This window comes from Perissodus microlepis, chromosome 3, assembly GCF_051167445.1.
Source record: "Perissodus microlepis isolate ML-2025 ecotype Zambia chromosome 3, ASM5116744v1, whole genome shotgun sequence".
NCBI lineage: Eukaryota > Metazoa > Chordata > Actinopteri > Cichliformes > Cichlidae > Perissodus > Perissodus microlepis.
Genome location: NC_140463.1, coordinates 6,544,219 through 6,686,251, shown reverse-complemented (window position 1 = coordinate 6,686,251; position 142,033 = coordinate 6,544,219). Strand labels below are relative to the sequence as shown.

The 142,033-nt window shown below is 41.3% G+C and overlaps 5 protein-coding genes and 2 pseudogenes across 5 annotated transcripts; 4 read left to right on the top strand and 3 right to left on the bottom strand.

The window, feature by feature from the left end:
* Positions 1 to 8,562: 8,562 nt before the first annotated feature.
* LOC146389627 (nuclear factor 7, brain-like) lies at positions 8,563 to 16,959 on the top strand. Its single transcript, XM_084922972.1, has 3 exons — positions 8,563 to 8,797; positions 8,899 to 8,943; positions 14,869 to 16,959. Exons 2-3 carry the CDS (start codon positions 8,908 to 8,910, stop codon positions 16,033 to 16,035), a joined length of 1,203 nt encoding a protein of 400 aa, XP_084779098.1. The 5' UTR covers positions 8,563 to 8,797; positions 8,899 to 8,907; the 3' UTR covers positions 16,036 to 16,959.
* A 4,232-nt stretch (positions 16,960 to 21,191) lies between these two features.
* Positions 21,192 to 23,117, bottom strand: LOC146389626 (uncharacterized; annotated as a pseudogene).
* Positions 23,118 to 35,390: 12,273 nt separating this feature from the next.
* Positions 35,391 to 36,718, top strand: LOC146389625 (macrophage mannose receptor 1-like). The gene is made up of 4 exons (XM_084917754.1): positions 35,391 to 35,724; positions 35,815 to 36,159; positions 36,245 to 36,333; positions 36,417 to 36,718. The coding sequence occupies exons 1-4, from the start codon at positions 35,391 to 35,393 to the stop codon at positions 36,540 to 36,542; spliced, it is 894 nt and encodes a 297-aa protein (XP_084773880.1). The 3' UTR covers positions 36,543 to 36,718.
* A 15,951-nt stretch (positions 36,719 to 52,669) lies between these two features.
* LOC146389624 (NACHT, LRR and PYD domains-containing protein 3-like) lies at positions 52,670 to 71,523 on the bottom strand. The gene is made up of 15 exons (XM_084922971.1): positions 68,575 to 71,523; positions 68,281 to 68,362; positions 67,238 to 67,371; positions 67,052 to 67,153; positions 66,786 to 66,926; positions 66,527 to 66,670; positions 64,730 to 64,808; positions 61,033 to 61,243; positions 59,086 to 60,859; positions 57,885 to 58,052; positions 57,557 to 57,730; positions 57,200 to 57,373; positions 55,881 to 56,054; positions 54,720 to 54,766; positions 52,670 to 54,544 (listed from the first exon to the last, which is right to left on the bottom strand). The coding sequence occupies exons 3-15, from the start codon at positions 67,324 to 67,326 to the stop codon at positions 54,015 to 54,017; spliced, it is 3,807 nt and encodes a 1,268-aa protein (XP_084779097.1). The 5' UTR covers positions 67,327 to 67,371; positions 68,281 to 68,362; positions 68,575 to 71,523; the 3' UTR covers positions 52,670 to 54,014.
* Positions 71,524 to 80,105: 8,582 nt separating this feature from the next.
* On the top strand, positions 80,106 to 81,304 carry LOC146389623 (uncharacterized; annotated as a pseudogene).
* A 10,495-nt stretch (positions 81,305 to 91,799) lies between these two features.
* LOC146389622 (macrophage mannose receptor 1-like) lies at positions 91,800 to 93,780 on the top strand. Its single transcript, XM_084922970.1, has 4 exons — positions 91,800 to 92,033; positions 92,127 to 92,471; positions 92,557 to 92,645; positions 92,729 to 93,780. Exons 1-4 carry the CDS (start codon positions 91,868 to 91,870, stop codon positions 92,852 to 92,854), a joined length of 726 nt encoding a protein of 241 aa, XP_084779096.1. The 5' UTR covers positions 91,800 to 91,867; the 3' UTR covers positions 92,855 to 93,780.
* A 21,397-nt stretch (positions 93,781 to 115,177) lies between these two features.
* On the bottom strand, positions 115,178 to 117,556 carry LOC146389621 (E3 SUMO-protein ligase ZBED1-like). Its single transcript, XM_084922969.1, has 2 exons — positions 116,353 to 117,556; positions 115,178 to 116,145 (listed from the first exon to the last, which is right to left on the bottom strand). The coding sequence occupies exons 1-2, from the start codon at positions 117,423 to 117,425 to the stop codon at positions 115,494 to 115,496; spliced, it is 1,725 nt and encodes a 574-aa protein (XP_084779095.1). The 5' UTR covers positions 117,426 to 117,556; the 3' UTR covers positions 115,178 to 115,493.
* Between the last annotated feature and the right edge of the window lie 24,477 nt (positions 117,557 to 142,033).

Genomic DNA, 142,033 nt, shown 5'->3' with positions numbered 1-142,033 from the left:
AATGCAGTAATATTTTTATTTTATTTTCTGTGATAAGTTTTGTAGCCATTTTATTTTTCAATCAATATTTGTTTTTTTTATTTATTTTAAGTATACTGAGAGTTCCACTATACGACATTAGCTTATCCGTTAGTAGCAATGAAGCTTTTGCTGTGTTTGGGCGGAATCCTGTTGCTGGAAACCCATGGTTATTCATGTCCCATGTTATTGCAGAAACCCACAAAAGGGGAATAAACCACACCTGAGCTCTACCCATCTCAAGTCCAGAGAGTTTTACTCATACAGCACCGGACATAGAGACTGAGGGGGGTTACAGGAGCCATAGCCCCGTCCCCCAGGGCATACACAGTTCTTACAAGTTCATAGAAATTTCTGTTCAATTAGAACCAAGTATTTGAGTTGATGATTGTAATTTTTATACACTGTTGTAATTTGTGTTTCAACAATTTTTTGATTAATGTTTTGTTCCGTTACAATATTATACTTTAATGTATAATATTTTAAAGGAAACAAAATAGGAAACAAAACATCAATCAAAAAATTGCTCTCTTTTTTATTCGGGCTACTTAAATTTATTTTGGGCTACCACAAACTGAAGAGCCCCTGCCCGAAGGGCTACCAGGGATTTTGAAATTTTGCGAGCCCTGTAGCATATAATTTTATTGTTATATTTCAAGATCACAATAGTCTTAGAATTTAGAACTACAAGTTTAGCTCCGGAGCCGCAGGTAGCCAGCCCCTGATATAGGAGGTGAACAAAGGTCATCTTGGAGGTGGTTGACGTGTTTTTGAAGAAGCCCCCCGAGCAAAAATATGGCACCCTGCCTTTTTTTCAAAACTAAAAACTATTGTTAGTTTGTACATGCACCTGGCTGCAGACAAAGATAAGCAAGCATCTTGGCTGATTTAATTAGAGAGCAGAGAAGGACAAACAACTGGAGTAAAGAGAAGGAGATAAAATATTTTAGTGCAAAAGAAACTTTAGAGATGGTCATGTGGCCTGTGTCTCAGCAAGCTGCAGGACTCATTTGAAGAAGGTGCGAGCGTTGATGAAGAGTCTGACATGAATCCTCAGTGCAGCCTTCCACATCTGTGAGTGTCTGTAAAACTCTGAAACTTTTTTGCAGAGTAACATAATGTACGCTGTTAAGTGCCAGGATGATTGCCAGGATTTATACATTGGGGAAACTTCTGGCGAAGAGGATGGCACAACACAGAATAGCTAACTCGTTGTGCCAGGGCTCTGCAGTCTATTTACACCTACAGGCCAGTGGACACTCCTTTAATGATGAGCATGTAAACATCCTGGACAGGGAGAAAAGCAAAGACAAAGAGCCTCCTCCTCTCTTCATTATCTTCAGAATCTGATTCAGATGAGGAAGCTTTGTGTAACAGCGCCCTGAGTTTGTACAGAGCAGAATCCACCATCAGCGAGACAGATTGCCCGCTGCAGTGGTGGTCCAGTCAAGCAGGGATCCACCCACAGCTGTCTGTCCTGGCCTGCAAGTATTTGTTTAGTCTTGCCACTTCTGTCCCGTGTGAGAGACTGTTCTCACTTGGAGGTCACATAGCAGCAAAAAAGAGATTTGCCTTGAGCTCTGAAAATGTGAACAGGCTAGTTTGTCTAAGTAACTTGCTGAAAGCAATGGGCAGTAAATAACCACGGGGGAATTGTGAGTCCACTGGGTTTGTTATTTTTTACACTAAAATGTCCGATGATCACACTGTTTTAGCCACGAGTAATGTAAGTGACCCCATGACAAGAATTGGCACTTGGGCCCGCAGTGGTTTGTATTACCATTGTGGCCAACACACACTTTTAGTTTGCATTCCCATAGGGAGTGTAGGAGTGGTGCGCCTAGGAGCTCCACTCATGCTGGTTAGTAACAAAGGAAAAGCAATGACACAGCATGACAGGCACACTGACAGCAAGACGAAGGAGACATGTTCTGGTAAAAAGGGGGACACAGGGGACACGCTTACGATCCCAGAACTGACTCACCCACATATATAGACGCAATAGGGGTTCCAAGAGGAGTGCCAAATGAATTTGAATTAGCTGACCCAATTTTAGCAGGGTTTGAAAGTCTAGCCATATTTGTGACACCAAATAGAAACGTAAATAGAATTAACTGTGCCCATTATAATGTGCTGAGACTATCCAATCTCACCAGGGATGCCATGAAGGACTCGCAGAACAAATGGGCCCAACCTCATTGATGTCTGTGCAAAACCAAATGGCCCTAGACATATCGTTGGCCGAGAAAGTGGGTGTTTGTGCTGTGTTTGGAGATGATGATCAATAAAATAATCAAAAAAAATACGATAATGAGATTGAAAAGCCAGTTTTCTCATGAAAGGGCTGTGTAACGCAGGTAGGAAAGGATCCAAAATGCAGACTCACGGAGAAGAGGTTTAAACAAACAAAAACAAAACACAGCTTTATGTGCTGGGAGAAAAAGATTTACAAATCTAAACTGAGAAAGCTAAACAATTCATTTTAAGTCAATTTTATCTATACAGAAAAAATAGCAAATTTACTAGGTAACACATCACTTTGCATGAACTGCAATGAATCACTAAAAGTTTCCAACAACCTATGAAACTACAAGTCACTATCAGTAACACTAAGGGAAATGCTAAGAAATGTACTATGAGAAAATCACAATAACCTACCAAACAATACTATGAGCTACTAACAGCAGTACTACCGAAAATGCTGAGAACATTTCTATGAGTCACTATGACACAAAGAGAACAAAGAATCACCACACGAACTAAAGCTTGGGCTCAAAATTTTCAGTTCAGTTTTCAATTTTATTTGTCATATTCAAGTTAGCACAGGGTCAACATCGCAATGAAATGTATTTGACGAGCAGAAGACAGTCACTCAGCAGAATGGTACCGTAGAAGGAAAAAAAAAATATAAATAGAAAAGCAGATGGGATATTGCACAGTGGCAGGAATGAGCAGTTGTTAGGCAGTATGGCCTGCATTTGTATAGCGCTTTTCTAGTCCCTAAGGACCCCAAAGCGCTTCACACTACATTCAGTCATTCACCCACACATTCACGATGGCAAGCTACATTGTAGCCACAGCTGCCCTGGGGCGCACTGACAGAGGCGAGGCTGCCAGACACTGGCGCCACCGGGCCCTCTGACCACCACCAGTAGGCAAACATGGGGTTAGCATGCAGCCAGGAGGCAGCCTGGGATCGAACCACCAACCTTCTGATTAGTGGCTGACCTGCTCTGCCACCTGAGCTACAGCCACCCCTACAGCAGTATTGCACTTTTTAAAAATATAAATATCAATGAAGTGGAATGACCAGTGCAGATTAAACAGAGTACTTGTGAAGCTGCAGGGTAGCTTCTGAGTGCGTCCTGTGGACTGTGTTGTGTGTTTTTTATTCTATTGTATTTTATTCTATTGTATATAGCATCTTATTCTTATTATTGTTATCCTATTCCACTGTTGTTGTTGTTGGTGTTTTTTTTGTTTGTTTGTTTTTTACATTTTGCTACTGTAACTTTGCACTGTCAGCTTTCTGCTGTGACACAACAAATTTCCCACGTGTGTGACTAATAAAGGTGATCTTATCTTTTTTTTTTTTTTATCTCTCTTAACCACAGGATGTTTCTCAATAAGTGTACTTGTGTTTACTTCTCTCAAAGATTTATTTATTGCTTTTCCAACAACATTTTAACCAAGAGGAAGAGAGAGTTAAAAAAAATAGAGGAGGAAATTAAAAAAAAATTGAGTGTATAATAGTAATGTATGTACATCGTGTATGAACAGTGTTGGGGAAACACATAGATATACAGGGAGTGCAGAATTATTAGGCAAATGAGTATTTTGTCCACATCATCCTCTATATGCATGTTGTCTTACTCCAAGCTGTATAGGCTCGAAAGCCTACTACCAATTAAGCATATTAGGTGATGTGCATCTCTGTAATGAGAAGGGGTGTGGTCTAATGACATCAACACCCTATATCAGGTGTGCATAATTATTAGGCAACTTCCTTTCCTTTGGCAAAATGGGTCAAAAGAAGGACTTGACAGGCTCAGAAAAATAAAAAATAGTGAAATATCTTGCAGAGGGATGCAGCAGTCTCAAAATTGCAAAGCTTCTGAAGCGTGATCATCGAACAATCAAGCATTTCATTCAAAATAGTCAACAGGGTCGCAAGAAGCGTGTGGAAAAACCAAGGCGCAAAATAACTGCCCATGAACTGAGAAAAGTCAAGCGTGCAGCTGCCAAGATGCCACTTGCCACCAGTTTGGCCATATTTCAGAGCTGCAACATCACTGGAGTGCCCAAAAGCACAAGGTGTGCAATACTCAGAGACATGGCCAAGGTAAGAAAGGCTGAAAGACGACCACCACTGAACAAGACACACAAGCTGAAACGTCAAGACTGGGCCAAGAAATATCTCAAGACTGATTTTTCTAAGGTTTTATGGACTGATGAAATGAGAGTGAGTCTTGATGGGCCAGATGGATGGGCCCGTGGCTGGATTGGTAAAGGGCAGAGAGCTCCAGTCCGACTCAGACGCCAGCAAGGTGGAGGTGGAGTACTGGTTTGGGCTGGTGTCATCAAAGATGAGCTTGTGGGGCCTTTTCGGGTTGAGGATGGAGTCAAGCTCAACTCCCAGTCCTACTGCCAGTTTCTGGAAGACACCTTCTTCAAGCAGTGGTACAGGAAGAAGTCTGCATCCTTCAAGAAAAACATGATTTTCATGCAGGACAATGCTCCATCACACGCGTCCAAGTACTCCACAGCGTGGCTGGCAAGAAAGGGTATAAAAGAAGAAAAACTAATGACATGGCCACCTTGTTTACCTGATCTGGACCCCATTGAGAACCTGTGGTCCATCATCAAATGTGAGATTTACGAGGAGGGAAAACAGTACACCTCGCTGAACAGTGTCTGGGAGGCTGTGGTTGCTGCTGCACGCAATGTTGATGGTGAACAGATCAAAACACTGACAGAATCCATGGATGGCAGGCTTTTGAGTGTCCTTGCAAAGAAAGGTGGCTATATTGGTCGCTGATTTGTTTTTGTTTTGTTTTTGAATGTCAGAAATGTATATTTGTGAATGTGGAGATGTAATATTGGTTTCACTGGTAAAAATAAATCATTGAAATGGGTATATATTTGTTTTTTGTTAAGTTGCCTAATAATTATGCACAGTAATAGTCACCTGCACACACAGATATCCCCCTAAAATAGCTAAAACTAAAAACAAACTAAAAACTACTTCCAAAAACATTCAGCTTTGATATTAATGAGTTTTTTGGGTTCATTGAGAACATGGTTGTTGTTCAATAATAAAATGATTCCTCAAAAATACAACTTGCCTAATAATTCTGCACTCCCTGTAGTTATACATACTCTCCCATGTAGATCATTCAGATATTATTACAGAAAAAAAAAATTATATATAGATAAGTAAAATAAAATAAAGCAAAGCAAAGCAAAACAACCCCCCCCCCCAAAAAAAAACAAAAACAAAAAAACAAAACAAAAACAAAAACAGAAAACAGAAAAAAAACAAGGGGAACAGACAGTGCTCCAAAAAAAAACAGGTATAACACAGTGAGTCAATAGGTTGAAGTGCATTATTCCAGGCCTTCGGGCTGAAGTTTAGTCCAAGGGTGTCAAGTTAGAGAGGCATCCGACCTAACGGCTGCAACGATAAGCTGTGTCCTCTTCAGTTCCAGTCCATTTAATTTCCCATCTCATCTCCTGTCCTTCGATTGAACAGTCCAGCACTCGCAGGCCCCCCAGGTTCTCTTTGACAGCTACAACACTACTTCTCCCATACAGGTTAAATGGATATAGTCATTTCTGTTCACTATCGATCATCTCACTTTCCAAAAATAACAAAAAATTTCCCCACATTTTTTTAAAGGAAGCATGTTTACCCTATATCATAGACGTAAGTTTCTCCAAAGCGAGGGATTTTTACAGTGTCGACAACCAAGTTCTCAAGTGTGGTCTACTAATGGTTCTCCATGATTTGGCTATGCTATATTTCACCTGTAACAGGCAGAAGATTGTGGTTTTTTGGAGAACTTTGCTAAGCTGGATTTCAGCAGGGAAAATTCCTAGGATGCATAGTTTAGGACATAGATTCAGCTTGACACTTGTAATATGCGCAATTACATCTAAAACTTCTTTCCAAAACTTTTGATTTCTGAGCATTCCCACAGGCAATGCATCAGTGTGCCTTTTTCCACACATTTAACACATATGTCCAGAGTTTTGGGGTCAAATTTGTTTAATAATGTTGGGGTTATATGTGTTCTCATTAGCCATTTATACTGGATTAGTTTAAATTGGGTGTTTATAGATTGTGTTTGGGCTTTCAAGCTGTTTTTTTTGCCATTCCTCTGTAGTTATTCTACACTCTAAGTCTTGACACCATGCGAGTCTTTCTTTTTCTGAGGATGTTTGAGAGCCATCTCTGAGGTTGCTGTAAAAACGGGATATTAAACCCTTCTTCAGCTGATGGTTTATTGCTATGTCCTCTAATGAGTTTAGAGTGGGCAATGTTAGGGATTTTTGAGTTTTTGAAATGAAGCTTCTGATTTGAAGAAATTTGAAGAAATGTTTAGTTGGAATGCCAAATTTCTGTGTCAAGCCATTAAAACATAGTAGGTTGTCCTTGTCAAATAGGTCTGCAACTTTGCACAGGCCTCTGACGGCCCACATTTTAAAACCCAAATCTTTCAAACCGGGTTTAAAGGCCCTGTTGCCCCAGATAGGTGAGAATTGGGATAGTGCTGGCGTTTCATTTTTAAACTTGAGTGCATCGAACCAGACACGGATGGTATTTTTAACAAAGAGGTTCGATGTATCTTTCATCAGATCTTTATACTTTGCGGAGTACAGGTAAGTGCTGAGCGGTAAGGGGGTAGTGCTTGTCCTTTCTAAATTTACCCAGGGTAAGGTTGTCGTTGAAAACCAGCAAGAGGCCGCAGAAAGCTGGGCAGCCCAGTAGTACCATATGAGGTTTGGAACACACAGACCTCCCCTGTCATACGGGAGATATAGTAGTGAAAGGCGCAGTCTGGCTCGTCTATTATTCCAAATGAATTTAATGAATATTGTTTTTGCCTTTGTGAAGAAGTCATCTGGAGGCCTGAGAGGAATGACTTGGAAGAGATATAGAAATTTTGGGAGAACGTTCATCTTGAGAATATTTATGCGTCCAATCAGAGAGATTGGCAGCATAGACCATCTATTGATTAAGTCAACAACAGAGTTGATTGTAGGAGAATAATTTGCATGTACCAAATCGATAATTTTTGGAGTGATTTTTATACCTAGATAGGTAAGACTGTCTCTGGCAACTTGAAACATTGTTTGAATAGGTGGTTTAATTCTTTCAGAATGTTTAAAGAAGAGGATGGCCGACTTGGATTCATTAATTTTTTAACCGGAGATTTTGCCAAAGGAGTTAATTGTCTTGAGTAGCTGGGGAATTGAGCTCTTTAATTTGGACAGCATTAAGATAATGTCGTCCGCGAATAATCCAATTTTGGACTCAATAGTATTTGTTCTAATGCCAGAGATATTTTGATTGCTCCTTATCGCAATAGCCAATGGTACAATTGCTAGGACAAAGAGAAGAGGCGAAAGGGGGCAGCCTTGGCGTGTACCTCTACCTAGATAGAATGGTCTAGATATGATGTTGTTAGTTCTAACTGAGGCTATAGGTTTATTATATAATATTTTGACCCTTGTGTTTACTTCTGAAACGTCAGTCACTTCTACTGTTACAATTGAAAGTATGCATTGTATATTAAAGTATGCCCAGAATGCCTACATGTTTTGTTCTTCCCATTCAATCAAGCAAGGATTGGTCATGACTTGTGTGTATGCTGAAAACAGACAACATAGTATTTGTATTCTGCTGTAAGTAGTATTTTATTCACTTCTACTGTTGCAACTGAAACTATGTATTGTATATCAAAGCATGCTCAGAATGCCTACATGTGTTTTTGTTCAACCCATTCAATCAAGCAAGCATTGACCATCATGACTTCTGGGTGTGCTTGGTTCAGCAAACCACATCAGTTTCAATCAAAACTAATTTTTCTATATGTCTGAGCCTGACATTAGAAACCCCCTCTAGGCTTTGTCACTCAGTGGAAGTGAAACATCAGATATATTTCACCTAGATGATATCAAACTTAGTTTTTTTTTTGTATGTTTTATTTGTTCCTAACCTCAAGGTACTTTATATTTTAAGGTAGACCCTACAGTAATACATCAAGAGATATATGTATAGATATATAAATATAGATGTATGTATGTATGTATAAATAATGCATACAGTACAATACTACTACACCCTTGAAAACGGTGAATAACAGCTTGAGATAGAAAAAGAGTCCACCTTTGTGTGTTAATGTGCGACAATCCCACTAGAGCAAACTCCACATTGTAGCTGTTGCAGAATAAACACTACACCACACAATGGCATGCTATTTTTGAGCTTTCTACAAGTTTGCATGTTCTAACTTGTCTTACAGCAGATGTTAGTTAAACGTCTAAGCTCTGGAATTAAGCACACCCACATTGTGGGTGAAGCAACAGCACCTGTGAGAGACAGTCGAGTGAAAATCCACCCTGTTGTTGTTCCACAGTAAAGAGAGATGCACAGACGATCAGACTGAGTTCAGACCAAACTAGCAGCTTCCTATGAGTGAGTCCAGCTACAGGAGAGAAAAGTGGAAAACTCCAACACTACTGCTTCAAGCTGCTGACGCTCCAAACACTGAATGTGAGTTTGAGCAAAAACACGACTCAAAGGAAGTTTCAGTGAAGGTCGTAGAGTAGGGAGGGGAGCCAGGACTGACTGTACTGCCTCTCTCCTGTTTTCAGCTTCACTCAATGGCTTCCAGATCAGAGGAGGATCTCTGCTGTCAGGTATGTCAGGAGGTCTTCAGTATTCCCATTGTTGTTTCATGTAATGAAAGATGTTCAGAGAAATGACTACTGTTAATAAATAAGTGATTCAGAAGAGAATATTCTCTCTGGACCAGGGGTAGGCATATTTTAGTATGAATTTGTAAAAAAGGAAGCAAGACATTCAAAAAACTGTTTTACTGAGTATGAAGTAGACTAAATTGGATTTATATGGATATCGGCAGATATCCAAATGTATAATATTGTATCGTATTGGACATCAAAAAAGGTTAAAGGGATGTTTGGCTCAGACTTTTTGTCAGCCTGGCTACAGTGCTGAAGAAAAACCTAGGGTTGTTCTTATTTTCTTCAATCAGTGATGAGTAATAAGATGTTCTAGCTTTACAGAGGGCTTTCTTATAAAGTAGCAATCTATTTCTCCAGATGTCTAATGTGATGAAGTCTACTCCCCACTGCTGTGTAATCAGTTATTATAAATTTAACTGTTATCAGGAAATGATCAGATAGGAGAGGGTTTTCAAGAAACACTGTTAAATATTCAGTTTCTATGCCATATGTGAAAACAAGATCTAGGGTGTGATTAAAGTGGTGGGTGGGTTCTTTTATATTTTGAGAGAAGCCAATTGAGTCTAATAACAGATTAAATGCCATGTTGAGGCTGCATGGATGTTAAAGTCCATTCTTCCATCCATTTTCTTCCGCTTTATCCAGGGCTGGGTCGCGGGGGCAGCAGCCTAAGCAGAGAGGCCCAGACCTCCCTCTCCCCAGCCACCTCCTCTAGCTTGTCCGGGGGAACACAAAGGCGTTCCCAGGCCAGCAGAGAGATATAATCTCTCCAGCATGTTTTGGGTCTGCCCCGGGGTATTCTCCCGGTGGGACATGCCCGGAACACCTCATCCAGGAGGCATCCTTGTCAGATGCCCGAACCACCTTAGCTGGCTCCTTTCGATGTGGAGGAGCAGGGGCTCTGCTCTGAGCCCTTCCATGGCTGAACTTCTCACCCTGTCTCTAAGGGAGAGGCCAGCCACCCTTTGGAGGAAGCTCATTTTCACTGCTTGTATCCGCAATCTCGTTCTTTTGGTCACTACCCACAGCTTGTGACCATTGGTGAGGGTAGGGACGTAGATCGACCGGTAAATTCACCACGACGGTCCGGTACAGCATGCGCACACTGCGGCCACTGCACCAATCCGTCTGTCGATCTCCGGCTCCCGTCTCCCATCACTCGTAAACAAGACCCCGAGATACTTGAACTCCTCCACTTGGGGCAGGAAGTTTTCCCTGACCCGAAATGGGCATTCCACCCTTTTCCGGCTGAGAACCATGGCCTCAGATTTGGGGTTGCTGATCCTCATTCCCACTGCTTCACACTCGGCTGCAAACCGTTCCAAAGCGAGCTGGAGGCCATCACCCGATGGAGCCAACAGAACCACATCATCCGTGAAAAGCAGAGATGAGATCCTTAGGCCACCTAAGTGAAAGCCCTCCAGCACTTGGCTGCGCCTAGAAATCCTGTCCATAAAAATTATGAACAGAATCGGTGGCAAAGGGCAGCCATAGCAGAGCCCATCACCCACCGGGGGGTGGGAATAAGTCAAGTTCTTGCAATGGTTGTATAGAGATCAAATAGCCCGTAGCAATGGGGCAGACACCCGACAGGCACCAACCACCTTGCGGCTGCAGCTCAATGCAGCAGCAATGGAGATGCTGAACATGGTCCATTGGGACTCAATGTCCCCAGTCTCCCTCTGTTGAAGCTCTACCGGAGATGTGCATTGAAGATCTCACGGACTGGGGCGAGATTAATAACAGATATTAGAGCAGGGCGATATTACCAAAAATATTTATCACGATATACATTTGAAAATTTGCGATAATGATATAGCACCGAAATGTGCACTGCTTTTCGGTCTGGTTACTACCGTTTATGTCAGAACTGGTGCGATACCGGTACCCATCCCTAGTCATAGCCCAAAGTCATATTTTCATTTTCTTTCACAAACATAAAGTCTTTATTCTCAGTCCTTTGTTCTTTTAACTCAGAAGCAGAAAAACAAATTCAGATTGGCTGTCTCACACTCACCAGAATTACCTTGATGACTCTTGGGCACATAGGCAGTATCGACCCCATAACATTTCCCAGAGTTAGTAACAGTCTCTGCATCATCTTTTGCAAAAGTTTTACTGTTCCTAGAAAGTGAATTAACTGTTAAGGAAAAACTCTGAGTACAGTTCATTCCCTCTGTCACAGGAAGACAAAGAGATGTTTTTTTTTTTCAGTTTCCACCTGTGACAGTGTCACAGTCACCAAAGGGGCCAGTTTGGCCCTTTGAGCTGCATTTATAATAGAATTGTTCATAGAAACATGATTTATCTGTTCATGGCTAGGTTCCTGGACATCCATTAATTTGGCACAACTGGTTAAAGAAGACTTATTCACGTTCATTTTGCAGTCATGTGGTGGACATGTAACCTGATCAGAGTCTGTGCTTACACATACAGCAGTTACACTTACTTCTGATGGGAAGGCTGGCACTAGGTTAACGCCAAGAGTCTGAATAAACTCTTCTGTGGTTGGTTTGACAGAGCCCTTAGCTTTAGCAGTAACCATGTTAGTCACAAACAAATCAAGAGTGACATTGTCAGAGGGGATTGAAGCCTCATTATGCTCTGACTGACAGGAGTCATGGGGCTCAGCCTGATATTTGGCAGACATGAGTTCTTGATCAACATTTCCATCATTTATCAAGAGAATGGGTGGTGTTGAGGAGCTCTGGGTCGCTGTTGCTTCTCCAGCACATTTAGAATTTGTCTTTATCTCTGGAGAATCTACAGATCTTTCATGACAGTCACATTCCTGCAACTTAGGAAGATTTTGAGGCGAAAGACTGTCACTGACCTCTATTATTAACGGAGTCTGAGAGGAAACAAGAGTTCCACCAACCTCCAGCTGCTGTGTGGTGCTGCAGCGACATGGACACCGCGTCTTCTTTAAAGAAACCACTGAGGCTGAAGCATTGGCTCTTAGGGAAGTGAGAGGTGGCAGACCCTGGCAGCTACGAGGGCCTCCGAGCGCCAGGCATGTTCCCTGAAAAGTGTGCTGACAATCGGGGGTGAGCCACAGCTTTCCCCGGAGCTCCTCCTCTAGGTGGGTGCAAGCTGCTTGCTGCCCCTCACAGAGGTTGAAATCCATGATTTCCATAGTAGGTCTTTCTAAACAACTAAACACTGTACTTTCAGTCTCAGAACATGATTCAGTTATAGTTTCCAGCCCCGGCGAAACAATGCACATCTCGCTCTTCTCCATAGATGGATCGCGAGGCACCAAAACACAGTCACTCACCCCTGGGGTTAGCGCTGTGCGATGGTTCTTTCTGGAAGTGGGTGCGATGGATGCTGATGCCACAGAAGCAGAGGATGACGTGGCAGGAATCTCCTTGTCTTCTGCCCACATCCTCACTAAACACGAGGCAGGTGAAGTAAAGTCTGAGCAGGGTGGAAACGGCGAGTTGCTGGTTCGAGGTGAGGCAACAGGCGAGAGCTCCTCCTCGGAAATGAGCCAGGGCTTCCAACGGAGCTTTTCCTCCTGATAAGCCCGTAACACCTGCTGCCGCTCTTCCTCACCGAAGTCTATGGCGTCTGTCATCTCCATGTGCCGCGCTGTGTGGCTAGACTGTGGCGAAGACCCGGAAGTTGATGAAGCGTGAGCCGATGGCGTGTCGGTGGTGAGCTTCACCGTTCCGACTCTGACTGCCTCTTAGTGATGGGATTTCCGGCTCTTTTTAGAGATCCGGCTCTTTCGGTTCGGCTCACTAAAAAGAGCCGGCTCTTTCGGCTCCGAACCGGCTCTTCAGGTTGTTTTGTTGCTTTAATTAATTTATTATTAACAATAATATAAAATTATGCACAAAAGGAATTACTAACGTTAAAAAAAAGTGGTTTTATTTATATTTGTTTATATATAAATATATGCTGTGGCCCCTAGAGACAAAACACGTACAAACTCCAAAACACATTTCTAGCATGAACTGAACTTCCAAAGCAGAGCTACTAGATCACTTAAATTACACAATTGAAAGCATGTGTGTATTGTTTGTGTATTTATACACAGGCACTCATATATATTCAAATAATTTAAAAAAAAAGTTCATTTACCTGTTACTACCACACACCAAATCCGGTCGTTGGTACTTGCTGGCTTGTGTAGCCACAAGATAACAAAAGCTCAACACTGCCCCTAGCATCCTGGAGCACTTCTGTTGTCTTTTGTACATGCTTTGAGTTTTTATGTGCTTCTGAGTTTTTACGTGCTTCGGAGTTTGTACATGTTTTTACGTGTTTTGGAGTTTGTACGTGTTTTTACGTGTTTTGGAGTTTGTACATGTTTTGGAGTTTGTACATGCTTCAGAGTTCGTACGTGATTTGAAGTTTGTATGTGCTTTGTCTCTAGGGGCCACCGTAAATATACTTTTATTTATTCACACCACATAAAATGTAATAAATAAATCATATAATACAAAAATCAACTATTCACATTTCAACTTTTAACTATTTAAATTTTCAGCTTTTTCCTTTTACAAATTTAAAGTGAAACAACACAAAACACTGCAAACCACAACACAATTAAATATAAATTATAATATGAAAACAAAAAGAACATGCATATTCTCTGTCATATGGGCCCGCATGAATAAACTTTCTGAATCCTTTATCATCTGCAACCGAAAATAGTTGTGGATGATTACTATACCTTTCTAATGTGACGTTGTTGTCCCTGGCTCTCTTTCTCTCTCTCTCCCTCTGGCTCTGTTCCTGTGCTACTGAGTGTAACTACCGCCCCTCCCCCCTCTGCCCAGCGTAAAGCACAAGGCTCACGTGCAGAGTGAAGCGGAAAAAAAGTGCGAGAAAGAGAGAGAGGGTGAGAGAAAGGAGAAAAAAAACCCCACGTGACGGCTCGCGATAAGGAGCCGGCTCGCGTCGTTCACGTCAAAGAGCCGGCTCTAAGAGCCATTTCGTTCGCGAACGACCCATCACTACTGCCTCTGGCTCGCGAGGCAGCGGGGAGACAGTACAATAGCAGGGCAGCAAAACTAAATACAATGAACAAAGAACACCAGACTCTTTCAAAATAAAACAGGAAACATGGAGAAATAGACATGACACGAACTTGACAACAAGTACAACACAGACATGAAACATGACAGGTAGACAGTACAGGGGGAGATGACAGAAACAACTAAGAAACAAAGGACTACACTGCAACCTAGAAATTAACTAGATGAGCTGAACTAGAACACAAATGAATACAAAAGACAAATAAAAACTCAAACACTGGGTCACATGACCCAGTATCATGACAATTGTGCTGCAATAGGTGTAGGCTGCTGGGGCATTCTCATGATGTTGTGAGTCTCTCATCTTTGAGGTGTATAAACACCTCACACTGTGTAAATACACCTTTCTTCCTTTATATATTTCTCTGCACTGAATTATGATTATTCATCTCTGGCTCTCTTCCACAGCATGTCTTTTGTCCTGTTTATGAGGGTTCATATAATTGTTTTTATCTGTATTATATGGTTTAAATTACAATATAAAGTGCCCTGTGACAACTTCTGTTGTGATTTGGTGCTATATGAATAAAATTGAATTGGACCCTTCCCTGAGCCTGGTTTTGCTGATGGTTTTTTTTCTATTAAAAGGGAGTTTTCCCATCCCAATGTTGCACATGAGCACTTGCACATAAGGGGTCATATGACTGTTGGATTTTTCTCTGTTGTTTTATTGCAGGGTCTACCTTGTAATATATGGTAGACACTGCAATGTGTTTGAATATAACAATTCAATAAACAATTAAAAGAAATTCTACAAAAAATGTGCACAAAGTTAAGAACTTACATTACTATATGTTCCTCATTCTTCCAGGACAGAGATCAGAGAGCTTCAGAGGCTCACTGCAGTCTGCACTCTGAAAAACTCAAACTCTTCTGTCTGGACCATCAGCAGCCAGTGTGTGTCGTCTGCAGAGACTCAGAAAAACACACCAATCACAGATTCAGACCCATCGATGAACCTGCACGACAATACAAGAAGGAACTTCAGGAAACTCTGGAGCCCTTAAAGGAGAAGTTAAAGGTTTATGAAGAAGCTAAAATGAAGTTTGATCAAACAGCAGAACACATTAAGGTCCAGGCCCGACACACAGAGAGGCAGATTAAGGAGCAGTTTAAGAAGCTTCACCAGTTTCTTGCAGAGGAAGAGGAGGACAGGCTGGCTGCACTGAGGGAGGAAGAGGAGCAGAAGAGTGGGATGATGAAGGAGAAGATGGAGGCTCTGAGCAGAGAGATAGCAGCTCTTTCAGACACAGTCAGAGCCACAGAGGAGGAGCTGAGAGCTGAAGACGTCTCATTCCTGCACAACTACAAGGCTGCAGTGGAAAGAGTCCAGCGCTGCCCCCTGCTGGATGATCCACAGCTGCCCTCAGGAGCTCTGATAGACCAGGCCAAACATCTGGGCAACCTGACCTTCAACATCTGGAAGAACATGAAGTACATGGTCTCCTACACTCCTCTCATCCTGGACCCAAACACTGTTCATCCAAACCTCATCCTGTCTGAAGATCTGACCAGTGTGAGAGGAGGAGAGAGGCAGCAGCTTCCTGATAATCCAGAGAGGATTAATTTGTTCTACTCTGTCCTGGGCTCTGAGGGCTTTAACTCAGGGACTCACAGCTGGGATGTCGAAGTTGGAGACAGTACAGGGTGGGAACTGGGTGTGTTGGCAAAGTCTGTGGAGAAGAAGAAAGAGTTATGTGCTGGATTATGGAAGATAAAATTATGTGAAGATAAATACTACGCACACTCACCATCAGCTCCTCTCACTGCTTTCGTAGTACAAAAGAAGCTCCAGAGGATCAGAGTGAATCTGAACTGGAACAGCGGAAAATTGTCGTTCTCTGGTCCTGATACTAACAAACACATTCACACCTTCAGACACACTTTTACTGAGAAGATGTTTCCATATATTCGCACTCGTGAAGAAGTGAAGGTGTTGCCATTGACTGTGTCAGTGTCTGTGGAGCAGGTGAAATGAGGATGATTATATTTCTAATGTTGTTTCCTCTTATTAAGTTGTATTTGTACTCTCACTGACAAATTGTAATAATATAATCGTGATGAATTGTAAGACTGCACAGCTTTGGAGCGGGATTGCTTTTAAGATCCAATTAAAATCTGTGCACTCAAAAAGATTCTCTGGAAAAGATTAGAATTCTTGAAACAGAGTTTATTCACTGCATCATATGAATAGCAAGAACATACATACAGCACACAGCAGAAAGCGAACAAAGCAAAACCACCTGGGGTGTACAGCCTTTAGCACAAGCAGCAAAGGAACACAGAGACAGACAGAAACCCTTTGCTTTGGCTTATCATAATAGGTCAAGACACGGTCAAACATCGCACATAAATACTAACTATTAAATCTTACAACAGGCAGTCAGCATAATCTTCTATTATACATATATTATGGTGATCCTCATATATAAAATATCCCAGTGTGGGTTTATAGTGTTTTTGTGTATGATTGTATAGCATTAAAATTATCCTTAAGGGGATTTTATTGTGATGTGTTCAGTATCTCTGTTATAATGTTACTGTTTTGGTTGTGGTGCATGAAAGAGACTGAGTGAGTATTAAGGGATGGAGAGCGAGTTATTCAGGAGAACTTTCAGTGGCATTAACGGCCCTGTTACTGTACCACCTAAATAAACAATGGTGAAGAAGAGTCTATGAGTAAGTTACAGTATATTTGTTCAATGCAGATAAATATGTAGTGTATATAGTTATATAGGTATACATATTATCCAATAATCCTCCATGCCTGAACAGAAAACCAGTAAGAATAATTCATTTTTGTTAATTATTCAGATTAATTTGTTTTACCATCTGAAAAAGGGACATTTTGGTTTTGTAAATGTAAATATTCAGTTGGCTTCTGTTGCGCTTTTTAAAAACATGTAAGGATTACGATATATAGATAAAAAGTGTTTTTTCTTTTAATTGTTGTATATATTTCATTTTACAAATTTTTAAATAAAAAAATACTTATATATTATGAACAGAAAGACTTTCTTTTGTTGTTGGTCCGGTGTGGTTCTGTAACCATTACAATTGCTGTCTGAAGGCACCCACTGGATTTGCTTTACCAAGTAGATTATTACGGCCTTGCCATATTGACACACAGCATCAGGATCAGCTGTTGAGAGAGAAAAAAAATAAGAGAAAGCAAGAAAAAAGAGAACAACATAATAAACAACATAATTACAATAGTCTAGCTAAGTGTAAATAACAGTAAATACTAAATATTAAATGTTATTGTACATCACACAAGATCGACAGCACACAATATGCCTTGAGGTAGCATCCAGGAAAGGTGTAGTTTGTGTCTGTGAACACCCGTTTGTACACCTGTGTGCACACCTGTGTAAATGAGCGTGCTTGTGTTTAAAATGTTTTTCGATTTAATGATCTGCTAAAGGGTCTGAAGAGCCATGGCCTGGTCCCACAGGCCATGATGCTGGCGTGGATGAGATCTAGGCTCCAGACAGCCAGAGTCCCCCAGAGTGTGAGAGCCCAAGGTGGACCAATAGAGTGGTAACTGTGCCACCCTCCTGGGAAGAGCTGAGGAGAGCCACAGATGAGGGGTCACCCAGCAGTCACGGAGCAGAAGCCAGAGGGGGCTGCAGTGATGAGCCCACAGGGCTCTGCCGGCAGCCAGCTCTGCCAGAGTGGAGCGAGCCCCAGGCCCGGATGCCAGAGGGCCCCACCCCCCTGGAATGCACCCGACTGAATCAACAGTGCCAGGCCCTGCAGCAGCCACCAGGAGGGAGCCGGTGGCTGCTGCTATATTTGAACACTCACCACCAAGAACCACCAACACACCGATGTCTAACGGCATCACCGGGAGTGTGGTGTGGGGAGATAGGCATCCATACTTTGGAGGGCCTGAGATGTTCCCACAGAGGTGGAGTCTAAGACCCGACCTGACATATAGACACAGACAAAGAGACACACACAGACACAAATGTGCATTCCCACCCTCATGCACACATATGCAAATACTGAAATGAACACTATACACCCAATCAAACTCAGAATCAGAATCATTCCTCAAACATTATCTATACCCCAGGTTCAGGCACCCCTGCCCCCAAAGGGGGAAACAGCACCAAGACCCAGGAGATGTTACTCTTGTTCCTTGGGAAGGAGACAAGGAGACTGTCCCTGGCTCTGCAGTACCAGGGAGGCCCTGTGTCCCAGACCCCAACCAGACAGCCAACACCTCCTCCCAGCCCGTCCACCCCGATGACTAACAGAGAATCGGAGTGTGTGAAGACCCCATACCCTCCCTCAACTGCATGCAGTTCTAAAGGGCATTTAAACACGGGAGGGCACGGTGCTTTCTACCAGAGAGCAGCAGGTGTAGGCACAGCCTTTCTTGAGAACCCTCAATGGCTACATGCATTTAAAATTGAGAGGTGGGCACCGGTGCCAGAGGTGGGGTTGAATACAAAGACCGTCATCTATAATGTGCCCACCCCCAAGGCCCTATATGCATGTGTTATGAGAGTATAATAATGTGGATGGTTAGGTTGTGGAATAAAACTGAGGCACAGGGGGACAGAGGGGGCTCCCCTGCACTCTGGTGACACACCTGCATCCCAAGGTGTATGTGTGGGTAGGTGTGGTGGAGTGTATTGATGTGCGAATCATGAACAAATCGTTCAGTACTCGAGAATCACTTTACTGACTCATGAATCATGATTCACATGCCCAACTGACTCACTGACTCATCCCTGTTGCTATTAGCAAACTAATTTCATTAGTAGCAGGAGAGTTGCAGCTGTTGTATGTACTGTTACAGCAACCGTGTGATTACTGTAAGGATGGACAGCACGCGGCTCGGGGTGAGCCGGAGGTTGGTGCACCAGCGAGACCTGCCAAGCTGGAGACAGAGGTCGAGGTGTGTGGGGGTCCTGCCACACCTGAGGGCGGCGTGCTGTCGGCCTCCTCCAACAGAGGCTGGCACGCTGCATGGTCCTGCGTGCCGGCCGTCTGCCTGTGAGCCCCGGCTCACTTCCACTTCACGCCGCTGGTTGCCACATGAGTTCAGCTCCGGGGCTTCAGCTGGGGGCACGGGTAACCGCCTGAGTGGACACTTCCCCATCACTGGGCATGGGGCGCTGATGGTCCGGGCAAATTCTCTCGCCTGCTCGCGGAGTGGAGAGAAGGTTTGGCTCCGCAGCCTGAAGCGGGCGATGAGGATATATAATAATAACCACTGCAGCCAAGAAGAGTGCCTGACGAGCCCAGTTGTAAGTAAGCTATTAAGACTCAACTGTACACCGTGTTCGTGTTTTCCTCCAAAACAATAAGCTCTGTTGGAGCAGCCTTTCAACGCCTCTCTCTGTCTCTCGCTAGCAAAGTTGACCCAGACAACAAAGTAAAGCTATTTTTCGGCTATGAGCCCGACACAGAACCCACCATATTAGCCAGAGGTCCCTTTACTACGGTTCGGAGCTGCGAACCTTCAGTAACAGTAATAAATCACACAGCAATAGTACATTCACGTAGTTGTAAACAGCATGATAATATATTAAGTAATCCAAAGTATTCAGAATACGTTACTCTCATTGAGTAACGTAACGGAATACGTTACAGAATACATTTTGGGGCATGTATTCTGTAATCTGTAATGGAATACATTTTAAAAGTAACCTTCCCAACACTGCAGATGATAAAGGATTCTGAAAGTTTATTCATGCAGGTCCATATGACAGAGAATGTGCATCTTCTTTTGTTTTCATATTTTAATTTATATTTAATTGTGTTGTGGTTTGCAGTGTTTTGTGTTGTTTCACTTTAAATTTGTTTAAAAGGAAAAAGTTGAAAATTTAAATAGTTAAAAGTTGAAATTTAAATAGTTGTTTTTTGTATTAAATGATTTATTACATTTTATGCGGAGTGAATAAATAAAAGTATATTTATGGTGGCCCCTAGAGACAAAACACGTACAAACTCCAAAACACAACAGAAGTGCTCCAGGATGCTAGGGGCAGTGTTGAGCTTTTGTTACCTTGTGGACACAAGCCAAGAAGTACCAATGACCAGATTTAGTGTGTGGTAGTAACAGGTAAATGAACTTTTTTTTTAAAAAATTATTTCAATATATATGAGTACCTGTGTATTAATACACAAACAATACACATATGCTTTCAGTTGTGTAATTTAACTGATCTAGGTAGCTCTGTTTTGGAAGTTCAGTTAACGCTAGAAATGTGCTTTGGAGTTTGTATGTGCTTTGTCTCTGTGGGCCACCGCATACATTTATATGTAATCATATAAATAAATTAGTAATTTATTTTGTGCATAATTTTATATAGTTGTTAATAACAAAAAATAATTAAAGCAACAAAACAACATGAAGAGTCTCTTTTTTGAGACCCGGCTCTTTCGGCTCGGCTCACTAAAAAAGAGTCAGAATTCCCATCACTACAGAAAACAGATTTTTAGCTGGGAAATTGTTCTTTAAGAACCGACAGAGAGAAAGAGACAGCAAGCTCTGCATGAAGTGTGATTTTATCGTGGTGGAAGAAAACTGTAAGTAAGAGCGTATTCATGACGATGTCTATGTGAAATTAAATGTGAAGCGTAGTTTGGATCGTCTTTTGCTGCTGGTTCAGTCAATATTGTTTGGAGAGAGATAAAACCTGCAGCTTCAGAATCTAGTGCAAAAAGGGGCGTAAACACAAAGCATCAAATCAGTAATCATCAGAATCAGCGAGCTGTCGGCTTTCAGCCCCGACCGTGTCCGTGCCGTCGGGTGAGAAAGGCCACATCTCACTGATTCTGATCCGTCGGCGGGTCCACGCTTTGTGTTTACATCTTTGTGCAGAATCCGTGTACCTGCTCTCATTTACTATTTTAGCTGTTTGGTGGCTGTTGAAATTTTGTGAGGTTTAACCTGAGTTTCTGGCATTTCGGGCAAAGTAAATTTAGTTTTAAGAATCGACTGAGGATTTTAATGAATTGATATTACGTAATCCAAGCTAGAATAGATTTCAATCGATAAATTGATAATCAAAACCCACCTCTACTTTTAATAGCCAGTGGTGCTAGTACCACTTACCACTTCTACCTACAATCCTTTGCGGTTTTATCCCGGAAATGACATCACGTTTTCAATCTCTATGGGTAGTGAAAGTCTGGTTTGTTGGATAAATTTTCATTGTAAAATTCATCCAACCTTCCACATAGTGGGTTGATGTTCCTGAAAGAATTTGATGCCGAAACCATGATGTGGTGATAAAAATGGTCAAACTCCTTGAGAATTTCTTCACAGCATTTTTCTTCGACACAGCCAGCTTCCACAAGGAGTCGTAGAATAGTGGTAAGTTTTCAGACACTTAACTCTTTGCTTTTGAGGAACACCCTTGGATCCAAAACCGACAGCCTTCTCACAGGATATTTAAGTGGTGCCCTTTCAAAGATTTTGGTGACCATCTTCAACAAAAATACATTACAGTTCTGCCTGAACTCAAGTCTCAGCTTCGCAGCTCCTAAGTTGTTCTTTATGTGTTCTTCTAGCGCTCACTCTGTGACAAATCAAACTCTCACTTTGGTGACATCAATCTGGTTGACTGGATCAGCATAGTCAACTTGAAGAAGCTTTACAGGGGTAGCTGTATTCTTCATAACAATGGGCTTGATAAACTTATCAGTTAAACTCCTCAGGATATTTATGAGATCACGGCGCAAAAAAGGCAGCAATGGTTTGTCAGTCTGACAAGCTAGTGATTTCCCTAGCTAACATTACAAAGAAGTTGAGCTTTGCTGGGAAATGTTCATCTTTCAGAATCATCTGAACCATTTTGAAAGACTTTGTTGTTTGCTCTGTTACAGTGTTTTTTTGGCAGCACCGATATACATTTTCAGAAAGGGCAAAATCTGAAGAGCGTGCTCAGCCACCTCCACATTTTCCAGCCATCAATGATTATAGAACTGAAGAAGAAAGGATGTGGAACCAGTGACTTCTGTGTCATCTTCCCTACGTGCTGGAACATCCTTGATTAGCCATTTAAGGCTTGACAGAGCATTTCCCAGCTCCTAGTCTGTGGCAGCACACTCTGCTCTGAAGGCATTATGTAGTTTATGCAAACCACAACTTCCAACATTTAACATGTTTTTGCCTTTGTTACGTTCCCCTTAAAGGGTCAAGGTGATGAGTGAAAGTAACAAAAAGTGTCCAGGTCCAAAAAAGGAAATAAGGAGGCAAAAGAGTTAAATTAAAGAGTTTTATTAAAGTTTCAATCAAGTACTAACTAAAAGAGACGAATAAGTCGCTATCACCATTTAAAGAAACAAAACAAAACTCAAGCGTTGGTCAGTAAACTGAAAAGTCAAAAAGAGATTAGTGACCAAATACACTCCTCTCCACAGAGCAGGAGCAAGAAATTATAAAATACAGCTCACTAGCTGCAACCATTCACATGGCACTCTGGCACCAGAGCTCACCTGTCTCTTCCCTTAAATACCTTTTCTTGCTGATGTGAGGCAGCTGTATAAAAGAGAAAGGTGGCAGAAGAAATTGTAGGAAACGGCCACACAAGCACCTTCAGGAGGAGTCCCTGCTAGGGCCGTAACAGTCTGTTTGTTCTTCAATGTTATGCTGGGCCAGTGAGAAGGTCTTCCAGTTCACATTTGGACCATCCATTGACAAATGAATCAGATTCTGGAAGCCTATATCAGAACACCTTTTTTCAATCTTCTCATACATTTGCACTGCAGTGTCATGACCAATGAAAAATAATGTCAGGTACAGTAATGTCAGCGATTTTACTTGGTTATCATGCCATAATCTCATGTGCATGTCAAGCTGACATTCCTTCATTTCCCTGTCCAGACTTTCATCAAAGAGACGTCTTTCTTGCCTTTAGCTTTCATTAGTGATGAGAAATGAGGAGCAATCCTAAATGCAGTGAGGTATGCCACTTTTCTCTCTTCACCAGTAAACTGTTTTTCTATGTCACTGTCAGGAAACATGCTTCTGAAAATATCCCCTACATTCTCACATGATTTGTAGGAATAGTGGCTCATTACAACTTTTGTCGTCCAGCATATTTATCTCTATGGAGCTGAAGCTCCATTTAACCCCCAGTGTTGCAAGGCACCAAGATAATACTTAAAACGTTGCAGATTGCAAAACACATAAAACTGTAAATAGTATTCTTCTAATGAGGTGGTAACAACTTTGCTGCTTTATAGCCTTTATTCAGACTTCTAACTGCACTTTTTCACATTGTGCTTTTTTCCACAGTGCTGATACAGCAGTATTCTTCATATTTACACAATACTTGTACCATATCTAATACCATGCAATGTGTCCCTTGGCTTTAAAAATTATATTTCTTTACCATGGAACAAAATGTAGTTGGTAAAAAGGAACTGTCCCCCAATAAACTGTTCAGTTCCCTGAATTATGAAGACATATGACAAGGACAGAATCCATCATGCTTCCCCACTTCTTGCTACTAACACCCCTGTTGTCTGTTCCTAGAACCACACCTGAGCTTATTTGCTTCTTTTTTAAAACCTATTTTAACAACTTGATTTTCCTAATAATTTACATGTTGGTGAAGTAGAATCACCTTTGTTTAACCTTGATTATGTTTCTCTAAGCATTGAGGCACGTCACTTGCAGAAAATTTGGTTTTAAAGAAACATAGGTATGGTCCCATGACAAAAAATACCATTATATTTAGTGGCACTACTTCCAGAACAACATGTTGTTTTTTTGTCAATAAAAATCTTTGAAACATGATCATCATAAAACGCTTGTTCGTCAGTGACATAATCGGCCTTAAAATGCTTTAATCCTTTAAGGCTGCAGACCCTGAATTGGGATACAGCCACAGAGAGCTGCGCTGCAAAACTTTGATCCCTGAGAGACTGAAGTTTTTGAGTTGGAAAAAGTATTAGATATAAGTTACAACCAACTGTGCTGCACATAAGTTCGCTGGTTATCAGCTACCTTTCATGTTAAAAGTAGCCACAGTGAGTAAACAGGCGAATGCTGCAATTGGCGACTTTAGAAAGTACTGCGTGGAGCTAAACTGTTAGCCTTCATTATCTCTAGTTGTTATCAACTGCCTGAAAGTTCATCTCAGTCTGCTTCCAGAAGTAAGGTAACACTAGAAGCGCAACTTATGTTTATTTTCCTTCACGTTGTATTACTGTCATTAAAGAGAAAAAAAACATGTCCCGTCAGGTTATTTAGAGCCCCGCATTTTCCGACCGAGAGACACCATACCATTGTCTTTGGCCGTGATGCACTGAGATCGGTTAGCACATATTGTCTGTCTCAGTTTAAGCGTGTATTGCACTTTATTGTTCAGTAACTGAATTCATTTGAATTGTTTGATTAATAATTGTCGCATATGCAATAACTTTACTTAGTTTGGTCATAAGTTGTAATGTTTTCATATTATATTTGAAGAAGTGTTCTGCAGTGTACAAATAAGAATATTGACAATATATTGCAGTAATGCACAGTGTAAAAGAGATGTTTTATTTTTGCAAATTCGAGTATTTTAATTGCTGATTGATGTCGAATGTGATGTCAACAAAAGTTGTGAATTATAGCTAGAACAACATAATTAATATTTGAATTGCTGTTCTGACCTTGTCTGCCTACAGGTCAGGGCTTTTTTTGTATGCTGAATTGTTCCTGAGGTGGATTCCTCCAGTGAAATAGATGGCGAGCCTTCCCACCTGGACTTAGAGAGACTGAGATTTGCTTCTTTTCCACTTGATGGTCTGCTGCACCTTGCGGCGTGGTAGGACTGTATCACTCACACTTTCACACACAGCTGGTTATACATGAGACCACTGACTGACATTCTCTCACCCATATTTTCTTTCACACCCTGGGAATCTTTTGGACTTTACCCCTTGGACATTTTTTATTTGGGACTTTGAATAATAAGCTGTTGTGTAGAACATTCTCCACATGTGAAAAGAGTGTGAGATTTTCATTTGAATTTACATTTGAGTTGTGTAATCTGTTTCTATAAGAGTTAAGGAGTCAGGTTACTAGGGTGCACCCGAGCTTTGAAACCCTACATTGAAAACCAGAAGTAACACTTGGCCAAGTCATTGTTTTAGTAGTTTATGTGTTTTACTTTTCTTTCATTTTTTTGTAAGTTTCCTTTCTACCATTGTAAAGTGTCTTTAACCTGTGCTTGTCAACCTTATGGTTTATTTCACTAAAGTCGGCTGGTTCTTTTAAGTCACATTGTTGTCTCTGTGTCTCATATAAACACACCCCTGTGCTCCTATAGTCGAACCCATTTGCCCATTCATATATTCTTTTCAACAATTCCCCTTACTGTGTTACAACAACATTAACTAATTGTTATTTACTGGCTAATCTTAAAATGACTGTTCACTACAGAAATGAAGCCCAACAGTCATGTTTTTACATACTTATGAAATCAAAATGATGTTATAAAAAAAATAAACAAACAAATAAACACTTTTTCTCCTTCCTGTCAAACAATGCTGTATGAAACGTTTCTTGTGGTTAGTATCATGGTTGCTAGACAACCTGAGCAGCACGACGAAGACCAGACTGTCCCATTTCACAAGCCTCTCACTTCTGCTCTTCACGCAGTCGTAGCACCCATCGTAAGTAGTCAACGGAGTACGTGCACTACGAAGCATGCGGTCGCTGAATTGGGACACAGCCTATGTCAACTGTGAACAACCATCTTTTAACAGAGGCGGTGGCTTATGACACAAAATGTCTGCCATCTATAATCTACTACAATCATTAAACGTCTATGAAAATAACTTGATAAAATAACAATAGGAAGTTAAACAAGGTGTGCTTTAGATGGTGTCAGTGGTCGCTAAAACACACAATCCTTCACCTTCTCAATTTTCTCAATTCGACAGCCAGCAGGACTGAGGTACTGAGGAGCTGTTTTCAAGTGACCACATGGACCATCCTGCCCACAATACCACATTGTTATGGAAATGTAATTAATAAAGCCTGCAGAGACAATGAGCAGTAGCCACCATCTTTTAATAAACCCAAGCTTGAGTGAGAGACAAGCCATCGCAGCACTGACAGCAGTCTCTCTGAAGATCCCAGCATAGTCCTGGGTTACATGTTACATAGCTGTTGCTTACACATTTGATCTCTCCTACGGAAAGATTTTACAATCCCTTATCACCTCTTTGCCACTTGCCCAATCCTCAAAGACATGGTAAACAAAGGGTCTTGAAATGAAAAGTTCATGTTCATAATGATGATATGTTAAAGAAAAGTGAAACAAAATGTTCTCCCCTACCAACAAAAAACAGCTGAGAGCATCTTGACCACAGCAGAGAAAGAGTTGTACACTGGGGGTGATTTTGAACTATGGATATTAGGCCATTCAACTTCAGGTTTTGGGTCAGACTGCTGCAAAATCTTGAGCCATCAAGCCAATTGAAAAATTCCAACAGTTTCTGAAAGCAACAATCCCCCTTTTGTCAGTTATATTACGATCACAATTATCATTGTGTTTATCCCAGGTGTGGGTCAACATCCAAATATCATGAAATAACACAGAAAACAATACAGCAAAGGCAAAACAATAAAAAAGATCCTGAATGTTGAATGAAAAATCAGTTCTCTGTAGAGCTGCATCACACTTGCCGATTCTCTCTTCTCTCAATCAACCTTTGTTTTCGTGTGGCTACAGTAGAAAAGTGCATAGTCACTGCTTTCAGGAAGCGTTGGAATTCTTCCTGTTGATCAAATAGTTCATTCATTACAGGAGTTATAGATGATTTAAAAAAGGTGAACACCTGTCTAATACCAGCGACAGGTTACGCTTCAGAGGGTTAACCATTACAATCATTGAGCTTCGGTGAGAATTTTGGACAGACAATGAGGACAAAAGCTCCAAAGTGTGGACACAGATCCTTATTCACTTAGCTGGTCTTTAAAATTTCAAGTCTTTGTCAGAAGAAACACTTCTAATAGAGATTGAAAATGTGATGTCTTTCAGGGGTAAAACCGCAAAGGATTCTGGGAACGAGTGGCAAGAGGTACTAGCGCACGCAGGCTTTCGCATGAAAACAGTCACACAGCGATAAAAAGAAACACAAAAAATGGCAAGAAGCTGTTGTATTATTAACTGCAATAGCCGGTCGCATGACAGCCACGGGAAGCCGACGGGTAAAGAGATCGGTTGTTATCGGATTACGTTGTGGAAGAAAAATTGTTTAAGCCACGTTTCCCAAGTAACAAAGAGCCGACGGATGGCCTGGATTGCAGCCATTTGAAATATTTGAAACAACAAATAGATTGCTTTGGCCTGTACAGGAGATAAAGGAAGAAAATTAACAACAGCTGTAAGATGGAATAGTCCAAATAATCAAAGTAAACTGGACCTGGGCTTGTCGCAGGGGTCTGAAGTTACTAAACATTTTTTGAGTGTATGCACTAAAACATAGGACCATATAATAATAAATACGTACGTTATGAAAGTCGGGCAGAACGCTAACGTCCTCCACTCTGTATGCTCGTACGTGTCTGACCCTTTAACTCCTTTGATTTTTTTCCTCGTCCTTTTTTTTGCCTTTTCGTCAAGTCTGTCTTTGTACGGACCTGCCATGTTCTCCGTCATTTTGTACATAACTGTTTTTGGGGCAAATAAAATGCAAGTAGGGATTAAAACCGCAGAATTCATGATTACCGGTGCTGGAAATGCTAGCGCTTGATGCAGTGTTTTGATTTTGTTGCCACGGGTACCCACAAAGCAATGCACGAAAGTCACGTGGTCTGTCAATCTCTATTGTGCTTTGTACATTGTGCTTTTTCCACAATGTTGATACAGTAGTATTCCTAAAATTTAGACAATACTTGTACAATATCTAATTCCATTCAATCAGTCCCTCTGCTTTAATAATGATATTTCTTTACCAGACAACAGAAAGTAGTATGTAAAAACAAATTGCTTGCTAATAAAAACTTCAATTCCCTGAATCAGAAAGACAATTTTTAAGCACACACTCTATAATCCTTCCCGACTTCTTCCTACTAACCATGTTGTTTGTTCCTAGAACCACATCTAACCTTATTTGCCTTTCTTTTAAAACCTACTTTAACAGCTTGATATCCCTAATGATTTGAATGCTGGTGAAGTCGATTCACCTTTATGTAACCTTGCTTATGCTTCTTTAAACTGATTTTGCCTTTGATCAAAGCTCAGAACATACAATACAAGTATAATACTTGTAATACTAGATAAAAGTTTACAGCGTTTCCTTAACTACAATCTCTAATCTGAACTATCATTAACTTCACATGTCTCGATTTTCTAGAGGATATTCACTCTGTTTTGGTGTCCTCATTTGACAGTAAAATCTGTTAGAAGATTAAATAAAAACCTTGTTTAAAGCTTCAGGCATGTTAGAATTTATTATTTTATAGGACATAAACAGACAGAGACTAGACTAGAGATGGCACCAGAAGTATGGCTGACTCTCTGAGAGAAAAAAACAGAGCAATCAATCAGTTATTAGGGAATGGCCACTGCTCGCTTTACAGGCCTGACAAGAGATGGTTGCCATGGTGATGTTAGAAGCAATGTCTCCTTATAGGGAGATGTCTGAAAGGTGCAGGAGATGAAACATGAGCTTTTGAGCTTTTTGACCAATCACGTTAACATTCTGTTTTTATGACATGTAATAAAAGTGTTTACTGTCTGGGTGCGGCAGCACTCTGTGTCAGAGCCAGAGAGACGCAGGTCCATGGTACCACTCAAAACTAATTTAAAATTCTAAATGTTTGATAATAAATTATAAAAAAGTATAATTTAAAACATATTTGTCTTCTTCTCTGAAAGAACAGTCAACAGATGAAAAAATAAACTGCCAGGTAAGTTATACATCATTACTTTATTAATGATAAAACTTATAAATGATTATTTAAACATTTTTTAAGACATGATAGATATAGATACATGTAAACATTGAAAAACTATCGCATATGATTATTTTGCAAATATACATATTAAATATATACCAAGCAGCTATTAGAATGGAGATAAGAAATTTTAAATTATAAAAATCTTATATCATAAATAAATATGGCACAGTAATCGTAATGACTGTATCTATTATATAGACGCAAAGAATGGAAGAAACCTGTTTACTGCTCATCCTACTGCTCTCAGGTCAGTAATAATTATCTTAAGCATTCAAATTATAGCATATGAACACAGTGACAGACTGAAACCATTTGGGTAATTTGATTACATGTAAGGGTTTTAAAATGTAATTTATTAAAACATCAGCCACAAGTACAAAGACAAAACCTTTTTCTCCTTTTACCAAAATACCTGCATTCACTTGTTTGAAACATTATATAAACATTCTAAAAGGAATTTATGACAAAAAAAACCCTCCTAAGACCCGAACTCTTCCACGGCATGCATGTTTAATTTCTCTTTGATATCTGGGCATATTGGGGCCTGATGAATGTAAAAACAAAGAATTACCAGATTTTTTTTTTTTTACCTGATTTTTGTTTCTAAGAAAAATGAGAGCCACATATCAGGATATTCGTTTAAAATTTCGATAGAACAGTAGCAGTATAATGTCCTCGTAAGTGGATATTAGGCCATTGTTGAGCAAAATTTATTATTTTGGTCTAAATAACCCAAAATTCAATTCAATTTTATTTATATAGCACCAAATCACAACAAAAGTCGCCTCAAGGCGCTTCATAGATACAGAGAAAAACCCAACAATCATATGACCCCCTATGAGCAAGCACTTTGGCGACAGTGGGAAGGAAAAACTCCCTTTTAACAGGAAGAAACCTCCAGCAGAACCAGGCTCAGGGAGGGGCAGGGCCATCTGCTTTGACCAGTTGGGGTGAGAGAAGGAAGACAGGATAAAGACACGCTGTGGAAGAGAGACAGAGGTTAATAACAAGTACAATTCAATGCAGAGAGGTCTATTAATACATAGTGAGTGAGAAAGGTGGCTGGAAAGGAAAAACTCAATGCATCATGGGAATCCCCCGGCAGCCTACGTCTATTGCAGCATAACTAAGGGAGGATTCAGGGTCACCTGGTCCAGCCCTAACTATATGCTTTAGCAAAAAGGAAAGTTTTAAGCCTAATCTTAAAAGTAGAGATAGTGTCTGTCTCCCGAATCCAAACTGGAAGCTGGTTCCACAGACGAGGGGCCTGAAAACTGAAGGCTCTGCCTCCCATTCTACTTTTAAATACTCTAGGAACAACAAGTAGGCCTGCAGAGCGAGAGCGAAGTGCTCTAATAGGGTGATATGGTACTACAAGGCCATTAAGATAAGATGGGGCCTGATTATTTAAGACCTTGTATGTGAGGAGCAGGATTTTGAATTCAATTCTGGATTTAACAGGAAGCCAATGAAGGGAAGCCAAAACAGGAGAAATATGCTCTCTCTTTCTAGTCCCTGTCAGGACTCTTGCTGCAGCATTTTGGATTAGCTGAAGGCTTTTCAGGGAGTTTTTTGGATATCCTGATAATAATGAATTACAGTAGTCCAGCCTGGAAGTAATAAATGCATGAACTTGTTTTTCAGCGTCACTCTGAGACAGGATATTTCTAACTTTAGAGATGTTGCACAAATGGAAGAAAGCATATTTGTTTAATATGTGCGTTGAAGGACATGTCCTGGTCAAAAATGACTCCAAGGTTCCTCACAGTGTTACTGGAGGCCAAGGTAATGCCATCCAGAGTAAGAATCTGGTTAGATACCATATTTCTAAGCTTTTCAGCGCCGAGTACAATAACCTCAGTTTTATTGGAATTAAGAAGCAGAAAGTTAGCGGCCATCCAGGTCTTTATGTCTTTAAGACATTCCTGCAGTTTAACTAATTGGTGTGTGTTATCTGGCTTCATGGACAGATAGAGCTGGGTGTCATCTGCATAGCAGTGAAAATCTATGCTATGTCTTCTAATGATGCTGCCTAAGGGAAGCATGTATAATGTAAACAGAATTGGTCCTAGCACTGAACCCTGTGGAACTCCATAATTGACCTCAGTGTGTGAAGAGGACTCTCCATTTACATGCACAAATTGGATTCTATTAGATAGATATGATACAAACCTCTGCAGCACATTACCTGTAATACCTACAGCATGTTCTAATTGCTCTAATAGGATATTATGGTCAACAGTATCGAACGCTGCACTGAGGTCTAGCAGGACAAGCACAGAGATGAGTCCACTGTCAGAGGCCATAAGAAGATCATTTGTAACCTTCACTAAAGCTGTTTCTGTGCTGTGATGAGCTCTGAAACCTGACTGAAACTCTTCAAATAAGCCATTCCTCTGCAGATGATCTGTTAGCTGTTTGACAACTACTCTTTCAAGGATTTTTGATATGAAAGGAAGGTTGGAGATTGGCCTATAATTAGCTAAGACTGCTGGGTCTAGAGATGCTTTTTGAGTAAAGGTTTAACTACAGCCAGCTTGAAGGCCTGTGGTACATAGCCGATTATTAGAGATAGGTTGATCATATTTAAGATCGAAGAATTAATTAATGGCAGGACTTCTTTGAGCAGTTTTGTAGGAATGGGGTCTAAAAGACACATTGATGGATTGGAGGAAGTAATTATTGAAGTTAACTCAGAAAGATCAATTGGAGAAAAAGAGTCTAACATAACATCAACGGTACTAAGAGTAGCTGTAGATAATATTACATCTGTGGGATGATTACTGGTAATTTTTTCTCTAATGATAAAAATTTTATTTGTGAAGAAGTTCATGAAGTCATTACTAGTTAACGTTAAAGGGATGGTTGGCTCAACAGAGCTCTGACTGTTTGTCAGCCTGGCTACAGTGCTGAAGAGAAACCTGGGGTTGTTCTCATTTTCTTCAATCAGTGACGAATAGTAAGATGTTCTGGCTTTGCGGAGGGCTTTCTTATAAAGCAACAAACTATTTCTCCAGGCTAAATGATGATCTTCTAAATTTGTGACACGCCATTTCCTCTCCAGATTACGAGTCATCTGCTTTATGCTACGTGTTTGAGAATTATACCACGGAGTCAGGTACTTCTGATTAGAGACCTTAGTTTTCACTGGAGCTACAGTATCCAGAGTCGTACGTAGTGAGGAGGTGAAATTATTAACAAGATAATCGACCTCTGTTGGAGTAGCGTTCAGATAGCTGCTCTGCTCTGTGTTGGTACAGGGCATTGAAGATGATAACAGTGGGTGGATTATATTCTTAAACTTAGTTACAGCGCTTTCAGAAAGACATCTAGTGTGATAAAGTCTACTCTCCACCGCTGTGTAATCAATTATTGTAAATGTAAATGTTATCAGGAAATGATCAGACAGGAGAGGGTTTTCAGGAAACACTGTTAAATGTTCAGTTTCTATGCCATATGTTAAAACAAGATCTAGAGTGTGATTAAAGTGGTGGGTGGGTTCTTCTACATTTTGAGAGAAGCCAATTGAGTCTAATAACAGATTAAATGCCATGTTGAGGCTGTCATTTTTAGCATCTACATGGATGTTAAAATCACCCACAATAATTATTTTATCTGAGCTGAGAACTAAATCAGATAAAAAGTCTGAGAAATCAGACAGAAACTCTGTGTAAGGCCCAGGTGGACGATAGATGATAACAAGTAAGACTGGTTTCTGAGTTTCACAGCTGGGGTGGACGAGGCTAAGCATCAGGCTTTCAAATGAAAATTAAATTTTATGTCATGGCTGCGGGGGCAGACGTGTGGTGAGTGTGAGACAGGATCCAGATGCAGGCACCGGCTTGGAAGTGAGCAAGCTTTTATTAACACAGGTGGCACAAACAGAAATATGGCGAGCGAGGCAAAACCTAAATTGGGAATGACTAACAAAACAAACCTGAATGGACGACTCCGGGAGAAAACACAGGGAAGAAACACAGACGGACTAGCAACTAACATGAGTGAACACACACAGGGAACGAGGAAACTACACACAGGAGGGAGGCACAGCTGATTGTGATCGACAAGAGGAGACAGGGGAAACGCAAACTGAACACACTGGCATAAGACACAGACCTTCACAATAAAACAGGAAACTCAAAACACACGCGAAGACACAGACTCAGAGATGCGGGCTTTACACAGAGACCTGACTACACTAGAGGGGATACAAAGGTAGGGATGACACAGAACAGAGGGAGCACACAATTAACAAAACCTAATAATCAGGACTCAGGAAGTACCACGAAACTAGGGAGCTAGAATCACTAGGACAGAAACCCAAAACACAAACAGTCACAAACCATGATGAAATCAAAAGTAAAAGTACAAAAACCAAAAACTCTGGGTCACCGACCCAGGACCATAACATTTTATCAATCCCTCGGGTGGGTTCCTCCTTGGTTTTCACACCGCTGAATAAACGTCAAACAGAAAACTGATTTAAAATAGAAGTATGAGATGGTTGAGAATTTACACCAGTGTCCTTTTATATTTGATATAGCTACGAGCAGATGGCTGAATTTATTAAACTCCACCGAGACGGCGGTGAAAGCTAGACCGTCCAGTTTCACAGCTGTTTACTTCCGGCTTACCCGACCTTCTGAGGACCCGGCCCACGTAGACCGCAAAGACCGGGTCCTCAGGAGGATGCAGCCTACGAATTTGGACCTTGTGGGTTGGAACGGGAACAGCAAGTGATACTCTACCACAGCGAGAGTGAACACCAAGTGACAGTGCCACCCGAAGGAACCAACAGGAACCATCACTTGGCCTGGCTTCAGAGGGTTGAAAACTAGTTGTACATTGTTGCATTACATGTAGTTGTTGCAGTTTAACAACAGAGAAGAGAAAAATAAATAGCATAAAAACTATAGTTCTATTTTCTGTTGTCTTAAACATATGCAACATATGTTTAAACAAAAAAACTGTATGTTTTTGCCTCTTTCATCTCTTTGCATGGTTAAAAGTCCAGGTGGTGGAATCTCTAGCTGGACATTCTTTTCTGTTTTTGTTCCATTCATTTAGATTAAATATGTTTGTGTTTGACAACACACAGTGATGTGAAATACAGACTTTCCAAAATGTGTTAAAACACAAATGACACAAACACAAATAACACAAATGAAAAAAAAAAGGAAAAAAAAGAAAAAAGAAAACAAACAGAAATCTGTATCTGTAAATATGTAAGGAGTAAAAGTAAAACACCCGGAAATTCTATTTCTACTCATTCTACTTTATTGTTTGTGATATTTGGTTAGCCTCAAACGTCAAATATCACATATTTGCAAAAGTGCTCCGATGTTTAAATTGGTTTAAATTGGCTTAAATTTTAAAACTTTTTTAGTGATTCGTCTAACAGTCCAGTTTCACCAATAAAAACTTTGGCCCTTTCTCAATTCTCAAGTACGCAAGTACAGACTCGCCGAGAACACCGGCGTACTTGATGATGTCACAGGTCCGGAGTTTTTACTGCCGTCCCCTCTTAATTTAACTGTGAGTAATATGTTATGAAGCTTAACTTTAATCTCAGCCAAACCGGTTTACTCAGGAACAAATAAAACACTGAAATAAACCAAACATTAACATTTAGAAGTGATCTAAGTGACTTATATATCACGTTTAACCTCAGTAGTGAAATCTCTCTTAATAAAAATAGTGTACATGTACATACGCGTACATACCTTAATAAAAACAAGCAGGTGAGATGTTAGAACGCTTTTATTTTTATTTTAGTGGACATTCAATACAGTAGACAGCTACTGGGGTTTGGGGTTTGTTTATCCTGAGTAGCCCGTGGGGGGGGGGGGTTGAAAACGATGTGCCGGGAGTCCGCTGTTCTCGCCGGCTCTAATAACCCTCGACCTCGCTGTCTGCTATGGAGCTGGCGGGTCACAGACGTCTCCGAAAACGTCGGAGCGCGTTTGGAAATATATGATATCTTGATAAATCGAGCAGATATTTGAAGTTTACACAGCTGCATTCTCGCTTGAAAATAACTTAAAAGTTTATTTTGTGACCCAGAAAGAGTAATATTTAAAAGTTTTTAGCCCTGCTCGTCCGCCATTGCTGCGTTTGAGTTTTGGACGAAATGCATTCTGGGATATTTACCACGACCGATGCATGCTTGATAAAACAGACGGAGCGAGAACACATCCGGGACTTTTTCGCGTTCTCGGCTTGATGCCTACTTCGAATTGGAACAGTACTTGGTCTCCGACTGATGACGTATCACGAGTACACGAGAACGCAAGTACGCACAAGTACGCATATTGAGAAAGGCCCTTTATATTTTTATATTTATATTTTTCTCAGGAGGACTTTCCACTCTTCCTCCCCACTCCAGAGAATACCACTTAGTGAAAATGCTGATGACCCAGCATGAAGCTCAGCGTTACTGTAGAGAACACTTCACTGACTTGGTCACCATCTACAACAGCAACATCAACCAACTGCTTTTTTCAATGGCACCAAAGAATAATGACTATGCTTGGATAGGGCTCTATGAAGATCGTTACAGCTGGAAGTGGTCCATGGAGGGAAAGCTTTTTTATGTTGGCAGTAAACATGAATTTTTGATCTGGGCTTATGGCCAACCAAACTCTACTAAAGCAAATGAATACTGTGTTGCTCTTCGGGGACAAACACTGATGGATGATAGACCCTGTGGAGATTCTTACCCTTTCCTGTGTTACAATGGTAGGAAAAGATTTCTTGCCCTAGTTGTCCTACAATTTTATGAGATTCATAATGTGTGTTTGAAAATTCATCCTTTTTATTTGTTCACAGCCAAAAATACAAGTTACATCTTAGTGATGGAGAACCAAACCTGGTCAGCGGCTCAGTCGTACTGCAGGACATACCACACAGACCTGACCAGTATAAGAAGCAAAGAGGAGAAATCCAACATCACGCTCACTTTGAATGGATCAGGGGTTCAGTATGTGTGGATTGGTCTCTACAGGGATCCCTGGGCCTTCTGGTCTGACAACACAACCTCCACATTCACTAACTGGATGTCTTCTGAGCCTAATAACTTCAATTCAATTCAGTACTGTGCAACAATAAATTTTAGGGACGGGACATGGTCTGATTCCGCCTGTTTCGACACAGCCTATGTTTTCTGTTTCAAAGGTGAGGTCCAGAATGCAAACACTGTAAGATCCTGTCATCATGTAAAACACTAATGTTTGTGTTTTTATATGTGGTTCATTTTTAGCAGTGACAAAGCAAACAGTGCTGAAAATGAAGCTTCAGTCAGAGGCAGACATGCACAGCACAGAGATCCAGCAGCAGGTTTCACAGCAGGTCAGCAGTTCAGTCACAAACACAAAGTTGACACAAGTTCAAACTATGCTTCATGTTTTTCATCATCTGCACATTTTGTCCAGCTGTCAGGCCTCATGCTGTCAGAAGGACTGACAGACTTCAGGATTCGTTGGAGGAAAGTCCAGAGTTACCGTGACGACCAGTCGAAGAAGCAGGATGTGGACGGTGACTGCAAAACTGAAGTCTGACTGGACTGAACCACTTCATGTGTGAAGTTAATAACATGCTGTGCTGAGCTGTCTCATCCTTTAAATCTTTCAATATTTCAGAGTGTAAAGTTCCACCAACAGCTCATTTGTTCAGCTGCAGTTGTAGTTTGGTAGAAATTCTTGAATCAGAGGTCCACTCACTAGTTTTCCTGATAGGCTCTAGTCTCTTGTTTTGTTTTCCATCATGTCTTTTAACACTTTAGACACTGTCCTTCAGTGAAGTTAATAACATGCTGTGCTGAGCTGTCTCATCTTTTATTTCAGAATATAGTGATTACAAAAGTTCCACCAATAACTCTTTTGTTCAGCTGCAGTTGTAGTTTTTCAGGAATTCTTTTAATTAGAGGTCCCTGAAGTGTTCATCTTGAAGTTTTCATACATTGTAGTTTCTTGAATGCATCCCTTTAAAAACTATAGACACTGTCCTGGCTTTTTGTGGAAGCAGTTTATTAGGACCCATAGTTCTCTTTGATTGTGACAGTAACTAACTGCTAACTTAAAAAGAGGGCAATGAAAAAAGGTGAGGAGATGTTAAGCGAAAACATTTTCTGAACAAAACATCGTGCTGTTTATGTACTGTTTTTGCTCTGACTGTTTGATAATCATATAAATGCGACTATTACAGTCTCAGATATGATGGATTATTTCAGAAGAAATCTATTGCTTTCCTAATGGATTATTTTCATTAGAACACTGCGATAACAGATCTTCAGGGCTGATGTGGCTGTCTCCTCTCCAACGTCTCACCTCTTAAAGATAAGAACAGAGTCAGCATTAGCTCAGAGTAGATTAGTTAGACAATTGTAATTGATGTGATTTGATCATTATTTGATTTTTATTATCATTTCATTCTTCTTTTGCTTTTGTCCTGCTACATTGCTTTAAAAAAATTGCTGCAATTAAAATGTCATTTGTGAAAAAAAATTCTTATTTTCTCTCAACCATTTATGAAACAGTAAGGGTAAAAATCTGAACATTAATTTGTCACAATCCAGAGGGGATATTTCGAAGGTTTTCCCTGTGGAAAAGCAAAAGTATAAGTTTGAGAAGATGTGGGATCTATCAAGGAATCCTGCTTTCCAGATTATTTCCACAGAGCACTGAGGTGGAAAACATTTTCTTCCATATCACCACCAATCTCTCTCCCTCCAAAGAACAAAATCAGCATTAGCTTAGAGTGGATTAAATAAATAAGTAGAATTTTTTTTTTTTTTTTTTTTTATTGAAAGTTTTGTAATTATGACAGTCATCCACATGAAAAAAAACAAAAACAGTAAAAACAAACAAACAAACAAACAACTCATGATCATCGCTTCACTCTCATGGTATGTTTAGACCAAACACAAATCCCTCTTTTCCCATGATTACATATAGAGATACAAAATTTGAGCCTCAGTCATCTTTATGGACCGCCAGCCCTGTATCATTCAGCTTTGATATAGAAACAGAAAAAAATAGGAAGGGAAAAGTTTGTAAAATCAAAATTCATTCTATATCTCACAAATGTTCATTTCTGTGCAGATTGTACCTTCTTATTTTCCTTTGGCTTTGCTAAAAATAACGTCTTATTGCAGATTATATTCTGCCACTGAGAACCTCATAAGCTCTTTTATAAAAAGGTACTTTAATTTAGCAATACACACAAACAAACAAAAAAAAAAAAACAAAACAAAAAAAAACAAACCCAAAAAACCCCCAAAACCCCCCCCCCCCAAAAAAAAAAAACCCCCAAAATAAACAGAGATACTACGCTCTAACAATAACATAATGGCACAGTGAAACCCGCAGATCTGCTCGGTCTGGGGGAGCTCCCCTCCACCTCTTTACAGGTCCCATGTCGTTAGGTTTTTACTACTGTCCACTCAGCACTTTACAGTCCATCCCTGATCATATTCGGAAGGGTATTTCCAGTCTCTTTTATAAACTACCTTAAAAAAAAAAAAGTCCTTAGCAGACCTTCCTTCTTCCAGTAGTTGCGTGAATATCTCATCCCACGTTACCACCTTCAACAAATCTCTCCCACTTCCTCCAGTTTTTATGAAATTGGTCCATTTTGAGGTTCAAAAAAAAAGTACGTTTTTCCATTCTATATATTTCCTCCATTATTCCTATCCAATCTTTCTTTGTTGGGGGCTCTTTCTCCAGCCACCTCCTGGTAAGCGCTTTTTTGCCAGCTCCCAACAGGATGTTTATCAAATATTTGTCCTTTAAGGAGGCTGCTGATGGGATATCGCCCAAGTACACAGTACAAAAATCCAAATTTAGTTTGAGACCAGTCACCAAGTAAATTGATTCGACCAATTCACTCCAGTATGACAGGATTATTGGGCATTTCCAAAATATATGGAAATGATCTGCCATGTTTTCCCCACAGTTTCTCCAGCAGTGTCCATCTGTCAGTTGACCTTTTTGTTTGTATTTTATTTTGGGTGAAATAAGCAGAATTGATGTGATTATATCATCCTTTTCTAAAATAATTTTTGCTTTTGTTTTGCTCTAAGTTGCTTTAAAATAATCTTCTAGACAAAAAAGTCTAAATAATGAACATTCCTTTTTTAACCTTTTATGAAACATTATATATATGAATATGACTATTAATCTATATTAATCCAAATAAGTTGCTTTAGCCTTTCCAAGTAATATCTATCTTTGGGGCCTGCTGTCCAGCCTCTGAAACCAAGTCAGATAAAAAACAAAGTGCAATGATCAACAGGGGAGCTGCCATAGTAGGTGTGACTGATACGATTTGACCCGCGAGACTACTCAGGTTTCTTCGTATCAGGGTGAGCAGGGAAGACACCTGGACAACTTGCCTTATTCACCCATTCACGCACGCACTTTTTCTAAGCTTTTATTTCTATATAAATGCTGGTTATCTAACATTCACTCACATTCATATTCTAATAGCTACAAGGCTGCCCCCTGCTGGAAGATCCACAGTTGCCCTCAGGAGCTCTGATAGACCAGGCCAAACACCTGGGCAGTGTTGGGGAGTAACGGAATACATGTACCGCCGTTACGTATTTAAAATACAAAATATGAGTAACTGTATTCCGTTACAGTTACCGTTTAAAAAGGTGGTATTCAGAATACAGTTACTTTGTTGAAATAAATGGATTACACTGCGGTACTTTCCTGTTTCATTTTGTCGCGGGTCAGGACTGTTTGGGTTTTGTTTGACAGCTACGTTCTGTTGTTCCAGGCGGCAGCGTTACGGTTGCCATGGTTACAGGGCGACGCTCTCTCTCTCTCTGCGACTGTGTGTTTCCTGGGTGAGAGAGCGCCTTTTCGTTGTTGTTGTTGTTGTGCTAAGCTAACAGGCAGAATGCTACAAGCATAGCTCTAAAGAATGTAGCATCATGGGCAGTGTAGTCCGTGTTGCAGGGAGAATGGACTGCCATACACGTTATGGGTCTGTGAGCGCGAGGAGGGAGAAAAAGGGGAGCAAAAACGGGAGCTGGAAGCATGTAAATATAATAATAACCACTGTAGCCAAGAAGAGAGCCTGACGAGCCCAGCTGTAAGTAAGCTATTAAGACTCGACTGTACACTGTGTTCGTGTTTTCCTCCGAAAACAATAAGTTCCGTTGCAGCAGTCTTTCAACGCCTCTCTCTGTCTCTCGCTAGAAAAGTTGACCCACACAACAAAGTAAAGCTATTTTTCGGCTACGAGCCGACAGGGACCCCGCCATATTAGTCAGAGGTCCCTTTACTACAGTTCGGAGTCGCGGACCTTCAGTAATAGTAATAAATCACACAGCAATAGTACATTCACGTTGTTGTAAAAAGCATGATAATATATTAAGTATTCCAAAGTATTCAGAATACGTTACTGTCATTGAGTAACGTAACGGAATACGTTACAGAATACATTTTGGGGCATGTATTCTGTATTCTGTAATGGAATACATTTTAAAAGTAACCTTCCCAACACTGCACCTGGGCAACCTGACCTCTGTTAGTGTTCTTTGTTTTTTCTTTCTTTTGGGAAGTACAGGACAATGACTACCTTTTAAAAGATTTAATTCATTTCAGCAGTTGAAATTAGAAGTTCCAGCATGCTGGACCTCAATGTGAATCAGTGGTCTGCTTCACAAACAGGATGACCCTGTAAGTGGGCAATACAGTATAATACCACAACAAAAACAAATACTATTATGACTCTTTTCTGGGAAACATGCAACCGGTCCTGCCATCTCCGGACTGGATCTTCTTCTGCACTTCATCCATGTCTGACCTCGTCTGCATCTGCTCCTTCCCCTTGAAAGAGATTTTCTTCTCTAACCTTGCTACATTAATATTATCTAGCAATTCTCAGTCTGTTGTTTTCTACTTATTATACAAGTTTTTGTAACCATCTGCTTCACCCTGCTGTAACAGTTCGTCCCAAACAGGCTCCTTTGCTCTGCATTGTGTTGTGTTTTTAAGAAGACTAGGAGACTCAGGTTGATTGTTGCTAATTCATTTCCTGAATGGAAACGTAACGGTGTTTGATCAGTGCAAATGGCTCATGACACACAATTTCACACTGCACAATATGACAACATATCCCATTCTGCTTTAGCATACAGTTTTACACAATATTAAACAAATGAAAAATATATAAAACTGGTGTTGGACGTGTCCACTAAGCACTTATTACAATCTGTGCCCGTCAGTTGCTCAAACAAGTTTTATGTATCTATAATACTTAACTATATTGTGTGTGGAACAACACAACTAACCTCTGGTATGGCTACAGGAGACTGGCAGCAATTACTGCAGCCAGCCTCACCTAATCGGCCACACCAAGAGGAGGGCACTGTTTCCCAATTACACTGAGATTTGTTGGAAAGTGGAATAATACCATATAAACACTGTTACATCCGGGACAAATATCTCTATAGCTCAGCATGTTAGTCTCAATAATTCAATCCAATCATAGCACTGTATTGATGCTTTTGACCTTTGTTAAACGGAGTGTTTAATGAGCACAATTGCAATATGTATATAAAAATTGCAAAAAGAGCTTTAGCTAATTATTTTATTCCTAACGCCTTCAAAATCTGGAACAACATCAAAGACATGGTCTCCTACACTCCTCTCATTCTGGACCCAAACACTGCGCATCCAAAACTCATCCTGTCTGGAGATCTGACCAGTGTGAGTGGAGGTGGTGAGCAGCTTCCTGATAATCCCTGCTCTGAGAGCTTTAACTCTGGTACTTAACCCTTTAAGACCTACCATAAAACCAAGTCCGCCAGAGCTTATATTATATTTTTATATGGTGTGGTGCCATTTTTGGGAGCATTTCAAGTTGCTATACATCAATACAACAATTATAGCCCAGATTTTAATAATATGTATTCATTAAGTGCATAGTAATCACATAAATTGCAAAAAAGTGCAATAAACTACAAAAAAATTGAAAATCGTTTTTGCTTTTTTAACATATATTTCTAGTTAGAGAAATTTAAGAGGCTTATCCCTCAAAACTGTAAATACAAAAAAGTTGCACAAAATAGTTTCCTACCACAGGAAATTTATTTTGAGTGTCTTCATAGTTTTATTTTTGAAATACACCAATTTTTATACACTGCAGGAAAAACGAAAATAAATATTATACTGCAAATTTGCAAAAAAGCAGCATATGCATCAAAATAAACTATTTCCAGCAGTGCAATATGAGTCCTAAGCATCCCAGAAACGACACAGAAAGTCATGAAGTCAAAGATAACTTTTAAAAAAATCCAGTATAGGCCCTGAGGCCCTGATGGTAAAAAAAAACTACATTTCCGCGAAAATGACGTCACTTCCGGTTTCGGGCAGGTAATGGCGGACATGCAAAAGTTAATAAGATGTAAGTACAACTCCTCCTTTTTCATATGCAAAAAAAATTATTGCGCTAGCTTACGTGGTTGCAGAGCTACCGGGATTTAAAAATAGTTACGCAAAACAGAGCGTGCCCGCTCCTACCGGCTCTAAAGGGTTAAAGCTGGGATGTCAAGGTTGGAGACAGTACATGGTGGAGACTGGGTGTGTTAGCAGAGACTGTGCAGAGGAAGGGAGACATACAGTCTGGATTATGGAAAATATGGTTTGATGAAGGTAAATATTTATCATGGTCACCATTAGCTGTCACAGCTCTGTCATTAGAGAAGAAAAGAAGAAAGCTGTCGTTCTCTAATCATGATACTAACACACACATACACAACTTCACACAACTTTCACTCGCAGTATATTTTCATTCATTGGCCTTGTGAGTAAACTGGACGTGTTTCCGTTGAAGATGTCAGTGTGAGCGGAGCTGATGAGTTCAGGATGGTTAGTAGTGTGAATGCTGATTAAGCATTCACAGTATTGTTATCCAAATCTCTAATATTATTCCGGTTAATTCTGTATACGTTTTCTCCTTTAACACCATTCAACTCAAATTATTCAACCACCATTAGATTCATCTTCAAATATCTCAGTGAATATTCACTGAGATATTTGAATGCTAATCAATAAATCAATATTCAATTAGATTCCTCTTCTTTTGGCCTTTTGTGCTTGTCTCTTTCTAACTTTTAAATATTCACTATATTCAATTTGATTGAATTTGATTGGTTTGAAATCCACAGAGATCCAGCTGTTCCAATACTCCTGGCACATACGGGATCACTGCAGGGTTTCACTTAGGCTGCGGTTGTCGTTCTCTCCTGGATCGGCTGGAGCTTTCTTTAGGTGTCTTCGCATCTTTTACAAATGTCCAGCAGGGATAACCACATTTACTCAGGGCCTTCTTAATATGATGTTCTTCTGCATTCCTGGCAGCTCTGTCTGCGGGGATGGTGTTAATGCTGTGTTGTAGCTTGATGGATCCATGCCAGCGCTTGCTGTTGCCAATAAACTGAAGCTTGCCCTATGATCGGAAGGTCGGCGGTTCAAATCCACCGAATGTCTACTCTGCTTCACTGGTTAAATGCAGAGGACTAAGCAATTTCCTACAGGATAAATAAAGTATACATTATTGTTATTATGATGAAAACATGAATGAGGAGGATTATGTTGAGCTTGATTTAATGGAAATTGACAGTTGTGAGAAAATGCACCGTGTGAACCACGAAATAAAAAGAACGGGATATTGACTTGTTATCCTATATTGGTGAACAACCACAAGAGCAGATGAGAGATTTTCAGAATACCTAAACAGGAGGATATGACCCTTCCTGTGCAGTTTCTTACAGGCCAAAACACACGACATAAAAAAAGGCAGATCAAAGTATCCCCCAGTAGCTTTTTCAACTCAAGACTCTTCTGCATCAATGATCGTTTTGCCAAAGACACAAACAATTTATTCTTTTCATAATTTGTGACCCAAATACACTTGCCTAGCTACTTTCAGCATGACAATACACTTAAGGAAGGCAAGTCCCGGGGAATTCCCAGGACATTTTCAGCTGCAAAAATGCAGTGGCCTGAAGTGATCGAAGCAATAACAAGGCATCAAGACTCGACTGGTCGAAAAAGTGCAACAATGCACATGTTTAACAAGAGAACTGAATCAGAGATTTACTCTCCTGCACAGCCAAGTTATTGACTACTTTTACAGTGTAAAGTATGCTGTGGGTAGAAGGTACTCCTGTGTCTGAGGAGAATGATAATCACACTGTTGTGGATTCAATAAACAAAAACATTAAGGCTCCACATAAACAACCTGAACTGTACAAGAAAGTAACACAAGTGCAAGAACCACTAAAAGACGTGCTTTAATGTTTTTAGTCTGTATATTTTATCAGTAACATTACAATTTGTTCAAACACAGCAAACACCTGTCCTAAACAAACTTTCCCCAAATGGTAAACAGAAGTACTTACAGACCACTGACTACAGTTTGAGACCATTCCTGAAAAACCTGTTAAGCCTTTAAGACTCATTAGAGATAATGGGCTGTCATCCCATTATACATTCAATTTATAATAACTCTAGGAAGCATTCATTTAATATTTTTATAAACAGAATATTTCTTTATCGTCAGCTATCTAGCTAGCAGACGAAAGCTTGATTGAACATTTTCTCATGTTTAAGTGTGTCAGACTATTGAGCAAGTTATTAAAACTGTATTCTACTGTATTCCTTCTGTTTTTAAAGCTATTCTTCTGTTTCTGATGAATAAATCTGAGTCCTTGTTAAATAAAAGCACGGACAGTGTGGATCACACTACCTTCTGTTGTGCAGGTCCTCACCTCTGCAGCACCACAAGGTCTCAGACAGACTCAGACCTGATTTTCTGGACACAACCATCTGATCCTTGTTAAAGTGGTTTAGATCTTTACACCTGGACATCTCCAGGTGACTTAGAACAGACTGAGTTTACTCGGTGTCTGATACATAAGGACTCTGGTATCAGATAACCAGTATATAGTATATATAGTAGTATGTCTGTGAAGGTTCTCAGTCATCCAGGTCATCCTAGTCTACGGATCCTAGCGTCTGGATGCTTTTTTCTTCCAAGCTCAGAACACAGACACACAAGTGAGCTGCTTCCTGGAAGGAGGCAGGTCTCCACCTGAAGAGTGTCAGAGGGCCACACCTTAATGTGCTGATTTCAGAATATGTTGTCTGACTGCTCAGACTGAGTCTATCTCAGACTAAAGTTCACAAGTTGAAGTGTGAAGATACGAAATCTCGTTTTAGCTGCCAGTGTGAGCACATTGCTGACAAACTGTTTGCTTTATTTGTAATATGAAAATTTCTACTGCAAAGCTTAAATGTTCAGCATGTTTCTCTGTTTCCAGTCTATAGATCCAGTCACACTTTCTACCTTCACCTGTGCAGTAAAGACTGAGAGGAGAGCTGAAACCAACCATTCAATCAGCAAGCAGCATCAACACCTGACCTTCATTCAGACTCTGTTATTGAAGATGTTGTTGTGTGAAATAAATACAAACATGGAAGGATGATTTTCTACCACGACAAATGTTTTTCCATGTAAATGGAGGCAACAGACTGGAAACGAGCCGGCTGAAGCTCAGAGGTGTTTCTCCACCTTAAAGAGAAGCAGATGTTCCTGTGAGATGCAGGACAAGAACGTCTGAACGCCCTCGCCATGGTGTCAAGGAGAGGACTCACCTCCTTCCTTACTCCTTACACCTATACTTTGTCCTCTTTACTTTAGTCCTTCAATGTCTTCTCTGTCCTTCCTATTATCTCCATCAAGCTTCTATCTCTTTATCCCTCTTTCTCACCTCCTCTTTTTTCCTTTGTTGTCTCCTTCCTTTACTTATTTCCTTGTGTCCTTGCTTTATTTTCCACTCACCTCCTCCTTCAATCCTGCTTCCTTTCATCACTACCTTGTCTCCTCCTCCTTACGCTTCTCTCCTTCCTCGGAGTCTTCCTCAATGAGATGAGCCCATTTTAAAATTTTATAGTGAACATAAAATAATCCATTTACAACTAGTTAGTTCATTGATTTAACTGGACAAACTCTGGTGATGATGTTTAAATACGGATTACTGATGAAGCTCTGCAGAGCTCTAATATAACAAACATGTAGTGAACGTTATCTGTGAAGGGGTTTGGTGTGCCATTGAAGCTGATTTGTTGCCATCTGGTGGTGAGAAGATAAACTGTGACTGTCTGTCTCCATGGAGATTCTGCCCAGCATTGTTGTTTCCATGGTTTCTTTGCGTCCCGCTGACAGCACATGAACAATACCACATGTTTGATCTCAGACTCAAAGAACAAGCAGCATCCTCTCTCCAACCTGTTTCTCCATCTTCTACAACAGCTGATTAATCTTCTCAGTCATGTGACCTACCTCGATCACCCAAAAATTCCCCTGAGTGGGTCCTGCAGGTTCAGGGATGGACTGGAAGGAGACAGCATAGAGTGCCTGGGAGAAGTCCACACACAAGCAGCTTATTTACTATTGGTTCTCACAGTCGCTTTGTTGAACATGGAGTTTCCTCTCAGTGTGTCATGTTTTTATTGGCCTTGAAACTCATTCTGAATATTTGGCCTTATGGATGTTGTCTTGCTCTCAAATCAAATCAAATCATATCATATCACTTTTATTGTCACATCACATGTGCAGGTACACTGGTACAGTACATGTGAGTGAAATTCTTGTGTGCGAGCTTCACAAGCAACAGAGTTGTGCAAAAATACAATAACGTAAAATAAGCAAAATATAAGAATGGCTAAATCTGAGACTAATAAATATATGTACAATATATAATAGTATATGTATTACTGGATGTGTATACTAAATATGTTTTTTCTACGTGTGTGTGTGTATACATATTTTACAAATTAAATAGAGTAAATAATAAAATAAAATATATAAAAAAATATACAGAGTTGGTTGAGACATGTGCAAAACAGTGGCATTAATGTACAGTATGTAGTGCATAATGTTGAAGTTCCAGTAGTGGAGGTGAGGTGTCTATGACGTGTTCAGCAGTCGGATGACCTGATGGAAAAAGCTGTCTCTCAGTCTGCTGGTTCAGGACCGGATGCTGCAGAACCTCCTTCCTGATGGAAGTAGTCTGAACAGTTTATGGCTGGGGTGACTGGAGTCCTTGATGATCCTCCCTGCTTTCCTCAGGCACCGCTTCCTGTAGATGTCTTGGAGGGAGGGAAGCTCACCTCCAATGATCCGTTCAGAGCACCGCACTACTCTCTGGAGAGGTTTGCGGTTGTAAGCGGTGCTGTTGCCATACCAGGTGGTGATGCATCCAGTGAGGATGCTCTCAATGGCACAGTGATAGAAGGTCCTGAGGATGTGGGGGCTCATGACGAATCTTTTCAGTCTCCTGAGAAAGAAGAGGCACTGCTGCACCTTCTTCACTGTTTTGTTTATGTGTACTGACCACGTAAGATCCTCCGCCAGATGTACACCAAGGAACCGGAAGCTGCTCACTCTCTCCACAGCAGCGCCGTTGATGGTGATGGGGGTGTGTACTTCTCTGCACCTCCGGAAGTCCACTATCAACTCCTTTGTCTTTGCGACATTGAGGGTGAGATGGTTGTCTTGACACCAGTGGGTCAGGGTGCTGACGACCTCCCTGTAAGCCGTCTCATCACCGTTGGTGATAAGACCCACCACTGTAGTGTCATCCGCAAACTTCACAATGATGTTGGAGTTGTTAGTGGCCGTGCAGTCATAGGTGTAGAGTGAGTACAGGAGAGGGCTCAGTACACACCCCTGTGGTGCACAAGTGTTCAGTGTGATGGGGGATGAGGTGATGCTGCCCAGCCTGGCAACTTGGAGTCTTTCAGACAGGAAGTTAAGGATCCAGCTGCAGAGGGAGCTGCTCAGTCCTAGATCCTGCAGTTTCCTGTCCAGCTGCAGAGGGAACGATGGTATTGAATGCTGAGCTGTAGTCTACAAACAGCATTCTCACATACGTGTCTCTCTTCTCTAGGTGTGACAGGGCAGTATGTAGTGTCAGGGCTATGGCATCATCAGTGGACCTGTTGTGGCGGTATGCGAACTGTAGAGGGTCCAGTGAGTCGGGTAGTGCAGAGCAGATGAAGTCCCTGACAAGCTTCTCGAAGCATTTGCTTACGATGGGGGTCAGGGCTACAGGTCGCCAGTCGTTTAATGAGGAGATGGTGGAGGATTTGGGTACAGGGACGATGGTGGCCATTTTGAAGCAGGCTGGGACTACAGACTAAAGAGAGGGAAAGGTTGAAGATGTGTGTAAACACTCCAGCCAGCTGAGCCGCGCATGACTTAAGGACTCGGCCGGGAATCCCGTCCGGACCAGTAGCTTTGCGCGCGTTCACCTTCCTGAAACACTTCCGCACATCCTCCTCAGACACAGTGTGCGCACTGACGTCATCCGCGGTGTGCCCACTGTCCGGTCTCATGGTGTTCGCTGTGTCGAATCTAGCGTAGAATACGTTTAGATCCTCACACAGAGAGGCCGTGGTCTGCGGTGTGCTGGTTTTCCCTCTAAAGTCTGTGATTGTGTTTAGTCCCTGCCACATACTCCGAGGGTTGTCAAACTGTTGCTCCACCCTGTCCCTGTACTCACGTTTGGCTGCTTTGATCGTCTTCCAGAGTTGGTAATGTGCATGTTTGTAATCCTATGTGTTCGCGGAGGCAAAAGCGGTGCTCCGTGCCGCCAGTGCCGTGCGAACATCTCTGTTAATCCAGGGTTTTTGATTTGGGAAGGATTTAACTGTTCTGGATGGGACGACATCTTCCACGCATTTCCTGATTAATCCGCAGACTGAGTCTGTGTACTCATCAATGTCCCTAGCAGCCACGTGAAACATTTCCCAGTCCGCGTGATCAAAACAGCCCCGCAGCGTAGACTCCGATTGGTCCGTCCAACGGTGCACTGCCCTCATGGTTGGAGTTTCCTGTTTCAGCTTCTGCCTGTAGGCGGGCAGGAGCAGGATGGAGCGCTGATCTGATTGGCCGAATGGGGCGCGGGGGAGGGCTTTGTACGCATCCCGGAAAGAGGTGTAGCTGTGGTCAAGTAGCCAGTCTCCACGAGTGTTGAAATGGATGTGTTGGTGGAGTTTTGGTGAAACTTTCTTCAGGTTTCCTGTGTTAACCCTTTAAGACCTACCATAGAACCAAGTCCGCCAGAGCTTATATTATATTTTTACATGCTGTAGTGCCATTTTTGGGAGCATTTCAATTTGCTATACATCAATACAACCGTTATAGCCCAAATATTAATAATATGCATGCATTAAGTGCAGAGTAATTACATAAATTGCAAAAAAGTGCAATAAACTACAAAAAAATTGAAAATCGTTTTTGTTTTTTTAACATATATTTCTAGTTAGAGAAATTTAAGAGGCTTATCCCTCAAAACTGTAAATACAAAAAAGTTGCACAAAATAGTTTCCCACCACAGGAAATTTATTTTGAGTGTCTTCATAGTTTTGTTTTTGAAATACACCAATTTTTATATACTGCAGGAAAAACGAAAATAAATATTATAGTGCAAATTTGCAAAAAAGCAACATATGCATCAAAATAAACTATTTCCAGCAGTGCAATTTGAGTTCTAAGCATCCCAGAAACGACACAGAAAGTCATAAAGTCAAAGATAAGTTTTAGAAACACCAGTATAGGCTCATGAGGCCCTGATGGTAAAAAACTACATTTCCGCGAAAATGACGTCACTTCCAGTTTCGGGCAGGTAATGGCGGACATGCGATAGTTTGCACTGATGGACATAGGAAGTGTTACAAACAGCTGATCGGATCGACAAAGCGTGTTTCTGGAATATTATGTTTTTGTTGCTGCAAGCGCTTTTTATGCAGTTTTTGCAAAGCTATATGTGGAAGGAAACCGTGACCTAGGACAAGCTGATGGCATAAGATGTAAGTATAACTCCTCCGGTTTCATATGCAAAAAAAATTATTGCGCTAGCTTATGTGGTTGCAGTGCTACCGGGATTTAAAAATAGTTATGCAAAACAGAGCGTGCCCGCTCCGACCGGTTTTAAAGGGTTAAAGTCCCCGGTGGTGATAAACGCCGCCTCTGGGTGTGCGGTTTCCTCACTGCTGATCGCGCTGTACAGTTCCCTGAGTGCTCGGTCAGTGTCGGCTTGTGGGGGAATGTAAACAGCCGTAATAATCACTGCTGTAAATTCCCTCAGTAGCCAGAATGGCCGGCACTTAATCATCAGGTACTCCAGGTCCAGTGAGCAGAAGGATTTGACCGGGTGCACGTTCGCATAATCACACCAGCTGTTGTTGATCATGAAACACACACCACCGCCTCTGCTTTTCCCAGTAAGATCCTGTGACCTGTCCGCGTGGTGCACAGAGAACCCCGGTAGTTGTATTGCGGAGTCTGGTACCTTGTCCGATAGCCAGGTTTCTGTGAGACAGCTCACGCAGCAGTCCCGCATCTCTCGCTGGAATGAGATCCATGCCCGAAACTCGCACAGCTTGTTCTCCAGAGACTGCACATTAGCCAGTAATAAACTGGGTAACGGTGGTCTGTTAGTGCGCCGTCTCAGTCGAACCAGAACGCCAGATCTTCTCCCTCTGCATCGGCGTTTGCAGCCTCCAGGGCCAGAGAACAAAGGCGTCTCAGGTGAGATGAATGGGGGGTCTGTAAACGGAGGGTCCGTGTTGCAAAACTTGAACTCCGGAAAGTGATGAGAAACTCCGTCTTTTATGTCCAGTAAGGTTTGTTGGTCGTACACAAGGAGACATGTGCTACTCATGAAAAAATAAAGGAAAAGGAAAATTAAACACAAAAAACAGCTGTTGCTTGGGGGAGCTCACGACGAGGCTGCCATACTTGGCGCCATCTTGGTTGGCGCTACATAATTTGTACTGTCTGAAGCTCGAGCAGCTCATTAAATTGAAGTGTTTTTAATTTGATGAAGGGTGAGTCTGACGCTTGATTGAACCCGGTGTTACTAATGATTCTTATTGCTCTCTGTTGGGATATATGTATTGGTTGGAAATGCTCTTCATTAAGGACGCAACCTGTAACTGCAGTTCCTCACTGTGACCACCTGAGGGCAGAAGGCTGTCTTCAGTCAGTATCTCTCTGCTGATGTCAGTGTTTCTATCAGTTTAATAATTTCTGTGTTCACATATAAAGCGTCATTATCACACTGACTAACAGTAGTGGTGAAACGTTGCAGTGACTGTGTCTTAATGTCAGTATTATTGTATGTGGAGAGCTGTAGTTACTGACAGTGACCACTGGATGGCAGTGATCCTGAAAGTTTCTCTGGAACAGTCCAGAAGCCTGTCAGTGAAGCAGGATTAGCTGCTCAGCGACGTCACTTCAGGTATAACTGTGCGTTGTTGTTGTTTTCGCTGTTTTGAAGGTGCTTCTTCACCATGGAAATGTTATATTCACATTTACTAAATACTCCTTATACAAGTTAGACACTTGTTATAGTTATACACACTTATTTTAATACTAGACACATTGAGACATTTTCCCCAATACAATCAAATGTATTTACAGTTTTTGTTTCTTTTATTGTGAAACATCAGCAGCAGGAAGTTTGTTTTTCTCTGTGAAGACAAACCAAAAATATGACTTGAACTCTAAATTGTAAATTCAGAACTGTTATTGATCCTTTTTACATTAAAGTGTATATGTATTCCCTTTACCTTACCCTAGTCTTAAAATGTATTTCTTACTCTTCTTATATTTATTGTTGTTTTTTAGCACTGAATGGAGCTCGGGCCTCGTTGTCTCGTCTCTCTGTATACTGTAATGTATATAGAGAGATGACAATAAAGTTTGCTTTGACTTTGACTTGAATTGAGATAAAATGACATCAGTAGGGAGTTTTTACCACCCTGTCCATCAAAAAGACGATAAGGAGAAAGTGTGAGGCGACCTCTGGGTTGAAGTGAGTGCATAAGTGAAAAAACGAAAAGATGAAGTGAAAGCAGGTGAAACATTACAGACTGCTCCCATCAGCTTCACATGTAGGATCACACAGAGATGATCAACTGGGACACCAAGTTCAGAAGAGAGGAACTATGAGAAGGAAACACGAGAAAGGGATGGGACGCTCCACACTGTTTCACGCTGTGTGGAGCTTCTGAAGCGCACATGTAACCGTGGTTACAACTGTTACAATAACACAACAGGAAATAATACAATACAAAATATAAGAATAAATATGATTAAATAGAAAGTCATCATAAGTCACATTCATGCTGTAAACAATTGAACAAACGTGTGTAAAAACTCTTGTTAAAACAAATAGTTTATGGGAATGCTCCTTTAATGGAACCTTTCCCACTTCTTCCCGTAAGCGCGAGTTAGCTTTGTGAAAAAAAAAGCTAGCAACACCAGAGAGAAGAATCAGGGATTTGGAAAATACAAAGGTCTTCTTACTCAAAGAAAAACTGGTGACTGTTGAAGTTTTGGAAAAACAAACCGAGAGTTTTGGTGAATTTTATGATGTTTTATTTGAATTTAGAAAAAGTGTGCTTGTGACATGCACACTTGGTAATTGAAGCTTTGCTCTTTGCTGGGTAAAAGTAGAAAAAGCAAACAGACTGTGACGTGTGTTTTCAGTTCATATAAATAACTAAACACAGTTCCTTTGCTTGATGATCTGAACTTGCGTTTTTGTCACATTGAAGCTAGCGACAAGAGGAAAAACTGTCGCCATTTTCTTTTTTTTCCCCTCAGAGTCACAAATGATTTCTTTTGTGTCTTTATTGTGATTTTTGTGTTGTAAATATAAAGTCTGTTTTATGCAGTCCAGGTTTTATTGCATTGCTTTCCAGCCATCGGACGAGGCTCAGACTTCCCTCTCTCCCCCTCTGCATGTGTAGTGAGACAGACTCACGCACATGAGACATCAGATGGCGAGTCTGATGCAGTAACTGCAGCAACCAGATCAGCAGTACATGCTTTGATTGGCTCATGAAGAGACAGTTTGGTGTTTAGTCTGGCCCAGGGCAGCTGTGGCTACAACTGTAGCTTGCCTCCACCAGTGAGTGAATGTGAGAGTGAATGAATAGTGGAATTGTAAAGCGCTTTGAGGGTCTTGAAAAGCGCTGTATAAATGCAATCCATTATTTAATTAAAGATGCCGGCTTTTCATGTAAAGTTCTGGTCTTTTCACTGTGCTTTGCCCAACACTTCTGCCAACCTAGAACTGGTCCATATTTGTCTTACAGTACCGCAGGTAGTTCCAGGACACACACAGACACACACAGACACACACACACATTACAGACACACATTACAGTGTTACCTTTAGTTCAATTTTATTCATATAGCACAGCAGTCAGCTAAAGGTGCTTTCTATTTACATCTTCTATTGTAAGGTAAAGACAATAATACAGTAACTCATAATTAAAGGCATAAGGCTTGTATACACACGTGATGAATGAAGAAGAAACACTCAGTACCCAGCAGTCTACACCTATTGCAGCATAACTAAGGGAGGATTCAGGGTCACCTGGTCCAGCCCTAACTATATGCTTTAGCAAAAAGGAAAGTTTGAAGCCTGAGTTTAAAAGTAGAGATAGTGTCTGTCTCCCGAATCCAAACTGGAAGCTGGTTCCACAGAAGAGGGGCCTGAAAACTGAAGGCTCTGCCTCCCATTCTACTTTTAAATACTCTAGGAACAACAAGTAAGCCTGCAGTGCGAGAGCGAAGTGCTTGATTTTATATCTGACATTTCAAATACATTGGATTGATTTGAAACATTCTAATATTATAAGATGATGAGAGGAAAAATGTTCATTTCCTAAAAATCAAAGTTCAATCAAACATTCACTGCATTCAGATAAAATGATTCATCTTAGTCTAGTATCTACATGTTAACATTTGTTTGCTAAAGGACTGAAGAGGAAAAAGTTGACAAGGAATCATTTAGAACAGTTTAAAACATCAACTGATTGAATTCATGAATCTGAAAACGTGTTTCTGAGTGAAAGAGACAGACATGTACAGACTGAACTGTTCAACAGTCAGAGTGTTTCTCTAACAGGAGGACACTCTTTACACTCAACTCAGCACAGGGACAGTGAGCAACCAGGATTGAACCCAAACCCAGGATAAAGAGTTTCAGTGAATGTGGTGTTGAAGGTGTGGAGGTGGATCAGAGTGTCAGAGGAGACTCTGTAGAAGGACAGAGTGCCAGCAGGACAGTCCACATACACTGCTACTTTGTTAGAGATGGAGGTGGGGGAGGAGGAGATGGTTGTCACTCTGTTATTGTACATGACATAATGAGGACCATATTCAGAACAGATCAGACTCCAGGAATGATCGTTCCATCCAAACACGCAGTCATAACTGTCTCCTTTTCTTCTGATTCTTCTGTAACTCACTGCTATCTCAACCATTTCTTTCCACTCGACCTCCCAGTAACAGCGACCAGTCAGACCATTACTACACATCAGCTGATAAAAATAATCAAATCTGTCTGGATGATCAGGATATGACTGAACCTCCTCCACATGTGTCATCTTCCTGTTGTTGTCAGACAGTTTAATGTGTCTGTTTACTGTGTTTTTGTTGATTGTGAGTTGACAGGAATCTGATGGAGAGAACAAACACAATCCAGCTGCAGTTATTGATCCATCATCTGTTCATTGATTGACACTTTGATGACGACTCCTGACATCAGAGATGTGAATGAGTGATGTGAAAGTTTGATGATGGTTGAATGTGTGCTGCTTTGTTTTCATGAATCACATTAAAAACACACTTACACTTCCTCAGACCTGCTGTCAACCATCGTTCTCCAGCAGGCTCCACCCTGAAAGGAGGAGGGGGGTCAGACCAGCACAGTCTCTTTCAGCATGCACACATGGACATTACACAGCTCTCACACACATACTGTTAGACACTGATAAAGGAACAGTCCAACATTTTTACAAATTCACTTCAATCCATACGTGGATCAAACTGATGATAATTAACTGATCCTGGATCTGTCAGTACACCACTGTATTGAATGAAATATGACTGATTCAAACTGTGACCTTCATTATCTTTATATTCCTCTTCTGTTTCGCTGGATCAATGCTGTGATTGCAGCCATTCCTCTCTCTGCTGTGTTACATTCTTGATCCCACTATGCTTCACTTTTTTCACTTCCTTCCTGCCTCTATAGCTTTCACTGGGCTCTTCTCCAAGTTATTTTTTCTACTGGGTTGTTTTCATGAGGATGTACACATCCTGGACAGACAGGAACGCTGGTTTGAGCACAGAGACAAGGAGGCCATTTAAGTGAAAAGGGAAGGACCATCTCTGAATCAAGGAGGGGGGCTAATCTGTCACCATCTTACAATGCTGTGATTGCAGCCATTCCCCAACTCTCTGTGAATGCTATTCATGGCCATTAACCAGTGGAATCAAATTTTGGGGATTTACTTACCTGGATGATTCACTATGTGTCAAGACATTGGACTGCTTCCAGTTCCATTATTGTATATTGTGTATTGGCTTTTAAAATCACATTGTGATGTTTATGACCTCTATGAAAAGCACTAGAAATACATACATCCCTTACTGCAGGGCTGCTTTTTTTTTTAAGTCTACAGAGAACATCTCCCTGTAGTTCTCAGTTTCTACCACAGCTCTAAAAATAGAATAATGATTTTATTCTTTTGATAAAGCTAGGCCAACAGTTCCCCCTGGTTCCAGTGGTTGTTGTGTTCTGGGATAAATATTTCCTTAATCTGCACTGTTAAATATACTGAGATATGTAAAAAAAAATGTTCCTGGTGAAGGTCTCCCTAAAGACCTCCTACATTTCTATCCTTTATGGATCATTTCATGTGACATGTGTATGAAACAAACAGGAAGTGAGCGAAGGCCACAGTAAATGTTTCCAGGTCTTCCTCCTCTATCAGACATTCCCTCCATACCTGAGAGTGTCCAGTGTCCAGCCTGGATCCTTTAGTCCAGCCGACAGCAGCTTCATTCCTGAGTCTCCTGGATGATTGTAGCTCAGGTCCAGCTCTCTCAGATGGGAGGGGTTGGAGCTCAGAGCTGAGGCCAGAGAAGTACAGCCTTCCTCTGCGATCAGACAGCCTGACAGACTGCAGACACACAAAACCACAATCCATCCTGTGAACAATGATTTTCTGTTTTTCAGATACAATAACATTATTCAATATCTTTGTGTAGTATTTAATTTTTATTTATTTATACACAAAGATATTTCCAATGAAAACAGTCTTCAAAAGGACCATCTACCATTACTGGTGGCAGAGTGAGGGCAAGAAGAAGGGATGATCTCAGAGAGACAAAAAAAAAACAAAAACAAAAAAAATACAAACTAAGGACCTAATAGTAATAGTTGGTAGGATTTCTATGTTATGTAACTTGCCCAAAAATAGTGTTAAGGCCGGATATGTGCTACCCATTAAAGGAAGTGAAAAACCAGGAGTAAATTTATAAAGAGGATAGGGTTAACCCTATAGAGGCTGTTTCCAAAGAGTGACAAAAGTAATGTAGGACTTTTTTACCAGAAAAAGTTAATTATATCTGTTTTTAGTTCACAGTAGTTATTGAGGGAGTCAGTTAATTAGGTTAACTAAGAAAATTAGTTAAAAAGGGGGTCTGTTGGGATTTAAATATATATTCTTAATGCTTATTTTCTGATTATATTGGCCCAGAGGCCAATATAAACCAGGCCCAGAGGTGACAAAGAACTAGGTCAAAGGGTGACAAGTTGCCCTGGCAATAGACTTTAGAAAGAAGAAGTGAAGAAAAGAGGAAGTTTAGCGCAGAGCTGCACCAGAAATCTGACACAAAGAAAGAGGAACTGAGTAAACTGAGGGTGTGTGTGTGTGACATAGCCGAACTAGACACATACAGATTCATCTTGTGATTTTTTTCAAAGCTGTGGGTGCATGATAGCGCCTAACAACTTCCCATTCTCGGGAATGGAAATAAAGATCATTTTTTGAGTTAGACCACTTTGAGCCTTGAGTTTTTCTTTGCCGCCAAAAGTATGCAAAGAGCAGAATTTAATAGAATATAATATGGACAAATTGCCCCAAATCTCTAACTTTACTAGCGCTACGTAATTTTCTTTGAATACATCACAAAAGAAATGTGATTATGAAAAATCTCAAACGATAATTTAAAGTCTAATAAAATTCTTTACATGTTCACTTTTTTATACAACAATTGAATATAGATTTTAAATGATAATCAGTGGAACAGTTTCAAACCTGACCTGAGAGTTTCCAGTTTAAAGTTTGCACTCTTTAATCCAACAGACAGAAGCTTCACTCCTGAATCCTGCAGGTCAGAGTTACTCAGGTCCAGCTCTTTCAGACTGCAGGACTGGGAGCTGAGAACTGAGGACAGAGCTTCACAATCTCCCTCTGAGAGGCTACAGTGACTCAGTCTGAAAGATAACATATTAATAACCATGAAAAAATTAATTTGTTTTTAAAGTGAAATTTTGAATTATTATTTTAGCAATATCTAATACTGTTTTTTTCTCTGGACCTTTTAATTCCTTTAGCCAAAACATTTAACTTATTAATTCTGTCATCAACTGAAAAAAAAATATATAGCTCGGTCTGACCTAAGAGTATTCAGTTTACAGTTCGGACTCTTCAGTCCATCACAAAGAAGCTTCATTCCTGAATTCGGCAGGTTGGAGTTACTCAGGTCCAGCTCTCCTAAACTAGAGGACTGAGATTTAAGAACCGAGGACAAAGCTTCGCAGCTGCTCTCTGAGAGGTCACAGCCCATCACTCTGAAAAACAAACAAACAAAACTGCTAAAGAGTAATCAGGACTAAAGAACTATGACATTTGGCAATATTAATTTAAATTTTTTCCTTGATCTTTAAGTCATTTTGACAGTTCATGAAATATATATATATATATATATATTTCACTTAAGCTGACCTGAGAGTTTTACACTGTGGACTCTTCAGTCCATCAGAAAGAGGCTCCACTCCTGAATCCTGCAGGTTGCTGTTACTCAGGCCCAGCTCTCTGAGATTGGAGGTCTGGGAGCTGAGGACTGAAGACAGAGCTTCACAGTTTGTCTCTGACAGGTTACAGAGACTCAGTCTGAAAAAGTAATGCAGTTTGTGATTAAACAAAACCAATTTATATAAACAGTGTCCCGATTAAAATGTTTACATAAAGAAAATTAGTCAAAATATCAACTTAAGAGGAAAATTATTGTTCTCAGGTAAAATCAAAAGTAAAGCAGCAAGGAAAATGTATTTTTTGTCAATCTGGGGTTTTTTTTTAAGCCTTACAATAAGGCATCCTTTGTAGTGCTCTGCCACAGTTTTTGACACCTAAATTCAGCAGTCTAGTCCCTTATTTTCCACAGTGTTAATGGTACCTTTTCACAGGTCCATACTGGTCATGGCATTCTGTCACAATCTGTCAAGAATCGCAAAGTTTGTGGAACAGGACTGACCCAAGGTGCAGGATGCAGAGGACATATGGACTAAAAGAGCAAGCAATTCACTGACTAATAGAAGTCAGTAAGAAATTAAATATCCAACTGAATACAAAACCACAACAAAGACTGAAAGGGAGGACAGGACTAACCAGCGTAGAGGAATCAAGGGCGAGGGAAATGAGACAAAGTTGTAGAAAATAAAGACAGTGAGATTTTATTCTTAGAACTGGCAACAGGAACCACAAGCAACATGAGGAAAATGATTCAGTTCACCAGCAGCTGGTGAAATGTGGGTGATTGTACAAGCAAGGCCGATTGTAGCAGAGCAGTATTTGGGAAATGAGGTAGAACTGAAGAGAGAACCGTGCAGTAACAGAACACTGGTTTATTCTATGTGGTTTTGGTATGAACAAAATGTTTTTGAAGAGTTGATGTTTAGCACTTATGTATTCACTACAGGGTGGGTCTGGACATTACTTTAATAACAACTGCACCTACTTTCTTTGTCAGAAATGCTGACAATCGTTGCCGCTACATATGCATTAACAGTTGGATTGAGTACTGATGACAATGTAAATGTTTTTTATATTTTTCAAACCCCTGATCCATTACAGCTGTTTTCAAACTGCTTTATGTTAACTAAAATAAACATTTACCAAATAAAGGCATCAGCACATATTTACTTACAGAGATTTATTAGAGGCATTGACCTCTGGCAGCAGCTCCAGAAGAGCGTCATCTGAAGAAAATGTCTTTGGGTCTGCATCTTTTTTTGATGAGACTAAGATTAAGACCAGAGCTGACCACTGAGCAGGGGAAAGATTACGTATGGAGGGACTTCCTGAGCGCATGTACTGCTGGACCTCTTCCACTAGAGAACGATCATTCAGTTCATTCAGACAGTGGAACAGATTGATGCTTTTCTCTCCACACTGATTCTCCCTGAGCTTCTTCTTGATGTACTGGACGGTTTCCTGATTGGTCTGTGAAGTATTTCCTGTCTGTGTCTGCAGACCTTGTAGGAGAGTCTGACTTGTCTGCAGTGAAAAACCCAGGAGGAAGCGGAGGAACAGATCCAGGTGTCCGTTTGGACTCTGTAAGGCCTTGTCCACAGCACTCTGGTAGAAGTGAGTCGCTGAAGATTCTGTTGTTTCAGACTTCTGGGAGGTGGTTTGTTGCTCTTCCAGCAGATTGACTCCAGAGTTGATGAAGGTCAGATGGACATGAAGAGCAGCCAGAAACTCCTGAACACTCAGATGGATGAAGCAGAACACCTTGTCCTGGTACAGTCCTCTCTCCTCTTTAAAGATCTGTGTGAACACTCCTGCAAACACTGTGGCTGCTCTGATATCGATGCCGCACTCTGTCAGGTCTGATTCATAGAAGATCAGGTTTCCTTTCTGCAGATGATCAAAAGCCAGTTTTCCCAGAGACTCAATCATCTCCCTGCTCTCTGGACTCCAGTGTGAATCTGTTTGGGCTCCTTCATCAAACTTGACCTTCTTCACTTTGGCCTGAACCACCAGGAAGTGGATGTACATCTCAGTCAGGTTCTTCGGCAGACGTCCCTCTCTGGTTTTCAGTACATTCTCCAAAACTTTAGCAGTGATCCAGCAGAAGACTGGGATGTGGCACATGATGTGGAGGCTTCGTGATGTCTTGACGTGAGAAAGGATTCTGCTGGCCTGCTCCTCATCTCTGAATCTCTTCCTGAAATACTCTTCTTTCTGTGAGTCAGTGAACCCTCTGACCTCTGTCACCCTGTGAACACAGTCAGGTGGGATCTGATTGGCTGCTGCAGGTCGTGTGGTTATCCAGAGGTGAGCAGAAGGAAGCAGTTTGCCCCTGATGAGGTTTATCAGCAGCACATCCACTGAGGTGGACTTTCTAGGGTCAGTTAGGATTGTAGTTTTGTGGAAGTCCAGAGGAAGTCGACACTCATCCAGACCATCAAAGATGAACACAACCTGGAAGTCTTCAAAGCTGCAGATTCCTGCTTCTTTGGTTTCAGTAAAGAAGTGATGAACAAGTTCCACCAAGCTGAACGTTTTCTCTTTCAGCACATTCAGCTCTCTGAAAGTGAATGGAAATATGAACTGGATGTCCTGGTTGGTTTTGTCTTCAGCCCAGTCGAGAATGTATTTCTGAGTTAAGACTGTTTTTCCAATACCAGTCACTCCCTTTGTCAGCACTGTTCTGATTAGTTCAAGTCGTCCAGGTGAGGCTTTAAAGATGTCTTCTTCTCTGATTGATGTTTCTGGTCTGTCTCGTTTCCTGCATACCTTTTCAATCTGTCTGACCTCATGTTCATCATTGACCTCTGCAGTCCCTCCCTCTGTGATGTAGAGCTCTGTGTAGATCTGATTCAGAAGGGTTGGGTTTCCGGCTTTAGCGATCCCCTCAAACACACACTGGAACCTCTCCTTTAGTGTAGATTTAAGTTTGTGAGGACAAATGGCATCTAGAAGTTTTCAGAGAAAAAACAAAAAAAATGTACAACATAAGGTACTGTTTAAAAAAACGTATAGACAATTTAAATTCCATATATCATCATTGTTATGTGTTGTTCTATGTATTTTGAAATTAGTAAATTCTTTACACCGGCAACTTAAATCTTTAGTGAAATCCACTTACTTCTCTGCAGACGGTCAGCCAGCTCATCAAGCTTCATTGTTCTCATGAAGTCCAGGGTGATTTTCACAAATGCCTCTCTGCTGCTCCTCCTCTGCTCTTCCTCTTCCTCCTCCCTCTGACTCTCTAAGCATTCTGGGTAGCCTGGACTCAGAACCTTCTGGATCTTCTTCAGCTCTTTCTTCACAAAGCTGATGATGTTGTCCTCCAGCAGCTGGAACAGAATACTTCATGAATGACCTAATTATACTGAAATCATGGAGCCAAATACTGATTATCCACTGTTGCACAAAGAGCAGCATGAAGATGTAAAAGTAAGTGTTCAAAGGTGCTTGCAAAGAAAAGCGTCTGGACTTCTTTAAGTTACTTGAAGACGTTTCACCTCTCATCCGAGAAGCTTCTTCAGTTCTAAGGTCAAATGGTGGGGAGTCCCAGATTTAAACCTAGTGGGAGTATCGCCCCAAAGAGGGACAAAAGGACCCCCTGATGATCCTCTAATCGCCTGAGCCAAGGTGTGAAAACGGGTGTGGGTCCCAATCAGCCAGGGTTTCGGGTGAGCTCATTGTGAAACCTGGCCCCACCTTATCGTGCGAATTCCTGAGGTCAGATGACCCAGGATGTGAGTGGGCGTTAAGGCATCTGGGGAGGGCACTCAAAACTGGATTATAGTTGGTGTCGTAAACCACCGCCTCTGTTCAAAGATGGTCGCTCACAGTGGACATAGATGGCTTCTTTCACTCCTCTTTCAAACCATCTGTCCTCTCTGTCCAAAATGTGAACATTGGTATCCTCGAAAGAGTGTCCTTTATCCTTAAGATGCAGATGGACTGCTGAGTCTTGTCCTGTGGAGGTGGCTCTTCTATGTTGTGCCATGCGCTTGTGAAGTGGCTGTTTGGTCTCTCCAATGTAGAGGTCTGGGCTACAATAGGTGACACGGGGGAGCCCATGGCACAGCCATGTTTTTGTCTGTAGAAGCCTTCGTTGTATTTGAAGTATGTTGTGGTAAGGCAGAGGTCTAACAGTGTGCAGATCTGATCGGGTGTGAAGTTGGTCCTGTCTTCCAAGGAGCTGTCGTCTTGTAGTCATTTTCTGACAGTCTCCACGGCCTCTGTGGTGGGTATGCAAGTGAAGAGAGACTACATCAAAGGACACCATGGTTTCATCTGGATCAAGGGTAAGTTTCTGGACCTTTTCGGTGAAGTCGGTGGAGTTTTTGATGTGGTGTGGGGTGTTCCCCACAAGAGGTGCAAGGATGGTAGCAAAGTGTTTTGTGTGGTAATCTGTAGTGTTTAGGACCACGGTGCATCTTCCCTTATCAGTTGGTAAAACAGTGATGTTGTAGTCTTTGCTCAGGGAAGCGACGGCCTTCTTTTCTTGTATTGTGAGGTTGGATGGAGGGACTTTGGCACTGGAGAGGGTGGCTGAGACTTTAAAGGAAGCACTCAAAACATGCGGTTATCCTAATTGGGCGTTCATAATGTCAGCAAAGAGGCACAGAAAAGAAGATCAGACACCAGCGAGGGAGGATAAGAAGGACAGACGCAACAACATTGTCATCCCCTATGTAAACTCAGGAGAGTTTTCTCCAAGCATGACATCCCGGTGCATTTCAGACCCAGCAACACACTCAGACAAAAATTGGTTCACCCGAAAGACAAAACTCCTAAACACAAACTTAACAATGTGGTGTATTCTGTACAGTGCAGCGAGGAATGCCCAGACCTCTATATTGGAGAGACCAAACAGCCCATTCACAAGCGCATAGCACAACATATAAGAGCCACCTCCACAGGACATGACTCTCTTCTTTGGCTCTCGGAGTAGGCGGACGCACTTTTTCTCCTCTCCCTTATCTTCCCTGCTTATGTTCTTGTCTAGTCTCGTGTTTTTTTTGTATTTTCCCTGGAAGATTCTCTCACAGTCTGTTCTCTAAAACCTAAAAGAGGAATTATGGATTGGATCAACTGGTCCCTAAATGCAATTGACACCCCTTTCTCAACGAGAAGTTTGGGCTTGGGTGAGCCTGAGTGCTGAAGATATCTACGTATTCGGAACCATGGTAACAGGGTTCTGACTGATCGGAGCTGGCTTGGCCCTGACTTATCGAAGAATTAAGAAAGCGGAACCGGCTGTTCAAACCCCCACAAGGCTGCCCGCTGGGATTGGAACGATGGGAGAGGCGTGAGTTTCTCAAAATGGGCCCATTGAGTCAGCACGGACAAGATCTTGGAGAGGCTACAGCTGCTGTGAATACTCAGAATAAGATCTCTGACTGCAGACTGGATACATCTCAGAAGGGCTAGCCCGGAATAACATCTCTGGGTGCAAAATTGGATGACATCTCAGGGAGGCACACTGCCGTGAGTTCTCAGAAATTGGCTCCTTGAGCACAAGAAATGACAACATCACAGAACGCAAGTATGGCAAAGCTCGCGGCTCTCCAACGGGAGATTGAGAGACCAGTGTTGGACTGTAGAACTGCTTTGAAATTCATATGAGCTGTTCGCACTAAAGTAAAAAATAACATCACTTATGCGGATACCCCTTCGGCGCCAGCTGCAAGGCCGGAGCTGAACAAAACACCCTGATAACGACTGTGTTTAGTCTGTTCCTTCCCATTCCATGCAAGGCCACCTGGGTTGGCTGGAAGACTGTTTACTTAGCCTGGCAGGGCGAAGGACACTGTCTCAGCTGAACTATGGACACGCACACACATACATATACTGATACTGATAAGCACTCACCGACGCATCACCCTCCCTACCTCGGATCCAACGCCACCTCCAACGCTTACCTCCCCTCTGATGTGGACATTGGGTCAGTTGGAGGCGCAGTCGAAAGATTGCAGCGGTCCCAGATCAGATGTACACACTGGAACTCTTTCCCATGTTGCTTGTCTGTGTTTATTATGCTATGGTGTGTTGATATCTGTGCATTCCTGTATTATACTTTTGTGTTACACATTTCGATGTGTTTTTTTCCTCGCTACCTAGCCTGACCTGTCTCCCCAATGTGATGTTTGTGTATTGTATGTATGGTCGGCAAGGTCTGTCATCTCGGTTGTGGGCAAAAGACCTGCAACTGACAAATAAAGGCTATCTCATCATCTCATCTCATCTCATCTCAGCAGTCCATCTGCATCTAAAGGTCAAAGGTCACTCTTTCGAGGATACCAATGTTCACATTTTGGACAGAGAGGACAGATGGTTTGAAAGAGGAGTGAAAGAAGCCATCTATGTCCACTGTGAGCGACCATCTTTGAACAGAGGCGGTGGTTTATGACACCAACTATAATCCAGTTTTGAGTGCCCTCCCCAGATGCCTTAACGCCCACTCACATCCTAGGCCATCTGACCTCAGGAATTCGCACGATAAGGTGGGGCCAGGTTTCACAATGAGCTCACCCGAAACCCTGGCTGTTTGGGACCCACACCCATTTTCACACCTTGGCTCAGGCGATTAGTGGATCATCAGGGGGTCCTTTTGTCCCTCTTTGGGGGGATATTCTCCCACTAGGTTTAAATCTGGGACTCCCCACCACTTGACCTTAGAACTGAAGAAGCTTCTCGGATGAGAGGTGAAACGTCTTCAAGCAACTTAAAGAAGTCCAGATGCTTTTCTTTGCAAGCTCCTTTGACTACGATGACCTGGATAACTGAGAACCTTCACAGACAAAAGTAAGTGTTGTACATGTACAGACCATAAATATGGAGTCCAGCTGTGTTTGATGCTGCTGGGCAGACTGACCCCTCGGAACCTCTGAGCTCTCTTGATCCACTCTGTGGAGGAATCATGAAGAGTTAGTCCCCATGAAATCTGTCTCCAGAGAGACAAGGAAAGGAAAAGACACAGATTCTTCTAGTGACGTTTATCTCATCAATATAATTTAACTCTTGAACAATATTTAGCTGTTCATCCAGTCCAGGAAAAAAGTAGCCAATCTGCTGGCTTATATTCCAAGAGCAAAGCAAATTAGAGCTTGTAGTGTATCCAGCTGATATTTTGAATATAAGCTCCTGAGTGATTCCTGTGTGCCTGTTGAGTTTGTTTTGCCCATGATTAAGCTTATTTTTCTGTGGAGTTAATTTCTTTCATGTTTAATTCCTCAGGGCTTCCTGTCTCTACTTTTTTTTTTGTCAGAGCCCTGCTCTAAATACTGTCCTAGATTTAAATACTGTTTGAAACACTAGATTTAGAAGTATTTAGTGCCATCTTTTGCTGTTACAGAAGATGTCACCATGTAGGTTGCTGCCAATAGATTTACAAAACATAATGTTAGCTAACTACTGACAAAACTGATATCTCAGTGAAAAACAAGTGAAAGTGGAGAGTATATCCTTGTTATGAACATAAATTCATTGTTTCAGCAACTCAGCATTGAACTTGATATTTAGTTTTAGTGTTGTTGATTCTGTAACTAGTCAGGAAATAATGTAATGTAAGTCTATTAGCAGCAGGCTCAAATGTTCAAAGATGGCACTAAACATGTTCTAAAACTTTGAACATTTATTTTTTGTTTACATCCAGCTTAAGAGACAGCGTTAAATGTATCACTTTTTTTTTTTAGAACTCTCACATTTGTGTAAATTTACACCCAGTTACAGTCTTCTTTTCAACAACATCAGGTAGTTATTTACCTCTCAAAGATCCCAAAAAGTTGATTTTGTTCATCTGGATGTAGCATTTTCAATGGGAGAAACATTTCATCACTCATACTTCAGTCTCAGCTGACTGCAGGTTTCCTAAGCCTTATAAACAGTACCTTTGTACAATGACTGAAATGTCCACAGAATGAACAATGGGCTGTGAGGTCAGTTACTTGATCATTTGTATGCAAAATGTCATGACCATTGACCAACAACCATTGATCAGGAAGTCTCTCAATACTCAATTTGTTGCGGTTTCTGGTAAACAACAATTAAGTAAAACTTCCTTTGTTGGTCTTAGACTTTTCATGCTGTGCTAGTTGAATCTTCTTACTGAATTCAAACACCCTTTGAGGAGTATTCTCATCTAGAAGCATTGTAAGTCTCTGCGGCATCCACTCCTCTTCAGATTTTAGCACATTAATGATAAAATTTGTTTCTTTGAAACATTCATTGAGGAGCTCGTGCTGTGTCTTCCTAAAGATTTCTTGTTGCTCCAAGGCCCTTAACTGAAGAGCTCATCTGCAGACTTCTAGGAGTAATCCTGTTTTGTCTGCATCTGAGGCTGAACAACAGGTGGTTCAAGTAATCAACCATCTTATGTGCTGTTTGCTCATAGTCATATTAGCTTAAGCCAGTACTTGCCAAAGTGGGTTAAAATGTCTTGATGCATGGTCAATAATCCAAGGAAGTAAATCCAAAAAGAGTCACTTGGATGAGTGACGACATGTTTCTACCACTGAAAACACAACGTCCAGATGAACAGAATCAACTTTTTGGGATTAACTTAAATGGATGACTGAGTATGCATCAGGATACCTCTCAAAGACTTCATGTTACTAACAGCTCACCTGTATGCAGCAGACCCATGATGTTTAAATTCAATGGGGTCACGTTTTGACTGTTTACTCCTTAAGGACATACAGCTGGGTCCAGGTTCATTTATACGTTTACTTCCTCGTTTTCTCCTGCATGTTGTTTGAGTCAATGGTCTCCTACAGAGATACATTTTTGAAACCATGAAGGATTAATAAAAATAAAAAATAAAATAAGCATCATCATTTAAATCAGACACTGTACTGACATGAAAGAGTGTTACTAACAGCTCACCTCTCTGCAGCAGGCGGCTGTTGAAATTCAATGGGGTCACGTTTTGACTGTTTACTCCTTAAGGACATACAGCTGGGTTCAGGCTCATGTTTACATTTAGCTCCTCGTTTTTTTGTGTATGTCCTTTTAGCCAGTGGTCTCCTACAGAGATGCATTTATGAAACCATGAAAGATTAATAAAAAAATAAAATAAAATACAACAAGCATCACCATTTAAATCAGACACCTGGCTGACATTCAAATAGTTCATGTTAATAACTGCTCACTTCTCTGCAGCAGACGCCTGCTGGTGTTTAAATTCAATGGCTTCATTTTTAGACCGGTCACTCATTAAGGACACACAGCTGGGAGGAGGTCCAGGTTGGTTCCTGTGAATAATGATGGAGCAGTGATGTGAGTGCTGAGCTGTGACATGGATAAGAGTCATGGACAGTTAGAGATGGTCATCTCACCTCTGCGCTTTGGTCTGTCTCTCATGTTCCCCACACAGAGTGGTTTTAGAGGGAGGGACTCCCTCCTCTCTGTCCTCACACTGATGCATGTTGCTGAATTCACATCAGCTCACACACACACTTTCTGCCTTCACCTGCAGAGGAAACACAAATCATTCATGTGCACATAACAACATTGTGAACAACATTTTCAAACATTTCTGCCGATCCATGATAAAAACCTTTAGGATCATTAGAGCTAAAAGCTTCACACTAACTATTCCTGCTGAGTTTGCAGAGAGCTGTACACACACTGATTCACTGGTAATACGAATCTTCTTCCATCCAGTAACACTCTGTCAGTTCAGGGTTAATGTGAACAGCCAGTCAGAGAAAGGAGGAGCCAGAGCTTCACAGTAAGAGAACTGGTCTTGAATTCAGTTCATGCCAGACTGGTGTTTTCTGACTGTGTAGCTTTAATTTAGACTGAAGGAAACATTTAGCAGTGACAGCTCTGTGTACTAAGATTTTCACTGAGAGAGGCCAAGTGAGTAAATTAGAAATGAGTACATCAGGGGCACTCACAAATTCACATGAACACTTTTTCTATGCCAAAGTCTACCCAGATGTGATCTGGTTCTGGATCTCAGAGCAGAGCCTCACACATTTCTGGTTCTGGGATTTTAACAGAGAAAAGCAAAACTGTCCCAATCTGCAGAGTTCACAAACTCGAGTTTAAAGAGTAGGAATCACATGCAGACATTAAAGCTGATTATCGATGTTTGCAGCTAGGGAAACATTCCTCACATGTTTAAACTAGAAAAACTAGAAACTGCATGCAGCACAGTTTCAGTTTGCAGCACGCACAATCTTTTTGAAGCATTAACAGCAATAAAAGGTTATTAAAAGAGCTGTAGAAAGGCAAAGAGACATCAGGAGTTTGGCCATCAGAAAAAAGTTAACCAAACACAATAGAGTTGTGAGTTGTTTTCTACAGAGTCCACAGATCTCAAGCTTAAGTTACTAAAGACAAACTGTTAAAAGAGGAAAAAAAGAAAACTTACAGGTTCTTCACAGACACACGAAGAACAAGCTCAGGCACAGACAGACGGGTGAGCTGTTTCATGGAAGGAGGATGAACTCTACCTGAAGTAGGAAAGGTTGGAGGAGGCAGATTTTCAGATTTTCAGAAGAGTTACTGAAAATATGCCTTTATGTGGTCAGATTTAAAGTAGAATTCAACTTGTATCATTTAATTCAATTATTCGCCGAGCAGTTTTGGTTATTATTAAAATAACATAATGAGTTTGTATAATAATGAGTTTGTATAAACTTTCAATAAACTGATAATTACTAACCCTGAAAAATAATCGATTTATTATGTTGTCGTAAGCCCATGAACACCAGACAGGACTGCATGAAGCTGGTGATCAGGATGAGAATTCAGAAAACTGTTGAAACAAAAAAGCTCCAAGAGCTGCTCAACTAATATTTTTTTTTCAACATTTACAGTTAATACATGAGCGTGGCACAAAAATAGAATTGTAGGATTACCAGAGGAACAAAACACCAGCTCCTGGTAGACAGAGCCGTTGCCCGAAACTGCAAGGCCAGACTGACCAACCTGTGCACTGCCTGGATTTATTACAAGGCCTGACTCGGTGCCCCACACTTGGAGCTTGGAATGCCTAAAACTGTACAAGATCAACAGGAACCCAAGACTCTTCATCAGGAACTCAATGTGAATGTGGTGAACAACAGCAGAGGTCAACTTCAAGCCAATGGCACAAGTCCCCATCAAGTGCGGGACCCACCAAGAAGAGGCTCTGTCCCCGCTGCTGTTCAACAGTAATGAATAATAAATAAAAGACCTCGTAGTCTATCAGCCCAGAATAAAGTGTGTGTGTGTGTGTGTGTGTGTGTGCGCGCGCGTGTGTTCACTCCAGAAAAATGCTGTCTGACTACTCAGACTTAAGTCAGAGTAAAGTTCACATGCTTTGTTAGGGTGGTTACTCAAAAAGTTAAATAAAATATTACACATTACTGGTTCCTTTTCTTAAAAGTAATGCAGAACATTACTTAGTTACTCACTGGAGTAAGTACATATTTGGGCTTAAAAGAAGAGATGTTTCTGTTGGTGGCTCATAATATTTAGCCTTTTATGTAAGAGCTGTATAATATTGCAATATCTTTTTTTCCTGTTCTCACTTGCTCTAGCTGAGCAAAAAAGCTTTGCTTTTTTTGTGAAAATACAGACTTCTGTTATTGTTTGATTTTTCTTTTTTAACTGGGGTTTATATTTTAGTGTATACTTTTTGTGAATTTAGTGATTAGAATAAATTTATGTGATTATAAGTTCAAAATAATAATTTATTTTCTGTCTTTATTCTAATCCAGTTCATCCTCTGTCTGGAAGCCAGTTCAGTTCCCCTCCCGGTCTCTAATCCAACATTCTTCTGATTGTTGGTTTAAAATGGAATCTGGTGCTTGAAGACGCCATCTCGTCCACCCACTTCGGCGGATATTCAGTCAAATGAACAAAAGTTTTTCTCTATTGTTAAATCTATGTTGTTGTTTTTTTGTTTTTTTGTTTTTTATTTTTATTTTAAAAGGCACAGAAGAATTACAGATGATTGACGAGCACCTTTGAACACATCAGAGAGGAGGAGACCGAGTTTTGGCTGTGATTTCTATTTCACCATCCTTGATTGGAAATATTGCCTTTAGCAACATTAACTGGTTGGGGGTGGAGGTAGCTAAATATAAAGCTGACAGACAGACCAACGAAGAGTAGCTATAATATCATCAGAATTGATAGTCTTTACTGATAGAAAAATAATCCATGTGCAGACATCAGTTCTTTCACAGACACAGGCATAAAGAGATGTTTCAAAAACCTTTAAGGTATAAAACATTAGAACGATCCTTACAATATTTACATACAATCCCCATAATATTGTTTACAATAGAAAAGAAGAGTAGAAGTGGATCCTGAGCTGGTCATTTAAGTCAGCATTAGTTCCCTCACTGGCTTCCATCATATATATGAGGAATTAAAATGTTTTGTGTGATGTTACCGAGTTCACCAAGTGTCTGATGTATAAGGACTCTGATATCAGATAATCAGTACTGAGTGATGCTTATTTTTCATTACTTGAGCTTCTGATTGCATCCTGTGTGACGATGTTAACCTTTACATGACTACCTGCTCTAAAACAACAACAGTCTTTTACAGAATAATGAACTGACTACTGAGACCAGACTGGAGGTGCAAAGAGTCAGTGGGCCTCTGGTCTTATCTAAGAAATAAAATTCACAAAGGGACACAAAACTACCAAAAATCATCTATCAACAGTTATTTGTGTTTGTTTTAATACAACCAACATAATTTTAAAATGTATCTGTTCAACTATTTATTTCATGAAAATGTACCACTGAGTGACTCTATAAATGTAACAAAAGATTATTTTCATTAACTGGCAGAGGTTTGAAGCCAAATCCAGGACAACTGGCTCAAATAACTTACAGCACACATTCATTCAGACTGAAAACTGTTCAAAAGGAACAAAATTCAAAGTGTTTATCAAAAAATCCAAAGAGGGCAACAAACAGGAAAACACAAGAGACCACACTCTGACCAACGATTAATGACTAAAAACTACACTACACTACACTAAAAAAACACTAGAAGAAGAAAACTCAAATCCACTGATTAAAACACAAAGTACAAAGTGAACATGACAGCGACAGAACGCATCCAAATACTTTCCTGCACAATATCCCAGCCTCCACATGCAGATATTATAAAGTTCATTTAAAAAAATGCAGTAAATGTTCATGGTGTTTGTAAACTTCTAGATTTCATTTTCATTAACTTTGTTTGCAGTAAACTGATCTGAGCTGGAGACGATTCACTTTCTGTTTTTCAATGTCACTTCAGTAAAACCTGAAAGTCGACTTCTAAGAACATAATGATTATATCTGATTGTTTCCAGTTAAAGAAGGAAAAACATCCCATCAGTGATGATCAGTGTCAAACAGATTCATTTAAACTGTTTATCACAGTAACAAATGTTTCATTGTAGAGTTAACCAGTGTGGATTCCACTCAATCAATAATCTATAATCATGTGGATTTATCTTCAAGCACAAGAGTGATCCAAAGTTTGTCCTGAAATAAGAGCTGAACATCTGGTCCAAATATTACAGAGCAGAAACAAACAGTAAAGTTCCTAAAGACAAACTGTTAAAGGACGAAACAAAGAAAACTTACAGTTTCTTCAAACAGATACACGAACAACAAGCTCCACTCCACACTTGGACACTAAACACAGACACACAGGTGAGCTGCTTCCTGGAAGGAGGCGGGACTAAACCTGAAGAGTGTGAGAGGGCCACACCTCCATGTGCTGATTCACAAATATGTTGCCTGACTGCTCAGACTGAGTCTAAGTCAGAGTAAAGTTCACAAGCTGATGTGTGAAAACAATTTCTGTTGTAGCTGAACACACTGATCACAGCTCTGACACAACCACACTATTCACTTTATTTGGAACATAAATCTTTATACTGCAAATATTCACAGTGATTTTCTCAGTTTCCAGTCTATAGATCCAGTCACACTTTCTACCTTCACCTGTTGAGTAAAGACTGAGAGCAGAGCTGAAAACAACCATTCAATCAATGATCAGCATTGACATCTGAACTTCATTCAGACTCTGTTATTGAAGATGTTGTTGTGTGAATGAAATGAGTGAAATTATGTAAATATCCAAACATGGATCTGGTTGTGTCGGGTTACATTAAAGGTTTCTGGGCAGGTCGGCCAATGAGGATGCAGCCTTTTGTTTGCCTTGAGCAAAATATTTTAAACATATCACTGACATCAAAATTCAAAAAGAACTTTTTCAAAATAAGAGAAATTTATAATTTGAACAATTTGATCTCCTGACTTTGAACTGTTTTCATTAAATATCCGATTGAGATAATTTCATTCAGTATTATGGAGTAGTGATGAAGTGACGCTCCGGTGCGTGTCAAAAAAAAAACATCACACTGCTTCAGAAGCACTGTGTCGAGGCTTCATTTGTTTGGCCAGAGTTACATGATCATGACATCCAAAGCTTCATGTAGAACATAACTGCGTCTGTAACCTGTTGAATGGTTTATAAGGAAGTTAGTTATTCGCGGTATTTGATCTTTCCATTGATCATTCTATTGAGAGATATGGAGCCAGCGAGGAAGAGAGGAGGCTCTTACATGTGGGAGTATTTTGAGTTGATTTTGGTCAGCAAGAACGGAAAGCTTTCTGTTCAGAAGCATTCTCCATAATGTATTTTCATCTATTGTATTTACCAATATCAAGAAGTCAGAAGCAAAGAAAGACCACACAATGGCACGTGTTTAAATAAGGAATGTTTATTCATCAAATTTCTTTATTTAACAAATAGACATAATTTTTTCACCCAAAAAAATACATGTTCAAAGCAACACCAAGGTGACCCAGTATCAGACAGAATTGTGAACTCTACTCTGTAGAGTGGGCAGGCATAATGAAGCAGTACACTTTTATTTGAAGATTCAAGCTGTTATTCATTTGTTGGCCACCAGATGTCATCAGAGAGGACTGTATTAAAAAGCCTCGGGTAATGAACCGTTTTTATGACACCTGCTGAAGCTCAAAGGTGTTTCTCCACCTTAAAAAGAAGCAGACGTTGCAGGACAGGAACGTCTTAACGCCCTCGCCATGCTTTCATAGAGAGGAGCCACCTCCTTCCTACCTCCTTACACCTTGGACTTGAAATTACTCAATTAAACACAGGCTGCAACAACACACATGCAAAAAATAAATTAAATAAATAAATAAATAAAATAAAAATACAATTCAATAAAACTTGGTAAAATTCAAATAAAAATTAAAAAGCAGTTAAAATGACAATCAATCTAGTTGAAACAGTTGCATGTTATGGACTTGGCCTCAAGGATTCATAGTTTAGATTTAAAAGCACTTAATGAAATGAATTCAGTCATTTTCCATTCATGCAGTTTGTTCCAAGCAAAGGGTGCTAAATGAACAAAAGCTCTTTTACCAAATTCAGTTCGAACAGAAAGCAAGAAGTAACCATCTGTGAGCAAGATACCTACTGAACAGAAATGTGAATGTTAGACAGAAATCACTTAAGCAAAGAAGAAAAGTGAATGATTCATGTTATATAAAGTGCTGTGAGTGCTCAGATAGAAAAGAACCTGTCCAGTAAAAACATTAATAAATTAGCAGTCTGAGTAGAAGGTGGAGAAGTAACAGCTGTGGTGTTTAAAATATGTCTTTTTCCTGGTGTTGCAGAAGAACAAGGCTAAGGAGCTGAATCTTTGGACCTTTAAAGCTAATGGTGTCATCAAAAGGAGAAGCAAAACTAGACAGACCGCACACAGGACTAGGACTAACAAAATAAAACAAGAAACATGAGACAATTCACAAAGACGCTGATGTGACAGTGAGAGACAGGCTGAATATATATGCCACTTGGAACACAGAGAAGACACAGGGACTTAAACCAGAAGCAAGAACAACAAATATGACATCATAAAAATACAAATAACAAATAATGAACAAATATGAATTAAACACAAAACACTGGGTAACACCCACAACCATGATAATAACTAAATTAGGTGTCACAATAACTTGCCCCACAAATTATTTATGCCATTAAAAAAAAAATGTCCCCCACAAAATGTTCCCCTCTCCCTAAACAACCAAATCCCACGTGTTGCCTTTTTTTTATTGGTTAACATGTTACATTTTCCACCAACTGTAAAGAGGTGGCTTTTTTCTTTCGTTACTGTTTTTGTTCTGTCCTTAGGAAATGCTTCTTTATTTTACTGTTAGTCTTACTGTATAACAATAGTATTTACAAAAAAAGCATCGCTTATATAAATATATATTTAATCATAACTCTGGTTTTAGTGGCCTGTCATTAAAATGTAATGACACTTTGAAGTCCGAACTTTAAAAACAAGCTGAAACAGAGCCTCAGTGTGGCTGCAGCTTGTTGCTATGTCAGCTCAAATCAGTCATGTGATTTGGAGATGCAGCACAAAGAGGGTCAATTACACTCACCTTCATTCCATTTACAGAGTGTAACAACTAACCACCTGTGTGAAATCTGAAATGCTCAAGGTGTTGATTCAAATGTGTTCTGGCACAATCATAGTCATCGGCTGCTGCTGAAAACAAGACATAAAGATGAAAACAATGAATTCCCCCTAATAAACTGTACGGTGCCCTGAATCATAAAGACAAATGACAAGCACAGACTCCATAATCCTTCCCCACCTCTTGCTACTCACACCCATGTTGTTTGTTCCTAGAAACACATCTACCTTATTTGCTTTTAAGATTTTACCTGCTTTAACAGCTTGATTTCCATGATTTGCATGTTGGTGAAGTAGGTTCACCTTTGATAACCTTGCTTGTGTTTCTTTAAGCCCAGAGGTGCATCATTTCCAGATATGTTTTCTTTTGGAGAAGCACAGGTATGAACACATGGGCAAAAATACCACTATATTTAGTTTTCGGAGCAGCACAACTACATGTAGTTGTTTTATTGTCAATAAAACTCTTTGAAACATGAGCATTATAGAATGCTTTATTGGTCAATATATCATAGAAACGCGTTAAATAAAAGCTTAAAGTTTACTTTGGTGCCACTGCGAAAACATTTAATGACATAAAAAACCTGTTGGCTTTATAGAACATCTGCAAGTCCACTTGTTACCTTTTTAAAAATTACAGATAGGCCAGAATTAGAAAAGGTAAGGTGATAATCAATAAACTGGTTTTGCCTTTGATCAAAGTTCAGAAAATGCACTAAACATAATACTGTAATAGTTTAGTTAAAAGTGTTTATAGCATTTGCTTATCTACACAAATACAATAATATTATTAATTAACATTCATTAAAACATTTTTATTACCATACCATTTCCATAACTCCACACGTCTTCACTTTCTACAGAAAGTTCACTCCCTCCTGATGTCCTCATTTGACAGTAAAATATATTAAGTGATCAAATAAAGACCTTGTTAAAAGTCAGCCCCAGTCAGCAGATGACCAGATGAGCTGCTTTACTGTGAGCTTAACTGTATACTAAAAAACTTATTAGACTGGAGATAAGAAACCTTAATGTTAAAAATGTGTGATAAAAATGTTGGTACAATAATAATTATGACTATATCTGTTATACAGATTCCAAGAATGGATGGAAGGTGTTCACTGCTCATCCTGCTGCTCTCAGGTCAGTAATATTAATATCTTCAACGTTTGAAATATAGCTTTTAAACACACTAAGGAACACTGATGTGATTTGGGTAATCAGATTACATGTACAGTTAAAAAAAAACGTCTATTCATTAACACATCAACCACAAGAACAGAGAGAAAGTCTTTGCCTCACCATACCATGATTCTTATATTCATTTTAAATTATGTTACATATAAAAAAATAAATATTGGATTTATTGATTTATTTATTTGGGTGTATTTTATTTATTTTATTACTTTTTTACAGCTATTTCTATGATAGCTATTGAACCAAATAGTTACTGTGAATTACTGTCATGAACAACAGCCAGTTTATCCCTCTTGCCAGTCCCAAGCCCAGATAGAATAATTACATTTCCATACTGGATTGTTAGCACCCCGAGTTAACACTTGCCAACACCAGTGCTGTTGATGAGCTTGGTGCTGGCACAGGAGGAGGATAGGTGAATGTGTGTAAAGGAAAGGCAGTATGATGGTTGAGAGTAGGGATTTTAAATATAGTGACTATGACTGTAAATGGAAAGAACTGGCTGGTGTGTTGCAGACAATAAAGGTACAAACATTGGTACTGGCATTAAATAAATTAACGATGTAAACTTAATTTAAAAAACAATGCTGCTGAATAAAATTGTTTTAATTAATTAAAATGTTGTAATTATATTCAAGTTCATCTCGCATTTTCTTTCATTTGAGACAGTACCTTCTAGTTTTTGTTTTTATTGGTTTTCTTTTTTGAAATATTACATAAACATTGTAAAAAAAAAAGCTCTCCGCTTGTTTACTTTTGTTTGAGTTTTGATGTTCATTTTAACAGCCACAATAAAGGCTCGCTTTTTGTTTAACTTCAGTTCAGTTGTCCTGTGTCTGGCCAGACCAGCCTTATGGGCTCAAAGTGTGGTCATAAATATTTTGTACTTGTAAATAAGCTTACCAGTATGAATTTTGACCCAATTTTTCCTCCTTTCAGCTGATTGTTCAATCAAAGAAATTTTGAACAGAACAGATTGGTTGGTGGGGTACTGAAGCAATTGATTGCCTTAAAATTTTGACCTTTTCTCTGACATGTTTCTTGAATTTTTCATGTCCAGATCTTTGATTTTTGTGTAATTAAAAAAAAATACAAAAGTGAAAAAGAAATATTGAGTTTTGCTAAACAGAAAAAGTGACTCAATCCTTTTAAGTTATGTTCCAAAAATGCTGTAATACTTGTATTATTATTTGCACTATATTAGTTGTACATGGTTGCACTACACACAGTTGTTGCAGTTTAACTACAGAGAAGAGAAAAAGAAATAGAACTAAAATACAATTAAAAGTATAGGTCATTCACCAGGAGACTTTTTTATGTTATTTTCCCTCCATTTAGACTCAAAGAAGCTTGATGTCCGAAGGCGCGCCGTGATGTGAAATACAAACTTCCCCCAAATATGTTGAACCAAGAATTGTGATAGATCAAAGGCTATAAAAAAAAAAGGGCAGAAATCTATCTAAAACAGTAAGGAGTAAAAGTAAAATACCTGAATTCTACTTAAGTACAATAACAAATTACTTATACTTTGTTACTTTTTTTAGTTACTTTTACTTCCTGCCTCTGGTTAGCCTTACACCAAGATGGCCACATGTACATCATGTGAGGCCCAGCGTCTCTTCAGATTGTGCCAATTTGCTGTGTTTTTCCCGCTCATTTCGTGTCTGCTCATTCAGAACTTTTACATATTACACCTGACAAGAGCTTTTGGATTTAGGACTACAAAACTTGACCTGTTTTATCAGTAACCTTTGGCTTATCCCTGAAATATGAAGAACACCAGATGCTTCGCAGGCTGCTCTGTTGACTGGAAGTGACCATAAACAAAGGCAGGGGAAACGCGGACAGCTAACAGCTAAGCTAAGGCTAACACCATGCCGCATTTCTCTACCCAGCATTTTGCTTGCTAACATGCAGCCCCTGGTGAATAAAATGGATGAGTTATAACTGTGGATCACTGACAACAGGACACTTATGAATTGTAATGTCGTGTTAAGTCATGTGCATGTTAGGTCAGCCCATAACTGCTCTACCACCATCACACTGGCACTCCACAGAGCTGTGTGCTGAGCTCATTCCTCTATCACCTTTTCACCCATGACTGCAGACCTAGGGATGGATCTAACTCCATCATCAATTGTGCAGATCACATGACAGTGATTGGTTTCATCAGTGACAATGATGAGTCTGGCTACAGGGAAGAGGTAAAGCAACTAGCTATGTGGTGCGCTGACAATAACCTGCTCCTGAATACCAGAAAAACCAAAGAGCTCATTGTGGACTTCAGGAGAGAGAAGAGAGACACCCGTGTCTCCATCTACGTAAATGGCACAGCTGTTGAATGGGTCTCCACCTTCAACTTCTTGGGGATCCACATATCTGAGAGCCTATCCTGGTCAAGGCTCATCAGGCTCATCAGCGCCTCTTTTTCTTGAGGACACTGAAGAAGAGCCACCTATATACTGGCATTCTGGTAACTTCTACCGCTGTGTGCAGAGAGCATCCTGACCAACTGTGTTACAAGTATGGGAATTTCTCTGTTGCTGATTGAAAGACACTGCAGTGGGTGGTGAAAACCAACCAACACATCACAGGGACTCCACTTCCTGCTATTGAGAATGTCCACAAGAAGAGACATCTACGCTGAGCATGCATCATTCTCAGGGATTTCTCCCATCCTGACAATAAACTCTTCCAGCTCCTTTCCTCCGGAAGACGCTACAGGACCCCACTGACTAAAGCCAGCAGATTTAGGAACAGCGTCTTCCCCACAGCTGTCACCCAACTGTCTCCCCTGAGTCTCCCGCCTTTCCATCCACGATCATTAGCACTTCTACACTCCTCTTCCCCCTTATCCCTCCCAATGACTGTGATCATGACTGCCATTCATTCTCAACATTCATTCTCACATTGGTTATTTCTATAGTTTTAGGATACCGACATAGCGTCATAGTGTCTGTTATAGTGCGTACACTGTTCAGAGCGTTTCACTTCAACTACTGCAGATTTATTCATAGGACTCTGTAGATCTGTTTAACACACACATAGTACATCTGTATATATGCAGCACATGTGTATATTTGTTCATAGAACATCTGTATATGTGCCCATCTGTATAGCAATATAGAACATGCTATAGAGATATCTGTATATCTGTACATTTGTATACAGCAGCACATCTGTACATTACTCTGTAGTTCATCTGTATAATTCGTCTCTCTGTACATAATCTGTTCATAACTATAATATTATTCTAACCTTATCTGGAGTGGAGGTGGTGAGTGACAGGAGAATGGTGGCTAAGCTGTCATCACTGTTGGACAACATCTCCCACCCCATGCAGCAGACTGTGACAGCACTGAGCAGCTCCTTCAGTGGGAGACTGCGGCACCCACGGTGTGGGACGGAGAGATTTCGCAGGTCTTTCCTCCCCACTGCTGTCAGACTCCACAACAAAGACTTTAACTGATCAAACACACACATCCACACATGTGCAATAACACTAAGTGCAATAATCTTTTCTGTCATCGTTGTATTTTTACTCAGTTGTATATAGCATTTGTATTCTATTTTTATCTTATTGTATATTTATTTTATTTTATTCTACTGTATATAGTATTTAATTTTATTCTATTCTGTACAGTTGTGTACTGTATTTATTCTTATTGTATCCTAATTTTTGCCTCATAACTTTTGCACTGTCCACTTCCTGCTGTGACAAAACAAATTTCCGACGTGTGGGACTAATAAAGGTTATCTTATCTTATCTTATCTTATCTTATCTTATCTTATCTGTATATATCAGTATATCTATACATTTGCCCTTAGTACATCTGTATATTTGCTCTCTTCTTATCTGTATATGATCTTCTCTTATTGCACTTGCACTTCTGATTAGTTGCAAACTGTATTTCGCTGTGTAATGACAATAAGGTTGAATACTAAACAATACTATGTGACTATTTCAATGGTTGTAAGTTTTGAGTCTTTTTCATACCCTACTTTGCAGTTATTTATTTGTAAAAAATGTTTGGAATCATGTATGATTTTTGTTCCACTTCTCACGTGTGCACCAAAGTGGTGCACACGTCTTTCACATGGAATTCCAATAAAATTGATTCATGTTTGTGGCTGTAATGTGACAAAATGTGGAAAGGTTCAAGGGGCCAAATACTTTTGCAACCCACTTTAAATTACTCTTTATTTCCACCTGAATGTCTTTGGGAATGATATTGCACACCAGAATGGAAGGAAAGAAAACTAAATATAAGGCACTGAGGCTCATTAAATGGCTGCAGAAGAAACACCTGCTAAAGAAGAAGCTTAGATGTCCTGTTTGTCACTATAAGATGAAAATTATTTCCGTGGTTAAGAAAGATCAATACATGTGGAATTTATAATGCATGATAATGTAGTGCATGTAGTAAATATAACAAAATATTTCTATATTATCAAGGCAAGAGGCAGCATTAACCCCTTTTCCTTTATTATTATTTTCTTCATACTTAATTTTGTGATTATCTTTTCAAATAATGTTCATGTTTAAAGGTCCATTTTACTTAACTCATTGGTATGTTCTCAGGGGCTGCAAAAGAGCAAGTCATAGGAAAATTTCCAGACAATTAGAACTGGCTCCCTCTTTGAGGAATCAAAATCATCTCTTCATTTACAAGATTCATTTACAGGTATATGTAGATGTAGACATGAATAGCAATGCACCTTTCATAAATGAACACCAATACAAGACTTGTGAAATAATTCTCTCAATTTCTGTCACAGATTTTCAAAAGTGCTCAGGCTCAGGCAAATAGATATGATCGATGATGAAGTGGCTGGCAGAACACTAAGTTGCATGGCAAGACACATTCGACATGTTTGTAAATGTGCAATTAAAAGACACGGAATAAACAATGGACACCGCCTTGGTGGTTACAGCGAATTTGTGGTTATAGATGAACGCCGTCTCCGTCATCAGCGAAAGGTTGGTAAACTCTCAGACATGTTTCTTAGAATCAATGCAGATCTGAACGCGTCCTCTAAACATGGAAACCATTACAAATAAGAAATTAGTTTTCAATGTAGTAACTATATTATTAGTGCAACAAATAAAAAAAATCAGTTAAATAAATATATACTTACTATAATAATTATTAAAATTACTTGAATATTTTAACATTTTAGTAAGAATTTAAATATTTCAACAAAAGGAAATTAAAATACAGAAAACGGGTATTCAACCAACATCTTGGTGAAGTTAAAATCCAATTTACTTTAATAACAAGAATATGACTAAAATTTTAAGAAGCAACCATCTTTTTGAATGTTTCTTTGTAAATATTCTGTTTAATTGTATTTATTTTTTTGTTTTCAGTATGCACGTGGACACTTTGGAAATGCATGGAAAAGGAAGAAAGGGGTATTTGGACTGATGGGAATTAAAGACAAAAGGCGAAGGCTTGTGTTAAAACTTGTTGAAAAACGATCAAGGCACCACCTTGTTCCTCTGATAAGACAGCATGTTAAGTGAGTTATCAGTGATGAGTGGAGAGCCTACAAGAATGTTTGGACAAACATGGGGTACAGACATTACACTGTAAATCACAGCAGGTGATTTGTTGATCCTGAATCTGGCAGTCATACACAACATATCGAAAGAGCTTGGATGACCATCAAAAAAATTATATTGGCTTACTTTTTGGCAAGAAACCAGTCAGGTTTTTCCCTTTCTCACCCTTAATTAATACATAATAAACCATTAATAATGGTTTATAAAGCATTTACAGATTAATTAATAACATAGCTATAAACTATTTATTAGCCATCTATAAGGGGAGTCTTATTGTAAAGTGGTACCGTAAAAGTCTTAAATCTTAGGTTTGACTTGGGATTGGGTCAAATGCAGAACCGGTAGGAAAATAAAATTTAACAGATATAAAAATGCATTGCTGTAGGTCACTGATCATCAATAAAATAAGATAGAGGGCTTGAACTGTTCTTTTTTTACATTTGATCTTTTTCAGCTTGTAATTCACATGAGAGAAGGTATAGGACAGAAGACTGCAGAAACTAGTGATGCGCGAATCATGAACGAATCGTTCAATACTCGAGAATCACTTTACTGACTCATGAATCATGATTCACAAGCCCAACTGACTCATCCCTGTTGCTGTTAGCAGCAATGTATCTAGCTTATAATTAAAATTGTGGAGAAAAACACAAGATCCAGTATCTTAACAAAAACATTTCTGCTCTGAACTGGAAGAAAAAACCCTGAGTAGAAGCTCACATCAAGACAATAGCTCCTCGGTTCACAGTAGCATCACTCTGCTAACATGCTAACAGCACATTTTAGCTATTCACCCCCTCATTTCCTGTGCTGAATCGGAGCGTAAGCGAATCACTCAGGACTCACTAACCCCCTCCCTCCTGTGCTGAATCATAGCGCGAACAAATCACTCACTCGCTCACCCCCTCCCTCCAGGCTCACAGCTTCTTCTTCTTCTTGCTTGGCAACCAATGTTAAGGCGCATTACCGCCCCCTGGCTCACAGCTCAGTGGACATTTAGATGAGAAAATATATATTTGACACATTTAAGGAAAATACTGTTACGGCCTCAGGTGGCCCCACCTTCCTCTATGGAAATCAAAGCGTTCCAGGACTCACGGGTGATTGGCTGGCCTGGGACCTATGCCCGCCCAACTTCATGCAGATCAGAGTGTGCCAGTCCACACACACCATTGGCTGCTGAGGGAGCCTTGAACACGACGGACCAATGACACACCTGCCTGCATTTACTGGGAAGTACAAAAGGCTGAGGAGTCTTCATTCGTGGGGGACTTGTTGATTTGAATAGACTGTGCAGACTGTCCCTCCTGCCTCTGCCTTTGCCTTTATACTGCAGCCTTTGAACCTTTGTTTTTGAGTAGCTGCCTGTGAGATGTTTAGATGATTAGCGTTTTATTAGTGTTATTTGAATATATGAGTTATTTGTTGTGTTTGTTTCAATCACCCCCATTGCCTAGTGAGTTGTTTCACTAATGGTGTTCAGTTGTGGTAATAAACCTTCTATTTTCTTTTTTTATCTAACCCTCCTGCCTCTGGACTCATTTATGTTACATCCCTTGTCGCCTAGCAGAGCCGGGTCATAACAATACTAATAAAATAAAAATAAACAAAATAGATATTCCCTTTAGAAATTTTTTTGCTCTCTTTTGCTATATAAAATAGTTGTTTTCTTTTAGAATCACTCATCTTAGCAGTAGGATATACATGAAAAGAGAAACAAATTAAGTTTGAGTGAAAATGTACAGTTTTTGCACTCTCTGGTCAAATGACTCAGTGAATCAAATGACTCAAAATACCCAATTCACTTTGGTGAGTGACTCATTAAAACTCGATTCAGTAAAAAGAATCAAATTTACCATCACTAGCAGAAACAAATGTATTGTTGCACTTTGACATGGCTCTGGAGAGTTAGCACAGCAATCCCTACAACCACCATCACAACCAAAGCCACTACCATCTTACGCACACACTGACACATTAAAGCTGTCCCCATTTCAAATTGTTGACTTTGAGGAAGAGGATCTCTGGATGTCTCTGGACAGCTAACAAGACCAGGCTAAACAACAACAGCTGGTTTAAAGTTAACATTATCCCAGCTTAACACTTTCCCTTTGACACTTTGTCAATGAACTCACATAATGTTAGAAAGTAATGAAACTGTTTGTCAGAGTCCAGCACCGTTACATCCACTTCAAAGAGAGTTGAAAATATATGAGCCTTCATCAGATTAGAAAAACTCCGGTGTGGATCCAGATCTGGTCCCCACAGTAGTAGAAAAACACCAGTGGACTGGATATCTATTCTAGCACTGTGCAGTCGAATTGGGGTAAGAATATAGATCCCACATGACTGTAGTCTACTCACACCTAGTGGTGAAACATTTCACATCCTGTCAGTTTTTTGTTGTTTTTTGACTGTTAGCTATTTTCCAGCCAGAAGACATTCATATCAGACTCTCCCTTAAATAGTTTGGAAAGAAAAGAAAAAGCAGAAAAGAAAAAATAAAAACCTGCAATGAGAAATAATTTTTTTGGTTGCTAACATCCCGTGATATATCAAAGCACTGAACTCACACACTAAAACACAATATCTCTGCACACAGTGGTAGAAAAAATACATTAGATTCATACTGTATCCTATAACAACCATGTGTTTTTACACCTGGTTGGACCGGATCCACATCAGCCCAGAGATTTTCCCTATCTGTAGAAGGGAAAATATTTTCTGTTTACATCGTCAGTGTGGTTAATGCAAATGACATTATAATCAGACTTAAAATGTCAGAAAAGTGGTGCTATATGTGTTTTATTCTTTAATTTGAATTTTATTAAATCTTGCACATTCCAGTTATATTTAAATAAATAACATCATTTGCAAGGCATTTGATAACATCCAATGTAATATGTGTTTTAGATGTGTAAATTTACACATACATGTAATTTTAATCATGAAAAATATAAAAAATTGCATAAATAATTAATTTCCTTAATTAGTTACTTGCAACAGGGTTTTCTGTGTCTCCCAACAGAACCTTAAGAGTATGGCAACAATATCAGGTTATGGACTAACTCTCCAAGTCCAGGTTGGGTCGTGCAGGCAGACTCCATCCTTTTGGGGTGGTGCTCTGCATTTCCCGCTCACAGTCAGTCCACCTGTAACTCATCAGCCTCACCAACAACAGTCTTTGCAAGATTATCTGCCAACATAGTGCGATAAGTAGGCTAAGCCAAGTTTCCTTGTGTTACCTTTTATGCTATAACGTTTCTCTTCCTCTGCTTCCACTATGTCCTCGCTGCAAGAGTGGACACTCACCTGTTTCTAGTGATGGGCAAAGCAAGACTTTGTGAAATGCTGAAAAATTCGAAGCATTTGTGCCAGAATCGTATTGAGGTTGAAACAACCTGAAACCATCTCCACAGTGACGCCTGCTGGACACTTTGGCATCACCACATCTTGATGATGCTGTTCTGTGAAACAGTGACACAGACAAACCTGCAAAATTCAGAACAAATCTATTTATTATACCAGACTGTCAATAACTGTGATCATCACAGGTTTTAGAGAAATCCTCAAACAAGGAAATAAAAATAATCAGACTGCTAAAGCCAGGAAGATGTAATTGTAGTGATCAGTGTGCTTCAGCAAACTTCCCCCTCTGTTAGCATTGGTGTTGCTTACAATAAATCAAATTATGAAGTCAAACATACAGAGGAAAGACTACTGTGTTTACTGCAATATACACACATATTTATAGATGTTTTTGGCCCCAGGCAAGGGAGTCACATGTTTCTGTAAAAGTCACTACAAGACACTGATTTCATGGTTCTATAGACTCTGATCTGTAACTAAGATTCCCCGGTAAACACTTTTACATCACAATTCATCTCACAGTAACTGAGTAAAAGCATTCAGACAAAATCATCTCAGCTTATTACAATAAACTCATGAACATTAAAAACCCCCAGAAATACAGCAAATAGCGTGCTTACATTCCCACTCAAATAGTAATAAAAGCAAACTGTGGAGCATTTTACAACAATCACTTATTCAGATCTTCAGATAAATGACACCCTGATGATCCGAGGGTTGCAAGGAGGACGTTCTGCTTTGACTCTGAATAACTGATGAGATGCTGAAACAGTAACGACTCTCATGCAGCTGTTTGTGATCTATAATTATGTTAACATCAGGGCCGGGAGCTATTCTTGCTTGGATTCAGTTATAGCTTCAGTTTATGTTCTGCTCATTTCCAGAGAAGCTTTGATTGTTTTGTTTTTTTCATTATGGATTTGGAACAATTATACATTTGTTACTTATATTTATTTATTTTACTTTCTTCATGATCAAGGATCTTAAGGAACCGCCTGTCTGATCTGAACACGTTCCAGGCTTTCGCAAGAAGAAATGATCAAGTGATCGATTAAATGATCATTAGGCAAAAACTGTCACAAACATGGATTAACAAACTAATTGCATAATAAAACATATGGTCCACTGATTTCTTGTGAACTTCTGTTTGCTTGATGTTTATGAGTGGCTTTCTTACATGTTTGCTTGGTTACATTTTCTTCCTCTTACTTTCTCCCACACCACACCTTGACCCACACATCAAAGTGTGAGTGTGCTGATGTTTAGGACCAATATACAGCACTGTCACTGAGGAGACATTACAAGTGTAAGTTTATCAGAAACATCAAGTCCCAAAGCAGAATTGTTAGCTTCTCTGAAACCTGCACACCTTTCCATTAATCTGAGAGAAAGCTTCAAAAAGAAATAAAAACAACATCATTAATGTTTTAATATGCAATCAGATCCAGGTGTTTGCCTGGAGTGGAGTTTCACTCTTCCTGAACCAAGTTCCGTGGAAGCGGAGCGGAAAAGCCGGAGGCCGGGCTGCAGCTGTGGCCGCAGCTGGATGAGGGAGTCCCTGGTGTAGGTGAGCCTTGGGGTCATGTCGAAGTGTCGGAAACAACAAAATCAGAAAAATGAGGAAAAGGAAAAGAATACAAGTTTCCCGAATAGACGGCGAAATACAACAACAAAAAGAGCATTAAAGTTAGTAAAAGAACACAAAACTGCTCCGCTGACTGGCCGGTCGACCACACGAGCAGCGACCTGGGACCCACATGTCAGTAATAATACCTGTGTGAACACATTTTCAAAACTAGTCATTTGCATGCGTTTTTCTTTGTTTTTCTCATGTTGTGTGTTCCAAGAACCACATTTGAGCTTATTTGCTTATGAATATTTTCACCTCTGTTGTCTCTTCCTCAGAAACAGGTCTGAGCTTAGATTTTCATTTGATTTGCATGTTGGTGAAGTAAAATCACCTTTGTGTAACCTGGCTTATTGTTATTTAAGCCTTTAAGCACATTATTTACAGGATTTATGTTTTATGGAAACAGGTCACTTGAACAAATATACCACCATATTCAGTTGTGGCAGTCGCACCACATCCAGAAGTAGATGTCGGTTTATTTTTAATCTTTAAGTCAATGAAATGCAGACATTTGTTGGTCAATATCTCAGAAACGTGAAATAATTAAAAATACTTGTCAACATGTCATATATAGAAATTGTAATTTTGAAAATCATCTGTTATATTTCTTTATTCGCTATATCTCTAAGGAGCTTGGAAAGAAAAGTTTCTGGACTTCTTTGAGCTTCTTGTAGAAGTTTTCGGCTCTCATCCAAGAAGCTTTGCTTCAGTGGAGAGATTCTACAGACAAAAACATTGATGTGCCATAGGCTCCCTAGTGTCAGCCATCGTAGCCAAACTTTACATGGAGAAAGTGGAAAGTAAGGGTTTTGGCTCTTGGTTGGGTTTAGAGGTGTGGATGATTTTGGTAACCTTGTCTGAGGCATTTCATTTACAAAATGTATGTTTCCATAGGTAAAGCGCTATACAAATGCAGGCCATTTTTTTTGTATGGTCACATAACCAAAAATACCATGATATTTGGTTTTGGCCCTGACCACACTTCCAAAATTACATGTTGGTTTATTTGTCAGGAAAAGTCTTAAATCATCAAGTTTTATCTAAATAAAGGGGGGGGGGGTTGGTTTAGTCCTTGCCAGAACAGTTCATTGCCAGGATGGGACGGGTCCTTCAGTATCCTTTGACTGTAGGTCAATATATCATAGAAAGTTAAATACTGGCTCACTTACACAGGATATCAAAGCTGACATATACAGTATTCCACTCAAGCTTAAAACATAGACAAATAAAGTACGCAGTTCTCTTTCACTAAATTATTTTTACTTCCCCTCACACACTAACTCATCTTCACTGTATGTTACCATGCTTTCTATTGAAATTCACTTCCTTCAGGTGTCCTCATTTGATAGTGAAATATATGAAGGGATCAAACAAAGACTTCTTTAAAAGTCAGTTTCACTCACCACATGACAAGAGAGGCTGTCAGGTAAGTTACTCATCATTTATCTTTCAATTAATGAGACTTAAACATTTAAAAATATGAACACGATCATGTTTTTGGTTTCTGATTTTTTAAAGACATGATAGAGTTGAATAAATATTGCAAATAATTATTTTAGAGATGTGCACTAAACTATAAACTAAATAACGTATTATACTATGGATTATAATTATGATACAGTAATAATCATGATGACTCTATTCATTACAGAGAAGCCAAGAATGGAAAAAGCCTGTTTATTGATCATCCTGCTGCTCTCAGGTCAGTAATTGTAATATCTTGAAATTGAAACCGTAGCCTATAAATATACTGAAAGAGACATTTGGGTCATCAGTTTACATGAACAGGCATTTATTTCATATCACAATAACTACATTTATTTTAAATGCAAGGGTTTTTTTGTACAATATTTATATTTTGATGAAGCGAAAAACGTGTCATAGTTTCTATGATCATATATCAAACTAAATAGTTGTTCATGTTTTGAATGCTACAGCACAGTTATAATTCTTTTTTCTCCTTCTACTTCTTTTTCTCCTCATTTTCATTTTTACTGTCATTAATCACAATACATTCCTAGTGTCGGTTAGCCCGGATAGGAGAGTTGTGTCAGGATTGGCACCTGGCATCAAGTCTTTGTCAGATCAAATTGTAGATAAGAAGGAAATTTCAATACCAAATTTGGATGTGAGAAGAGGAATTAATTTTGCTTTCAAAGGGCTCATTAAGCTTAATCATGTTCCCCAAACAAAGCAGCTTGGCTCATAAGAGCTTTCTGTACCGTTCAGTGTGTGCTGTAGTGATGGTAGATTTGATACCTTTTACTAAATCCAGTTTGAATGAGTCACTCACCAAAATAAATCTGTTTTTTTGAATCATCTGAGTCACTGAATCAGTTGCCCAGAGAGTGCAAAAACTGTACATTTTCACTCAAGCTTCATTTGTTTCTGCTACTGCTAAGATGATTGATTGAAAAAGAAAACTATTATATAGAGCAAAAAAGAGCAAGAAAATTAAGATTTGTAAAGGGAACATTTATTTTTCTTTCTGTAGAATATCAATGAAATTGTTTCTTTTAATAGTGTTGGAACTGAGTTCCTATATTTTTTCCTTTTGTCTACTTATAATCTTTGCAAAAAAACAAAGTGTAGACTGAATGTAATAATGCATCAGTCAGACTATCAGATTTTATCTCAGGTGAAGGAGCGACTCTTCCACGGTAACACGCTCAGCAGCTGAGAACCAGGAGGGAGGGGTGAGTGAGTTGTATGCAGCGCGAGCGTCCACTGTGCTGTGAGCCAGGGGGCGCTAATGCACCTTAATGTTGGTTGTCAACCAAGAAGAAGAAGATGAATAAGCTGTGAGCCAGGCGGGAGGGGTTGGGAGTGTCCTCTGTGGCCCACCATATCCTAGAATTCATAGCGCGGCTCAGGCAATTCCAGTTTTCAACAATGGCGGCCGCTACTAAGTTTTTAATATTACTCTTATTAATCTTTCTGGGTCACAAAATAAACTTTTAACATATTTTCAGGCGAGAGTTTAGCTGCGTAAACTTCAAATATCTACTCGGTTTATTGAGATATCACATATTTGTAAAAGTGCTCCGACGTTTTCGGAGATGTCTGTTATCCACCAGCTCGATAGCTAGCCGAGAGCTCGAGGGTGATTAAAGCTGCAGAGAAAGGCACAACTCCCGGCACATCATTTTCAGATCACCGCGGTCTTTCACTACTCAGGTTAAACGTAATATATAAGTCACTTAGACAACCTAAAAATGTTATTGTTTGGCTTTTTTCAGTGTTTATTTGTTCGTGAGTAAATCGGTTTGGCTGAGATTAAAGTTATTAGATTAGATTAGATAAAATAAAACTGTTTTAATCCCCCGGGTGGTTTTCACACAGCTGAATAAACTTCAAACAGAAAACTGATTAAACAGAAGTGTGAGATGGTCCAGAATTTACACCAGTGTCCTGTTATATTTTAGATAGCAAGGAGAAGATGGCCGAGTTTAGTAAATTCCACCGAGACAGCGGTGACGCAAATATGAAGGCTAGACCGTCCCATTTCACTGCCGTTTACTTCCGGCCTATCCGAGAATTGAGAAAGGGCCCAAATGTTGGCATGTTAGCAGAGCGATCCTACTGTAAACTGATGAGCTATTGTCTTGATGTGAGCTTCTACTCAGGGTTTTTTCTTCCTGTCTAGAGCAGAAATGTTTTTGTTAAGCAACTGGCTGTAGGTTTTGTTTTTGTTTGTTTGTTTTTTTCACAATTGGTAGCACACTGGTAGCACTGTTTAGGATCCAGGGTAGGGCTTACAAGTGGGTGAGAATTGGTCTGGCAGATTTCTTCCCAGTCTAGACATGCACACAAAAATTGATTCTGTGATAAAAGAAACCAGGAGACATAAGTTTATAGCTTCATAGAAGAAGAAAACAACTTATTAACCAGGAGGCCTAGCTCTTACTACTACTTACTGTCAGTGATGGACAGTAATGCGTTACTGTAATCCAATTACTTTTTTCAAGTAATGAGTAAAGTAAGGGATTACTATTGTAAAAAGTAATTCGATTACTGTTACTTTCCTGTAAGCATGCTGCGTTACCGAGTTACCAAACCGTGATTTTGTTTGTGAGAGTGTCTCATGGCAATAACGTAAGCACATGCAACGTTAATGGTAACAGACATGCAGCTCAACAATGGATAATATCGAGTGCAGGAGAGAGTATGAGCGTGCAGCATTTAAAGTGTGGAAGTACTCACCTTACTTTGAGTTTGATTCCGTAAAAAGTGACAAAAACATTAGCGTCTGCTGTTCACTGCGTGGGAAGAAAACTTCTTTTTACAGCGAAAAAAACCCTAAACTTCCGAGCAAGCACCGAGTACTCTGCCACGGGAATGAGAAATTCACAGAGAAACCCCAGAATCCCAGACACTGACATGACAGCTGTGGCACCGAGTAAACCTCCAACTGCCCCACTTCAGCTAAACGGGTGAAAATAGGTTTAAGAGAGACAGGGCTTAGTGCCACTGAGTCTTTGATTTTATTTTTTTTTCTGCTGTGTTTTACTTGCATCTATTTGAAAGAGTGTAAACACAAAAAAAATTTATTTATATGCAGGAATGTGCAGAAAATAGGTTTAAATGTTCAACAAATTTCTTCAAGTCAAAGACTGTTGCATATAATTAAATTGTTGCTAGAACCAATGTGTATAAAGTTAAAAAATTAAAACAAATGAAACAATTCTTTAAAAGAGATTCAGTTTTATATGATTATGTTCAGCACCTCCACTGAGGCTACAAAAAATTTCACTCTAAACTTTAATAATAATTTATCTGTGATATACAATTTTTATTCGTTATCAAGAATAGCATAAAACATAACAACCAAACAGAAAAGAAAGAAAGAAAAAAAAACAAAAAAAAACAAAACACATCCACACACACACACAAAAAACATATTTTCACTCAATTACCCACAGATATAGAAAGAGAAAAAGATAAACTCCAAGAATGAATTGTCCTTTACACTTACTTCCTATTTAACTGAGAACATCTTAATCGCAACCACCCCCCCTCAACAGTTGGGACAAATCATTTGGCAAATAAGAAAGCAAAGGGGACCAAACATTGAGAAAGAGACCCTCAGTAATAATTTATGTACTCAGCTTGAACAATGTTAAGTGAAATATTAGCAGAGTAAAGGAAATAGAATTAATAATATGGTTGTATTTTTTTTTCTTTCTTTAAAATTATGTTCAATATGTAACCATGAATTATAAGTTCTTGCCTCTTTTATGTCTTTGAATGTGATAAGCGCCACTGATGGATACACCATAGTAAGTTTGATATTTGAAGGCTCAGAGTAATGTGAAAATACAGACTTCCCTCAAATGTGTTAAACCAAAAGTAATGAGCCCCATGTTGAAAATGTAAAGAGTAAAAGTACAGATATCTTGTTATTGTACAGAAGCAAGGTAATTGGTTTATATTTCAAATTTTTATGTTTGTGAATTTGCCTTTTTCTGTGATTTGTTTAGAAACCCAGTTTCACCAATAAAAACTTATTTTTCTCAGGAGGACTTTCCACTCTTACCCCCCTCTCCAGAGAATACCACTTTGTGAACCAGACAGCGACCTGGACTGTAGCTCAAAATTATTGCAGAGCAAATTTCACTGACTTGGCCACCATCTACAACAGCAACATCAACCAACTGCTTTTCTCAATTTCACCAAGGATCAATGATTGGGCTTGGATAGGACTCTATGATGATCGTTACAGCTGGAAGTGGTCCATGGAGGGAAAACTTTTTTATGTTGGCAGTACACATGAATTTTTGATCTGGGCTAACGGCCAACCAGACTGTGTAAATGCAAATGAATACTGTGTGGCTCTTCAGGGACAAACACAGATGAATGATAGACCCTGTGGAGCTTCTTACCCTTTCCTGTGTTACAATGGTAGGAAAAAAGATTTGTTGCCCTTGATATCCCTACAATTTTATGAGATTCATAATGTGTGTTTCAAAATTCATCCTTTTTATTCATTCACAGCCAAAAATACAAGTTACATCTTAGTGATGGAGAACCAAACCTGGTCAGCAGCTCAGTCATACTGCAGGACATACCACACAGACCTGACCAGTATAAGAAGCAAAGAGGAGAAATCCAACATCATGCTCACTTTGAATGGATCAGGGGTTCAGTATGTGTGGATTGGCCTCTACAGGGATCCCTGGTCCTCCTGGTCTGACAACACAACCTCCACATTCACTAACTGGATGTCTGGTCAGCCTGATAACTTCAATTCGAATCAGTACTGTGGAACAATGAATTTAATGACAGGAAAATGGGCTGATGGCTCCTGTAACTACAAAAGCTTTTTTTTCTGTTTCACAGGTGAGGTCCAGAATGCAAACACTGTAAGATCCTGTCATCATGTAAAACACTAATGTTTGTGTTTTTATATGTGGTTCATTTTTAGCAGGGAGAAAGCAAACAGTGCTGAAAATGAAGCTTCAGTCAGAGGCAGACATGCACAGCACAGAGATCCAGCAGCAGGTTTCACAGCAGGTCAGCAGTTCAGTCACAAACACAAACTTGACACAAGTTCAAACTATGCTTCATGTTTTTCATCATCTGCACATTTTGTCCAGCTGTCAGGCCTCATGCTGTCAGAAGGACTGACAGACTTCAGGATTCATTGGAGGAAAGTCCAGAGTTACCGTGACGACCAGTTGAAGAAGCAGGATGTGGACGGTGACTGCAAAACTGAAGTCTGACTGGACTGAACCACTTCATGTGTGAAGTTAATAACATGCTGTGCTGAGCTGTTTTGTATATAAATCTGTTTCAGAGTGTAAAGTTCTACTAAAACCAATTTAGTTAGTTTAGGTTGTAGTTTGGTAGAAATTATTAGATCTGGCCAATAGTTTTGTGGTTATTCTTGACATTTTCATGAAAAGTTTGGATTCATCATTTTAGACACTGTCCTATGTAAGAAACCGCACAGGCGATTTGTGCAGGATGTTTAATAGGAACCATAGATCTGTTTCATTCGGAGAGTGACCTCGGCTGGCTTAAAGTGTGGACAACAAAACATTGCACTGTTTATGTCCTGGTTCTGCTTTAAATGTTTGACAACCATTTCAATGGCAGCCGTAAATGGCACCACATAAGTGCCAAGCCTTACTTGATTTTAATATGGATGATCCCTTTCAAGGGACTGTAGTTGCAGTGCATGCTGGATGTCCTCATATCTGACACTTAAACTTGATTAATGTTGGAGGAGCAAACAAAGACACAAGAAGCCAACTTATAAATAAGAGAGCAGAGCTTGCACTGATGTTGCCATAGTTACTGTTGTAATCTTAGTTTTGTAATTTTTCTCCCAGCTACGCTGTCATTTTTGTGTACTTTTGTTTTTGGGTCTTTTACATTTCTTCAAGTTATATAGATTGCACAACCTGCGCTGTATGTCGAACACCAGACTCAATTATAGGTTATTTCTATCAGATCTTTACTCCCTGATGTTCATTCATGTTATACTCGTTTCAAACATGAATTTTGAAATAAACCAACATGTAAAACTTGTTTAAGGAGGAAAGAGAACATTTTGATCACAGCATGTTGTCTGTTCATAGATTCGAAAGTCTGGTGTCAAACCTGCTTCGGAAAAGATTCAATTATCTCTTTTAAAATATTTATTCAGCTGTATTCTAAACACCAGCTGGCTGTTATAAGTTTTGAAGTCTTTGTGTGATATTTGTGATTATTAGTAGAATAAAAATGAAATCTTATTAACATCTGATGTTTGTGGTTTTCTTTTCAATAATTAGCATGGCTTGTGTATACACGCATAATCTTTTTTAAAGCGATAACGCTTGTTCGAAACTATGAAACAGATTGTACAGACTGGATGTTAAACTAATATTTTCGTTTTGAATATTAATCATGAGGGTAAAAGGGCAGTCCAGCTGCATTGTCCTGTATACCACGGAGTAAGTTCAGCATATCCAGGATATCTTTCCATTACCTCGATTCACTGACCCTAACATGATAAACGTTCACACACAGCAGGTTATCATCCTGCTCTTCTACAGAAAAGGATCCTTATTATTGGCAACTATTTCACTGAAAAATCTACAGTATAAAGAACATAAAAATATAGCAGTCTAACGCAACACTACTGTAAAATCCAAAGACATGAATGCTTCAGTTTGTCACAGTTTAAAGTGGATTGAACATAATTGGCTGAAAAGTGTGATGTTTATTCTGTGTTATCTGCATTTCCATCAGTGACTCAGCAACAGATCAGAATCAAACAGAGCAAGAGTAAGACATTTAATAAATTAAATTAGTACACAGATCTTTTGACCTCATCTGACTCTGTCTGGCTTATGCAGAGAGCTAAACACTAAACGGCTTCAGTGAACACTCAGGAAACTGTGTCGTATTCTTCAGAGCTGATTTGTGCCATTTGTAAATACTTTCATTCTTTGTAAAACAGTAATAACAGAAACAGTAAGGTGTATTTAGTCTCCAGTCATTACACAATCTCAACATCACATTATTTTATTATTGTAAAAAGCCAAATGTCACAGTTAAAAGATTATCACTTCTCCCACAGTAGCAGATGATTAACCATATGATTTTATAGGAGAAATTTCTGGAATCTGTCTACCCAGAGCTGACCCATGCACTACCGACTAACTCTGAGGGTCTTTGTGGATGATTCAGCATCACGCAACCCAGGGGAACAAACAGGATACGCAGCGGTCACAGAACATTTTTCATGGATGGATGTAGCTCATCCATCCATGAACCGGAGGGTTGGTGGATCAAACCACCAACCCTCCAGTCAGTAGGTGGAGGGTTGGTGGACTGGTTTGCTCCAGTCTGCATGCCAAATATACTTGGGCAAGATACAAGATACTAACCCCAAGTTGCTCTCTGACGTATCCATTGGAATATGAATGTGTGTGTGAATGCATAGATAGAAAGCAATCATGCGTATGGGTGAGATAGATTGTGCAGGATTGAGTGCTCAATGGATAAGAACCAGTTCATTACCACATAGGTAATGATAAATGGTCATAATTATGATATTTCTGACTAATTTTAATCCATTGAATTGAATTAAATCTGGGATGGAATTTGACCTTGTTAATCAGAATTGAATCAGTTGTAGAAATCAGTGACAACAGCCAGCCCTAGTCTGCTGCTCTCTGTGTTAAAACAAGTGTTAACATTTACTTAGCATTAAGTTGAAACATTTTCCCATTCAGCATATTAGAGAAGATAAGGTAAAGTAACAATTAACTGGTTTCGGCTTTGATCAAAGATCGGAATGCAATAAACAAGACATTTAGTTAATATATTGTCTCCTAATGCTGCAGTTTCCCATACTGGTGGTGGTATGAAGCCCCATGAATGGCTCTAATTTTCCATACAATTCCTTCACCTAAAGGGAGATCATACGAAACCCGGTTGAATAGCTCATTTTGGAACTACTATCAACTGCTGGTAAAGATGTACAGCAGCCCTGCTGTGATAATATACGTGGGTACATATATGACGCCCGCAATTGTATGGTCACGATTGTAATTTTTTTGTAAATTGTTTTTTGATGTAAAAGACCTGATTTTATGGTGGTATTGCACTTTCATTTAGAGTTATGGAGAATGTAATTGCGTGGCATTGCCACAAGGGGCAAGATAGTGGTGAGTGCGATAGGCCGTTGCAACGCTTCTCTGCCTCAGACGAGGAAGAGCCTGCAGACTGAATGCAACTGATAGTTCTGTCTCTGCTTTTCTGTTAAAAAGACAAGTTAGTAGTTCAAGTTTGCTAACTACAACGCACATATAAAGGCAAGAAACCTTTTTCTGTCTTAGTTTAAAGACCGCGAATGTTGTGAGAGAGTGTGTTTTCACCGATTGAGAGAAAGCTAACTATACCGACATTTGTAATGGAAGCTGCCATTTCATTTGTAGCCTAAATAGGTAGCTGGTCTTATTACCTGTTTTATTTTGTGACAAATGCAGCTCCTAGACACTTCTCTTTTATACTGACATAATTGGAAGTTACAGTTGATTAAGATTATTCCAACCTACCCAGTTATTATGTGTCAAGTGTAAATAGTCTGATGTATACTGTTTGTGGACGATTGTAAACTGTTTGTGAGCAATGGTAGAATATTTTTGTTCATTGTTTACAAATGTAATATATTGTTTGAATGAACAGCACTAGAAGTTGGTTACAGGTTTATTGTAAATAAGGATACTGAAATACAATAACTATTTTGTAAGTTTATTCTTGCGAGAAAGCAAGATAACCAAAAGGGTTTGACCTATGGACCTGATTGAATTTGTTTTTGTTGTTAAAAGAGAAATGTGTGTGTCTAAATGAAAAGAAAAGAACGCTGTTTAATTCTGTTAATAAAAGATGAGGAAGAGCCTGCAGACCGAATACAACTGGTGTCTCCTGTCTCTGCTTTTCTGTTAAAACCCCATCGAAGGCCTTTAACACTTACCAGTGGTTACATAACCACTGGTAAGTACCCACATTATGCTTTATCAATTACCAAATACCTACTAGGGCTGCAGCAATTCATTTAGTGCTTTAAATAATTTGATTGTAAAAATGTTATTCTGAAAGATCTGTGTTTTTCTCTTTTGATTATTTATTATTGCTCATTAATAAGACAAAAGTATTTCTTATCCGATTGCATAATTAATCAATGGAATAATTGAGAGATTGCTTGACTGCAAAAGTAATGTGTGCGTGCCCTAATACACACACATTCACACACACACACACCTAACTGACGGTGCTCTCTAAGATTGATTTAAGGCTTATTTTTTATTGGGCATTATTGTGTCAAAATTCTCCCTAACTCGTGATATTTTTCACCTTTTGGAGTCTCCATAATGTGCTTATAATCTCCTCACCTAACCCCTAAAACTTCTCACCTCAGGTCCAATTTATATTTTTGTATCAGGGAATAAAAACAAGTTGATTACAAATAATTACCTCCTCATGATCTGTACAGCACCCTGATTCATAAAGACAAATGAGAAGCACAAACCCTAGTATTGGTATTATCCTAATACCAATGTTGTCTGTCCCTAAAACCACGTTTGAGCTTATTTGCTTATTTTATTTTTCACCATGTTGTCTGTTCCTAGAACTATGCACCGCTTCTTTTGCATTTGTTTCCTGTTTTAAGAACTTGATTTCCAAATGATTTGCAAACTAAAGTAGAATCCCTTTTGTGTAACCTTGCATATGTTTCTTTGAGCACCAACACACGTCATTTATAGATATTTTGGTTTTTAAAAAGCATTTGTATGGTCACGTGACCAAATCTTAAATATTTGAAATATAGTTTATAAACACAATGAGACAGACTTAGGGGTTGGGTTCGATAATCAATTTATCGATTAGAATCGATTCTGGCTTGGATAACGTGATATCGATTCATTAAACTCCTGAATCATTTTATTAATATAAATTTATGCCAGAATCTCAGGTTAAACCTCACAAAATTTCGACCATCACCAAACAGCTAAAACAGTAAATGAGACCAGGTACGCGGATTCTGCACAAAGACATAAACCCAAAGCGCGGACCCGCCTACAGATCAGAACAGTGAGGCTGAAAGCCGACAGCTCACTGTAAAAGAAGATCCAAACTACGCTTCACATAAACATCGTCATGGATTCCCTCTTACTTTTGCTTTTTTGCTTCTACCACGATAAAAATCACACTTCATACACATCTCTGCCTCTCTCTCTCTTGCTCTCTCTGTATACTCCAAGAACAGTTTCCTGTCTAAAAATCTTTTTTCTGCATTATTCGCTTGCTTGTTACGCACAAGTCTACAGTTGTTTACAGCGCTGTCAGCCGCTGTTTTTTTTTCAAATTAACTGGAAAAATAAAAATAATCTTAATTCTAACCAATATAGAAATTATCTATTAGATTACATTAGTCTTGATACAGCCTCTGCCACCACATCAGATCAATTGCTCTGGGCTCCTTTGATCAGCTCCATCACCTAGTGGGGGTGGGGGGTCATAGTTTGGTCCCACCTTCACTGTTGTGATTGGTGTGGGGGTAGAGACAGGCTTAGGGCGTCGGGGGGTTCCCCAGGAGCATCTTCCTTGGGGGGCTCAACGCGGGGTAGCGGTCATGGCCTATTAAGGGCTCTGTTGGCTCTTAGGTGACGGTTTCCTCGTGGCTGCGTGCAGCGGGGCTAGGGGAGGGTCTGTGCTGGGTGGGTTACTGACCTGGTAGCCTGGCTGCCCCTGGGTGGGTCCGGGACGGGCGTGAGGTTCTGGGGGTGCTCCGTCTCTGGGCTGGGGCCCTGGCCGGGCCTCGGGGGCTTGGGTCCTGGTTGGTGTGTTGCCGGGGCTGTGGGTGGGGTGGTGTATGGGGGCCCAGCCACGGCGCAGGGAGCCGCCAGTGCATCGAGCCACCTGGGAGGTTCTTCAACTGGTGGGGGAGGTTGTCACATCTTGCAGGAGCTCTTCTCTCTTCAGGAACTCACTCTGCAGGAGGGGGAGATACAGGAGAGGTGGAGGAAGATCTCAGCCTGGGCGTCTATTGTCTTGTGTAGTCTGGAAGATGAGTGGATGACAGGGTGGGTGCAGTTTTCTCTGTGGTGGGGTCGGGTGGGCTTTCCCAGACTCTGTGGGGCCGGGCGACACTGCTGTTCTAGGCCCGGGTCCGGATGGGTCTGGGCCCCCTTTCCCTGGCGGGTTGCAGAGTATGGGGGTGCCTACTGGGGTCAGCGGGGGAGCTGGCCCCAGGGAGGGGTCACTTGCCCCTCCCTTCCTTCCCTCCCCATCTCCAGCTGCCTCCCTCTTCCCGCTCCACCACAATCACCCACACATGCAGGGCCTTGGGGTAAAGGTGTGTCACCAGGGTGCAGAGGAGGCATCCCCCCCCTCTGTCCCCTTCTGGCTGCCTGTGCCTCAATTTTATCCCACAACTTAGACATTCACATTACTCACACTCTCATTACACATACATATAGGATCTTGGGGGTGGGCATGCTACATGGACTCCAAATTACCATCAGGGTGTACACCTCACCCCTGGCGTCGTTGCCCACCTCTCAATTTTAAATACACGTAGCCACTGAGGGCTATCAGGAGGGGCTATGCGCTTACCTGCTGCTCTCTGGCAGGTAGCTCCATGCCCTCCTGGGTTTTAAATGCACCTTAGAACACACATGCATCAACACTACATATGAGCGGGCGAAGGGAGGTTTGGAGTCTTCTCACACCCCCGTTCTCTGCGACCTGCTGGAGCGGGGGGCTAGGAGGAGGAGTTGGCCATCCGACTGGGGTCTGGAATGTGGGGCCTCCCTGCTGCTGCGGAGTCGGGGCGGTCTGCTTCTCCCCACCGCAGGGAAAAGGGTAACACCACCTGGGTCTGGGTGCAGTTTCCCCCTCCAGGAGCAAGGGTACCTAGACCCGGTTCTTAGAGTACGCTTGGGGAGTGTGATTGTGTGTACAGTGTCTCTTTATGTCTGTCTCCACGTTGCACTGTTACAAAAAAAACATCTTAAAAAATGGTAATATTCTGGCAGCTGGGGTGCCAAAATACTACCGTAAAATAACAGAAAATAACTTCCTCATAAAAATACAGTTATTTCCAGTAATGAAAATAGAGTTTGTTGCGCTAATTTCACATGGGATTCTGCCTTTTCCAAGTACTTTTAGACATTAAATTAGTAACATTTTAACGTGATCAAACGATGAAATTACTTATAAACAAGGTCAATGAATGTGGCAATATGAATCATAATACGTAAATGTACAGAAATATACAGTTAAAGGTTGGTTTAAATAATAATGGATTGCATGCCCTGGGACAGAATGACAGAGGCGAGGCTGCCATATCGCACCATCGGCCCCTCTGGCCATCACCAGTAGGCGGTAGGTGAAGAGTCTTGACCACAGACACAATACCGAGAGTGTCCGAGCCGGGGCTCAAACCGGCAACCTTCTGATCACAAGGCGAACTGCCAACTCTTGAGCCACAATCGCCCTAAATAGCAATGATAATAATACTTGTGTGACGTAACACAAGCTTATAGGAATCATGTTATATAATTTTCCATAGCATTACATTTGAATTCAACAGTTCAATCTTTCAAATAACGGACAGATATTTGTGAAATCATGATACATTTGTGAATGTATTTTAACAATCTAAATATGCATAAGTACAGACAGATACATTTAATAATCATGAAAATCATGTTTTATTACATTACAGTGATTTAACATGAATTTACATTTGAAATGTGAAATCACAGTCTATTTACGTAACTTTAATGATATTCTAGAAGAACAGAACAAAACTGTAAAATGCAGTAAAATACTTTTATATTAGGATTTTTTCCTACAGTGCAGCCATACCCGCGACCTTGTGGTTGTTAGTTCACATTCATTGGCCGATGCTTCATGTTATTATGTGTCCCAACATCCAATGGCATGTCACATTGTTTTCATGGCCACACCCTCACCCGAGGTGCAGAGGCCTATTTCTGTTCAGGAATGTTGTGAATACTTTGAGATTCATATTAATTGCAATTCCTACCTCTACATTTATTTTTTAAAATATATAATTAACACATCGTGGCCGTGCAATGTTTTATATGTTTTTTTTAGTTTTTATTCCTATTAATTATATTTTCACTTGTTACCTCTGAATTATTGAATCAGACCTAGATGACATGAAATTTTCAGCACAGTTATAATTCAATTACTCCTTTAATTATTGATTATTCTCATTAATTTTCGATCATTTTATATATTTTTCCATAGTATTACATTTGAATTTAACAGATCATTCTCTCACATAACAGACAAATATTTGTGAAATTATGATACATTTCTGAATGTATTTTTACAATCTAAATATGCATATGTACAAAAAAACAAGTAAATTGTGTTTTACTAAATTTACAGTGATGTTATGTTATTTTAACTTTGACATGTAAAATCACAGTCTACTTATGTAAATTTCATGATATTCTAGAAAGACAGTACAAAACTGTAAATATACAGTAAGATACTTTGACATTACTATTTTTTGGAACAGTGTGGGTGAGTGTTGAGTAATTGCATATGAGAGCATGAGGGTGGGATTGGATGTTTGTATCTGTGTGTGCCTGTATGTCTGTGTCTATATTTCAGGTTGGGTATCAGACGCCACCTCTCTGGGGACATCTCAGGCCCTCTAAGGTATGGAGGCCTATCTCCCCCCACCACTTCCCCTGCCGGTGGCAGACGCCCTCAGACATCAGTGTGTTGGTGGTTCTTTGTGTCCGGGGGTGGGCGTCCAGGTACGCACCGGCTCACTCCTTGGTGGCTGCTTATCGGGGGCCTGGAGCCTGGGGCTCGCTCGGGCCACTTCGGGGGTGGGGTGCCCTCGGCCTCTCGGCCTGGGGCTCGGTCACTCTGGCACAGCTGGCTGCCGGCGGAGCTCACGGGCACATCACTGCAACCCCCCCTGGCTTCTGCTCCACGGCTGCTGAGTGACCCCTCATCTGGGACTCTCCTCAGCTCTTTCTGGGATAGTGGCGCAGCTGAACCTCTGTTGATCTTCCTTGGTCTCTTGTGTTCTGGGGGCCTCTGGATGTCTGGAGTTTTGATCTCCTCCATACCTGCTTCATGCCCTGGAGGACGGGGCTGTGGCTCCCCACACCCTCTAGCAGATCATTACATGAAGGAACCTTTTAAAAAACAAGCGCGTCCATGCTCACAGGTGTACACACGGGTGCTCACACACACAAACTACACCCTTTTTGGCTCCTTCCTCAAAGCACACTGTGCGCTGTCGATCTTACGTGCTGCACAATAATGTTTAATGTTTAATGTTTAATCAAATAGTCCATTACAGCAAGGCTGGGATGTATTTGAAGTAATACAGAAATAGGCTGGATCCAAACTATGTGACCTGTAGCTCTTTACATAAAGTGTTCAAATAACATTTTCAAAAAGGTAAAAAAAATAGCAGTAGCAACAAAAGTCTCCAGATTTGCTCCTTGTAAGACCTCCAGGCTCTCTCCAGATGTTGGGTATGGGTGCCTGTACAAGGGTCAACATACCACCTGCTGTGGTTAACAGTATGGTGTTCATATCTTATTTTTGGGAGTACAAATAGGCCAGCCATTCATCACTTATCACTGAGGAACCAATCCGGACATGAAGGGTATAACTTTACCATTGTGTCTTTTTATCAAATAAGAAAAATGTGATAAAAGGGACTCTGTGTAGTTGTAATGTTAATGAAAAGTCTTTAAAGTGATAATCTAACTGACTTCACTTGCTTTAATTTGCCAGACAATTAAATGTTATGTTAATTGTTAATTGACTTTAATATACTTAAAATAGGCTATTGATTTTTCTTTTTTTTATGACAGAAATATGTATGTGCACGTCATTGGAAATGAGACCACATAGTGCTCCGTTAATGCTGCTTTTATCCCCCTTGTCCAGGGTGCCCAGGATATCTTTCCATTACCTGGATTCACTGACCCTAACAGGATACATTTTCACACACAGCTGGTTATCAGCCTGATCCTCTAAGGAAAATGATCCTTATTACTGCCAACTACCCGCAGACATTCAAATTTAAAGTGGAATGGACGTGATTGGCTGAACAGTGTGACGTGTGTTCTGTGTTATCTGCATTTCCATCAGTAACTCAGCTGCAGATTAGAATCAAACTGGGCAATCTACTGTGGTAGAAAGGAAACCATGTGTTAAAGAACCCAGAGTTAACCCTGAATTTCCCTTAATAAGTAAAATTCTACAGGACTTGCACTAAATGAACTAAACAAGCAACTTTGAAAGGAGGCATTCGTCTTGTTACGTCACACACACACACACACACACGGACAATTACAACCACACACACACTGCACTCAGAGAAATGTAGTCACATTAATAAAAGGGCAAAAATCTGTGTTTAACTGTAATGGTTGACATTCAATAACTTATTTATATATTATATTCATTACCACCCATTTAATAACACTTTTTGGAACTCGAGATGTTGGAGTGATTTTGTTAAAAGTTGTCATTGTGCTTAAAAATGTAAATATTGTCTTGAACTGCATGTTTAGATATTTTTCTGTTCCTCCCCTACATGTAGGATGTTGGGGGAAGCTATTAACTATAGTGTTTAACTGCAGGCACATTCTATATAAAGGTTCTGGTTTCCTTACTTGGTAAGGAATGTTGACTTCCTGCCCTTTATGGCCTCACCTGTGCTTGTATATGGTGTACCGGGTTTCAACCGTATACAGGTGTGAGGGTAGATGGCCCTTTTATGACTAGAGATGTTATTAAAATGGCTGTAATCAGGAAGTCACGGATACAGACACACATACACACACGCACATGTTTGCATGTGCACACACACACACAGTGCCTTAGCTTTTATGACACACCGTATGGGTTTTACAATGTATAACTGTTTTCATTCAATGAAAGGCTGCGAGGGGAGGCTGGAGTTGAAGTTGAGTGAATTTGGGTGCGAGAGCTTGCAACTCTGAGATCCCGACTGGGCTTCCCTTGGGAAAGTAAAAACTGATTGAGCTCTGATTGTCTTGCTTTCTTAATGGTGATAAGCCTCTGAGTTAGCGAGGCCTGCGAGACCAGACACTCCATACTGCTAGACAAACTTGAAACCTTTTGTCCTCAACATTGGAAAATGTCAGAAAACAAAAACTGGTTACTTTGCTGAAATAAAAGTATTACACGGCGGTCTTTTCCTGTTTCACATGTTAGGCTGTCCCCTCTCTATTTTTGGTAATTCCACGCCGGTGGAAACCCAAACAAAACACGCATTAAGAGGCTCTAATGCCTGTGTCGTAATCTTGCAGCACATGTCACCTCTATTTGCAGCCCACACAATGATGTGAAGAAATATTTTTTCAAAATTATTGTTCAAAAAGTTATTTAATATGTAGGCAAAGGGCAGTGTTACAGGAATAGGCATAAAGAATGAAGCCTCATGGGCAGTGTAGTCCATGCTGCAGGGAGAATGGACTGCCATACCCGTTATGTGTCTGTGAGCGAGGGAGGGCGAAAAAGGAAAAGTACGAGTTGTCACCAAGCAGAAACGAGCTCGAAACATGTAAATATAATAATAACCACTGCAGCCAAGATGAGTGCCTGAGGAGCCCAGGTGTAAGTACGCTATTAAAACTCGACTGTACACTGTGTTCGTGCTTTCCACCCAAACAATAAGTTCCATTGGAGCAGCCTTTCAACGCCTCTCTCTGTCTCTCGCAAGCAAAGTTGACCCAGACAACAAAGTAAAGCTAGTTTTCAGCCGACACAGAACCGACGTTTTAGCCAGAGGTCCCTTTACTATGGTTCGGAGCCGCGGACCTGTTTTATATACGTGCAGAATAGTTTTCTATACGAGATCGCTGCAAAAAGTGCAGCCTTACCTAATGTCCACCCACTTTTACTCATTTTATATGGCCTGCATTTGTATAGCGCTTTTCTAGTCCCTAAGGACCCCAAAGCGCTTCACACTACATTCAGTCATTCACCCATTCACACACACATTCACACACTGGCGATGGCAAGCTACATTGTAGCCACAGCTGCCCTGGGGCGCACTGACAGAGGCGAGGCTGCCTTATTGTGCTGTCTTTTTTCTAGATGGTATAAAGTTGGTATGAAGGTGGAATTCAGTCTAAGTCTCATTAGCTAAATTTACTCAGGACCTTCTTGATATGTTGTTCGTCTGCTCCCCTGGCTGCTGTAACAGTGGGGATGGTGTTCGCTCTATGTCGTTTTGTCCTGATGACACCGAGTTTGTGCTCCAGTGGATGATGAGTCAAAACTTAAATACTGATCTGTATGTGTTGTTTTACGATATCCAACAACTTTCACATGTCCCAGTTAAAATCCAGAGGTAACAGGGCTTTCTCCATTGCTGCTCCAAAACTCTGGAACAGTCTTCTCTCATTTATAAACTTGAAGACCAACTTATTTTCAAAGGCTTTCAGATGTCTTTGAAACCACGTTTTTTTCTTAGTTATTTTAGTATTTTATCTCATTGGATGACGTATGTATGTGAAAATGTATACATGTATTTATGTCCAGGTGCGTACCTGTGTGTACATGTGCATATGCACGTGTACATATACCTCATTTATCTTAATTCTTTCTTTAATTCAATTACATTGTCCCTCTGTTCAGCACTTTGATGAACACTTCATGTCTTTTAAACGTGCTGTACAAATAAAGCCGACTTACTTTGACTCCCCCCATTACTGATGGAAATCACCCAGGTGTGATACTTAAACCTACCGTAGAACAATAACAAAGCCCTCTTTTCCACTTCTTCCATGTACAAATTGGAAACAATGGGTGAAACTGGGGAACCCATGGCACATCCATGTTTCTACCTGTTTTACTGACCCTTGCATGTGAATATGTGTAATGAAGACACAGGAGGGTCAAGGGTGCTGAAAGTGATCCTGTTGCTGAGGTTGGGGTCATACTGAGGTCTTACAAGCTTCCTCTGCTGCTTCAGTGACTGGGACACAAGTAAAGAGAGATCAAACATCGTACGAGACCATCTCTCACTTTCTCAACAAAATCCAAGGTGTTCTGAATCTGATGTTCACAGCTGCCTACCAACGGGCTGAAGATCGAAGCCAGAATCTTTGAGATGTAATAGGTGACCGAGTTTATAATACAGACAATTGGTATTAAAAGTACACTGTGTTTATGTTCAGTGAACTATACAAACTTGGAGTAGATTCCTCTGGGTATAGGCTGTGAAATGAGGTCAGGATTGTAGCATTATCTTGTTCTAAATGCTTCAGACAATTTATCACTCTCTTCATGTAACCGCTTCCTGCGTCTTGTTTCAGGGACTCATAAGCGTTTTTGTCCCCTGAAGGGGAAAAATCTGGTTGAACCTAAATAGTTACTAATAGTTACAAGCATTGAATAAATAATCACCAGGACTCACCAGCGATAAGGCGAGCTGGACGGGAAATGCTGAAACAGAGGACAGGGGAGTTATTGGGACTGGAGTTTGCATACCTGCAGGTCGACAATGAGAAGATTTTTTGGGGGGGACCGAGAGTGATGATGAGGAGACCATGTCTAGAATTTCCAAAGAGAGCTAGGCAGAGCAAGATGGGCAAGAAGGCCGGCAGGTAAGTGAGGTGAATGACTGATCCTTAAAAAGAGTTGGTTCTAGGTGAGTAAAGCAAGTAGGAATAGCAGCACAGAATGGATCCGGGAGATTATGACCAGGAGCTGTAGCACAGAGAAACAAGATTATACACAAAAAAAACCTAGCATGAAGCTAAACACAAGGAAGGCCTGGTGACCACCACAAAGTAGCTCATTAACTGGTGACAGGTAGAAGACAGTGCTGGCCTAAAGAACCCTCCTGCAGATTATTCATGGCTATGACACAGATGAGACACCTGAATCTCCACTGAGGTCGGACACAGGACGCACACCAACGTGGGCTGGAAAATCCACAGACACTCACCAGGCTCACCACCTGGTTTGGATTGACAGTCTCCTTGCCTGATTTCCCTTCCACTAGCCTGTCTGAACGGACATCTGCCTTGCCCCTACCTGTCATTCCAGAAGGCCTCTGCCTGCATCTGTATTTTCAGTTGTATTAAGTATGCTCTCCAACTCTCCCCGTACGAATACATTTTGACTTGGCTCATGGAACATAATTTTTAAAAACACTTATCAATATGACAGTGCAATCACAGCCCCACAGGTTACCTGAACATAAAAGACAACTTGTTCAGAGGGAACTGGCCGAAATGCTAAACCTGGGAATGATAAAAGAGTCACTCAGCACCTGGTGTAGCCACATATTTATTGTGGTGAAGAAAGATGAGTCTATACGGTTCTGTGTTGACTACCGCAAGTTCAATGAAGTGTCACAATTTGAGGCTTATCCCATGCCCTGGGTAGACAAGCTACTGGACCAGTTAGTCACTTTGCATTTTCCACAACACTGGAGTTAACCGTGATATTGGCAGATTCCCTTGTCTGTAGAGTCTAAGGGAAAAAAAACAGCTTTCTCCAGTACAGTTGTACAAATTTGTACAACCCCCCCACCACCACCACCACCACGTTCTAGTGCTTCATAGACCCAATACTGTGTCCATGTGCTTCATATGCACCAAAGACCAAAGTGACACCTTGAAGACCCTATTTTTGTTTCAAAATAAAAATTCTATAAATGATATGCGTCAGGGCTTAAAGAAGCAAGGTTACCAAAAGGTGACTCTCCCTCACCAACATGAATATCATTAGGAAAATCAGGTTATTAAAATAGGAAACAAATGCAGGTAAGCTCATGTGTAGTTCGAGGCACAGACAACATAATGCCTATAAAATGTATACCACCTTGGATGTTTTACTCTTTTATTGCTTTAATCAAATAAATCATGGTTAATATAATTTAGCTTTGTTGAGACGAATTAGCTGAAAAACACTTCTTCCATGTCAAAGTAAAAGTAGAATTGAAAAAAGAGAGCAAATAAATTGAAAATATATAATGTAAAGTGAGTGATTGAATATACATTTAACCCCTCTAGGTCCGGGTGTAGTAGATACACCTTTGGCACACAATTTTTTTGTGTCAGCAAATAGTTTGATAGCTTACTTGTAAAGTGACATGAAAAACTGATTATGATTATGATGAAATATGATTTTTTTTTCGTTACAAAAATAGATTTTTCCACAAAAAATAATATGCGAAAATATCTCTGTGAGTTACTTTTACAAATATTCCATGTTTATTTAGAATATACTTTTAAATGCCTGCTTTACACTGTAAATAAGCATCTCAAATTTGGTGCATAACAGAAAAAAATTTAATTGTTTTGCTTAGTAATTACGACGTGTATTTTCCTCTCCATGACTACGTTCACACTGCAGGTCTTAATGCTGAATTCCGATTTTTTGATCAAATCCGATTTTTTTGTCTACTTGTTCACACTACAAATAAAATGCGACAGCAAACGTTCTCTAGTGTGAACCCTCAAAGCGGCCTGCATGCGCAAAAGAAGATGTCACACACAACGCGCTCTGTTTTAGACCCAGAGCAAACAATGTTGTTTGACTGATGGTCCTTAATATAAAGACTTCGGACTTTACGTTTCCCAATTTTTGCTTTCAGTTATTTTGTTATTTACATAATAATGTAAATAACCTAATAATTATCCATCCATCCATCTTCATCCGCTTTATCCGGGGCCGGGTCGCGGGGGCAGCAGCCTAAGCAGAGAAGGCCAGACCTCCCTCTCCCCAGCCACCTCCTCCAGCTTATCCGGGGGAACACCAAGGCGTTCCCAGGCCAGTCGAGAAATATAATCTCTCCAGCGTGTCCTGTGTCTGCCCCGGGGCCTCCTCCCGGTGGCACATGCCTGGAACACCTCACCCAGGAGGCGCCTAGGAGGCATCCTTGTCAGATGCCCGAACCACCTCAGCTGGCTCCTTTCAATGTGGAGGAGCAGCGGCTCTACTCTGAGCCCCTCCCGGATGGCCGAACTTCTCACCCTATCTCTAAGGGAGAGGGCAGCCACCCTCGGAGGAAGCTCATTTCCGCTGCTTGTATCCGCAATCTCGTTCTTTCGGTCACTACCCATAGCTCGTGGCCATAGGTGAGAGTAGGGACGTAGATCGACCGGTAAATTGAAAGCTTCGCTTTTACACTCAGCTCTCTCTTCACCACGATGGACCGGTGCAGCGTCCGCATCACTGCAGCCGCAGCACCAATCCATCTGTCGATCTTCAGCTCCCTTCTCCCATCACTCGCGAACAAGACCCCGAGATACTTGAACTCCTCCACTTGAGGCAGGAACTCATCCCCGACCCGGAGTGGGCACTCCACCCTTTTCCGGCTGAGAACCATGGCCTCAGATTTGGAGGTGCTTATCCTCATTCCCGCTGCTTCACACTCGGCTGCAAACCATTCCAGTGCGAGCTGGAGGCCTTCACCGGATGAAGCCAACAGAACCACATCATCCGTAAAAAGCAGAGATGAGATTCTGAGGCCACCGAAATGAAAGCCCTCCGCCACTTGGCTGCGCCTAGAAATCCTGTCCATAAAAATTATGAACAGAATCGGTGACAAAGGGCAGCCCTGGCGGAGCCCATCACCCACCGGGAACGAGTCCGACTTATTGCCGGCAATGCGAACCAAGCTCTTGCAACGGTTGTATAGGGATCGAATGGCCAGCAATGGGCCAGACACCCCATACTGCCGCAGCACCTCCCACAGGACACCCAGAGGGACATGGTCGAATTCCTTCTCCAAGTCCACAAAACACATGTAGACTGGTTGGGCAAACTCCCATGCACCCTCAAGTATCCTTGAGAGGATAAAGAGCTGGTCCAGTGTTCCGCGACCAGTTCCTCCTGTATCCGAGGTTCGACTAGTGGACGAACTCTCCTTTCCAGCACCCAGGCATAGACTTTCCCAGAGTTCCCCTGTAGTTGGAACACACCCTCCGGTCTCCCTTCTTAAAGATGGGGACCACCACCCCAGTCTGCCAGTCCAGGGGTACTGCCCCTGATCTCCACGCAACATTGTAGAGGCGTGTCAACCCTCATCCCCAGACTCTGCTTCTCCTTGGAAGACATGTCAGTGGGATTAAGGAGGTCCTCGAAGTATTCCTTCCACCGCCTGACAATTTTCTCAGTCGAAGTCAGCAGCGCTCTGCCAGCACTATACACAGTGCAGGTAGAGCACCGCTTTCCCCTCCTGAGACGCCTGACGGTTTGCCAGAATCTCTTCGAGGCAGTCCGAAAGTCTTTTTCCATGGCCTCTCCGAACTTCAGCCACTGCCCGAGCCGCATTCCTCTTGGCCTGTCGATACCTGTCGGCTGCCTCAAGAGTCCCACAGGCTGACCAAGCCCGATAGGACTCCTTCTTCAACCTGGTGGCTCCCTTCACCTCTGGTGTCCACCATTTGGTTCGGGGATTACCACCACGGCAGGCACCAACCACCTTGCGGCCACAGCTCAATGCAGCAGCTTCGGCAATGGATACGCTGAACATGGTCCATTCGGACTAAATGTCCCCCGTCTCCCTCGAAATGCTGTTGAAGCTCTGCTGGAGGTGTGCATTGAGGATCTCACGGACCGGGGCCTCTGCTAGACGTTCCCAGAACATCCTCACTATGCGTTTAGGTGCACCAGGTCTGTCCAGCGCCCTCCCCCGCCACCTGATCCAACACACCACCAGGTGGTGATCAGTTGACAGCTCAGCCCATCTCTTTACCCGAGTTTCCAGAACATATGGTCGCAGGTCTGGTGATACGATTACAAAATCGATCATCGACCTGCGGCCTAGAGTGCCCTGGTGCCACGTGTACTTATGGACGCTCTTATGTTTGAACAAGGTGTTCGTTATTGCCAAACTGTGATTTACACAGAAGTCCATTCCTCCCAATCATGCCCCTCCAGGCCTCACTGCCGTTACCCACGTGAGCATTGAAGTCTCTCAGCAGGACAACAGAGCACCTTCAATGTCCCCTCTTCGGGCTGTGCCCGGCCGGGCCCCATGGACTAAGGCCCGGCCACCAGACGCTCGCCCTGGCCTGGCTCCAGGGTGGGGCCCCAGTAACCCTATCCAGTGTGTGGATGTGTGTGTGAATGGGTGGATGACTGGTTGTGTAAAGCGCTTTGGGGTCCTTAGGGACTAGTAAAGCGCTATACAAATACAGGCTATTTATTTATCCCGGACAGAGTAAACTGTTCCCTCGATGTTTTCTTCATAAGGGTGTTCTGAATCACTCTTTGTCTGGTCCCTCACCCAGGACCAATTTGCCATGGGACACCCAACCAGGGGGCAAAAGCCCCCAGACAACATAGCCCCTGGGATCCCTGGGACACACAAACCCCTCCACCATGATAAGGTAGCGATTCACGGAGAGAGAAATAACCTAATAATTATCCTTATTGCTGTTTTAGAGGAGCGGTGCTTCAAAAGATAGTTGCAGATTTCTGTCAGAATCTGCAGATTATACAGTATAAATAAAATGTTCACGTTTCTCCAACGTTGTCTTCCTAACAGTTACACTGACATCTACACTGGATGGCCAGGAAGCATTCGCGATGTCTTCTCGGGCGCTTCTTGTGTCAGTGACGTAAAAGACGGATTTAATGCGACATGACCGTTCAAACAGCAGTCGCTTTCTAAAACATCAGATATGTATCGGATTCAGTACCACATACGAAAGCGACCCAGATCGGATTTGAAAATATTGGATTTGTGTCGTTCACACTGTCCTACCATGATCGGATATGGGTCGCATAGGGTCAAAAAAGCTGGATTTGATGCGCTTTCGCCTGCAGTGTGAACGTAGCCCTAGTTGCTGTGTATGTTTCTCCGTGCTCCTCATTCTCCAGGTTATTTCAGAGTCTATTCCTAGTTTCTTTGTTTCTGGTTTTTCAGTTCCTTAGTTCTTTGTTTCTATATTCCAGTTTTTGGTTCTGTTTTATTGTACTCACAGTTAAACACAGTGCCACAGTTCATTAAAGCTGCCTTCTTGAGTTCACTCCTTTGTTTCTTTTGAGTCCTGCGCTGGGTCCTCTTCCCACCTGCCACAGCAACGCTACATGACAGAACCACACAACCACACAATGGAAGGATATGAAGGATATGATTTTCATAGTGGAGCAAACAGTGCTTGAAAAGGCTCAGTCAGCAATACTGGAGAGCAGTCATTCACAGACTTCAATGCCTGGTCTCCAGTCTCCCCTGGTTACTGGACTCATTACATCCACTAACATTGGACTTTTTATCCATCACACTTCACCTTGATCCATCTGCTGTAATAGCCAACACACCTTGGCCTCTCTTGGAAAGAGAGCCCTGATTCCAGTGCTCTCCATCACAGCCAAAGTCGTTCTGTTCTCTAGCCTCCTTTCCATTGCCTGGCCCACAGATGTAAACTCCAGCTCTGCAACCAGTGCAGCCTGTCCAGCAAGCTCCTGCAGCTGTCTCCACTGAGAGTTCAGCCGTCTCAGTCTCCTCCATCGTCTGCTTGGAGCTCAGGTGAACTTATCCAGCCAGCTACAGACACGACAGCACAGCTTGATCTGGAGAAGCGGCTTGAGATGACTGTGTGCCCTGCACAGCTCAGGCTAGCTCTGTCTCTGCCAGAGGTCGCCGCACCATGTGATCCTGTTTTTACTACCCCAGAGGTTTCCACACAGGTGGGAATGGTGGAGTTGCTGTATGGCTACTCCACTGTCTGACTGTACTAATTCATAGTCAGTGTCACCCACTCACAGTGTGACCACCACCTCCACTTGGTGAATGACTTTGAGCTAAAAGAACAAAATAATATAAGGACTTTATTTCCCAGTAAGATTTCCCTGAGATTGGGTTTTAGTGGGGATAACCTTAATGTATTAATATTATTTACTAACATCTATTATGGATTGTCACCATAACTTCTACTGAAACTCCCTTCCTCATTCTCATTTGACAGTAAAATATATGAAAAGATCAGACAATGACCTCTTTAAAAGTCAGCTTCACTCAACAGATGAAGAGAAGATTGATGGGTAAGTTATCTAGCATAAATATTTCTGGTAACCTCACTGAATATTGAATTAATTTGAAATAGAGATGATGTTCTGGGTGTGTAATTTTTAAGGACTTTGAGAGAAAATATTAAAATATTCTAAAAATGGTAAATGGTAAATGGCCTGCATTTGTATAGCGCTTTTCTAGTCCCTAAGGACCCCAAAGCGCTTCACACTACATTCAGTCATTCACCCATTCACACACACATTCACACACTGGCGATGGCAAGCTACATTGTAAATAGAGATGATGTTCTGGGTGTGTAATTTTTAAGGACTTTGGGAGAAAATGTAAATATTAAAATATTCTAAAAGTACTGAATACAATTATTTTGCAAATGTGCACTAAACTGTTTATTAACAACTTCTTTTACTGGCAACGTAGTATATCGGAGAGAAGGAACATTAAATGATAAATATGAGACAATAATAATCATGATGACAGTTTCTATTATACAGAAGCAAAGCATGGAAGAAACCAGTTTACTGCTCATCCTGCTGCTCTCAGCTCAGTAATATTAATATCTTAACTCTTGGAACTTTAGCCAATAATTATACCAAGAAACACTTGTGTCATTTTAGATTACATGCAAAAAAAAAAAGAAATTAAACAATGCGTTTAATAACACATCAAAGACAGAGTAAGAAAGTACCATATTGTTTGTTTTTTCACTTAAAATCCTATCATTTTCTCAAAAATCAACAGTACGCCATATAATCCATTGCATCTTATGTATTCATTCTGGTTGTGCTTACTGACCTTAAACCAATTTTATGTGCTACACGGCACTCAAAATTCAAAAATGTTTAATATGACTTTGGTAAGCTATGAAGCCGCACCGCTTGATGGATTGTTGGAGCATGACAGCTACCATACTCAGGAGCCTCACGGAGTAATACGTACTGCGCTTCAACATAATATTACCGTATTGTGTGTATAAGGACTCAAAATGGCACATGTTAAGAGACACGCTTACAAAGTGGATTTCAGACTCAAGGCTATCAGTCACGCAGTAGAACATGGGAATAGAGCAGCTGCATAGATGAAGAATTAGATGGATTTGTGGAAGAGGAATGAACTGAAAAAGTGAGTGTAATGAACTGTATTTTATGTGTTACAACGGAACAATGTTGAGTGTTATGGTGAATGAGTTGAATGAAGACTAATCTGCCTGTTGCTCCTTAGAATCCAGGTCGCCTTATGGTCCAAAAAATATGATACTGATTCAACATTGTTGAGAGATTTTTAGTTTTGTGTTATGTTTATTTGTAGCTTCATTTAAAGGAAGAAGAGCTTGTGAATTGGAAACACCACAGGAAAAGGGAGTGAGACCATATGTGCAGAAAAAATGCTGTGACATACCATGCTACCTCCTGTGTCAACAGACAAGTTAACGGTCTCTCTCCTTTTAAGGAAATGTTATTGAGTTCTATACATACCAAGCTACCTCCTGTTTCAACAGACAAGTTAACGGTCTCTCTCCTTTTAAGGAAATGTTATTGAATTCTGAACATGCCACACCTACTGCTGTGAAAGCTTACTTGAAGTATAAATAAAGAATGTGCTGGGAGCCCCGCGCAACTCCTTTGTGACACACACAGTGCACACGTTGGTGCAGTGTCGGGGGATCGCCCGTGTACATGTAAAAGATATCTGAGTCTGAATTTCTTTGCCTTCTAACAATTTTCTCCTCACATTTTCTTGGTCCTCCGAGCCGGAGAGGAAGCATCAACTGTATTGTTGCGACTCCAAACGGGGGTCTACACTGCATCCTGCCGTCGTGGAGTGCCCGCACTGAAGTCTGTCGACAGCCTCCTCTAGGAAGGAGTGAAAGTCCAGGGACGTTAAAATTCGGGTCCTGGCCGGTGTTTTTATCAAGTGGTCCACGACGCTGGGATCCAGTCGCTGACCTTCAACATAGCCAGAGAATCTTGGGGAGGTAAAGAAACCACTCACTTACACTCGCGTAAAACGAACTTAGGTCTCACCCGCCGAAAGGGTTTAATTAGTCTGATCCACTGCACGGATCTGTAAAAATAGGAGTAATCCGCCGAAAGGATTTCAAATTAAAAGTTTTTAAGGACTGATCCGCCGAAAGGATCTGGGCGACTGTTGTTGTAAATGTTTGTGTTTTCTGTGTGTTGAGAGTGAATTGATTTAAACTAGGGCTGTCAAATGATTAAAATTTTTAATCAGATTAATCACAGCCTAAAAATTAATTAATCATGATTAATCGCAACTCGAAATATGACCAAAATGTGTGCAAACATACGGACAGATAGCGGATTTTTACACACTTGTTAGTGTTATTTAATGCTAAGACCACGCTGAGTGGCCTGCGTTCACTCAGCGTGGTCTGACGTAGGCTGGGTGTTGTGCTGGAAGCGAATTAATCACAGCCTAAAAATTGATTAATCGCAACTCGAAATATATGTGTATATGTGTATATATGTGTAAAAATTGGGACAGATAGTGGTTTTTAACACACTTGTTTGTTTTATTTATTATTAATTGTGAGTACAAGCAGTACAAGCAGAACAGGGCTTCAAATAATTGTGAGGGATTTTTACTGAATGTTTTCCACCCGTTTAAATCTAGCACATTGTTTTATCCATATACATCTTCAAGTTCACAGAACATAGGCCTAATTCAACAGGCAAAATAGAAAAAATCTCCAATCATCCTTTTGGGTAAGGTAGATTAGTGCAAAAAAATATGAACAACAGTGAAAAGTATTGTTTAAATCACATTCAACCATAGAACAAGCTCTAAACACACGGTCCTCTGGTCTACTCATCCTTCAGCCAGTTGCTGAGACAAACCAACTTGTCCACGTTCTCTGAGTGCAGAGCAGACCTCTTCTTGTTCACAATGTGCCCTGCTACAGAGAACAGCCTCTCACAGGGCACTGTGGAGGCAGGAGTGGCCAGGTATCTGCGAGCAAGGCGGGCCAGCTGGCTGTGGGCTCCTGCATGAGCTGCCCACCACTGTAAGGGACAGTCCTCTAAGGCAGTGCAGGGCTCTGCTCTGTAGCGCTGTATGGCTCTGTCCTGCTGTACCTCCTCCTCTGACTCAGAGTCAGAGTCCATCTGCAGCAGGCTCAGCCTCTTCTTGGCTGGACCTTCTTCTGCAGTGTGTGATCTTCTAGGAGAGTCTTCATGCAGCATGCCTGCCAGTGTGGTCCACACTGCTTCTCTGTCAGTCTTGGGCACACTGCGTAGGTCTTTAAAACGTGGGTCCAGTGCAGTTGCGATCTGGAGCCATGCATAGTTGGTATGTTCCTGGCGGGAAGCAAGGTCTTCCTTAAACTTCTCTTTAAACCTCACCACATATGCAGGGTCCTCATCAGTTACTTCCATGACACGGCGCAGGTGGCAGAAGGCTGGTAGAACTACAGAGCAGGAGACGTAGGCCTCTCCTCCCAGCAGTTCAGTCACATATCTGCAGTGGAATACACACACACACACACACACACACAGATAAGACAGCAAATTAAAAAAAGCTTTTTAATACTAGGTAATATTAATAAAATATTTGATTTCATTTATTTTTTAAATAAGACATTTTCATAATAACAAAACTGATTTAAGATGTATGTTTGATACATTTAATCTAAACCTACAATTATGGTCACAATGACAGGCTCACCTGCAGGGCTCTAGAAGTGTCTCCAGTCTCTGGAGTTTGTCCCACTCTGGAGGCGTCAGGAGGACAAGTTTATGCTTTTGTTTATCCAGAGTCGCGGTTACTGCAGTTTGGTTGCGGATCAAGCGCTTCACCATCTCCAGCGTGGAGTTCCAGCGCGTAGGCACGTCCTGGGCCAACGGCTCCTGCTTGCGCCCCAGTGACACCTGCTCTGCGTTCAGCTCTGCTGTGTTTGCTGGGCTGTGCTTAAAATGGCCAACAATTTTGCGGCATTTGGCCAGCGCAGTGACAAAGCCACTGTCTGCGAGACTCACTGTGATGCATCTCTGTAGAATGTGCGCGGTACACGGCATGTGATTGAATGGTATGATGCGAGCCGCGGCGATCATATTGCGCGCACTGTCCGTGCCTACTGTTGTCACCTTCTCCTCAATTCTCCACCTGCGAGCAACAGTCTGGAACTGCTCTGCACAAGCCTCCGCAAAGTGCCGCTCTTCCGTTTTCATTATAGTCAGCGCAAAGGATGTCAGACCCCAGGCTTCAGTGATTAAATGCGCAGTAACTCCCAGGTAATTGTCATTACTCAATGATGTCCAGTGGTCTCCTGTCAGAGCCACGCATTCTGTGTGAACTAAAGCCTCTTCTTTTTTATTTTTCTCCGTTTCATACAGTTCGTGGATTCGAATTGTTATTGTGCTTCTCGCTGGGGGCTTGTAGGACGCGTCCTGAGGTGCAACCTTTAAAACATCCGCAAAGCCCTTGTCCTCCACAATGCTTAGCGGTCTACAGTCCTTTGCTATCCATTTGGCTATATTGTCGGTCAGTTTGTCCAAAGAAGACTTACCGAGTGGCCTGCGTTCACTAAGAGTGGTCTGACGCAGGCCGGGTGAAGCTGCTGCCCCGACAAACGCATGTTTGGCATTAAGGTGGTATTTTAAGGTCGAATTTGAACGGTGAAATTGAAACTCTTTACTACAGTGAGTGCAAATTACAACGCGTTTGTTTATTGTCCCATCTATGTTCTTCTTGTATTTAAATTCCCCATCCAGAAGGCCATCCTGTTCCTGCTTCTCCATTTTCAGTGGCGCGGTAAACAAATCAAGTGGAATTATGGGAGCGACTTATCTGCGTGTTGCGCTAAATAGTTAAATATTCTAACGTAATTAATTCCAAAATTTAATTATCGCAATTAACGCGTTAATTTCGACAGCTATAATTTAAACAGCACAATACGCTGCTGAATCACTCTCTTTGTTATTGTTATTTTATTTCCTGTCAGTAGCCAAAGTACTGGTGACAAAGGAGAACGGTTGAGTTTCATCTCATAAAATTGACACCGCTCCAGAATAGCTGGAGTTGAAGGGCGTGTCAATAACCACTCTTATTCGTCTAATACCAGAGAAGGCTCTGCAGTTTCTGTCATAATGGGTAATCAGCCCACTAAGTTTACTGTTGACGAACAGTGGTTAAAAAAAAAATGTCCAGGCGCCGGACAAATTAGTGTGCAAAGATGGAGAAATCCTAAAAAGACCAAATGTCCCACCTGGGAAGGAAAATGTAGCCCATCTGCACTATTACAACTTAAAGAAGCACTACTAAAAGAAGTAGGAAAAACAAAAGATTTAAAGAAAAAAGGAAAACGCACGCAAGAATTAGAATATTTCCAAGTATGGAAGCGAGAGGCAGATAGACGATGTGAGAATAAACAAAAGAAACAAGAAAAGAAAAATAAAAAGGCAGAGGTATCAAACCCCCCACCATATGCACCACTCGCTGGAGCAGCATCAATACCGAAGCCAACCACCACTCCCGCTGCTGCGACACCCCTTAAACTATCCTGTGATCCGTTTAGACCTCAACCTGGTCCTTATGCAGAGGCACAAAACATGTTAGATAAAATGGCACTAGGTGAAAATCCACAGGAAAAAATAGGAAAAGATCGCTACGGACAAGATATGGGAGGTGATGTCGACCCACTTGGTCCTCCTGGCATTTTTCCCATGATAGCAGTACCAAACCCCAGATACGGCCAACCTACAGGGGAAGGTGAAGAAGGTGGAGAGGCACAATGCGACAATCACCCAAATGTATTCGTGTTCAGGCCGTGGTCACAAAAAGATAGGCAAAATGTGTTAAAAGACGTCCCCCCTCTTAATGAAGGTTTCATACCCTGGAGAGATGCGGTAGAAATGATCAGAAACCAGTGGTATCTAAATGGTCATGAAATGTTCCAAGTAGTACAAGATCTACTAGGTTTAAAAATGGGAACAGTTAGGGGAGACTTTACAGGTAGCGCCGCTGATGGAACATCCTTACTACCTGCAAGTCAAGACCTACAAACCGCCGTCACAAATTTATATGATCGCATTAGAGTACGATTGGCTCCAAGGGCTGATTATGGCAAAATTGGTGAAGTGAAACAAAAAGAAAATGAGACAGCGTCCGATTTTTTAGATCGCCTGTGTCCGGTTTTTAGGCAACATTCAGGAATGGATTACAATGAAGGTCCTGATGGTCCTTATCAACAGCAGTTAAAAAATGCATTCCTGAATGGTCTGCTACCCCCAGTGAAATCCCACGTCGAAAAGTGGGAAAAAAATTAAATACGGGACCACTATCTGACGCATTGCAACATGCCGAGCACGCTCTCCGTGTAATAAAGAAAAAAGCCGCAAGCACAAGTACTTTCACATTAGATCCAGAAACAGGGTTTATCGCATTCTCAGGAGGATTTAGAGGTAACAGACAGGGACAGAGGAGAGGAAATAGAGGCAGAGGAAGAGGAGGATTTAGAGGAAAGGGCCAGAGATACGTAGGACAGACAGACTTACACGAAAGAAGTGAAGAAAGAGATAATACGTGCTGGAACTGTGGCAAGGAAGGGCATTTCGCCAGAGATTGCAGACATAAAACAGACAAACGACAATATTCAAATGAATGACTAAATGAGAAAAAGCCAAATGAAAATGACAAAAGTGACGCAGAAGTATTTAATGTCCATCAATTAGTTTCTGAAGTAGGAAGGCAAACCTACGCTGACAGTATATGTTAATGGAAAACCACTGCAGATGTTGTGTGACACAGGAGCTTGTAAATCCGTTTTGAACAGAAAACCACAGGAAGTACAATTCTCAGAAGATACTTTAATAGTAAAATCAGCATCAGGTCACACTACAGTGCAGCGACTGACAAAACCCTTATTTTTAGTATTAAGAGACAGCGGCAGATCATGCAAAAATCAGTGTATTTATGACCCGTCATGCCCCGTGAATCTGTTAGGAAGAGACGCACTAGAAAAACTAATAGATAGAAAAAGATAGGAGTAGTGCCAGGAGAACGAGGCATGCATGCAGAACTAATGCTAAATGATGAAGAAATAGAAAGCACTGAACCACGCCTAAATGGTTGTAAAGCGGGACCAGAGCCCCATTACTACTGGGCCCTAGATCTCCCCTCATTAGAGCCATTACAACAAAAAGCCAAAATGTATTCGCCACCTACATCTGTTGTACTTCCTTATACAGAGTATCACAACACACTACGATATAAATTAAGCCCAGGCCCAGATTTTCAATATGATGCACAAATCCACAGACTAGGCCCACAACGTTTAACACTGCAGCACCTCTATGTCACAAAAAGCGGAAATGCAGTGTGCTCAGTGATACAGAGCGAGAAAATTCAGCAAGTAAACAGGATGCCAAACCCACATGTGTCAGTGGCTCATAATGATAACACAGACTGGAGAGACTTAGGGCGGGTCCTCAGAAGTGTAGAAACTGACAGATATGAGAAAACAGAGGAAACTCATGAAGGATGGCTACAAGGCAGAAGGACAAAATGCATGCGCTACACATTAGGATGGGTAATGACAACAATACCCACAACTCATCTATCGGACAGTGCAAACGTCTGTATGACACAGAATGATAATGAGTGACATTCATTAACAATAGAAAAGTACCCAGAGCTAGAGCAATTGCCTGATGAGTTATGGTCTTCAGGTTCGACCGACGTAGGTTTAATAAAAAATGCAGATCAAATAAGAGTGGAAACAACTACTTCACACAGACCTGTAAAACCACAATATCCATTATCTAAAGAAGCTATGGAAGGCATTAAACCTGTAATCACGGATATGGAACAAGTAGGAATTTTAATCAAATCAGATAAAGTATCATGTAACACTCCCATTTTTCCAATAAAAAAGGCGAATACAGGAAAATTTTGTTTGGTACATGACCTTCGTGCTATTAATAGTATTACAAAAACGGTACCACCAGTGGTGGCCAATCCACATACAATACTAAATCAAGTGACACCAAAAGAACAGTGGTCTCAGTGATTGACCTGTCAAACGCTTTTTTCTCAGTGCCCCTGCACCCTGACTCACAGCATCTTTTTGGGTTCACGTTTAATGGTGAAAGATATACATACACAAGGCTACCACAAGGGTTTCAAAATAGCCCAACATTGTATGCCGAAGCATTGAAACAATCTATGTCACTGTGTACATTACCTGCACCGGGACAATATCTGCTTTATGTAGATGACATCCTAATAACAGGACACACACAAGAGCAATGCAAAGTGAACACCTTAACTGTGTTAAAACATTTGGCTGAACAGGGGCACAAGGTCTTGCAACACAAACTGCAATTGTGGAGCCCAAAGGTTACATACTTAGGGCATACACTCACGGGAGAAGGAAAGAAACTACTAGATAGTAGAAAAGTGACTGTGCAAAATACCCCAAAACCTTTAACAAAGCAGCAAATGATGAGTTTCTTGGGTCTCTGCAATTTCTGCAGAACCTGGATTCCAAATTATGCAGCTGAAGTTCAGCCGTTACAAGACGTGATTTATGGAAAAAACTTAGCATTAAAGGATAAAATACAGTGGACTCCAGAGGCAGAGAGGGCATTTATAGATTTAAAAAATGCATTACAAACAAACACTGTACTCGCTCTACCAGACTATGACAAACCATTCTACCTGCATGTAGATGGTGGAGCAGGGTACATGAAAGCTGTGTTAACCCAAGCCTTTGGCGAAAAACAACGCCCATTGGCATTTTATTCCAGTAAATTAGACTCTGTTGCCACAGGACTACCTACATGTGTACAGGCTTGTTCAGCAGCAGCAGAAGCAGTAAAGAAGTCAGCTGACATTGTACTAGGTCACACTCTAATAATTAGAGTACCGCATGCAGTAACCTCCATACTGTTGCAAGCCAACTTATCATATCTGACTCATGCAAGACAACTATCCTATGTTGGCATTTTGCTATCACAGTCACATATACAGATTGAAAAATGCGGCCAGCTAAACCCAAGCACACTTTTAGCTACGCGAGGACAGGGTGACCCACACTGTTGTATAGAAAAACTTGATGAGGACACCAAACCACGTGCTGACATCCACAGCACGCCACAACCTGGTTTCAGCGATATTTTTGTAGATGGCTCAGCATCTAAAAGTAGCACTGGCCAAAACTGCGTAGGTTATGCAGTAACTACAGCAGACAGCGTGATTGAAGCAAAACCTCTTACACCCTCACACTCAGCACAGAGTGCAGAACTGAAAGCAGTTATAAGAGCATGTGAGCTACACAAAGGCCAATCTATAAATATTCACACTGATAGCCAGTATGTTTTCTCAGCAGTACACCATTTTGCGAGAATTTGGCAAAATAGAGGTATGGTCACATCCACGGGTAACCCAGTACAACATGGTGACCTACTGAAGACTCTACTGGAAGTGATCACCTTGCCAAAACAATTGGCACTTTGTAAATGTGCAGCACATCAAAAAGACAACTCTGTTGTCACAAAAGGAAATAACTTTGCAGACCAAACAGCAAAGCAGGCTGCACAACAAACAATAGTGCTTCTAACATCCGAACATTGTACACAAATACCACTTGACGTACTAAAAGCCGAACAAAAAGCTGCAACAACTACTGAACAGAACAAGTGGCTGAAATGTGGAGCACAACTAAAAGATGATTTAATGGTCTGTGATGGAAAGCCAATATTACCAAAGTCCCTACACAAAACAGCAGCCTTAGTGACACATGGAATAACACATGTGTCAACAGGAGGGATGTTAAAGATAATTCATACACATTTCTACACTATAAATTTTGAAACTTCAGCGAAAGAATTTGTAAGAACATGTCTAATCTGTCAAAAACACAACTCACAAGGAAACTTAAGACCTAAGAGAGGCCAGTTCCCCACACCACCTCATCCATTTCATACCATCCACATGGATTTTATTGAACTGAATGAATGTCAAGGATCAAAATATGCTTTAGTGATCATAGATGTGTTTTCAAACTGGCCAGAGATATATCCAGTAAAAAGGAATGATGCAATCTCCGTTGCAAAATGTTTATGTAATCATTTCATTCCCACTTATGGCATTCCTTCATTGATTAGATCTGACAATGGCACACATTTTGTCAACGAAGTTATCAGAAAAGTTTCAGAAGTATTAGATTTTAACATTAAAAATCATTGTGCATACCATCCTCAAAGCGCAGGATTAGTAGAAAGAACTAACGGCACTATAAAACAAAGACTGAGGAAATGCATGGAAGAAACAAAAAGACCATGGCCAGAGTGCATAGGTCTAGTAAAAATGTGGATGAGACTAACTCAGGGCTCCCAAAAATTGACACCATTTGAAATAATTCATGGGAGACCTTTTCCACTACCAATAACAAGCGAACCAATAGATAAATCTGTTAGAGAGACAACTTTAGCAGAATGGATGGCAAAGCTACTAAAAAACAAGGACATTGTGTTGAACAATAAACTGCCGTGTGATTCCTCTCCAGTCTCTTGCAGATTAAAGCCAGGCGATTGGGTCCTTATACGAGTACTCCAGAGAAAGAATTGGAACTCACCCCGGTGGGAAGGTCCATACCAAGTACTCCTAACGACACCAACAGCTTGCAAAATCGCTGAGAGGCCCTCTTGGATCCACCAGAGCCATTGCAAAAAAGTGGAAGTGAGTGACAGCACAACCTAAAAACACCACCACCCCGACTCTTTGGTGATCTACAGGTGAAGGGAGGGCTGATTGGGTATATCCCGCCTTCTACTTCTCGCCTGTAGTCTACTCACCAGAGTAAATCTGTGTGTCTGGTCATCATGAAGATTATTCTGTTTACCACCTTGGCCCTGCTGCTTACAGCATGGACCCTGATGCACTTAAAGGATCAAGAAGCCAACTTGCATAGAAGGGCATGGACATATGACAACTCACACCTGGCTGAAGTGACACAGGACCACATCCATCCCTGGATGAACAACGCCTGGTACAGATACATATATAATCGAACAGAAGGCAAAGATTGTTATATATGCTCAGACATGCCTGCTACAACACAGCATGCTACATTATATGGCAGACCTATGAACATGACTCAAGTGGCATGCACAGCAAGTTTTGCCAGTCTAGGTTATCAATATTCAGGAATTGTCCTAAACCACAGCGACCCCCTGACTATTGGACTTCGGGATGGCACCTGTGACCAATTGTTTTGGGTTAACTTGAAGGTTAAACAAAGACACGAAGCACTGCATTTCCCGGTATTCCTAGACAACCCAATAAAGTGGGAGCATATGAGATGTTATCGCCAGACGATAGGAACCATCGATTTAGGGACCACCAGGAACTGTGTAGGAACGTATACACATGCACTTGGTGGCCCAGTGAAGAACAACGGTCCATCTAACGGCACCTATTGGGTACAGGGAATGGCATGGTTATGTGGACAGCGTGCCTATTTCGTACTCCCAGAGCAGTGGACAGGCACATGCGCCCCTATATTCATCTCTGACCACACATTCAAGATAACGGCAATCAAGAGCTTCCAATCTACGAGAAGGAAACGAGAAGCCCAACGAGTGGAGCCATATGATTCATGCCCTACGTATTGAAACTCTAGATTATCGTTTTGGGCTGTTTTTAAATGCATCGACCACCATCAACAAAGAGCAAAATCAGGAAATTGATGCCATAAGAATAACTGTTATGCAACACCGAGTTGCCCTGGACATGATCTTGGCAGAAAAGGGCGGACGGTGTGTTTTGTTCAGTACAACTTGTTGCACATATATTCCAGACAATGTGCATTCTGATAATATGACAAATGCTCTACAATTACTTAGAAACGTTCAACAGGCACAGGTAACCGATTGGGCAAATTCACAAAGTAATTGGTGGGATTGGCTTATGAGCGGCTCATGGAGAACACTGATGTTTAAGGTTTTGATGTTTATTGGCCTAATACTTATCATGTTTTGTATCTTTACTACATGCATTATCCCCTGTGTAAGAGGAATGGTATCAAGAATGATATCCCAATCTCTTGTTGCATATGTCACTGTGCCAGACGAGGAAGAAGGAGAAGACGATGAGTATGAAACTAATGTGATGAATGATTATGTTTGAATGATACACATTTTATGACGACCAGACCGAAAGCACTCACAATGTAGGGTCTGTGTCTGAAACACATTGATGTATCTTTTAAATTCGCTACCAACAGGAGGGAATGTTGAGAGATTTTTAGTTTTGTGTTATGTTTATTTGTAGCTTCATTTAAAGGAAGAAGAGCTTGTGAATTGGAAACACCACAGGAAAAGGGAGTGAGACCATATGTGCAGAAAAAATGCTGTGACATACCATGCTACCTCCTGTGTCAACAGACAAGTTAACGGTCTCTCTCCTTTTAAGGAAATGTTATTGAGTTCTATACATACCAAGCTACCTCCTGTTTCAACAGACAAGTTAACGGTCTCTCTCCTTTTAAGGAAATGTTATTGAATTCTGAACATGCCACACCTACTGCTGTGAAAGCTTACTTGAAGTATAAATAAAGAATGTGCTGGGAGCCCCGCGCGATTCCTTTGTGACACACACAGTGCACACGTTGGTGCAGTGTCGGGGGATCGCCCGTGTACATGTAAAAGATATCTGAGTCTGAGTTTCTTTGCCTTCTAACAATTTTCTCCTCACAAACATAAAGTAAAAGCCAGAAAGTACAGGCTCTAAAATGTACTCAGAGTAAGAAAGTAATCATTTTTTGGAGGATGTTTTGGACATTTATTTTTGTGCAAAGCTAACTGAACGTTATGCTATATTAATAAAATGATATTACTGCATGGTAATAGAAACATGACTTTATCCTGGTGAAGGAGTTTGTGTGTCACAGGGATTTGAGGTGTAGGTGAGAATTTTTACTGAAAATCGCTTCAGTGGCGTTCAGTCCAACTGAAAATGTCCTTAAGTCTCGGCCTTGGGTGATGCAACTCACCAGACATAGGATGCAGTAAAGATCTCTCTCCCTCTCATCATGAGCTGAGTCTGTTGGATCTGTGTTGTGGTCGTGTCGTTCTGTCAAGGTTGAGCTTTGTGGCAGACGGCGATAATGAAAAGAGGCAACTTTATTGCTGTAGTAAATAGTATAAATAATATGTAAACAACTTAACAACCCCCAAAGCATCTAAGTCAGTGATGGCAAAGCAAAGTGTGCCTGCTTTGCGCTGACAGAGGAGCAGCAAGTATGGTGATCTACCTTTTTGTCTTTGCCAAAACCACAGCATTGCAAAGAAGAGCGGAACTTAAAGTAAAGAATCGATCTCACCGGCCTAGTATCAATCCGATACCGATGCCGACTAGGTATCGATACAATCTATATTTAGATCCATCCTCCCACCACTACCATTTTTAAGTTTATTCTTAACAAATCTCATAATGATGGCATATTTTAGGGGTGGATTTAAAAATATTTTTTTCCTGATTCAAATCGATTTGAGTTTGAATAAGGCGATATCGATTAATTAAATCCTGAATTGATTTTTACATATAAATCTAATTTGCCAGAAACATCAGAATCTCAGGTTAAAGCTTACAAAATTATTTCAACAACCACCAAACAGATAAAACGGCAAATGAGAGTAGTGATGCGCGAATCATGAATGAATCGTTCAATACTCGAGAATCACTTTACTGACTCGTGAATCATGATTTACAAGCCCAACTGACTCACTGACTCATCCCTGTTGCTGTTAGCAGCAATATATCTAGCCTATAATTAAAATTGTGGAGAAAAACACAACATCCAGTATCTTAACAAAAAAATTTCTGCTCTGAACTGGAAGAAAAAACCCTGAGTAGAAGCTCACATCAAGACAATAGCTCCTCGGTTCACAGTAGCATCGCTCTGCTAACATGCTAACAGCACATTTGAGCTACTCACCCCCTCCCTTCCTGTGCTGAATCGTAGCATAAGCGAATCACTCAGGACTCACTAACCCCCTTGTCACTACCCGATCCGTACTGGAAACCCGATCGGTACCCCGCATGCGCAAATCGCGGATCGGGTAGACCCGATTTGTACGGTCCGACTTTGCACATGCGCAGTAAGGATCGGCAGTCCCGATCTGTCACTATCTTTCTATTTTTTTGTTTTTGTCTACATTATATTAAATGTTTCATTATCGGAAACATTTTAAGAGATACTTGTTATTCTTAACATCTTAACAGATACTCTGACCTGTAACTATCGTAAAACGCATCGACCGGAAGTAGACACCTTTCGCGCATGCGGGGTACCGATCGGGTTTCCGGTACGGATCGGGTAGTGACACCCCTCCCTCCTGTGCTGAATTGTAAGCGTAAGCGAATCACTCAGGACTCACTAACCCCCTCCCTCTTGTGCTGAATAATAGAGCGAGCAAATCACTCAGGACTCACTAACCCCCTTGTCACTACCCGATCCGTACCGGAAACCCGATTGGTACCCCGCATGCGCAAATCTTACGTCACTTCCTCTCTTTGCCAACATTGCGACATTCAATATATTTGAATGATACGGTTAGCGCCCAGTTAGCTCCTAGCATTTCTCAACAGCTCTGCCTCCTTTTCGACTACCGGGACATTTAAACAATGGATAATCCGTATCCGCAACAAATTTTTGTTTTTCTCCTCAACAGAGAGCGTTCCCCGATTGAACAACAGCGCCGTAAAATAAGAAGAATGGTGCCTAATGACAGAGTTAATAATACAGAATTTATAATATGTCACGTGAAGATTCAGCAGCCAGATGAAGTGTTTACTGGCAATTGACAGTGATAGCGGACATTATCATCATTTTTCCAACAATCCTCTCTACACAGACAAGCATAAACACACTCGATTATCACTAAATCAAATTTAACACACGTTTGTAATGACGCTAATTCAGTTTACAATAGGGTTCATTTGCTCAGTCAGCAGGTGGCGGTATCCTCGTACACTGGGGAGTACACTGCCATTAAACGAACAGAAGAAGAAGAAAACCCCTGCACATGCGCGATACGGATGTTTTTGTCTACATTATATTAAATGTTTCATTATCGGAAACATTTTAAGAGATACTTGTTATTCTTAACATCTTAACAGATACTCTGACCTGTAACTATCGTAAAATGCCTCGACCGGAAGTAGACACCTTTCGCGCATGCGGGGTACCGATCGGGTTTCCGGTACGGATCAGGTAGTGACACCCCTCCCTCCTGGCTCACAGCTTCTTCTTCTTCTTGGTTGGCAACCAATGTTAAGGCGCATTACCGCCCCCTGGCTCACAGCTCAGTGGACATTTAGATGAGAAAATATACATTTGACACATTTAAGGAAAATACTAAAATACAAATAAACCAAATAAATGTTTATTAAGCAATTTTGATAGGAAATTGCTTAATTTTAGAAATGTTTTTGCTGTTTTTTGCTCTATAAAATAGTTGTTTTCTTTCAGAATCACTCATCTTAGCAGTAGGATATACATGAAAATGTACATTTTTTGCACTCTCTGGTCAACTGACTCAATGAATCAAATGACTCAAAAAACCCGATTCACTTTGGTGAGTGACTCATTAAAACTCGATTCAGTAAAAAGAATCAAATTTACCATTACTAAATGAGAGCAGGTAAATGAATTCGGCAAAAAGATGAAAACAAAGAGCATTTGCGTACGTGCCCTTATCAACCAATGCCATGTACGTGGATACGCCGTTAGGTGATGAAATCCGACATCTCACAGATTCTGAAGCTGCAGGTTTTGTCACTCTCTCACCAAAATTCACTCAAAATGCAGGAAGTAATATATGTTAGTTCAGTTCCCACCACTCTTTGAATTTGTACAGTATGACTACTCAGATTGTTTTAATGTATTTATTTTTGTAGGTTTGCATGTTTTATTGATTCATCTACAAGCCATTTTCACAAATAAAAAGACCATGTCTCATTTTTCTCAGGAGGACTTTCCACTTTTCCTCCCCACTCCAGAGAATACCACTTTGTGAACCAGCTGAAGACCTGGACTGAAGCTCAGAGCTACTGCAGAGAACACTTCACTGACTTGGTCACCATCTACAACAGCAACATAAACCAACTGCTTGTGACAATGGCACAAAATATTGACTGGGCTTGGATAGGGCTCTATAATGATCCTTACAGCTGGAAGTGGTCCATGGAGGGAGAACCTTTTTATGTTGGCAGTACACATGAATTTTTGATCTGGGCTAACGGCCAACCAGACTGTGTAAATGCAAAGGAATACTGTGTGGCTCTTCAGGGACAAACACAGATGGATGATAGACCCTGTGGAGCTTCTTACCCTTTCCTGTGTTACAATGGTAGGAAAAATTCAAATTCATTCAAATTCAAATTTTATTTGTCACACACACACAACCATACACAGTATGACATGGGGGTGAAATGCTTGTAGCTGTACAATGCCCGACCATTAAATGACAGAAAAAAAGTTTTACAGTATTTACAATTTACAGGTCACTACAAAATTTACAAATTAACTTAGGAATTTACAGTAAAAAATGTGCAAATAGCAGAAAGAGATTATAAAGATTATAAATTATAGGAAATGTGTGGTGGTGCGTGTGGTGATGTGATGTGTTTGAGAGTCCAGTCTTATAGTGATGTGTGTGGGACAGTCCAGTCCTACACCTGGTTCAGGGTCCAAATAGCCTGGGGGAAGAAGCTCCTCCTCATTCTCTCTGTTTTGGCCTTAAGGGAGCGGAAGCGCTTCCCAGACCTCAACAGTGAGAAGAGTCCATTGTTGGGATGGGAGAGGTCCATCATAATCTTCCTAGCTTTGGTCTTGCACCGCTTGGTGTAGATGGACAGCAGGTCAAGGAGCTCTGATTAAATGATGCGTTCGGCTGAGCGCACCACTCTTTGCAGATCTCGTCTGTCCTGCTTGGTGCTGTTCCCAAACCAGGTGCAGATGTTTGCCGTCAGGACGCTCTCGATGGTGCAGGAGTAAAAGTTCTTGAGCACCTTCAGTGGCAGATGGAGGTCTCTAAGTCTTCTGAGGAAGAAGAGACGCTGACTGGCTTTCTTAACCAGGGTGTTGATGTGGCAGGACCATGACAGGTCCTGAGTGATGTGGACACCCAGGCATCGGAAACTGTCCACTCTCTCCACTGGCGTGCCACTGATGATGAGGGGCTTGTAATTCCTCGCCTGCTTTGTAGTGAAGTCCACGATCAGCTCCTTAGTCTTGCTGATGTTTAGGAGGAGGTTATTCTCCTGGCACCAGGTCTCCAGGTTCCTAATCTCCTCCAGGTAGGCCGTCTCGATGTTGTCGGAGATCAGGCCTACAACAACAGTGTCGTCAGCAAACTTGACAATGGAGGTGGTGTCTGATGTGGCTACACAGTCATAAGTGTACTGTGAGTACAGCAGGGGGCTTAAAACACAGCCCTGAGGCACTCCAGTGCTGACTGAGATGGAGGGGGAGACTTGTTTTCCCACCCTCACTGATTGGGGTCTGTCTGTGAGGAAGTTGAGGATCCACTGGCACAGTGATGAGCTGAGTCATAGATCCGTCAAATTGGTGAAAAGCTTAGAGGGAATTATTGTGTTGAATGCTGAACTGTAGTCCACGAACAGCATCCTAACATAATTCCCTCTGGCAGTGTCCAGGTGACTCAGGGATGTGTGGAGCAGGTGAGATATGGCATCGTCTGTGGAACGATTAGTCCGGTAAGCAAACTGAAGTGGGTCAGTGGTGGCAGGAAGTGAAGAAGTGATGTGATCTCTCATCAGTCTTTCAAAACACTTCATCACAATTGAAGTCAGTGCTACTGGACGGTAGTCATTGTGGCAAGCGGGCTGTTGTTTCTTTGGAACAGGAACAATAATGGACTGTTTGAAGCACGTGGGAACCACAGCTTGGGCCAGGGAAAGGTTGAAGATCTCCGTGAACTAGCTGGTCAGCGCAGGCTCTCAGGACCCGGCCAGGGATTGCATCTGGTCCTGCTGCCTTCCTGGTGTTCACCCTCCTGAAGGTGTTCCTCACGGCATGCTCTGTGATGATGAATGCATTTTCTTCACTGGTGCACTCCGAGCACGCGCAGCCATTTGTTGTTTTAATTGCTGCGAGCATAAAACGTGTTCAGCTCATCAGTCAGTGAAGCATTGGCATTCATCATTGAAGAAGCTGGTCGTTTATAGTCCGTTATAGTCCACAGTCCTTTCCACAGGCTCCTAGAGTCGCACTGTCATAGCTGTGACTCTAGTTTTTCCCCGTAGCTCCGCTTTGCCTTTCTGACCGCGCTGCGCACGTTGTAGGACGCAGCCTTGTATAGGTCCATATTACCGGAGACGAGCCCTTCATTGTAGGCAGCGGTGCGTGATCTCAGAGCGTCACGGATGTTTTTATCCACCCATGGCTTCTGGTTGGGAAACGTTCGGATGATAGTTCTTTCTGCTGTGTCGTCCGCTAGTTTCCCGATAAATCCCACAACCGCTTCCGTAAACATGTTGATGTCATCAGAGCTGCGCCGAAACATGTCCCAGTCTGCGTCATCCAGTGCGTCATCCAGTGCGTCATCCAGTGCGTCCTGCAGCGCGGCCACTGATTGGTCCGTCCAGCGAGCGACCTCCCTTCTGATTGGTGGTTGCTGCTTTAGCCTTTGTTTGTAAGCAGGCATGAGGAAGATGGCGGCATGGTCCGATTTTCCAAATGTCAGCAGGGGCTGAGCCTTGTAACAGTTCTTGAACGGGGTGTAGCAGTGGTCCAATGTCCTAGTGCCCCGGGTGGGGCAGTTGATGTGCTGGTGAAGGTTGTGAAATGTCAGTTTGAGATTCACTCTGTTAAAATCTCCCATAACAATGAGTGCGGGATCTTGGTGAAGTGTTTGTTGATGTGTGAGAGCCTCATGTAGCTCACATAAGGCAGTGTCCGAGTCCGCGTGAGGCGGAATGTAAACAGTGCAGGCAATGACCGCAGTGAATTCCCGAGGGAGATAGAAAGGGCGACATTTAACGATCAAAAGTTCCAGATTGGGCGAGCAAGAGCGTGTGAGTGGGGAGATGTTTGTGCTGTCGCACCATCTGTTGTTCACCATCAAACCCCGTCGGCTGCACGGCGTGGTCTGGTATCGCTGGGTTCAGCCAAGTCTCGGTGAAGCAGAGGACGTTGCGGTCCCGAATGTCTCTCTGGAACTTGATTCTGGCTCTGAGGTCATCAAGCTTGTTCTCGATGGATTGAACATTGGCTAGCCGGATACTGGGCATGGGTGCACGGTGTGCGCGAGCCCGTAGCCTGTTCCTGATGCCAGCTCGTTTACCTCGAGGCCGCTTAGGGTCGCGTCCTTTGTTCTCTCTCAGGATCTCCTTTGGCCAGGTTGGGTCCGGAGTTAAACATGGTGAAATGTTTGTGTATTGTAGACCAATAGAAACAAAAAAGATTTGTTGCCATAATTTATTTATACATTTTTTAGTGAGTCATGATTTACCTATTTAAAAGAAAAAATCTCTTTTCAATATTTCACAGCCAGCAGTACAAGTTACATCTTAGTGATGGAGAGCCGCTCCTGGTCAGCGGCTCAGTCGTACTGCAGGACATACCACACAGACCTGACCAGTATAAGAAGCAAAGAGGAGAAATCCAACATCACACTCACTTTGAATGGATCAGGGGTTCAGTATGTGTGGATTGGCCTCTACAGGGATCCCTGGGCCTTCTGGTCTGACAACACTAACTGGATGTCTTATCAGCCTAATAACTATTATCCACCTGAGAACTGTAACTGTGGCACATTTTATTTAATGACGGGGGATGGGCTGATGGCTCCTGTGACTACATACAATATTTTTTCTGTTTAACAGGTGAGTTCCAAACAAACAGCAAAGAGTGGTGAAAATGAAGCTTCAGTCAGAGGCAGACATGCACAGCACAGAGATCCAGCAGCAGGTTTCACAGCAGGTCAGCAGTTCAGTCACCAACACAAACTTGACACAAGTTCAAACTATGCTTCATGTTTTTCATCATCTGCACATTTTGTCCAGCTGTCAGGCCTCATGCTGTCAGAAGGACTGACAGACTTCAGGATTCATTGGAGGAAAGTCCAGAGTTACCGTGACGACCAGTCGAAGAAGCAGGATGTGGACGGTGGCTGCAAAACTGAAGTCTGACTGGACTGAACCAATTCATGTGTGAAGTTAATAACATGCTGTACTGAGCTGTCTAATCCTTTAAATCAGGGATCCCCAATCCCAGTCCACGAGGGCCGGTGTCCCTGCAGGTTTTAGATCTCACCCTGGGTCAACACACCTGAATCACATGATTAGTTCATTTCCAGGCCTCTGGAGAACTTCAAGACATGTACCGAAGGTGATTTATCCATTTAAATCAGCTTTGACGGATCAAAGACATCTAGAACGTGCAGGGAAAATGGCCCTCGTGGACTGGGATTGGGGACCCCTGCTTTAAATCTTTCAATATTTCAGAGTGTAAAGTTCCACCAAGAGCTCATTTGTTCAGCTGCAGTTGTAGTTTGGTAGAAATTATTTTAGCGATCTGCTCAATAATTTTGTGATTCATCTTGAAACTTTTATGATAAGCTTGGATTCATCATTATTGTCCTTCTATGTAAGAGACCACACAGGCTTTGTCTTTATGCAGTTTATTGAGATCCATAGTTCTGTTTCACTGTGGCAACAACCTCTGCTGACTTATTAAAGTGTGGACAACAAGCAACAAAACATTGCTTCGTTTATGTCCAGTTTCTGCTTAGACTGTTTGATACCCATAACAATGGCAGCCATAAATGGGACCATAAGTGTCCCAAACCTTGCCTAATTTAAATCTGAATGATCCCTTTCAAGAGACAGTTAAAGATCCAAAAGCCTCATTTTTATGTATTTTTATGCATTCACTACAGTTGGAGGGTCCCAAAATAAATGAAATAAGAACATCATTAATAGTTAATTAAATGTTTTATTAAATAATTAATTTGGAATGAATTAATAAAAGTACACTACCGGTCAAAAGTTTTAGAACACCCCAATTTTTCCAATTTTGAAAATTCTGCAGTCAAATTATGAGTCATGCTACTTTAGTACAAATAAGCAATTGTAGTCAAAAAAAAAAAGAAATAATGGAATCAATTTATAGACCAAAATGTATTCTAAGCTTATGACTCATCAAAGTCGCCACCTTTGGTAGATGTAACAGCTGAACACACCTGTGGTTTTCTTTCTACAATAGAAATCCAATATTCTTCAGAACGGTCTTCCCATATCTGTTCCAGAAGTTTCCACAAATGTTGGCACTTGTAGGTTGCTTTGCTTTCACTCCTCTGTCCAGTTCATCCCAACCCAGCTCGATGGGATTTAAGTCTGGAGACTCTGCTGGACACTCCATATTTTCAAGCTTATCGTCTTGTTCTTTGTTCCTAAGGCGGTTCTGGCCTAGCTTAGACTAATGTTTTGGGTCATTATCTTGCTGTACCTGATCAACTAGGCAGATACCAGCGGGTACTGCATGGTCACTCATCAGTGCAAGTCACTCATCTGGGACAATTAGAAAGTAAGTCCCTGTCAAAAAATGATTCAACGAAGTAGTCCAGTCTAAATTCTTTTTTCTTTTTGAAATGACATCATATGGTGAGAAGCTTAATGCGACGAAAGAGTTTCCACTATCAGCAATAAATAATGAGTGAAATTAAAAATGGGGAACTGACAGGACTGGTAAAAGCTGACCAGACTTGACTGACTTTACCATTATGTAAGGGTGGATGTATTTGTCTGTGTGTTTGTTTTGTTGCAGGAGCAGGAGGAGGAAACTTTGGGTCACATGACTATGTGAACTCTGCAAATTTAGCCTTTTGCTGTAATTTTCCTGGGTGTCTGAATTTACCAGGGGTATGTTATTCATGACTGAGTATTGCTCACAGTGAAAGTGTGTATATATCTGTGCAGCGCTAACATTTACATTCTCTTTTCTACAGCAGAGGGTTCATCATGTGATTTGATCATGTGATTTATAGCAGGTGTGGGATAAAACAAATTATTTCACTGTTACTTATTATCTGTATTATCATTTTATTAATTAACCTTGCATTAAGTCATTATCATTGCATTAGAACCACATAACAAGCATTGCATTAAAGCATTTATTGGAGCTGTTGATATTACGTTAAAGTCTGTATTTCAGGTGTCTTTCATTGCAGGTGCAACTGTAATCATTTTATACACATTGCATTTTGTACCTATAAAAGAATTTTTGCTCAGTCTATTAATTGAAGGTCAAAAGCTTTGGCTGGCGATATGTCCAGCCAATCTATTGTGTAAGTGGCTTAGAGCTATGGAAGGATTGCATACACGCTTACAATACATACATCACATATAATCTAGAAACAGGCCTGAATGAAGGCCTGAGTGTATTCAGCAACCTGCTGCGTTTGAGTTTGCTTGGTAACAGATGACTCAGAATAAGTCAGGAAGTGTACTTCTAAAATGTCTTTGTTTCCTCTGTAAAATGTGCATTTTTTGGTTGTTATTTTGAGGAGCTGTCTGGATGAGGCTATTTGAATAACCAGGTTATTCATTATTATCTTTTATTCGTTTATATTCTTTTTTATTAAGCTTTGAGTAGTGGCATTTAATTAAAGCATTTATTCAATATATACATATATAGTTTTAGTTAGATTGTTACACATATGTGTCACGGTTTGCCAGGGCAAGCTGTGTGGAATATTTAGGACCAGGACGCGGCAGCTCTGGTGCAGGTGAGTATTTATTAACGAAGGAAATACAAACAACAAAGGCACTGGGAACATGAAACTGGAACCTAAACTGGGTAAAACTAACAAAACAAACCAGAAACGAAGATGCAGGGAGGGCCGGGGAAATACACATGGAGAGATGCAGGGAGACCGAGGGGAAACAACACAGACGAACCAGCAACTACTATGACAGAAGACACAACTTAAATACACTCAGAGAACACAGGGAGATTACACACAGGTGGGGAACACAGCTGGGAGTGATTAACGTGACGAGACTAGGGAGGCAAACTGAAAACACTCACATAAGACGCAGACCTTCACAATAAAACAGGAACTACGCATGAAAGGACAAACTCAGAAACGCGGACTAAATACAAGAACACACGGCAGAACAGAGTAACACTAAACAGAGGAAGAACAGAAAACACCAAACGCTGGGTCAAAAGGACCCAGGATCATGACAGTACCCCCCCCCCCCCGTCAAGGGCTGGCCCCAGACAGCCCAACACAAGAAAACCAAAACCAACCAAAACAAAAAAAACAACCCGACCAGGGCGGGCGGTGGGGGATCCAGGATGGAGGGCTCGAGGCAAAACAAAACAGGAGCGCTAGAAGGCCAAAAGACAACAAGAAAAACAAAAAAAACACACCAGAGCACAGGAAAACAGAGTCCAAAACAGAAGAGATCAAGGGGCCGGCCAGCACAGGAGTCCAAACAGTTCAGGGGGCCGACCGTGCAGATGGCAACGGCGGCGACGTGGACACAGTTCGGGAGGCCGACCGTATGGAAGGCAACGGCGACGACAACAGCACTGGTCCGGGGGCCAGCCGTGCGGGCGGCAACGGCGGCCACACAGGCGAAGAGGGTCCGGGGGCCGGCCGTGCGGGCGGCAACGGCGGCCACTCAGGCGAAGAGGGTCCGGGGGCCGGCCGCGCGGGCGGCAACGGTGGCCACACAGGCGAAGAGTGTCTGGGGGCCGGCCGTGCGGAAGGCACGGCGGCCACTCAGGCGAAGAGGGTCCGGGGGCCGGCCGTGCGGACGGCAACGGCGGCCACTCAGGCGATGGCGATCCGGGGGCCGCCCACGACGGCGAGGGGGCCTGCCGTGCGGAAGGCAACGGCGGCCACTCAGGCGATGGCGATCCGGGGGCCGCCCATGACGGCGATGGCGCCTGGCCTGGCCAGCGGTCTAGAAATCGGCCGTTTAGCTGCAGACCCAAACGAGGCAGGGCCAGGCGACGCTGAAGACACGGAGGCTGGGCCAGGCAATGCTGAAGACACGGAGGCTGGGCCAGGCGACGCTGAAGACACGGAGGCTGGGCCAGGCGATGCTGAAGACACGGAGGCTGCAGCTGGCGTGGATGATGAGGCTGCAGCTGGCGTGGATGATGAGGCTGCAGCTGGCGTGGATGATGAGGCTGCAGCTGGTGTGGATGATGAGGCTGCAGCTGGCGTGGATGATGAGGCTGCAGCTGGCGAGGCTGACGGCGTGGAAGCCGGACCAGACGAGGCTGACGGCGTGGAAGCCGGACCAGACGAGGCTGACGGCGTGGAAGCCGGACCAGACGAGGCTGACGGACCAGACGAGGCTGACGGCGTGGAAGCCGGACCAGATGAGGCTGACGGCTCTGAAGCTGGACCAGACGGCGCTGCAGGCGGCGGCGTGGAAGCCGGAGACGGAGGCGCTGCAGGCGGCGGCGTGGAAGCCGGAGACAGAGGCGCTGCAGGCGGCGGCGTGGAAGCCGGAGGCGCTGCAGACTGGACGGATCCCTCTGACCTTCCAGCGGAGACAGGAGACAAAGGCCGGAGCGGTCCCTCGGACCCTTCAGCGGAGACAGGAGACAAAGGCCGGAGCGGTCCCTCGGACCCTCCAGCGGAGACAGGAGACAAAGTCATCACTAAGCCAGCAGTCATGGAGGCCACTAGCTGACACAAAGGCGACTGGCAATGCACTGAGCACGGGCTCTGCCCAGGCAATGCTGACATGATGCAGTTCTCAGGTGGCTGCTTAAACTTCAGGGGTCCAGAATCAGCTGGGGACTGAGACCTAGCCTCTGGGGAAGCCCTGGAGTGCTGAACGGTGCCTGAAGCAGCTAAAGCGCGAGAAATTCCCTGACTGGAACTTAAACTTTCTCCCTGCATAGAGTGAGTGTGTGAGACCGGTGACACTGGAGCCAGAGCTGCGGGTAGCGGGGGCTCTGGAGCTACTGGGGCCTGAGCTACAGGGGGCTCTGGAGCTACGGGGGCCTGAGCTATGGGGGCCTGAGCTACAGGTGACTCTGGAGCTACGGGGGCCTGAGCTACAGGTGACTCTGGAGCTACGGGGGCCTGAGCTACAGGTGACACTGGAGGCGCTGGAGACTGAACTGAAAGTGGCACTGGGCACTGAAAAGAGGGAGACACTGGTGACCGAGCAGAGTGTGGCTGCGGGGCAGCTAGCCGAGAAGAGTGTGGCTTTGGGGCAGCTAACCGAGAAGAGTGTGGCTGCGGGGCAGCTAACCGAGAAGAGTGTGGCTGCGGGGCAGCTAACTGAGCAGAGAGTGGCTGCTGAGCAGGGGATACGTTGTTCACATAATCATCCGCCGCACAGAACACAGCCCCTGAATGAACAGTCACACAGTCCGAAAGCAGAAAAGAGTCCTCACTCACCACAGCCGGCGAATTAGAAGCCCGAACGTCCGGCTGTGGGGTGGCGCGATCGGCGTTTCCTCCCCGCAGACGGCTCTGACGGGCCGGGCAAGATCACATCCGGCAAGTCGGACAGCGAGGCAGGAGTGGCTGAGAGAAGGTGCGGTGTGTGCTGGAGAAAAGCCTGCATGGTCGGAGGAAGCGATTTCAAAAGCCATGGCAGGCCGGAAAAGAGCCGTTGTAGCCGGTTTTCAACAGTGCGGCGAAGCTCGTACGGAGGATTCTCCAGCCACAGCCCGAGGAGGATCTCCACATTGTAGCTGATGTCATCCTGGAGCTCCTCGGACGGATTTACTGCCGCTGGGTCCATGGTGGCTGGTTCGTACTGTCACGGTTTGCCAGGGTAAGCCGTGTGGAATATTTAGGACCAGGACGCGGCAGCTCTGGTGCAGGTGAGTATTTATTAACGAAGGAAATACAAACAACAAAGGCACTGGGAACATGAAACTGGAACCTAAACTGGGTAAAACTAACAAAACAAACCAGAAACGAAGATGCAGGGAGGGCCGGGGAAATACACATGGAGAGATGCAGGGAGACCGAGGGGAAACAACACAGACGAACCAGCAACTACTATGACAGAAGACACAACTTAAATACACTCAGAGAACACAGGGAGATTACACACAGGTGGGGAACACAGCTGGGAGTGATTAACGTGACGAGACTAGGGAGGCAAACTGAAAACACTCACATAAGACGCAGACCTTCACAATAAAACAGGAACTACGCATGAAAGGACAAACTCAGAAACGCGGACTAAATACAAGAACACACGGCAGAACAGAGTAACACTAAACAGAGGAAGAACAGAAAACACCAAACGCTGGGTCAAAAGGACCCAGGATCATGACAATATGAGAGTAGCCTCTGTCTGGTTGTGAGGTTTAGTAGGCGAGGTGAGAGGTGAAACAAAGTGCAATTGAGGTCGGGAGACATATACACACACATCTTAGGTAGACTTATATTCTAGGTAAGAGTTCAGACATATTTTTCTTGCAACTGCATTTTTGTGGCTGCAGAATTGACAGTTTTGTTGCAGAGCATGCATCTGAGGTTTTGGGGAAGCAAGAGCGAGATGAGCTACAGGAAGCACCTGGCTTGGAGGCGAAGAAAATGTTCTTTTCAAACTGTGTCAAAAGTCGTTAACAGAACATTTGTGGTTTTGAAACTTATGCATGTGATGTATCTGTTTGACGCATGAGTGGGCGTCATAAATAATACCCTGATGTTATGAAAACAACTGCTGGTGTATTATTGGGCGGAGATCGATGCTGTCTGCGTACAGTGTTCATCTCCCCACGTGTGTGTTCATTAAAATCATCATTTGACCTAACCCTCCTGGACCAGTGTTGTTATTTTGAATCCCTCCTGTATCCCTCCTCAATATTTGAACCCTTAACACAGGTCACAACTGGTTAATGTTTTTTCTACTACAGGATTTCTGGGTTTATGTGTGAAAGAAACTGAGTTTACAGGTTATATGTTGATTATGCTATTACACTGTGTTGAATATTACAGGGGAAAAATTTGAATACAGTGTGAGACACATACTGTGTTGAAACCAGTGTCACTCTTTTTCACAGCTACAGATGGCTGACTTTATGGTCTTTTTATAGCACCTCTGGACCCTGTCAATTTGTGCCTGACCACCAGGCTCATCCATGTGTGTTGCTAATGTTTGTTTTTTCTAAGAGTGCATTTAGAGGATTCAGCAGAGACAGACAAGTAACATGAGAAAACAAATGAGAGATGCAGTGTTTATGGAATAGTTTCATATGGGCCTCATTAGCTGGCCACTATTGAGCTCCTAGTGATAAATGAGTGGAGTGACTTTGCTTAAGGAAAGGCACAGATTATATTAATGTTGCTAAATACATGGGTCGATCCATGTCTGGGGCGAATTCTGGCAATAATTGTGGTTTAATGGTTTGAGAAAACCTGCACATGATACTTGTCTTTGATGCTGAATACTTTATTACTCTTGTCATCTACAATTGTTTGCAAGTGTGAAGGTTGATTTAACTTATAGATCCTGTTTTCCAGGCCATGATGATGTGTATGCAGGTGTTAAGCAATCCTAGTATGCGACACACACTGTCATCTGTTATTACGGTACGGTATAAGCAGGTACCGAGAGGGCTTCTCCGGAGGAGGTGACGTCCTGATGTTGCCTGGGACATGTTCTAACTAACCTTTTTCTTTAAGAAAGGAATCTAGTTTTGATGAGTTGACTCATGGGAGTGTCCATGCGTCAAAAGGATCCAGAATTAACATGAAACTATGTTTTCTATGTTTTATATGATTTTTGCAGTGATTTGTGGGATTACCGGGTTATTTACAGGTATTAAACCTATACAAGTGGTGCATCCACGTTTAGATGAGGCTTTGATGGCCTATAAGTGAAGTTCACTGAACTAAAAGGGAAATGTGGTTTGATGATGGTTGTTTTCCATGTTTCATGTTCCATGTTGTCCAAATAGAAGTTTTTCCTTCTAGTATGGAGATACAGGTGTAGCAGTCAGAGTATTGCTGGGAGAAATCATCCCAAAGGTTGGAATCTCCTGAGAAATCTTCAGAGGCCCAGTGAGAAACAAGAACCATTAAAGGCATGGCTGACAGCCCAGGCAGTGGTTGAGGTCAAAGGTTGTGCTGGTTGGGGCCCTGCTGGTCATTATGAGAAGTTTCCAGAGCCACAGCAATGAACATAAAGCTACGTTGGAATGACAGCTGTGCCATGAGTCTTTCCAGAGGCCAACAAGAGGAGATTGTGGATGACAGACAGACACCTGAAGGATGAGGGGAGCGTGCCAAGCTCCAATCAACAGTGCAGAGGGAGTCTAAGGATGCCATCATGATTCTGCAAAAATCACAGAAACCAGAAGCTATTTGCTGACAACAGCAATCTCCTATGAACATCACCTAATGCTGTGTCACTGTGCAATGCATACGTTGACACTCTGAACAGGGTCTTTGTGTCATTGTTGTTGTTATTTTCTTCATGACCACGTCTATAAGACTGCTGAGGTGACTCAACAGGTGGGATCATAACAGCAGTAAGACAACTGGATCGAACACCCTTTCCACAAAGGGGTTTTCTGCAGAGATGAATGGACAACAGAGGAGTCATAAAATCCCCCTCGCAGAAGGCCTGAAGTGAGGTGATGGGGGTTGATAGAGGCCATAAAACAAGAGTGCTGATAATGCCTGCACCTTTGAAGATAGCTGAAAGCCATGTTGACAAGCAAGAAAACCAACTGGTATGTTTGAATGCTTATTCTACATACATTAGGAATCTGGTCCTATGGACAGTGATGGAAACAACTGGAAGAGACATTCATGACGCCCTGCAGAACTTAAACCACTCTGCAGAGAGACGTGTGACTTACATGCCTAGAGGAGGAGCACCGCTAAGCTGGAATGATTTTGAAAATGTTATTTCTTATTTTAACTATTAACAATTCATTTGTTTGTTTGTTGGATGCATTTTACCATTGAATGAGATCAATGAGGAATAGGATAACTGCTAATACATTTGTCAACTGTGTACTTCTAGAGTAATTTAGGGTGATTCGGACATAAGGTGATCATAACTTTGAAATTTCTAGCATAAATGTCAAACAGGGCGAAAATGTACTTGGAAAAAATGAATTGCATACTAATAAACTGTGAACTGAATAATGAAGACAACTGACAAGCACAGGCTCCATAATCCTTCTCACTTGTTGCTAAAACCACCCATGATGTCTGTTCCTAGAAACATGTCTGACCTTATTTGCTTTTAAATTTTTTTCTTGATTTCCCTAATGTTTTACATGTTGGCAAAGTAGAACCACCTTTGTGTAACCTTGGTTCCTTCTTTAAGAATTGAGACACGCCATTTACAGAATTTGTGGTTTTGA

Coding starts and splice junctions, on each gene's coding strand:
- LOC146389622 (XM_084922970.1), top strand. CDS start 91,868: ATGGAGGGAAAACTTTTTTATGTTGGCAGTACACATGAATTTTTGATC. Junction 92,034..92,126: donor CCCTTTCCTGTGTTACAATG/GTAGGAAAAAAG, acceptor ATTCATTCACAG/CCAAAAATACAAGTTACATC. Junction 92,472..92,556: donor CTTTTTTTTCTGTTTCACAG/GTGAGGTCCAGA, acceptor GTTCATTTTTAG/CAGGGAGAAAGCAAACAGTG.
- LOC146389627 (XM_084922972.1), top strand. CDS start 8,908: ATGGCTTCCAGATCAGAGGAGGATCTCTGCTGTCAG. Junction 8,944..14,868: donor AGGAGGATCTCTGCTGTCAG/GTATGTCAGGAG, acceptor TCATTCTTCCAG/GACAGAGATCAGAGAGCTTC.
- LOC146389625 (XM_084917754.1), top strand. CDS start 35,391: ATGCTGATGACCCAGCATGAAGCTCAGCGTTACTGTAGAGAACACTTC. Junction 35,725..35,814: donor CCCTTTCCTGTGTTACAATG/GTAGGAAAAGAT, acceptor ATTTGTTCACAG/CCAAAAATACAAGTTACATC. Junction 36,160..36,244: donor CTATGTTTTCTGTTTCAAAG/GTGAGGTCCAGA, acceptor GTTCATTTTTAG/CAGTGACAAAGCAAACAGTG.
- LOC146389621 (XM_084922969.1), bottom strand. CDS start 117,425: ATGGAGAAGCAGGAACAGGATGGCCTTCTGGATGGGGAATTTAAATAC. Junction 116,146..116,352: donor ACACTTCTAGAGCCCTGCAG/GTGAGCCTGTCA, acceptor ATTCCACTGCAG/ATATGTGACTGAACTGCTGG.
- LOC146389624 (XM_084922971.1), bottom strand. CDS start 67,326: ATGCATCAGTGTGAGGACAGAGAGGAGGGAGTCCCTCCCTCTAAAACC. Junction 66,927..67,051: donor CAGGCGTCTGCTGCAGAGAA/GTGAGCAGTTAT, acceptor GCATCTCTGTAG/GAGACCACTGGCTAAAAGGA. Junction 64,809..66,526: donor CATGGGTCTGCTGCATACAG/GTGAGCTGTTAG, acceptor ATTCCTCCACAG/AGTGGATCAAGAGAGCTCAG.